The following is a 121,896-nucleotide window of genomic DNA, read 5'->3' as shown; positions in this document are numbered from 1 at the left end:
GACCTCCGCATCCACCCTGCCTTCCCTCCCTGCTGTGCACGCCACTCCAGCAGTGCAGTTTGGATGCTGTGCTGAATTGTAATCCTCACTGTTGGGGGTAGGGCCTGGCGGGAGGTGTTGGATCTCGGGGGCAGATTTCTCATGAGTGGTTCAGCGCCATCCCCCTGGCCATCCTTGTGATGCTGCGTGCTTGGGAGATCTGGTTGCTTCAAAGTGCGTGGCACCTCTCCATTCGCTCTCTTGCTCCTCTCTGGCCATGGGATGTGCCTGCTCTCGCTTTGCCTTCTGCTATGTGTAAAAGCTCCCTGAGGCCTCCCGAGAAGCTGAGCAGACGCCCGGCGCCATGCTTGTGCAGCCTGCAGAACCGGGACCAGTTACACCCCCTTTCATTATAAATTACCCAGCCTTAGGCATTTCTTTACAGCAATGCAAGAATGGCCCGATACACCCAGCGACACTCCTGGGTCCTTCACAGCTATTTTGTCAGCTGATGAGGAGGCTCGTAGGTCCAGCCACTTCTGTTGTTGCTTTTTTTATCTCCATGGGGTGGGGAGGGGATCCTGTCAGGGAGTTGGTGGCTCCTACTTGTTTTCCATTTTGTGTGGACATCACACAGCAATTTGAACAAAGCACGAGTCTCACCACGGCCTCTTGTGTTCCGAGATGTACTTGGGTCCTTATGCAGTGTGCGTGTGAACATGGGACAGCCAGAAGGCATCTGGACTCCTCTTCTGGGCCTTGTTTATTTTGTGGTGCTGAGGGGAGGGCAGGACAAGAAGGGAGACGCTGTCTTTGACATGTAGGGCAGGTCATGAGGATGGTTCATCCCACACTGCAGCACAGAACCAGGGCAGGGGAGGCCCTTTCATCTGTTGCTCCTGACTCCATGGTTCTGTCCTAACAGCAGCAGGATGGGGATTGCTGAGGATTCAAGAAAAATCTGCATTCAAAGCTCCAGGAAGGATCTGGGTGGATGTGGGGCCCAGCCAGGGGCTGTGTGTTGAGAAATGAGGGCCGTTGGGGGCTATCTGGTGGGGCAAGCTTTGAGTGGTGAGCTTTTTGTGGTGAGCTTTGCATGGCGAGCTTTGCATGGTGAGCTTTGCATGGTGAGTTTTGCATGGCGAGCTTTGCATGGTGACCTTTGCATGGTGAGCTTTGCAATAAATGCATGATTGCACTGGAAGTATGCAGTGGCCCCAGGACCAGTGTCTCTGGGGACTGGGGAAAGCTGCTTGGAAGAGAAGATAACTTGGAGAAGGAGGAGGAGATTCCATTAGGCCTAATGCGGTGTGTGGCGGGGAGGTGCTCGTGGCATTTGTCCTTCATTGCCAGCCCTTGTCTTTGGCATCGGCCATCAAGAGAGTTGGGGACAGGAAAGACCTTGGGCGGGCGGGTTGTGAGTGAGGGGCCCAGAGCTCCCCATGAAGCTGTGCAGTGCATGCAAAATCCACAGTCGGCTCCAGGGCTGGGCTTTTGCACCTGGACCTGGAGGGTTGAGGTTGCAGCGTCCTGAGCCCAGGTCCAGCTCCTTGCAGGAGAAGCACTGAGCTCATTTGAAACCTCCCCAGGAAGCATGTAGTGCAGCCCTGCTGGAGTCCCGAGTTGGGATAAGGCTTGTGGAAAGCTGCTGCAACTCCCCACAAAGCCTGGCAATATTCTGACAGCTCTCCTGCTCCCCAGGGGCTGGAACGCACCACTTCCAGTGAGGGTGGAGACTAGAAATAATATCGGCATTGGTTGATGGCATATTGGCCTGCATGAGTGGCTCATTCCTGCTGCATTGTCCTCAGTGAGCAAGGCACCAGAGGGATCATCTTCAGATGCCCCAAACCAGAGAGATGGAAAACATCGACCCAGGGCAAAGTGTGGTGTGGGTTTCTCCCTTCCCCTGGGAGCTGGTTGTGGGTCACACGATGTGTGCACAGAAAACACTCTGGTTTTCTGGGCTGGTTCCTGCCGAGTTATTTGGAGGCTGTTCAATACCTTCACAGTGAGCTTTGGTTCTCTGCCCACAAAGGCCCCAGAGCTCGCCAAGCTGCAGGACTGTCTGCTATCACTGGAAGGACAAGACAGTCACTGAACACCCAACCCTTGGGTGGAAACACTACCTCACAGGCTGCGGGTGCAGTGCAGGGGAAGGCAGGAGGTCACATCCCAAGCATGGTGTTTAGAATGACAACTCGCTGCCAGGGGGCTGCACTGAGGTTGGCAAGCTTGGCTGTGGCACTCACTGGCTTGGAATGTCAACCTCCCAAGGGAGGCTCTGCCTCCCAACACAAACGGGGGGTTAGCAGTGTGGGGAGAGGAGGAGAGACCTGTGGAAGTGACCACATGGCTGAGCCGGCCTGGTGTGTCTTGGGTTCAGGGTTTACTCCTGGGGGCATCTGACATTTGCACTGTCACTCCACCTGCGGGTGCCTTTGGCAGCTAAAAACCACTACCTGAAAGGCCTTCTCATTTTCGGGTCTGATGGTTTGCAGAGGGCAATTTATATCTCTACGAAGCAATAGTGACTCATGAAAATGCATTCACTGTCAACAGGTCCACGCCCAGTGCCTCACTGTCCTGGGTTAAGTGCAAACTCCGGGATGCAGGTGGCCGGGTGGTCTGTGATGGGCCACGTTGTGGTGGAGGAACGTTTGCCTTGCTCTGGGAACTTACTGAATCTGCAATGACCCGTCATGATCCCTCAGAGAAGAAATCATTATTCCCCTGAGAGTTGTGTTCTAAGATCTTTGTGAATGACTTTTTGGTGAATTGTAGCTGAATATACAGAGCATCTGCCATGACATTTTCCTGGGTGTGGGGTAAACTTGTTCCAGCGGCCTCTGGCAGACTCGTCTGTTCCTTCTCGTGCCTGTCATAGTTACGTCCACAGTGGTTTATGCAAGTCTCTTACTGACTCTTAATGTTCTTCTCAGAGATTAGCTAGGTCAATATGGCCATCTTCAAGAGAACACTCTTTGATTTACACCGGGCCCTTCTCTAGAAATCTCAAGTAGCACAGGGTGGTTTCCGTAACCAGTTCAAGCCCCATCGCAGTGCCTGGTCTGGGTGTTACTGGCAGAAGAAGGTACTTCGGCTGGCCAGGTGTTCCTCTTTCAAGGAACATACTGAAATTCAGGGCACATTCTGAATCATTTTGGGAGAGGGAAAGAAAAAACCTACTTAAATGAGGAGAGTCCTGCTACTGCTGTAAAGACTTCAGAGAAGTTAGTTTTTTGCCTGCCCTGTGCCTCAGTTTCCTCACTATAAAGGGGTGGCCAGTACCTGTACCATGAGGGCATGTGAGAATTGGACAAAAGGATAGATAAGAAATAATATAATCTAGTAGAAATGTTGTAAGAGGTTATTATTCTTCTCACGATCTTATCTCCTCTGACAGCACAATTTTTTTTTTTCTGGAAAACGTTTTCTTGGCCAAGTGCAGTGGTTCGCTTCTGTGATCCCAGCACTTTGGGAGGCTGAGGTGGGTGGATCATTGGAGGTAAGGAGTTGGAGACCAGCCTGGCCAACATGGTGAAACCCCGCCTTGACTCAAAATACAAACATTAGCCATGGTGGTGGGTGCCTATAATCCTCGCTGTTCAGGAGGCTGAGGCAGGAGAATTGCTTGAACCTGGGAGGCGGAGGTGGCAGTGAGCTGAGGTTGCGTCATTGCACTCCAGCTTGGGTGACAGAGCAAGACTCCGTCTCAAAACAAAAAAACAAAAACCATTTTCTTATGTTGAACCGGAGGCAGTTTCCTTATGTCTTATATCCAGTAGACCCAGTTGTTAGCTTTGGAGCAAATAAGTGACTTGTAACTCCTATTGCAAGCGACATTCTCATGGATCCATAAGAGCTTCGCTGTGCATCCACATCACCTCTGTTCCATACTGACGCGTCACCCCTCCCCTACCCCAATGCCTGGCATCATCTGGACTCTCCAGAAGTGAGGAGAGTTTTCCAATCAGATAGAGTATACGCAGCTGTGTTCCTAGAGGCCTTTACTGTGTATTTTCCCTGCCTGTTAAGCTGTAAGATTCTGAATGGCAGAGCTCTTTTCTGTCATCTGTCTTTTCTCTTGGATTCCAGTGCCAGGTAAAGTTATTTTTATATATTGGATAAATAAAACATGTCATGGGCAATAATAATCATTCTCTCCAGCGGAGTGGTAAGTCGAAGCTAGTTTCTGAGAAAGGATTGTTGAATATTTGGAAATTTTGAGATCTGGTTGTTAAACGACTGAGAACTTCAAATTAGCCATGGTGGGAATATCTACACTTTGGAAATTGGCAGATGCTACAAATGAGGACTTTGTTTTTCCTCCCACAGAGCTGGTTTGCCAGCACAGCACAGCCTTAAGATGAGAAGGCCTCCTACCATTCATTCCTGGAGAAAAATGACGTTGACTCTCCCCTGCCCCTTGTTTAGAGAATAAAATCTAACTATGCTTTTTTTCTCTCAAGAAACATTTTTTTTTCTCAAGAAAGAATAAAAAGTAACCCTGGGCTAAAGATGGGCAACTGGAAAAAATGGTACTATTTCCAGGCACGTTACCATCCTCCTCCTCCTCCTTTTCTCAGGAGAGCTTTGGTTCGGCCAGATCTGACTGAGAAAAATTATAAGACTTTGCAACACTCCTCAGAATTTTAAACCATAAGTTTTACTGTCATCATTTTTGACACTTATTTGCTTTAAAGAAATGGTGGAGCAAGAATGTGAAATTCAGTTAACACTCAGGTCTGTTTTTTTTTTTTTTTTTTTTTTTTTAAATAACTTGCCATTTGGGAAGGCGATAAAGAGTGTTAATCTCAACTGCTTGGCCGAGCGTCTTAGCAAAGTTTTAACTCTGCCAGTTCCAAGATTAGGTGCAGTCGTTCTCAAGGCATAATTTATTTTTGAAATGTTCCTTGGGTTCTGAAACTTCAGCATGCCAATGCTAAACTATTCCTTGAGGGAGAACAACTCTCCCTTAAGAGTCTCCGAGGCCTAGTGTTGCTGAGCATGACTGATAGGCAAAACATCGACAGCCTTAATTTTTTCTTTTCAAAACATGTTTAACTTCAGTAAACCTTAAGCCAAGCCTCTTGCAGATGGCAGACAGCTTAATTGCTGTGGTAACCTTGTCTGACGTTTTTTGGAAAACTTTGGGTGTTATAATAATCCGTTGAACCCAGAGAAAATAGATTTCAACCCACACAAAGACATGCATATGGCTCAGAATCTCGACTCGGCTGCTGAGGTTTTGTCCAGGCGTGTTCCTTTTTTCCCTTCCTTGCCAGGCTTTCTGGTACAGCTTGCGAGTCCAGCATGTATTGTTTGGATAGCAAATCCAAAAGAGGCCCAGGATGAAATGAATCAGCGTTACTGTTTCTTCCCCGACCCATCTGTCTTCCCGGAAAGTCTGAGGTGTGGATGGTAAGAACGGTTGACTGTATTAATGTGTTACCTTCATTTTTGTGTGTGTCTATTTCTGGCCTATTTTGAAAAGCTTTATTGGTAATATAGTTGATACACAAAAATTGTATATAATGTGTACGTTTGGATGAGTTTGGACAGATGCATATGCCCAGGATATCATCACCCCGATCAAGGTGCTAAGCACAGCCATCACCTCCAAAAATCTCTCTGTGGTGTTGTGTGTGTGTGCTGAGAACATTTAACCTGAGGGCTGTCCCTTTAATATATTGTCAAGTGTGCGGTACAGTACTGTTAACTGTAGGTGCTATGTTGTACAGCAGGTCTCCAGAACGTATTCACCTTGTATAACTGAAACTTTTACCTGTTGATGTTGTCTATTTTTGCAATTGGGGTTTACATCCTTTTCTTATTTGTTTGCAAGATATCTTTACATTTTCTGAATATGTCCTTTTTTGGGTAGACTAATTTCAAAATCTTCCAGTTTGTGGCTTGCCTTTTCTTTCTCTTAATAGTTTTTTTTTTTGATGTATCTGTTGTATATCTCAAGTTAAGTCTTCTTTGATTTTTCTCAGCAATGTTTGAGTTGATTTAGGAGGTTTTGCACATCTTTTATTAGATTTCTTCCTATGCATTTGATAGTTTACTTATTTTTAAATTTCACAGATGCTTTGTGCCTCTAGGTTAACGTACATGTCTATCCTTGGGGTGGCACCAGATGTGTATTGCAATCATACGTTAGTGGTGTATCACAATAATGCACTGGCTGTGTATCGCAATAGTGCACCGGCTGTGCATTGCAATAGTGCACCGGCTGTGATTCACAATAGTGCACTGGCTGTGTATTGCAACAATGCACTGGCTGTGTATCGCAACAGTGCACCGGCTGTGTATCGCAATAGTGCACTGGCTGTGTATCGCAATAGTGAACCGGCTGTGTATCGCAACAGTGCACCAGCTGTGTATCGCAATAGTGCACCGGCTGTGTATCGCAATAGTGCACCGGCTGTGTAACGCAATTGCAATTGCCATCTTCCATGATCATGATCCATATGCCAGGCACCCACAGGCGCGTTTTCTTGGGCAATGCATTTTGTCTTTTTTCTTTTCTTTTTTTTTTTTGAGACGAGGTTTCGCTCTTGTTACCCAGGCTGGAGCACAATGGTGCGATCTCGGCTCACCGCAACCTCCGCCTCCTGGGTTCAAGCAATTCTCCTTCCTCAGCCTCCCGAGTAGCTGGGATTACAGGCACTCTCCACGATGTCCAGCTATTTTTTGTGTGTTTTTAGTAGAGATGGAGTTTCACCATGTTGAATAGGATGGTCTCGATCTCTTGACCTTGCGATCCACCCGCCTCGGCCTCCCAAAGTGCTGGGATTACAGGTGTGAGCCACCGCGCCCAGCCTGGGCAGTGCATTTTTTCTTTCATATCTCTGTCTAGTATATAGGACATTTTCTGAATGGATGATTTCTGGCTCAACACAGAATTTGTAGTTTTGGGGATATGAATAAAAATTTAGTATGAAAGCTGCAATTGATTCTTGCAACTAAGATGGCTGCCATCTTAACGGCGTAGTTAAAAGCAGAACTCATTGGAGTGTATCCTTGTTTATGTCGGTGACCATGGGCTATGAAGTTGGATGACTTTTTCCTCAGCTGTGTTTATAAACACTAGCAAACACACTGTGGCATGGAGAGTAGCCAGCTTAAGCATGTTTGTACTTCAAGTGGATTTATTTTCACAGTTCCCCACACATGTGATACTACCTCCTCAAGAGTTCTCAGTTTAGACCAGAGCTTCTCAACTCCGAGTGGACAGCAGCCACTAGAGAGCTCATGAGAATACACAGTCCTGGGCCCTTACCCAGAGATGGACTAATCAGTATTCAAGGGGTCAGTTAATCTGCTTTTAAAACATGGATTCCAAATGGTCATGAGGGAGGTAGCATGGGGACTGCACACTGTGAACTCCTGGCATGATTATGGAAGCTCGGTTTTATCTCATATTAGCTGTGTGAACTTGGGCACATCAATCTACTTCACCAAGCTAGTTTCTAAATTTTAAAGAGGTGACAACAGTGTATGAGTTGGGTTGCCTTCAGCTGCAACTAGCAAAAGACCTAATTTCATCTGGTTTCAACAATAATGGGATTTTACTGGTCTTGGCAATTTAGGAGTCCTGACTTTAGAAGACTAGTAGATGTAAAAAAGGATGAGTTCAGGCCGGGCGCGGTGGCTCAAGTCTGTAATCCCAGCACTTTGGGAGGCCGAGGCGGGCAGATCACGAGGTCAAGAGATTGAAGCCATCTGGGCCAACGTGGTGAAACCCCGTCTCTACTAAAAATACAAAAATTAGCTGGGCATGGTGGTGCATGCCTGTAGTCCCAGCTACTCGGGAGGCTGAGGCAGGAGAATTGCTTGAACCCAGGAGGTGGAGGTTGCAATGAGCCGAGATCGCGCCACTGCAATCCAGCCTGGTACCTGGCAACAGAGCAAGACTCTGTCTCAAAAAAAAAAAAAAAAAAAAAAAAAAGGATGAGTTCGTGTCCTTTGCAGGGACAGGGATGAATCTGGAAGCCATCATTCTCAGCAAACTGACACAAGAACAGAAAATCAAACACCGCATGTTCTCACTCATAGGCGGGTGTTGAACAATGAGAACGCATGGACACAGGGAGGGGAGCATCACACACTGTGGTCTGTTGGGGGGACTAGGGGAGGGACAGAGGGGGGTAGGGAGGTTGGGGAGGGATAACATGGGGAGAAATGCTAGATATAGGTGATAGGGGGATGGAGACAGCAAACCACATTGCCATGTATGTACCTATGCAACAATCCTGCATGATTTGCACATGTACCCCAGAACCTAAAGCACAATTAATATACATATATATATAAAAGAAGAATAGCAGATGTATTAATCAGCATGTGAGCACCAGAAGCATGGAGGCCTAACACCACGATGTATACCTGCTGCTCACTGACAATCCGGTGCAGCCAGCTGGGGCCCTCCTCCATTCCTGATGCAGAGATCCACGTTCCTGCCCTCTTGTTTCCCCCATCTTGGCACTGGGCTACTAAGAGCATTGTGGAATGGGGAGAGAGGGAAGCACGCTGGCTCTTACCTACCTTAGCCAAGAAGTGACACCTGCCACTGTCATTTACAATTTAGTGGCCAGACCTAGTCATGTGGCTCCAATCTAACTGCAAGGACATCTGCCTCCAGAACTGAGACAAGAACCCACCCAGTCTAGGGTACTTTGGTATGGCAGCCCTAGTGGCTTATGGCACGCAGCAAGCACATAGACTATTTGATGAGCCCTAACTGCTTCTGCCAAGGTGAGCTTGAGGTATTGTACCAGGCTCTGTTTCTCTGTGCTTCTTTTGCCTCTGCCCTGCCTATGTCATGAATGGGCTTTGTCCTCAGGTTGGCTTCCCTCCTGGTTGAAAGAGGCTGTCCGAGGGCATTCAGGCTTCTCATCTTCCTATTACTACTCGGGGAGAGAGGTGGTGTTTCCTCCTCTGTCCAAACAGAGCTCTTGAGACTGACTTAGGACACACACTGTCTACCCTGGATGCAGTCGGGGTCCATCGTTGGTACTAAGGGTAGCGCCAAGGACGTCGTAGTTAGAATGCAATGCTTGGAAAGGAACGGAATGGATGTGGGGAGGCCGTGATGATACCCACATCACACACCTGCATCCTCTAAAAAGTCAGATCCTGCCAAAGCGCTTGGCCAGTGGCTGGAAATTCATAAGGTGTCAATAAATATCAGTTGTGATGATGATTATTTAAGGGAAAATGTTGTTAGATATTGGGGCACAAGACAATATTGTCCTAAAGCCTGAATTGGCGAAGGTGATGCCAGCTGCTAGAACACGTAGGTCCCCACATTTGGGATCTTTCATTCTGAGAGGCAGGACTGAGAGAGCGGCTCAGGGACCCAGGGGCCCATGTCATTGATCCTGTGGTCCACGGTGGTGCCCCGGGCTCCCTTGTTTCCTGCAAGGTGGTGGAGGAAGGGAAGAGGGAGGGCTTCCCTGATTTCACCCCATTCCATCAAGAGGAGCCTGTCTTCAACTGCCAGGGAGGCTGGGAGATGAAGTCCAGCCTGCGCCCAGGAAGTAGAGGGGCAGAGCTTGAGAACACAAGGGAGTAGAGAGGTCCTCTCCTGACTCTAGACCTGGAGCTTCCAAAGCACGCCCTTCACTCATTCAGCAAGGACTTAGTGAGTGAACAAGGAGAGGCCCACCCTTGGGGAGTTCCCGTTCTCAGCCCACACCTGATTGGGGCACCCTGGGGCCGCCGGGGCCTTGTTGGGCAGACGCAGGTCTCCCCGCTGCCTTGTACACCCCATGGGAAAGAAAAATCAAGGGGGTGGCGGTGCCTGGTGTGCGCAGGGGTAGGAGGAGCCAAGGAAGGAGCCAGCTTGTGCCAAGAGGTAGACTGGACCTTTGAACAGACTTGGGCCCGATATGAGCGAGACAGCCCCCAAGAGCCCCCTGAAACCTCAGGTGGGGGAAGGCGCCAGTGGGATTGTGCCTCAGTGGGCCGGGTGGGCTATGAGAACGTGTGTGGCTGAAGCAGGCACCTGAGTAGGCACCAGTGAGTGGCCTCCCTTATCCCTCCTGCTGCTCGTCAAAGTGGTTTTGTGTATCCACACCCAAGGCCATTGGGCCACTAGATTGGGACTGACGGCGAGGACTCTGAATTACTTCCATATCCACAGGCTCTGAGAAAGACCTCTTCTTGTTTTTTTTTTTTGAGATGGAGTTTCGCTCTTGTTACCCAGGCTGGAGTGCAATGGCGCGATCTCGGCTCACCGCAACCTCTGCCTCCTGGGTTCAGGCAATTCTCCTGCCTCAGCCTCCTGAGTAGCTGGGATTACAGGCACGCAGCACCATGCCCAGCTAATTTTTTTGTATTTTTAGTAGAGACAGGGTTTCACCATGTTGACCAGGATGATCTTGATCTCTTGACCTCATGATCCCCCGCCTTGGCCTCCCAAAGTGCTGGGATTACAGGTGTGAGCCACCGTGCCCGGCCCAAGACCTTTTTTTTTTGTTACTTGTATTTACTCACGTGCTGTAGATGGCACCAGCTGAGTACAGACGAACCGCCGAAGCTCGGAGCTTGCTGGACGTGCCTCGGCCTATGCAGCACCTCGGTGCGGGGATTCTGAAGGAAAGCCGTGGGTCAACAGCACTCGCTCCTGGGGCTGGGTCCCCACGGCAGCCCAAGTTCGTCCTGCTTGTTTCTCCACCACCCGGCTCTTGCTGCCTCCCTCAAAGCCGCTGTGCTTTATTTCCTGAAACACTCTCAAGTATTTGTTCTTGTTCACGAGAACTGTCCCCGCGGAAATGACTTCTTCTCCCAGGCACAGTGGTGACTGGTGACCGGTGACCTGCTCGCCTTCGCACTGCCTTCTCCAGGGAAGGCAAAGATGTGGAGTCCCTTCGCAGAAAAGAAACTCTCCACGGAGGAGCAGGAAAAGGTTCATTTGCATTTGGAAGCTTTGGATTGAGAGCTGGCGAGAGTCCCAGTAAAAAAGACTTTAGCAAAAGCCACATTGTAAACTGCAGAGCCTTTCTGGGGTTCAGGGGCTCAGAGGTGTCTTCCAGGACCAGGCTCCCTTCCTCTTTCTTCTTGGCCGCCTCTGTGGAATGGGTGCTTTTGAGGCGTGTCTTCTGCTGGTTGAAAGAAGGCTGCTGCTGCTCCATCCATCACCTCCACACTCAGCCTGTTTAGAGTCAGACCTATTTCTCCTCACATGCCTCCCTTTATCAGGGAAGAAAACTTTTCTACATATCACTGCCACTCCCCATGTTGCTTCCAGGCTGCCCCCCATGCTCACCCAATTCACACCCCCTCAACTCCACTCCCTGCGTGCTGTACCCAGGCCGAGAGGGTTCTTCCTCAGGCTTGCTCAGGTTCACATCACCTAGATCCCTTCCTCTTCCTCTTCCTCTTCCTCTCCCGCTTTTTCTGAGCTGAAGGCTGGGGTTTTCCTTGGGCCTTGCAATTCACTCTGCTCTGTGCCTGGGAGAGCAGGCTACAGGCTGGGATCTTCAGGGCTCCCAGATATCTTTCTGGATGCATTTAAAGGCTCTGAGTTCCAGCCCTCGAGGTGTGGGCTACAGGGGGGTCAGGTTTTCACTTGCTCCTGCTCTCCGTTCTCCTGTCTTGATCTCCTGGATCAGGCAGGGCAGAGGCAGGTTGGGTTTGTAACATCCTTTGACTTTCTGGCCTCCTACCTGTGGCTGGGCCATTCCCGTGGGGAGTCCTCCTACCCTAGGGAAGAATCTTGCTGAGTTGACATTTCGCTGCTTGTGCCCCATGTGTTAAGGAACTTAGAAAATCCTCCTTCTTGGTGAGAACTGGCTTTCACAGGACAGTCACGCCGAGATGCAAACAGATTCACACTTGACAACCCCAGTTGAGGGAAGACTTTGTTATTAAGTAAAGTAAGTGTGAGCACTCAGAAGCACTCGACACACAGGTGCTCCGGTCACTGTGATGATTAGTGAGATAATGGAATCAGTCCTGTCCCGAGGCCTGGATAGGAAGGGCCTCACCTTGGCCTCCCGTGGGTCCAGAAGTCTGTGGGTCAGAGGACATACCCCACCCTCACTTCCCTTCTCGACCATGCTCCTGGGACCTGGGACTCTGGAATTCTGACTTAAATAGTCCAAAGACAGCTTCTTCCCAGGATCTGCCCTCCCAAGAGCAAACCTGCGGCTGGTTGTGCACTGTGAGGCCCAAGAGGTAGCCAAGGAGTGGCCAAGGGATGGCAACAAAGTGGCCGTGGCCGTGTGTGTGGACAGTGGATGGAATTTGGCCACGTAAGCTGCACAACCACAGGGGCCTATTTCTTAGGAGGTGAGACAGAATGGGGGGGGGGGAGGAGAAGGGAGAAAGGAAGGGGTGGGATGCAGCTAGTGGACAGGGCTACCTCCTCCCAGACCATCATATTCCAGCCTTGTCCTGGGAGCCTAAGACCTCTAAATTCAAAGCAGGATTCTCAGGTTGTTCGAAGGTATATTTATCAAGGCAGGCGGCTGGAACACGACAGAACAGCTTCACTTGATTTATTACTTTTCCGTTTGAGGCATGTGGTTTGTGGGCCTCCATTTTTATTCATGCCTTGAGCCTCACCAGTGCTAGGATGGGCCTGAGCAGAATGGTGTGTGCAACCTGCTCATATAGCACCTTAACCGTTGACAAAGCAGTTTTTATTTACATGATCTCTTCCATACCCCCACTTAACTTTCAAAACAGCCACAGACTGGGGTATTACTGTTATTCCCAGCTGACACTGTTGAATGTTCTGAAGCTGATATGCCATGTAATTCAATCGTGTAGCTTAAATTTCTTTCCTAAAAGGAAAATGATCAAGCCACTGTATACATAAAAGCCAGTGTTCACTCAATGCTGGGATTTTTTTCCCTGCAGCAGACCCGTCCTTGCTTGTCCTAAGTAACACAGAGTGGCTTTGTTTCCCCAGGAGGTATTTTCTCAAAGCTACCATTCTCCACGTGCCTCCAATGACCTTCTTTGAGAAATGTCACCTCCCGATAAATATCTGACGCTTGGCAAGAAAGGCACTACAGAGATATTTGAGCACTGTCCTTGTGCTCAGCACTGTGCCAGAATCTGCCAAAACCAGAAAATTATAGGCATGATTCCTGCTTGCAGAGTAGAGAATAGAGCTAAGGAAATAAGAGTTAACAGTGAAGAAAATCAGGATGAGATGAGAACGCATATTTTAACGCTATGTTGTGTGGGCAGTCTAGAGCAGGGATCGGCAAACTTTTTCTGTGAAGAGCCGGATTGTAAATATTTTAGGCTTTGAGGGACAAACGGTCTCTGTTGCAAGCTACTCAACTCTGCTGTTGTAGCTCAAAAGCAACCACAGATGATACGTAAGTGAATGAGCGTGGCTGTTGCTGTGGACTCCGTGTGTCCCCCTCAAATCCATGTGTTGAAGCCCTTCGAAAGGTAATTAGGTTTAAATGAGATCATGAGGGTGGATTCCCCCAAGGTGGGTTAGTTACTTTGTAAGAGGATGAAGAGACCAGAGCTCTCTTTTTTATCGCAGCAGGAAGGCAGCCACCTACAAACCAAGAATAGGGCCCTCACCAGAACCCCAGCCATGCTGGCACCCTAGACTCAAATTTCCAACCTCTAGCACTGTGAGAAATAAACATCCAAACATCTGTTAATTCACCCAGCTGATGGTATTCTGTCATATTAGCCTGAGCTGACAAAGAGACATGTATTCCAGTAGAAATAAAGGGACATCGAAATCTGAACTTTATATAATTTTCGTCTGTCACAAAGTTTTGTTTTTCTTTTTAAATCCTTTCAACCGTTTAAAAATGTTGCAAGTATTCTCAGCTTTCCGGCAATATAAAAGCAAGTGGCAGGCTGACGCTGGCCTTTGGGCTACAGTTGTTGACCAGGGGTCTACAGCAGTCTCCTGAATTGTTCAGCAAAATTACTCATGAGCTATTAATAAGCATCGGAGAAAATAAGTCAGGGAATGGCTACGCGCTCTGCATCTGGTTAGAGTCATAACCAGATATGACTAGTAAAGGCTCTGAGGAGCCCCGCAGTAAGGAAACGCGTTCAACATGTGCATGTTGCTGACTGCAGCATTTCCCAAACTTGGACATGAGAATCCTCCTGCTCCTCCAACTTCCCTTCTTCTGCCCTCCCTCCCCCTCCTCTTAGACCTCTTCTCTTTCATCCTCTTCTTACCCTTCTTTTTCCTCCTCTTTCTCTCCTCCTCTTTTTCCTGTTTCTCTCTTCCTCCTTTTTTTTTCTCTCTCTTCCTCCTTCTTTTCCTTCTCTCTCTCTTCTTCCTTCTCCTCCCCTCCCTCCCTCCCCCTCCCTCTTTTTTCTTTGTCCTTCTTCTTTCTTTTTTCTTCCCCCTTTCTTTCTTTCTCTTCTTTTTTTCTCTCTCTCTTTCCTTCTTTCTTCTCTTCTTCCTTCTTCCTTGCTCTCCAGCTTTTCCTCCTCCTCTGCCACACGATAGGTATTTACTTATAGATCAGATACTCTGAACAGCTCAGATTGGGAAACATCCAGATGCACTAAAGCTGTTGCTAACACAGTTTGAAAGTGGTGGGAAGAGTTTGAGCAGGGTTTTTGCAAGAGCTGGAATTTAAATTTATACAACTTTCTTATGAGTTCAATTTCAGTTAGAGAGAAGTGGTTTCTTTCCTTGACAAACGATCCCGCCCTCGTGAGGACACATACCCTCTGCTGTGTCCCTGGGGAGCTCCCTTCTGGAATGGAAGGGATCTTTGGCGAAAAAGCCGAGGCTGACTTGGATTTCGGGGTCTGTAATATGCCAGTGTGGTCCAAAGACTCTCGATCCCCAGCACAGCTTGATCCTTCCCATCTCAGTCAATGGCCAGAAACAGGATTCATCCTCGATCCCTCTCCTGCCTTGACACCCACATCCAATTCATCAGCGAACCTCTTGAACTCTACCTTCAGAACACATTCTGAATTAAGCACTTCTTACCACCTCTGGCCTAGTCCACCTGCCCCACATAGTTACCTCTCCAGCCCCACAAGTGTTCCTGGACCAGAGGTCTTCAGAGTGTGGCGGTACAGAAACCATTAAACCTTTCATTTGTATTTACTCATTCCCATCCTTCTATCTGTTTAATAATGGGCACATCGTACATTTTCTAGGGTACATAATATATTATTAAAACAGAACATGTTTACAATTTATAACGTAGGGTTGAAGAAGGAAGCTTCTCCTCTTTCCTTTGACCGTTCACTGATCTGAACTAATAACACATTAACAGGAGGAAAGGCAGGCGTATTTATTAACATGCATTAGCCTGGGAGCCACGCAAAATATGAGGATCAACGAAAGGCCAGATGGTTGAAGCTTTGATACCCTTGTCATAACAGGGAGGGAAGTGCGGAGCTGCAGGCAATTTTGGAGGGTAGCGATTTTTAGGGTGCAGGAATGGGCCTGAAGACCAGACAACAGTTTGCAAATTATTTTCTTTGGAAGCTGAATGAGACCAAAGGACGAACAACAGCTCGTGGACGGTTATAGGAATGGAGGGGCGGAGCTGCCCTGTGAGCAAAGGCATCCTCTTACATCCTCAGGTAATCTCTCAGCTGCCTGTAGAATGCACGGAAACTTTGCCTGGCTGTGGAGAGTCTGAGTCTCTTCTCTAGGGGTTTCTCTTTCTTGGTGGTTCGATAAGATTTCTATGGAGGGAGTTTAAGACAATTGAATTTCTTTTTTTTTTTCTTTTTGAGATGGAGTCTCACTCTGTCGCCCAAGCAGTGGGGGCACAATCTTGGCTCACTGAAACCTCCACCTTCTAGATTCAAGCAATTCTCCTGTCTCACCCTCCCAAGTACCTGGGATTTTAGGCATGTTATTTTTGTATTTTCAGCAGAGAGAGGGTTTTGCCATGTTGGCCACGCTGGTCTTGAACTCCTGACCTCAAGTGATCCATCCGCCTCAGCCTTCCAAAGTGCTGGGGTTGCAGGTGTGAGCCACTGCACCCTGTTGACAATTGAATTTCTTTTAGCAAGAAGTTTCCTCAATCAAATACGAAACTTCCACAGAGAACCCCTCCCTGCATTTGGTGGTTGTGGAGAGGGGACAATTGTGGAGAGAAACAAGAGAAGGATAGAAAGTCCGTGGTTCTGAGGTAGCTTTTGAGGCTTTCCAATTTCCTTAATTAAGGTATGCTCATCATTTTAAAGTACCATAGTTTGGCATATTGTCTTCTGAGCCCCAATAGTAATGTGTGTGTGTGTGTGTGTGTGTGTGTGTGTGTGTAGAAGGAGGGTTGGAGAATTTGGGTTATTTTGGCAAACATTTTGTTATGCACACATAGAATAAAAGCCAATCCTTCTCCTGAGAATAGCTAGAAAAAAAGAAAATGTTAAAAATATCTGAAGGCACTGGACAGTTCACAAGGCAGTGAAGAATTTTAGGGACAAGATCTGGGAAAGAAATAAAATACAGGTAGGTGAGCCAGCATTTGTGACCACTCTCCCCTAGGTACTCTTTTTCCAGAACAGGTGGCTGAGAGAGTGAGAAGCTAATAGAGCTGCTGATAGACAACAGGGATAGGAGAACAGACACTGGCATTCAGGGTCTGCAAGGACTTGAGACCTGGAGTCCCCTTCCCTGCAACTACCTCAGTATTTGGGTTGGGAAAACCACATAAGGGTACAGTCTAGGGGTAAAGATTGACCTGAAATAGTTTGGCCTTTGTAATAAATTAAGCCCACCTTTGAATTCGTTCATCCCCAGATTGGATTAAGGAGGTTAGGGATTGTTAGGGTCCATAGATTCCAGACATAAGTCAGTGTAATTTATCTCTGGAAAAAGGTAACGTTTTTCTAGATCTCTGTGTATTACATATATAATGTCTGGCACTCAACAAAATAAGCTGGTGCATGAGGAGACAAGACAAATGCTGATAGAGAGACATAGGTTTAAATTAATGGATTTAAAATAACCATGCTTAACATGGTCAAGGAGATAAATACAAGTTGGGGATTCTGGTAGAGAACTAGAAACTATAAAAGATAATCAAAAGAAAATTTTAGAAATGAAAAAAAAATACCGAATTCAGGTCCCAAGGTTTAATACAGATTAGACACAGCTGAGGAGAAAATTAGTGAACTGGAATAAGAAAAATATCTAGGAGAAGCACAGAGTAAAGAAATCAGAAAAGAGCCAGAGACATAAGGATGCAAAATAAAAGGTCTAACAAGGAGAAGAAGGGAGAAAGTGAGACAGAAATAGTATCTGAAAAGATAATGATGAAAAATTTTCCGAAACAGATCACAGGCTTTAAACAACATATTCCAAAAGGATTCTGAACCCCAAGCAAGACACATATGAGGAAATTCACACTTAAGTGCATTATACTAAAGCTGCTGCCCACCAGAGACAGAGGGAAAAACCGCCTTAAAACAAAATCAAATCCAATTTCCTGAGAATGGCTGGCAAAAACTACATGACCTGGCCCTATCTTTTTAGCTTCACTTCTCACCACCTGCTACCTTGTTTCTTTAACCTTCTTTATTGGAGGCTCCTTGAACACAACACACTTATTCTGTGGTCAGGACTGCTGTTCCCTTTAGAAAAATCTTCCCAGGTATTTATTTGGTTTCCTCCGTCACTTCATTCAGGTGTCTGCCCAAATTCAGGGTCCTCAGAGAGGTTTCTCTGCTGACTCTCAACCTGATCGCGGCTCTATCTGTCTTTTTCCATGGCGTGATTTTTCTTCACTACCTGATGTGAAATGTCTTTTTGGCACCAGAGAGCAACTTCATGGAATACAATTTTTTTTCCACAGTGTGAGGGATAGTTTTGGGATGATTCAAGTGCATTACACTTATTTTGCCCTTTATGCCTATTATTATTACATTGTAATATATAATAAAATAATCATACAACTACCATAATGTAGAGTCAGTGGGAGCCCCTGCAACCAGTTGGTGCCATCTAGGGGTGATGGAGACAGGGACAGGTGATGGAGACAGGGACAGGTGATGGAGACAGGGACAGGTGATGGAGAAGTGTGCTACTGCTTATGTCCAGTCTACTTTGTGATCTTGTGTTGGTTGCTGTCACTGCAGGAAACCCTGCTTCACAAAGACAGGATGTTGGAAATGGAAGCAGGCTTTCCAGTGCTTTTGTGGCCACCTCAGGATATTTCACCTCGACTTTAATCCAGAGCATATGGAGATGTGCAGTTGTCTCAGACATACTTTGAAGGCCACCAACTGCAGCTGTACAGTTGAAGTGCATCAGCTCGCTTGCCACCACGAAGCCTGCAGCTTAACCATCGCTAGCTGCTCAAGGAGAAGGCTTTGATAGGAGTCCGCGAGCAGTTGGCTTATTATAGTCTCTGTGCAGTCAAACTTCTTGGCTAACAGGAATCTGTATTTGTGGCTGCTCCCCAGAGTAAGTATCACTGCCTCAGCTCCACCTCAGATCACCAGGCATCAGATTCTCATACTCCGTGCAATCTAGATCCAGGTTGCAACAGGGTTTGTGCTCCTGGGAGAATCTAATGCCCCTGATCTGACAGGAGGCAGGGCTTATGCAGTAATGTCCACTCACCTGCTGCTCACCTCCTCCGGTGTGGCCCAGTTCCTCACAGGGTCATAGACCAGTACCAGGCTGTGGCCCAGGGGGTGGGGACTCCTGTATTTATGTATGATTTGGTCTGTGTCACTAGCATGTGAGCTCCATGAGTGCAGGGACTTCGTGGAGGCCACTACTGTATTCAGAGCACTTAGTGTAGTACGAGGCAAAGATAAGCCCTCAATAAATCTTGCTGGATGCATTAATGAACAAAAGAATGAAAGAGGGAAAGCTCAGCCCTTGCTAGGTGCTCTAGGCAGGCAAAAGAATTATGCGTCATCCTGCACACTGAGACAGGGCACTTCCTTCTGATAGATCCATCAAGGGGCAGGCACAGCCCCAGGTTACCAAGGAAAGCAGTTCTTTGCAAGTGGTGGAAGACGTGCTGCTTCCCCTCCCTATAAACGGAAAAAAGTGTAACAGCAAATGCTGAGAGCCTCTGAGAAAGTCAGGCACCTTTCCAGGAAGCCACCATTTGCTCTGGCTAGGATTACATGTTTTGTGAATTTTGAGTCTAACTTTGAAAAATTTATCATAGCCAATTAATCTGTTTAAAAATCCTAGTCAGTGCAACAGAGACCTTTTTTCCTAAGATAATTGAGATGAAACCTAAAAGAGACTGATAAAAAAATTTTAAAGCCGTTTTATTTACTGAGCAGTTAAGGATGAAGCCATCTGTTACCGTAATGACAGTCTTCAGGGAAAAGCCGTAAAGACGCCAACAACAAGTAAATATGCCCATAAAATGTCCACCAAGATCCTGTAAAGCTGTTCTTTCATCCGTTTTCTCTTTTAGCTACCCTTGGGTAACCTAGGAGTAAATGACTATTTGCTGGTGTTGTTGGATAAGTTCAGAGGTTAAGCGGCACTCAGGGTTCATGGTGCTAATATCTGATTTGTTAGATGAGAGTTTCCTGGAGACAGAGAGAGGAGGCCTTGGGTGCTGGGGCCACATTTCCTCTTGGGATGACTTTTGACCCTGTCCTTTTCCTAGGGGTAACTGACACACAAAGCCTTCCGGTGTGGGGCTGGGTCAGTTTTCACCAAGCGTCATCATGCAGGGCTGCTGCTGGAAAGGACAATTTGGGTGAATGTGTGCTGTGTTGGCCTCTAGCCAGTGACTCTAGTCTCAGTCACACACCAGCACGGACAGATTTCTGAGAACCCGAGGTGGGAACAGTCATGTGAGGACGTTATCACATGGATCAAGAGTTAGGTTTTGTAGAGAGGACATGCCAAACTGGGACTTAAAAATTCTATGCCATGCTGTGCCCGTGCCAGCCACTGGGCTGCCCCTCCCTGAGAAGCTCCCTTTCCCTCCGCAGGACTGCTCAGTCTGTCGCCCTGCCTCTTTTGATCTTCCCTGCAGGTTTCAGATGGAGACAGTTTTGTACTGAGGATCGTTTTCACTTTGCAAATCAGTGTGCAGCAGAGGGCATGGCAGCATAATGTCAGAGACACCTGCATTCCTGCTCCCCGGCTTAGGTGAATGCGGAAGATCTCCAGACAGGGTTATGTTCGATTTTCACCCCAGTTACTCAGGGGCCATCCTGGAGTGGTTAGCGAGGACGCTGTAATTAGGAGGAAGGATTGCCGGGTGTCCCTGATGGCTCTGTTTCCAGGTGAAGTGACCTGCTGGCCCTAGTGGAAAAGGGCTGACACTTCTGCTTCTGATGAAGAACAGATGCAAATGAGACGCCATGGTGGCAGGAACGCTGGTTAACAGGAAGGCCTCTGCAAGGGAGGGCATAAGGGCAAAAGGCAGGTTCTACTGGTTTTGTTTTTCAATGAAGGCGATTCCTTCATCGACACTTCGAAATGCTGACAATGACCTGCAGTTCGGGTTGGAGAAATCACACCAGCAATCTCTGCGTGTGTGAGACATCCTTGCCCCGTGGATAAAGAGCAGCGTCGGAGGGGGCTGCATTTGTGTGGGGGCTGACTTTGCTTTGGAACGAGTGTCTAATGGTGGCCATTGCGATGTGGGTTGAGTGTGGACTGGGGACCACCGCTGCCACCAGTGGATCTAGCTTTTTGACCTCAAAGGCATGCAGCCCCCAGGCCGGCCCAGGCCACCGTTGCCAGCGGGGAAAGCGTCCTGGCATGTTCACTGCTTATGATGTGAACCTTCTCAGTCTTTCTCAGTTCCCCTCAACGTTTGCTTCCACTTCATCGCCCAGCTGTGCTTCTCACTTCCCTAATGTCATGTTAAGGCCAAAGGCAAAGGAACAAATTGTTTTTTTGCCAAAGGTCATCTTCTAAAAAAAGCACATGTGGCTTTCAAAGGCAGCAGGAGTCCTGGCCTTGGCGGAGGAATAAACTGATCAGATGAACTTTGAGTTGAAAGATGCAGGGCAGAGGAAACAGATTCCAGAGAGGCCTTGGGATGTGGGACAGGCCTGGGCGTCGGGGAGGCAGCGCAGAGGAGATGGGAGGGAGGGGTCAGCAGGAGGGTCCCACGCAGGCCCGGGGCAGGGAGGCTGTGGGGAGTAAGAGGCTGAAGTTAGGAAGTGGGAGAAAGAACCCACCTTGGCAGACTTCAGTTGTCTTGGTGTTTGACATAATGGCATCGGGAGTTCTTTCCCTCCCTTTTTCTAACTGCTGCAGGGAGGGAATGAACTGGTCCATGACACTGGGTCCCTGCTCTGCTTGGAGCATGACATCCTTGGGCTAATACTTATCTCGACTTGTGAACAATTCCTTTTCACAGCGCGGGGCCTCCACAGGGAGTTTGGTGCAGCACCATGGCTTGCAAACAGGCTCAGAGGACACGGGCTCACCACCTGGGGCTCACCCTGGGTGAGACTCACTCCCTTAGCCTGGCACGTGCAGCCTGAGGTCTGCCCACGGGCTCCTGTGCTTCCTGGCCTGCTACCTCCTCCATGGTTCCCAAGCTCCAGCACGGGGCCCTGGGGCTTTCTGGACACACCCATCTCTCCCGTGCTGCCCCCTCCATGTGGAACGTCTGTTACCTGGAGGCTTTTGTGGTGGGATTCTCCTTCAGATGTTCAAGAATCCAAAAACAAAAGTTCACTTTCAAAGAACAGTAGGTAAAGGCTGTGTGAAAAAAGAAGTCCCTGGGAGTTTCAGCTGTCACATCAGAAACAGCAGATGACCCATACCCGGCTGGCGAGACCTGGGTGGGCTTGGCTGCTGGCCGGACCTCTCTGCCCCCCCGGCATAGTGTCTACTTGGCAGAAGCCTGGAGAGTTGGCCAAAGACTTCAAGTCAGCCGCAGTCTCCTCACCTTGTGGGCCGCGTGCCCCTCAAGTTTCTTCCTCTGGGGGAAGGATGAAAAGGCCTGTTTATGAACATTGATTGAAGTGTTTGCCTGTTTCCATTGACTGAATCCCACTCTCCTTGGCTGACGTTAGCTCATGGTGTTTATCTGGGCTTCAAATCCTTTGCAGTTTACTATTTAATGTCACAATTTTTCCGTGGGCGCTTTTCACCATGTGGCTCTTGAACCTCTCATTTTTTCTGCTGTCCTTCCCTGGTGGGTGGTTCTGTGCATTAAATTCCCTCCCCTCTGAAGTCTGTGCTATAATTCGAGGGGAAACATTTTTGTTGGCAGTGAGATTTCGAGGCTTCCAGACAAGCTCCAAGGGATTCGTGTGTGGTTTTGCTGCTTGGAAAAGACAGTGACTTCTCTGGCAACCAAGGTCTGCGGTTGCCTCTTTGCTGTTGGTTCCAACCTCAACACCTTCAGATCTGGCCAATGAGAACTTTCAGGGTGACTTTTTCAGGAGAGCAGGTCCCCTCCAATTGCATACGATCTCATCCGGTGCATGCGTTTGGCTCTTGTGCAGTGACCCGGCCTTGGGAAGCATCTGCTTTTGGGTGGGCCGCCTCCAGCCTTTGCCTGGGCTGAGGTTAGTCCTCAGCATGGGTGCAACCAATAGTTAGAGCCCCGAGCTGGGCCAGAAAGCATGGGCAGTGCTTTATATGCATTTATCTCCTTAATCTCAGCAGCCCAGATGAGAAAACGGGAAACACTCAGGACTTCCCTTAACCCCTTCGCGTGCCCACTGCTGCCCCTCACTCTGCCTGTTACTGCATCACACAAGTGTCCTGAGTTCAAAACTCATGTCCTGAGTTCATATACTGTTTTTTTTTTTTTAACGGAGTCTTGCTCTGTCGCCCAGGCTGGAGTGCACTGGTGCGATCTCTGCTCACTGTAACCTCCGCCTCCCTGATTCAAGTGATCTCCTGCCTCAGCCTCCCGAGGAGCTGGGATTACAGGCACAAGTCACCACACCCAGCTAGTTTTTGTATTTTTAGTAGATGTGGGGTTTCACCATGTTAATCAGGATGGTCTTGATCTTCTGACCTTGTGATCTGCCCGCCTTGGCCTCCCAAAGTGCTGGGATTACAGGTGTGGGTGACGGCGCCTGGCCATACTGTTGGTTTTTAAAGAGATGACACCAAAGAAAATAGCAGGGAAAATCACCTGCCAGAGAAGCTCTGGTGGTCGAAGTAGAAAGTTCCCAGCTTTTGGGATGAAAAGAAGACTCGGGGGACATGGGAATAGTCAGCACGAAATGTGCCTTTTCTAACAGAGAGCAAGGGACTTGGCAAAATGTCTAAAAGGGACAGATTTTAAAATGGAGTTACTTTAAGCTCGTAAAGACTCGGTGAGGGGGGATTAGAGCTTGGCGTGTCATTCTTGAAAAAGAAGGTAACTGACACTAGGAGGCTCATTTGTGGTTCTGGGTGAAATTGCGGTCTACTCCCTCGCAGGCTGTGTGGAATTCCATCAACCGAAGCTCCCTTGGACATTCCTGTCTCATCTGCACCCACACTGTGACTGTGTATACAGCCCTTGCACTTGTTCTGTTTGTGTATCTAAGCCTGGGAAGAAACTTGTGTTATCATTTGCATCTGATGACATTGCATTTTTTTTTTTTGCTATATATGTTTTTGCTGATCTATTTTTGAATCATGTTGAGATGTAAGCTGATAGATTAGATGTGGTCCTCTTCACAGGCAATTATTCATCATTCACACCCAATCCTTCGGAAGGTTCGAAGTCTTACTGGGGGCAGAGAAAGCACAGGGCTGTGATGGTGGCACTGACTGCTCGTCAGTCTGCTGCATTACAGGCTGATGGGGACTTGGATGCCCTCCTCCTGACACTGACTAGTGACTTTGTGTTCTTCATTTTCCCCTGTCCTTAGGGTAAGCCTTTGGATTTCTTCTGTGTGACAAACCCTGAAGAAGAGGAAGAGACCTCTGTCCTCTTCCTTGTCTCTGTTATGTGCTGCCTGGCTCATGGGCATGTCTTTAGAGACTCGCCTCGCCCTCATTCTGGGGACATGTTGGGCAATAATTCAGGAGCAACAGTGACATGCCATGGCTTCCCACATCTCATGGCAGGTGCATGTCACCCAATGGAGCCAGCCTCTTATCCTTCACTTTTCATTTACTCATGCTTGAGCTGACGCACTTCCAATACCAGGAAAGGGGAACTCGTGTCCTTGGTATCCCCAAAGAGGAAGCGAAACAAACGAACAGAACAGTTTCATTCAAGCAAAGAACAGACACGTCTCCGAGAAATATGACTAGTGCCTGCAGTTAGCCCGCCTTCTAAAATGAGAACAGCACTCTGCCGGAACCTGGGAGAAGTATTTTTTTACGAATGAAATGGGGAAATAAGGACTCATCTGGGTTCCTTGGGGGTTGGGTTCGCCTTGTTCTTTGGGTTTGAAGACGACTCGCCAACAAACGGATTCTCCATGCAGAGCTGTGGCCCGCAGTTGGATGGTCCGCTCGCTAACAGACCTTATAGAGAAGCTGGGAAAAGTGAATTTATGAGTGATGTGCCTTGCATGTAACTTCAGATGAGGCAGTGGCCTTGCTTACTCAGTCTGAACGAAGGCAGGCAACCTGCCACTTTTATTCCTCTTGGCTCCTTCCAAAATGCTTTTGCCCTTTCCACCAGCCTCCTTGCCAGGAGAGGGCTCCTCCCCGCCAGGGAAATGGGGCTTCCACCCAGGCTAGGCCATGTGGGGAATGAGAAGGGATATCCCTTCCTTCTCTCTATATGGACAGCTTCTTCCTCTCCTGATAGGTCCTGAGGCTTTTCTTGGGGTTGCTGGGAAAGGGGGCAGGTTCATTTGGTGGCAGATGTGGGGAGAAGGCAGCAGGCTGCACCTGCTGGGAGCCCCAACTCGCTGAGGGTCCGTCTTGCCTCACATGGAGTTGGCTGCGGAGGATGGACACAGTGGAAATCTCTGCAAAAGACACCAACCGCTTGGAGCCACTGTCCAGTCACCATCATTTCATAGTGACTATTTTTTTTTTTTTTGATATGGAGTTGCGCTTTTGTTGCCCTGGCTGGAGGGCGATGGTGTGATCTCGGCTCACCACAACCTCTGCCTCCTGGGTTCAAGCGATTCTGCCACAGCTTCCTGAGTAGCTGGGATTACAGGCACATGCCACCACACCCGGCTAATTTTGTATTTTTAGTAGAGACGGGGTTTCTCCATGTTTGTCAGGCTGGTCTCGAACTCCCAACCTCAGGTGGTTTGCCAGCCTCGGCCTCCCAAAGTGCTAGGATTACGGTGTGAGCCACCCGCCCCGGCCCATAGTGACTGTTTTATAGAAGATGTTACTGAAGATGTATCTCTGCAGCCTGACAGCCCCTAGCTGACGGTGGTCTCCCCCTGGGCCTGTGCGTGCGTGTGTTCAGCCAGGCCCGCGGAGGAAACGCCAGGCAGCCAGGAGGATGCGAAGGCGGGGAGAGGAGGGGAGGACGCGCTGTCCAGCCTCTCGCTCTGCTCCTGGACGAGTTGTTCTTAACCACGGACAAATTCAAGGGTCCTTGTGCCTGGTTGGGAACAAACTGCAGCTTCCTTTTCACTGACCTCTGACCCGTAACGGAATTTAGCATCTCCTTCCACTGCGGGGTGAGCATCAGACCACGTGGTCACGACAGAAGCCCTGGACACCTGCACACGGTGTTACAGCTATTCAGAAATACTGCTCATGCTCATGGTGCTTCCACGTGCCCAGTTCACTAGACTTGCTGCCAGTTCTTGCTGTTTAAGGTGTTGAAGTAGCCCGTCTATTCTTCTGACAGAAGCGTAATGACCGTCTTGATAATTCTGTATGTTTTAGTATCATTGGTCTCCTTCGGAACTCTCCCCACCTTGTGTTTTCTTTAATGCATTTAAAAACATTCTTCTGAGAAGGAGTCGATAGCTTGCCACACAGTCATAAAAGATTAGAAGGTTTCTTTTGGCTTTATTTTTAAACGCTGTATTTTTAATTTTTATAGATGGGGCCTCACTCTGTTGCCCAGGCTGGAGTGCAGTGGCACAATCATAGCTCACTGCAGCCTTGACCTCCTGGGCTCAAGTGATCCTCCCGTCTCAGCATCCCGAGTAGTCGGGACCACAGGTGCCTGCCGCTATGTCTAGCTAACTTTTTGTTGTCATTTTGTAGAGATGGGGTCTTGCTATGTTGCCGAGGTAGGTCTCAAACTTCTGGCCCTAAGAGATCCTCCTGCCTCAGCCTCTCGAATAACGGGATGATAGGCAGGAGCCAATACACCTCGCTTTACTTTATTTAAATAAAGTGAATTTTGATTTCAAAGTACTATTGTTTGCTAATTGTAGGAAATACAGATCAATTAAAAGGTAAAACACCCACATGACTCTCTGCGCTCAAATGCACTGCGAAGGATTTGGGGTCAATCTTTCCTTACTTGAAGGGGCCCTAGTATGCATAGTGTTTGTCACCAATTTATTACGAACCTCTTCCCATGTTAAAGAGTTTCTGCTCTACTATTCCTTCAGAATGACCTACTTTTTCAAGGCATGGAGTGAGCTTTCATCTCCAGGGTATATGTCCAACCTCTTGCTGTTTAGACAGTGATCTTTATGAAGTGATATTTATCTTATATTCATGAGTCAATATTTATTAAGCCTGAGAAGATTTGTCTTTTAATCTATAAATCAGGCTTTTGTTTGTTGCTCGAGACCATCCTGGTCAACAAGGTGAAAACCCGTCTCTACTAAAAATACAAAAATTAGCTGGGCATGGTGGCGCGTGCCTGTAGTCCCAGCTACTCGGGAGGCTGAGTCAGGAGAATTGCTTGAATCCAGAAGGCGGAGGTTGCGGTGAGCCGAGATCGTGCCATTGCACTCCAGCCTGGGTAACAAGAGCGAAACTCCGTCTCAAAACAAAAACAAAAACAAAAACTGAAATCACTCAACTGACACTTAGGAGCCAGCTGGATGCCAGGGAACTGCCCTGCCTTCCCCACCATGGGGCCAGGGGGTGGGGAGGAGGAGGAGCAGCATGGGGAGTGGTCAGTGTCCAGGGGCTGGGCCTGAGAGAGGGGAAGGGGTAGGGGAGTGTGACCATCTGAGCTGGGCTGTTTTTGAATTCATGAATCAACTTCCTAAAAAGGCAGGGCGTGGAGAATGTTGTGCTGAGTATAGAGAGTTCTAGACTCCAGGGGGCTTGGTCCTGGCTCTAGGTAGTGTTAAGACCTTGGGCACAACATTGTCATGGGTGACCTTTAACTGAGCAGTTACTTGTGACAGCTGTGCCTGTGTGTTGGGTCCACTGTCTTCCCTACAGCCTGAGAGGCCGGAGGTGTTACCGCCATTTTGCAGAGATGAAGCTGAGGCAGAGAGCACGGACATTTATACAGTGACACGATCTTGGCTCACTGCAACCTCCAGCCCCCAGGTTCAAGCAATTCTCCTGCCTCAGCCTCTGGAGTAGCTGGGACTACAGGCGTGTGCCACCATGCCCAGCTAATTTTTGTGTTTTTAGTTGAGATGGTGTTTCATCATGTCGGGTAGGCTGGTCTCGAACTCCTGACCTCAGGTGATCCACCCACCTTGGCCTCCCGAAGTGCTGGGATTACAGGTGTGAGCTACCAAGGGCTGCCAAGCACAGATGTTTCTGAGCCTGAGATTTTCTTGTAAAATGGAGAGATTCTTCCTTTACTTATTTTGCTGGTGTGTTTTGAGGATTAAATTAGCTACTCTGGGTGAAAATACTGAAGAACAGCCTGTCTCATTATAGACGATGGGCAGAATTGTTCTTATTAAAGGGAACTAAAGCTAGTTCCTGTTGGAAGTGAACGCATCTTTTCCTCACAGAAACGCACTGTTCCCCTCCCAGGTTGCTGACAGAAGGTACACCTTCCGGAGGTTTTCTTGCCCCAGATATTCACTGAGGACCCCAACTGTGGCCTTGGGGGCTCCCCTTTCTTCTTACCCTTGACCTGGGACTATATGGCCCTGAGACAATGCAAGAGATGTCCAAAGCCCTCTGCTCTAGGCCGGAGAGTGGCAAAACAGTGAGCGTCGCTGGCTCTAGACTGCCTGCTCAGAGGGAGCATGTCCCAGCCTGGAAGGCCCCTGCGTCTATGGGCAGCCACCTGGAACCAGGGGCCCTGGCGCACTGTGACCCGTGAGAGGCCAGGCTGGATTCTTGCTCTGACATTTCCTGTATGTGTGAGGTTTGGATGGGCCATTTCACCTTTTATAGTTGTATTTTCCTCATTTGCAAAAAGGGAATAATAATAAAACAACAACTTCTTTTTTTTTTAGAGATGGGGTCCTGTTTTGTTGCCCAGGCTGCTGGAGTGCAGTGGCACAATCACAGCTCACAGCTCACTGCAGCCTCATATTCGCGGGCTCAGGCGATCTTCCCACCTCAGCCTCCTGAGTAGCTGGGACTACAGACATGTGCCGTCATGGGTGGCTGTTAATATTTTTCAGAAATTGGGTCTCACCACTTAGCCCAGGCTGCTCAAACTCCTGCCTCTGGGATACAGGTGTGAGCCACCATGCACAGCCTAAACACAACTTACAATTTCGCCATGAGGACTGATAAAATAACACACAGCAAATACCTAGCATATGAGTCTGCGAGGGCTGCCTAGCAAATACCATGGCCGGGTGGCTTAAGCAATCGACATTTGTTTCCTCCCGGATCTGGAGGCTGAAGTCCAGGAGCAAGGTGTGGGCAGGCCTCCTGAGGCCTCTCTCCTTGGCTTGTAGGTGGCCTCTTCTCCCTGAATCCCCACAGGGTCATCCCGCTATGTGTGTGTGTGTCTGTGTCCCAACCCCCTCTTCTTATGGGTACGTCAGTCTTATTAGATTAGGGCCACCCAAACCCACCTGCTGTAGGAGTTTCCTGGGTGACTTAGAAATGGGATTCCCAACCCCAGGCCACGGACCAGCACTGGACAAGAGGTGAGCAGTGGGCCAGCAAGTATGGCCGCCTGAGCCCCACCTCCTGTCAGGTCAGCAGCGGCATTAGATTCTCGTAGGAGCGCGAGACTTACTGTGAACTGTGTGGGATGTCGGCGGTGCCATCCTTATGAGGATCTCATGCCTGATGACCTCCCGGTCTCCCATCACCCTCAGAGGGGACTGTCCAGTTGCAGGGAAACAAGCTCGGGTCTCCCACTGATTCTTCATTCTGGTGAGTTGTGTAATTATTTCATTACAATACAATAATAGTAGAAATAAAGCAATTATTTCATTACAATACAATAATAGTAGAAATAAAGCAATACACGTAATGGCTTGAGTCATCCTCAAACCATCCCCCGCTGTGTGTGGAATTATCTCCCACAAAACTGGTTCCGGGTGCCAAAAAGGTTGAGGACCGCTGGCTTAGAACACACAAATTTGCTCTCACAGTTCTGAAGGCCAAAGTCAAGGTGTGGGCCGGGTTGCCTGCGGCTGTGCAGGAGCACACGCTCCAGGCCTCCCTCCTGTTCCTGGGAGCCCATCCTTTGCCTTCCTTGTATGGAACCCGCACCTCTCCAGTCTCCGCCTCTGTCTCACGTGGTCTTGTTCGCAGAGTCGCTTCTTGGCCTCCTTTCAGGACACACGTCCTTGGACTTAGGGCCCGCCCTCATCCAGGATGAGCTCACCTAGAGATCTGTACCTACCCTTTTCCATCTAGAACGTAAAGTGCAGCTGGCTGCCAGCACGCGTGTTTTACATAAACATGCTCTTTGAGGCTGAAGCAAATCTGACGGATTTTCGATGTGAAAATAAAATACAAAAGCTGTTCTTGGAGTTATTTCTGCACAGGACTAACAACAGAATCATCTAAACCAGCGGAATCATCTGTTTCAGAAGAGTCAGATTCATCCAATGACTCTCCAGACAGTAACTGTTCAAGAACCATGTTGACACCACGTGTCGAAACGCTACGTTTTCTAGGACTTGACAGTTTTCGGCACTGGGGAATGACTATAGTTTGTAAATGGAAACACCATTACTAAAAACAGAATGCTGTTCATGGCAGGATGTGTTTTGTTTCCAAAGTCAATATACTAGAGCGATTTGAAAACAATAATAAAAGCACGGTATTTTGTGGCAAAGTTATTTTGGGGTAAATGCTGCCGGAGAGTATTCTTGGGCAAATGGGTAAAGGGTTAATGACATCTACAAAGACCCTTATTCCAGTCAAGTCACATTTAGAGGTTCTGGGTGGATATATCTTCTGGTGGGGACACCATCTGACCCATGGCACCCAGGCAGCTCCTACAAATGCTGATGTCAGGCTGCACCCAGATCAATTACATTACGGTCCCTAAGGCTGGGATCTTGGCAAGGGGTGTGTTTGAAGCTCTGGGTGACTCCCGCATGGAGCCTGGGGTGCAAAGTCAAAGGGAGCCTTTGTGTTTTCAGTTGCCTTTTAAATGTCTGAAGAACCCATCCTGACACAGGCTCGGTGGACACCCGCTTCGGGGAGGGGCTCAGTGTGGTTTGTGCCCAGCCTTCCAGTCTTGTCTGGTTCTGATCGGATCAGGGTGGGGTGTGTGTGTCCTTTTCTGGAATGAAGCACATGAGCGAGCGGTTGTGGCCACACCGTGCCCCCGTTCAGTGTAATGTGTTATTTCTGGCTTTCCTACCCTGAGACAGCCTTGGCTTCAGCGAGGCGCTGTTTGCTGCAGCCGGGGAGGGCCGCTTTGTAATCCGAATCTCTGGTCCTCCCGCGAAGGTCTGGAACAAAGCGCTTCTTCAGTCCTCGACGTATTCACAGTTTTCTCATAAGAAACTATGAAGTCAGTTTTGTTGGATTTGTCAGCTGGGTTTCCAACAGAGGGCTTTTGATCCACAAAAGGGTTATTCAGCACTCCCTTCAGTCTTAATTAGCTGCAGACCCTCCGGATGGCTGGCCCGGCGGGCCCAGAGAGCCCCCTGTCTGGTTTCCATTCCGCCCACGGGCTGTGCCCTCTGTGGAGATGCCCGCTGGCAGCAGACCCCCGGCGTCAGGCTCTGTCCCTGCTGCCCCTGCTCAGACCCCCGCTGGCTCCTCTTGGGGTCGAATTAGAGCGAATTTGAGCCTCAGACATCAACTTGGGGCTCAGTTTCCCAGAGTGCCATCAGCTGTTGGTCCTGGATTTGGTTCACTTTTAAGGAAAGGGGCGGGAGCCTGGCTGGAGTCTTGCACAGGGAGGGGCTGGCCCTGTCTAAAGACGGGACATGAGTGTCTGAGAGCACCAGCCTGGCACCAGCACGAGTGCCATCCAGGCTTTGCCTGGGCAGCTGTAGGGCCTGGGCAACCTCTTAACTTGTCTGCATGACTGTCCCCACCCGCAAGGTTATGATGACAGCAGTACCTATCTCGGGGCCAAATGCGTGGGATGTCATTAGCGCCAGGGCCAGGAAAGCCTCATCGTCATCAATGTAACCGCACTGCAGCCGTGACTGTCTCTGAGAATCATGTTTCGTTTAAGGAGCGCAGTTAGATCATTGAAGATCAATATAAAGAAGATCGAATTATTTATCTACACTTCTGGAGGGACTTTAAGGGGATCTGACTTACAATTCCCGGCACCCCTTCTCATTTCATTTCTCCTTCCCGAATTCCAGTTTTCCCACACTTTCTGACTGCACTTTTCTGGTCTCCTTTCCAACGCCTCCCTCCAGCCATGACTGAAGCTCTCTTCTCTTCCCAGTTCTCCTTGGTCTCCAAACTCAAATGCCCCCCAACACAGGATAAGAGCAGCGTCCTCCTGGGAGGGTGCAGAAAGGGCAGAAATCTGCACTGTAGAGCCAGATCCCTCCAGAGTGGGCCAGGGAGGGCAGTGGCTGAGGTCACTTGTAGGTTAACAGTTATTTTGATATTAATAATATGTAGTGAAGCTACAACTTGAATGCAGGTCTGTTGAAGCCAATTCCAATTCCAAGGTCCTTCTCCCTGCCTTTATTTATTTATTTTTGAGATGGAGTCTTGCTCTGATGCCCCGGCTAGAGTGCTGTGGCATGATCTTGGCTCACTGCAACCTCTGTCTCCCGGGTTCAAGTGATTCTCCTGCCTCAGCCTTCCGAGTAGCTGGGATTAACTACATGTATGCACCTCTGCGCCCAGCTAATTTTTGTATTTTTAGTACAGATGGGGTTTCACCATGTTGGCCAGGCTGGTCTCAAACTCCTGACCTCAAGTGATCCGCTTGAGGCCTTGGCATCCCAAAGTGCTGGCTTTACAGGCATGAGCCACCACACCTGGACCCCTCTCCCTGCTAAACAGCATGTTGGAAGGGCCTGTACTGTAGAGGCAGGCTAAGCGTAGGGCATGGTTTTCAGGGGGTGCTACTGCCTTCTTGTTTTTGTAAAGGACCCAAAGCTCACTCCTAGGCTGATGGACAGACGCCCAGTGGATCTGAAACCATCCTCAGGGCATGTGAAGATCCAGAGCCATTCATTGGCAACCGTGGCCCTGTGGTTTCTCACTTTTGTGACTGGCCTCTATGCTGCTGTCCAACACTGACTGACAACCTTCATAATCAGACTCTCTGGGGTGCTGAGCAATTTGAAGGAATGAAAATAAAACACTAAATATTGACCCTGCCCTGATCAGACTATCATTTTTAGTAAGGAAATAAAACAAAGGTTCTAGAGAGCCCCAAAGTGCCAATTACTGAAGGCGATGGCTTCTTCCCCTTTGGAGAGCAGGCAGTTCAGCCAGGGCTGGCAAGGGTTAGAGAACTCTCCTGGCGGAGGGGTGTGCGAGCTGGTTTGGGAAGGGTGAGGGAAGAGTGGAATGAGACTGCGAAGGGGTGGCAAGGGCTTGGAGGACCCCATGTGTTATCTGTAAATGAGGAGGACTAGAACAGAAACGTGGATGTCCAAGCCAACTTGAAGGGGACCCCAGCTTTGTTCAGAGCCATCACGAGAATGAGCAGGCTGCGTTCATATAGGAGCACAGGGGTATTTGTTCTGTGCTTTGAGCTAGTAGAGAGCGCATATGCCACATTGGATATTGCACTCCTGGGACTCTGAGGCTGAATGCATAAGGCATGGGGCAATTCTTTTGTAGTTGCCGAGCAAGATAGATTAAACTGGAGCTGTGAGAAGTTAGGCAAACTGAGGGCAAGGCCTGCTGTCTTCTCCTACAGCAGCCTTCCCTGCAAATACAGGTGCCCAAGGAGCTGTGTCCTGGCCCCTGGGAGAGGGAGACAGCGGACAGCTCCTTCTGGCACAGGTGGGGTCTCCTGGGTGGTCAGTGGTGAGGAAAACTCATCATTTCTCTTGGAAGCCAGGGAGAGTCCCAGTGCTGACACAGCACCAAGTACCACACTCTAAGCTGTGACCGGACAAGTCCATGGCCTTGGGAAGCCCACAGTCTACCTCAGTGGGTCTCACCTGGAGGGCGGGGCCCCGTCCTGAGTTTCTGACTCAGGAGGTCTGGGGTGGGGCCCAAGAATGTGCATGGCTAATAAGCTCCCAAGTGACGCTGATGCTGCTTGTCTGAGGTCTGCTCTTTGAAAATCACTCATCAAAAGTAGGATCTCAAACTTTAGATGCCTGAGAGTCATCTGGCCTGGTTTCTAGAGGTGCTGATTCGCAGACCGGGGTAAATGTAAATGCACGCATTTTAACAAGTGTCCCTGGAGATTCTGATGCCTATCAGCATTCCAGAGCCATGGGCACGTGGGGGTGCTCCCCAGAGTGGGGAACTGGCTTCTGTAGCTGCGGGACATGGTCTGGAAGCTATATCTTTAGCAAGCACCCCAGGGAAGTTTGTGCTGAGCGTGTTAGAATCACTGGCCAGAAGGTGGAGAGGAGATGGGAGTGGGGGCTCCTCCTTCACCATGGAGGAAATGTCTGTTCTCTCTTTGTCAAGCTGTGGTTATCTCCCACCTCCCACTGCCAGGACTGGCCACTTACGGCCACCAGCATGGGCCCAGTAAGTGCCTGGCTGTCTATCTTGTTATACTTGGCACCAGCAAGCTGCCCACACCATTTGGTATCCTCAACCGTGGAAACACCCAGAAGATGTCAGGAAAATTTTGACCTTGCTCAAGCTCAACAGGGCTGGGTCCAGAACTTCAGCATTCCCTGCCCCCCAACTCTCAGCTGCCGTTGATTCTTTTCTTGCTAGGAGACTCTGTGAGCCTCTGCGTTGTTTTGTATCCTTACCTCTAATCTCCCAAGAAAGTAGAGATGCTATCCAGGGGCTGAAGCTCATTCAAGTATATGCGTGTGAATTCTCACTCATCTTGCACTAACAAGGTTTATTCACCCTGCTGCAGTGAGTCACGCCACTCCCACCTCTGCCCCACCCCCACAAACCCAGGAGATAGACAGACACTAAACACCAGAGCTTGCAAAACAGAGCGCCGTTTAGACAAGGTCTTGCATCCAAAGCACAAATGTTCTAGCTCCACCCCATGTAATTTTGTGATAAGTAGTTTAGGGTGATTCCCTTCAAAGAAGTTCCAGAAACTGGAGGGAAATTTAAGAGGTCAGAAGACAGGGGAAGAGGACAAAGGGCTGTTTTAGCCGGAAAGTCCTTTTTGGGGACTGTCATGACCGTAAAACAGAGAGGAAGGAAAATTCAGTCTCATGCAGCAGGCGTGGAGCCCATGAGCCCTCTATCCTGCATTGAACCAAGGGTGGGGTGGGGACTCAGATGCCAACCCAGCTTGTACACACTGGTGGGCTCTGTTTTTGAATCTGTAAAATGGGAGGCAAGTGTCTTTCCTACTCCCCACACAGGGAGATGAGAAGACTGGCATGCATGAAACCGGCTTCCCTGGCATCAGCAGGACACCAGCCAGGCCCTGCCCAGTGACAGGGGCCAGGAGCCGGAACCCTCCCTCTCTAGGCATTGGATTTTACTGGAAGTCCCAGCTGGAGAAGAAGCAGGAGGACTCTAAGCGCAGCAGCGGGTTGGGAAATGGAAATGGCTTATGACCTTTGGCATGCATTTTTGCAGACATTCCGGGGAAAGTGGATGGTCCCTCGTTGTGACCATTAGTTAATGCTATTGTTTACCTTTGCCTGGCTTGTCATTGGCACTGGGACAATGGGGGCGCAGCGCTTCAAGCTTGTAAGAGACCAAGGGACTCTCAGGCCAATAAGCAAGTGCGTACTTCTAATGATCGGCGTCACAGGGTGACCCATGCACCTAAGTTCATACCAAGGGGCTGGGCAGGGGGTGGGAGGCGGGACCAGCACAGAGCGCATGCGTGGCACGTGCCTGCGGGTGCAAGGGATGCCAGCACCTGGAGAGGCAGCCCAGCCAAGTGCCGGGACTTGGCATCGGAAGACAGCTGTGAGGCTTTGCTCTGCCACCAGCAGATGGATTCCATGACTCTGAACAAAGCATTACATTTCTTTGAGTTTCAGCTTCTTAATTTAAGAAATGACAACATACGCAGCTTGCCAGCCTAGCAGTTGTGGGGTTCTAGTGCAATGACTTGCATACTGTCTGTAAACTGTTATGTGAGAAAAAACATTTATCATCAGCCGTTTCTGTTCCGCAAAACGCTTTGAGTCAGTTTAGTTATTATAAAGTGTGAATGTGGCAAAGATGCTGATGGATGTTGAGGAGCAACCATCTCCCTGCGGCCTCCCTCGGAGTCTGCACCCACCTGGCCCACAGCCTTGGTTAGGGATTCCCTGTGTGTGTCAGCCCCATGAGCTGAGTTTTTGATGAAGGTAGGGGGTTCCTTCCTCTTTGGGTGCTATGACCTCTATGGACCCCTTATTAGGAGAATGGTTTTAAATGTATAAAATAAAACACTCTGGACTACAAAGGAAATCAATTACACTAATGTATAGTTACCCAAGTAATTTTTTAAAATTTATGCTCTTGAAAAAAATTCACGTTTTCGTAGATCTGTCGACAGTCCTGTTAACTACTCTCATTTCCACGTAGTGATGGGCATGAACGCTCTGCTGAGATTCCTGGAACAGACTCAGTGTTGTAGGAAAGTATGTTCTAACTGGTGACCAGGTGTCAGGTACTGCTCTTGCTTCTGTGGCTTGTTGTGTATATTCATGATGGAAGAAAATACTAACGTTCAGCTAGAGATGAGTGAAAAAAGTCATCGTTTCTCTATGCAAGTTCCAGACTGCTGGAATTCTGTCCACAGACAGGACACTTTGGGGGTCTGTGATTAGACCCCTCAAATGAGTGCTTTCTTACCAGGAATGTCTGCCTGGCACCTGTGCTATACTTTTCTCCTTCTTATGGAGGGGAAGGCGAGGGATGGCTGGTGCTGAGGGCGGGGGACATGGAGCCCTGGGGGTTTTGATGTTCTTAGCTGCTGACTTAGACGGATGCCACCCTGTTTGACTTGGGGAAAAACCAAGCACCTGAAAAAGAGGAAGCAATAGAGACCCAAAGGACAGCGCTCGCAGTGGGATAAATGGACAGGGATTGAGGGAGGAGCCTCTTAACTGGGTGGGACAAACCCAGACCCCGCTGTCCTAACCACACACAGGCTGGTGAGGGCATCTGCCTAAGATTCTGAGGCTCAGATATTTTTCTGTAACAACAGGCTGTTTGGTGACTAAAATTGCTTTTTATAATGTTATTTATTTTTTAAAATAAACCTTAGGGGATGTCTGTGTGTTATAAAATGAAGATTGTATTCTCTAGGCTGATGTTTCACAGGATTTGTTGCCATTTATAACCCCCGGGTGCTATTAGACATGCTGAATGCTGGAAGAATCAATACTCTAATCTTTGGTTCCTGAGAACCTCACTCAGGTTCATGAAAAGTCAGAACTTCCTCAGGTGAGAGCTTTGCTTATAACTTTGGCATAGGGGACCAGGAAAGTCTCATGGATGCAGAGAGACATCAGTTGGTACCTATTAGAGACTTTTTCACATTTTAAAATGATTTCTTAATTGGAATTTAATTGTTACATTTAGAATTAATTTTATGCCCTTGCCTCTTCAGGAAATAAATGAACACCCCGTTAGTCTCCACCGGGAAAGCCTTGCTAGCTGGCTTCTCCCGCCCTGCCTGCTCTCCCTGGCAGCACAGTGGGATCACAGGATGGAACTGCCAGCTTTCCCCTTTCAGGGGCTCCAGGAGCCCTGAGAGCCGCTCCTGAAGGGTGCATTGACAGTGGCTTCAATCTTCCTGACTGTAACTCACAGCGAGATGCCCATATACATATGTGTAAAACCAAAAACAATTTAACGAAATAGGTATATACATACATATGTACATATGTATGTATGTATATATTGCATATACATATATAATAATAGGAAAGGTTTATCTGAATATCTTTTTTTAAACTTTTTTTTTTTTTTGAGAGAGATTCTCACTATATTGTCCAGGCTAGTCTTGAACTCCTGTTCTCATGAAATCCTCCCGCCTCGGTCTCTCAAAATGCTGGATTACAGGCATGAGCCACCGCACTCGACCAGTACACACTCTTCCCACACCCTGTGCACGCTGTGCGCTGACATTGTTGAGTCTAGTCTGTGTAAGTGTGCCTGTATCCCTAGGTAGATGACGTAAGCAGGTATGCACATGTGCATATCACTGAAAAAGTTGAACTCAATATAGTACTTCCCCTAGATGTGCTAGGCCCTACGGCGTATTCCAGTTTCATTTTTATCCATTGCTGGCTGCGGCCATTGGAATGGATTTTGTAATTTGGAATGGAGTTGAGGGTTGCGACTGCGTACAGACTACAGCTTGAGAACAGGATCTTGCAGGCGTGTGGGCAGGAAGAGGTGAAGCCACAAATTTCTAGTGATACATATTTCGAGGAGGCTTTTGCAGGGGTGGGGTGGGGACGCTGCCTCTAGCGGCTTCTGCATTTGGGTGGCTCAGCTGCGCTTCTTCTCCTTTTCTCCCGGGCCTGACCTCTGTCTGCCTCCATTTCCTCTGGACTTAATTTTTTTCTTTGAATCAAATCCACAGACTCATGTGGCACTTATGAGCCATCTCTGTGGGGTTTCTACATCTTCTTCTATTTAGTTGCAAGAGAGTGGCCAGGTGGGAAGCCTCCCTGTGGCCAATAGAGGTGGATGTCTCATTCCATCCTGCAGCCATCCTATGAAATTGGTACTATTCTAACCCTGTTTTACAGTCAAGGAAACTCTGCCTCCTCTAAGAAATGCCATGCCCCAGGTGCCCCAGCTAAAGGGAGAAAGAGAAAAGAGCAGCTTTTCAAACCAGACCTGCTAGGTCCCAAGGCCTGCGTTTTCATCTCTGTGCTGTCCAGATTCTCGTTTGCCTTTTCTGGAGATGAGATTTTTTTTTTTTCTGAGATGGAGTCTTGATTTGTCACCCAGGCTGGAGTGCAGTGGCACAATCTTGGCTCACTGCAACCTCTGCCTCCTGGGTTCAAGCGATTCGCCTGCCTCAGCTTACTGAGTAGCTGGGGCTACAGGTGTGCGTCACCACTCCCATCCGATTTTTGTATTTAGAGACGGGCTTTCACCATGTTGGTCAGGCTGGTCTTGAACTCCTGACCTCATGATTCACCCACCTTGGCCTCCCAAAGTGTTGGGATTACAGGCATGAGCCAGTGTGCCCAGTCCTATTTGTCTGTTTTTTTGAGACAGGATCTCACTCTGTTCTGTCACCCAGGCTAGAGTGCAGTGTGCAGTCATGACTCACTGAAGGTTTGGCCTCCTGGGCTCGAGCAATCCTCCCTCCTTAGCCTCCTGAGTAGCTGGTACCGCAGGTTCACGCCATTGTGCCCAACTCAGTTTTGTAAGCTTTTGTAGAGATGGGATCTCACTATATTGCTCAGGCTGATCTTTAACTCCTGAGCTCAAGTGATATACCCACTTCCGCCTCCAAAGTGCTGGGATTATAGGCCTGAGTCACTGTGCCTGGATGAGACCGTGGTTTAAGCAAAGATTTCTGATAATGTTCGCTCCTAATGTCTTCTTCTTAATGGGAAGCAGCTCCTTAGAATTCAGCTGAAACTCTGCCCAAGTTTGGGAACATTTCAAGATGTCTTGAGCGTGAAACTGATTTTGTTTTGCTTTTAGAAACGCCAGGAGTGAGAGGAGCTACAGTTAGTGTTTCTTTGTTTGGTTGCTATTTCCTCATCTTCTTACCTGTTCTCTGTGTACCTGTTTATGGTGGGGGTGCCTGTTGATATTGACTGGCTGGAGGGAGGTGTGTAAGCATACTGGTGAGGTTTAGTTACTTCTGAGGTGCAAAGCACTGTCCATCCATGGGGTAGGAGTCCCTGTGTAGGTAGTGAGCTCCCCATTACTAGAGGTCCAAGCCAACTTGCCCAAGAAAACCTCCTGGAATGCATTATTTTAAATACCGAAGATTTAGCGTAGTGCCTGCATACAGTAAGGACTCAGTAAATGCTTGTTGGGTGAATGAATTTTTGAGCCTGAGTGACCCTTTCTCCCCTGATAAATCTCAGAAAGGGTGAATGTTAGAAAGAACACCAAGAGATTGGTCAAGGTACTCAGCAAACTTTCATTCTCAAAAACCACCTGAAAGATGCTCGCCTAACTCTTAAAAATCAGCAGAGAATGCAACCCTGCTGTTCATGGCACAAGCACATCCCAACATTTCACATATTTCGTAATCAGGTTTTTTTGAGATGGAGTCTGGCTCTGTCACCCAGGCTGGAGTGCAGTGGTGCCACCTCGGCTCATGACAACCTCCATCTCCTGGGTTCAAGCAATTCTCCTGCCTCAGCCTCCCAAGTAGCTGGAACTACAGGTGCCTGCCACCACATGCGGCTAATTTTTTTTTTCGTATTTTTAGTAGAGATGGGATTTCACTGTGTTAACCAGGATGGTCTCGATCTCTTGACCTTGTGATCCACCCGCCTTGGCCTCCCAAAGTACTGGGATTACAGGCATGAGCCACCACGTGCAGCCTCATAATCAGTTTTAAAGGCAATGCCTCGACTCTCTTCTGCCACGGGCTAAGTCCATCTCCCTTGCTCATCCTTATGGACAATAGAGAGCTGGATCGGAGGAGATGCCTCCCCTGTGAAAAGGGGCGCTCGGAAGAGGCTGCATCCACTGGGCTTGTCCTAGAGCTGGAGTTGGCAAGCCGCAGCCTGAGGGCCAAATCTGGCCCTTTGTGTGTTTTTGTTAATAAGCTTTTATTGGAGCATGATAAACTTTTTACGGATCGTCTGTGGTTGCTTCATGCTACAAAGGCAGAGTCCAGTTGTTACAAGAGACTGTATGGCTTGCAAAGCCTAAAATAGTTATTATCTGCTTATTTACAGGAGAAGTTTGCTTACCTTGACCTATGCTAGAAAGATTCAGAATAAAGGCTAGAAAAACAAGAGAATATCATGAGGAAGATGCACAGCAATTCCATTCCTGGGTGTTACACAAGAGAGCTGAAAACAGCACTCACGAAATAGCTCTGCACAGATGTTTGTAGCAGCATTATTCATGATAGCTAAAAAGTGGAAGCAACTCAGATGTCCATTATTGGGTGCATGGATAGATGAAATATAGTCTTCCCATACACTGGACCATTATTCGGCCATAAAAAATAATGAAGTACTGACACACGTTACAACACGGATGAACCTTGAAAACATTATGCTCAGTCAAAGAAGGCAGATACAAAGATCACATGTGGTATGATCCATTTATATAAAATGTCCAGAAGAGGGGCACTCAAAAAGACAGAAAGCAGATTAGTGGTTGCCAAGGGTCAGGGTGGTAGACGGGAGAGGGAGAATGGGGAGTCACTGCCTGATGGGTATGGGACTTTCTCTTGGAGTGCTGAAATGTTTTGGAACTAGATAAAGGTGGTGGCTGCACAACATTGTGAATGCCACTGAATTCTTCCCTTTAAAATGATTAATTTTATATTATGTGAATTTCGCTTTAATTAAAAAGAATAATGGGGGTACTAAGTGGTATGATGACATTCCAGAGGGTGACCTACAGCCTGGGAGTCCTTAGTGCACCCTCATCCCCACATTTATGCTGTATCTGTGCATGGTGCATTGGTGATGGTTCTAAGTCCCTTATGGGAACACTATGTACATTTCCACCTCAGAGTATATTTCCATGACGGAGGCAGGCAGAGTAAGGCCTTCCCTCTTTGGAGTTTCTCCATCAGGTATGTCTCATCTGCTGCTGATAAACTTCCCCATTCTAACCTTCATGCTGCTAGATTCCTGCACCTGCAATAGCTCTTAGGTAAAAGACTTGTTTGCACAATATGTCCGTGTTAGGATGTGCATACATTTCTCAGCAGAGTGGAGTTGGAGTTGGGGGTAAGTAGTCAGGGGAGTCAGAGAATGGAATGGAAATGCATTAACAAAGAGGGTCTTCTTATGGGGTTCTAAAAAGGACAGAATGGTGATGGCTTTGGGGACGGTCAGAGAAAAAGTCCATGGTCAGAGAGAAATGGGCAATTAACATGATGACAGGGGTCTGAGGTTGGGGAAGAGTGAATCTGCTGAAGGCATGGTTGCTGTGCTGTGCACCGCTCACATCGGGGCTGTGCACATGGAGTTCTTGAGGTGGTATAGTACACAGCCTGTGCAACTGTACGTGGTGGTCTTGGGTTAAAATCTATTCAGCAGGCCAATCAATTAGCTTACTTTGTTTTGTCTCTTAGATGTTAGCATAATATAAACAATGTCAGTGCTAAATACTACGATTTTGGTTACTGATGATGAAATATGTTTTTCTGTAAATTTATTAATCAGAAACCAAATTCTTGTTAATGCTGTTAAAATATTTCTGTTAAAGTTCTTACGCAATCCTGTAAAACACTGCAGTCCGTTAATTTGGCCAATTTAGCATCTTGGTTATTTGGTCAACTGGTATTAATTGAACGGATTTGTGACCAATGCCCTAGGTCCTGGCCATAGCCATTGTCTGGCAAATGTCAACAACTGAGATTCTAGCTGTACCGCAGTTCGCACAAGCCTAACTCTTTTTCATCCAGGACAAATAAAAATCCCAAGGAGACAAACAGATCCAAGTGGTCTCAGCAATGAGAGAAGCAAAAACAAGGCCAGGCTCCCTGTCTTCAAGGGTCATGTGCTTTTTGGGAGAACGCTGGGGCTATAGTGGGTGGGTTTGGACAAAATCAGGTCTCTGGCTCATCACCTCTGGCCCACAGGGGCTATTCTGGGAGCCAGTGTGCTCCCTTTGGCCTTTTTACTGAAGCGAAGTAACCATGACTCATGGGAATGGTGAGCTGCACTGATGGATCATGGATCCTCCTTTGGAACCTAATAAGCATTACAGCCCCTCTCCCCAGATAAATGTACACGTGATTGTGTGTTAGTTTCAGGGCTGTCATAACAAAGTACCACAAACCGGGTGGCTTAAACAACAGAAATCTATGCACTCAGTTCTGAGGCCAAAAGTCAGAGATGAGGGTGTCAGCAAAGTTGGTTCCTTCTGAGGGCTGCGAAGGAAAGCCCTGCCCAGGACTCTCCTTGCTTGTTGGTGGTCTTCTCCCTGTGCCTCTTCTCATTGTCTTCTCTCTGTGCATATCTCAGTGCCCATATTTTCCCTGCTTATGAGGACACTGGTCATATAGGATTAGGGCCCACCCTAGTGACCTTACTTTAACTCGATGGTACTCTCTCCAAATAAGGTCACATTCCAAGGTACTGGGCAATGTTAGAAAACTCTAACATATCTCGGCCAGGCGCAATGGCTCCTGCCTGTAATCCCAGCACATTGGGAGGCTGAGGCAGGCAGATCACCTAGGTTGGGAGTTCAAGACCAGTCTGACCAACATGGAGAAACCCTGCCGCTACTAAAAATACAAAATTAGCTGGGTGTGGTGGTGCACACCTGCAATCCCAGCTATTCAGGAGGCTGAGGCAGGAGAATCGCTTTAACCCTGGAGGCGGAGGTTGCAGTGAGCTGAGATTGCACCACTGCACTCCAGCCTGGGCTACGAGAGTGAAACTCCATCTCAGAAAAAATAAAATAATAGTAATAATAAAAGAACTCTAACATATCTCTTTTTGGAGGACATGTTGAATTCATAACAACTGATCACATAAATTGGCCTGTGACATAGAGGACTCACAGAGCCTAGTAGCTGCTTTTTTCCATCATTCTTCCTTTCCTTCCAGCCCTTGTCATGGCTTTTGTGGGGTGTTTTTTCCAACCCCATAGATGTTAGACTTGGCCACATGACTTGCTTTGGCTAGTGGCCAGTGAGCCTAGGTGATGCAGGCAGGGGGAGCCTATTCATGGGCTTGTGTGGCTTGGTCTAATTTCTTGGGTCCCTTTTCCACGAGAAGAACAGCTGCTGGCCAGTGAGCCTGGTCCCAGGATGAGAGACAGATGGAGTCCAGCTGAACCCAATCTGCAGCCCAGAGCAGAGCTGTCCCAGCCAATCTGCAAAAATGGACCCAGGAGGTGGAGGTTGCAGTGAGCCAAGATTGTGCCATTGCACTCCAGCCTGGGTGACAAGAGCAAAACTCCGTCTCAAAAAAAAAAAAAAAATGGAGTCGGGCAAGAAATACATTTTGTTGTTCTAAGCCATAAGAGTTGGGATTGTTTGCTACGCTGCATTGTCACTGCAATTGCTGACTAATACAGTGGATCATGAGCCTCGAATTTAGAAAATTCCTGCTGTGCTTTGTGGGATAATTAATGGTTATAACTTTGTTGTGAAAATTATAGGTTTCTATGAGATCATTATGTAATTGAGCACTCTTATTTTGTAGATGAGGAAACCAAGATCTTGAGAGGTTCAGCATCTTAGTCAAAGTCACAGAGAAGTGACTGTGAGCCAGAATTCCATGCTGCTTTCCTGATGCCTTTTGCATGACGGTATCACTGAAGACGTTGGTGGAGAACTGGAAAGCCAATTTGCGAAATTTCTTCCCCTAAGCATTGGTTTTATTGCCCTTCTCAAGACCTTTAAAAGGGACATTGATAAGGAGCAAAATAAATTTGAATCTCATCTCTTGGTTCTCCTCCACTGGAGAAAGACCTGGGCAAAAAGTGGATCAGCTAGGGGCCTGTGGCATAGTGGGTGGGTTACAAACGGAGAGAGGACAAGGAAAGGGACAAGGGGAATTTGGAAGGAAAGCCTTAGTGGAGTGGAAAGAAAGCTGAACCCTGTACTTGAGAAAAGAGGAAAAAAATGGAGATTAGAAAATAAATGCGGCTGATGGGAGAGAGATTTGGTTCCCTACAAGCACACCTTTGGAATCAGCTACTGGTGGGAAATTAAATAGTCCCAAATTTAATGGGGCTGGTTCGTGGGGGCTTCAGGCGAGTCTCCATCCAGCCTTCAAGCTGCTAGGAGCAACAATTGTCCTTTAAAAACCACAGTCTTACAGAGCCAAAGACAGCAGATTGGACACTGGGTGTTCCCAAGGCCAAGTTGGAAGAGGATCCAGACAATAGCTCATACAGCACACACAGAATCAAAAATAATTTTTTGAACCAGCCAGACACTAATTAAATCAAAGCAATGCTGGAAACAGCAGCATGTGGCAGAAGAGAGGTGCCAGGCCAAAGGGCTCTAGTCACTTAGAAGCAGGTTCAGCAAAGTATAGACCAAGGCATCTGTCACTTTTCAGTGATGGAATCAGTCTGTGCTGCAGCTCATGTGTTATTAGCTACACCTGTCCTCAGACTGGTGGCATCATTTGTGAGGCCTCATGTAAAATAAAACGCAGAACCGCTTGCTCAGTAATTATTAAAAATTTTAATACGGTGACTGTGGGGTCCTTCTGAGCGCAAGGCACCCCTGAAGGGTTGTGCACCCCTGAAACTCGCCTGTCTGTTCTGAATAGTTTAGGGTGATGACACTCATTTCAGGTGGAACAATTCAGTTATGGGCATGCGTTAAGATGATGCTACATTTTCAGCCACAGCACAGGTATTAGTAAGTACACTGCATCAACAGAAATTTGTGACATACGTAGGAAATGCAAGAATCAAGCTTTCTACTCCGGTGCAGTTAATTTGCTGCTTCTCATGGTGGAAAGAGAAGTGAGCTGACGCCAAACAATGAACCCTGTCTTCTGGCCCAGCCCCATGGAAATTCTCCCAACCTGCCTTACGGCACCAAACACAAGTCTTTTCCAGGCAGTTTAGAGTATTTCAAAGATGCCTATTACTTGGGGTTGCCAGATAAACTATGGGACATCCAGTTCAACATGAATTTCAGATAAACAGCAGACTTTTTTTTTACTATAAGTATGTCCTCCAGACATTTTCATAGTAAATACTTACATTAAATACTTATAAATAGTGTACTAAATACTTACACTGAAAATTATCTGTTGTTTATCTGAAATTCAGCTTGAACTGGGCATCCTCTATTTGTATTTGTTGAATCTGGCAACCTATATCGAATGCATTATGTAAGATGCTGTCTATCCGTGGTCAACCCCAGATCACTGACATGTACTGGGGGACCAAGGTGGGATGACGTGGGAACGATGGCAAAAACCCCCAAAACAGTCATGGGAACTGTTAGAATTCAAGTCTGTATTAGTCCTGGGGCTGCTGTCATAAAATGCCACCAACTGGGTAGTGGAAAACATCAGAGGTTTGTTCTCTTGCTGCTCTGGAGGACGGAAGGCCAGATCCAAGGTCTGCAGAGCTGTGGGGAGAGATGGGTTCCGGGCCTCTCTCCCAGTTTCTGGTAGCCCCAGTCGTTCCTTGGCTGTGACAGCCTAATTCCAGTCTTCTCATGGTTCTCTGTGTCTCCCCATGTAGTTCTTCCTTTGTGTCTGTGCTCACGTTTCCCCTTTTTACAAGGTCATCAGCCATATTAGGTTAGTGCCCACCCGAATAACCTTGTTTTAACCTGATTACCTCTGCAAAGACCTTACTTGCAAAATTAGGTCACATTCTGAGGTATCAGGGATTAGGAATTCAATACCTCTTTATTGGGGACACAGTTTAAGCCTTAACATTGTGCCAGGACTGTCCAGAGCTTTTCTATTCTTAAACTTCATGGGATGGCCTGCATTTAGAGAGCTGGAGAATCCTTCCATACCTGGCCTTTGTGTAATCAGTCTTAACTAATAACAGTTCAAAGAGGCGACAGCCACGGTAAATCAAGAGGCGTCAGATCCCTGAAGGGCAGCTCAGCGGAGGACACAGGCGTGGAGAGGCCCATGGCCATCCGTGGAGTGTCTGTTCCACATGCCACCCATTGAGCCGACATGTGGAAGTTTTCAAACAGAGTGGCAAACACGCAGCTTTACTCCTGCGGAGTAAACATTTCTGGCAATGCTTGCTTCATGGGAGCAGCCCACGCATTTTGCACAAATGTTACACAAGCAGCCTGTGGCTTTGGAAATCATAGATGGAAATTATTTGCAAATTCCTCTGGAGCCTTATAACAAATGTTTGCCTCGGTCTTGAAGCCTTAAACAAACAACTCCTGTACTTCAAAAATGTCTGCTAATGAGAAAGACATTTCAGCTGAAAGAAAAGAAGTGCTCAGTAGGAAAAAAATGGACTGGATTGTGTCGATCGAGCAAAGCGTCAGCCTGGGACGCTAACCACGTTTGTTGCTTTTGTCAAAAATTGGGGCGATGGTGTTCAGATAGTATTGTGTTGAATGGACTCGTCATTTGAGCAAGGATGGGCCTCTCATATCTGGAATTGGCTACGTTAAATCAAAATGCATCACGATATTATTCAAAGGAAGCCTTGGTCGTTGTGTGGGACAGGTAAATATCGGGCTTGGATCAGCCTTTTCTCTTGCTGCTTCCTAGTGAGAAGAGGTGGATGGATAAGACCTTTTTGGAAGGCTGATACATGGCATATATTTCCAAGGAGAAGGCAAGCGTATGAAACCGTTTCTAAGAGCACTCTCAAGAATTTTAGCTTTAATGTTTGTAGAGTCTTAGAGATCAGTGCTGCCCAATAGAAATATGGGTGTTTTTATAATGGAAAGTTTTCCTGTAGTCACATGTTAAAAAGTAAAAAAGCAACAGTGAACTTCCAGCTTCATTCATGTCCTTTGACTACACAGGAACAGAAAACCAAACACGGCATGTTCTCACTCATAGGTGGGAGTTGAACAATGAGAACGCATGGACACAGGAAGGGGAGCATCACACGCTAGGGCCTGTCTGGGGTTGAGGGGCAAGGGGAGGGAGGTGTTAGGACAAGTACCTAATGCATGCAGGGCTTAGGTGACAGCTTGATAGATGCAGCAAGCCACCATGGCACACGTATACCTTTGTAACAAACCTGTATGTTCTGCCCATGTACCCCAGAACTTAAAGTAAAAGAAAAGAAACCGTGAAGTCAATTTTGGTACATAGCTTATTTAACCCAATACATCATAATACCATCTCATCATATATTTGATATGAAAATGATTAGTGAACAATTTTATCTTTTTTGTCTCATTCTGTCTTTGAAATCTTGTGTGTATTTTATATATACAGCACATTTTAATGATAACTTGCTGCATTTCAAGGGCTCAACAGCCACAGTAGGTAGTGGGCATCATACTGGGCAGCTCAGCTCTAAATCTTTGCTGCTTGAGGTGTGGGCTGCAAGGACCAGCAGCATCTGCATCAACGTGGCGGGGGCTGTTAACATGCAGAATCTCAGGTTTAACCCGGTGAGAGGCTCTGATCTAGGGAGCTTCTCTACAGACCTTTGAGCTGGAGGGGCACGCATCCATCCCACTTGGTGGTGCTCGGGGAGTGGTGGGTTATCTCAGTTCCACTTTCCTGAAGAGCGATTTCCTGAAGCTTTTCTGCCTCTCATGGCTAAGTTTGGATTCCCATACATGGGACTCTTGTAAATTGCAATTCCCTCCTGTGAAATCTACATGGAGGTCAGTCCACATGCTGCATCTTCTGCTCATCTGCCTACTGATGATCTCCCGGGATAGATGTGGTCACGGCAGACACACCTGTGGCTGAAGAAGGAAGCCTGATGAGGATGAGGGTGCATTCATGGAGCCTCCTTAGGTGTCTGAGTGGAGCATTGGGTCTGTGTGTGTGGGTGCCTCTCGCTGAGCCGGACAGCGTGGCTGGAGCGGGGTCCAGGCAAGGGTGACCTCACTCCTCAGCAAGTCCTCTTGGTGTCTCTGTTTTCCCATCGATAAAAATGGAGCTTACAGCCCCAGAGGGTGGTGTGTTGAGATTGGAGAAGACATTCGAGAGCCACCGGGGAGTGACAGAATGAGGTCCAAATGCTGGAAACCATGCCAAAGTGCAGATGTGATATGGAGATGTTAGAGTGATACTTGCCAGGCAGGAAATCCAAGAAATTCCCAAGTTTAAGATTTTACCAGAAAGGTCAAATCATCCTCAGCGGGGAGAGCAAGAAGAGGAAAAACAGAAGTAAAACCACGAAGAAACCTAAGAGGTTATGGACAGAACTATCCAGCCAGATCTCCCGGGGTGTCAATGACTCTGTGGGAGAGGAGAAGGCCAGATGATGGCTCATTAACATTCTAATCCTTCTGGAACTTTCTAGGCTTGTGGGTAACATAGGACTTGCTCAGATCTCTCTCTGTATTCCTTTCATATGATTTTTTTTTTTTTGAGACAGAGTCTCACTTTGTCGCCAGGTGCCAGGCTGGAGTGCAGTGGTGCGATCTCAGCTCACTGCAACCTCCACCTCCCGGGTTCAAGCAATTCTCCTGCCTCAGCCTCTTGAGTAGCTGGGACCACAGGCGCACATCACCATGCCCAGCTAATTTTGTATTTTAGTAGAGATGGGGTTTCACTATGTTGGCCAGGATGGTCTCAGTCTCTTGACCTTGTGATCCGCCTGCCTCGGCCTCCCGAAGTGCTGGGAATACAGGCGTGAGCCACCGTGCCCAGCCCCTTTCATATGATTTTAAAGAAAGTTTCCAAGAGGGCACTGGCATACAAATTCCTTTCACACAAACACTCCACTGGAAAGCAAGACCCTGCTTATGGTTGATGCTGGGGCTCCAGGCCTCTGAGGAAATGTCTGCTCAGAGAGCCCCCACCTGGCAGGTTCTGCTTTGCTGAGGGACTAACCGCTGTTTTCCCGTGGAGAAAGGCAGGAGAGGAATGCTCCTAGTCCTCTGGATCACATCTTTGACCAGAAAAAAGAAAAACCAATCAAATGCCCAGGTTGTCTCTGGCACAGAAGTTTCTAGAACAATGATTCCCTAGTGATAGTCATTTACCAAGCTGTGCTCCTTTGGGGACACTGGGGAGTCCAACATGTGAGATTATCAGACTTTTTTCATTCCTTTGGTCATACTGAGTGGAAGCATAAATGTATCAATCCTTTATTTATGGTTCCTCAGGTTAGAAACGAGGGGCACCCTTGCCACCTTACACCAGATGTGACTTTTAGGTGCTAAGAGGCACCCTGGGATGCCTAAACACACTACTCAAGTCTGGAGTATTATTTCAAATGGCTTGTAGTTCACCTTCCCTTAAAAACTAGAATTACAATCCTTCTTTTCTTAACTAGCAAGGCGATTCATGCTCATTCTATTAACAGAAAGTTGGAAAATTAGTGTAAAGAATGGCATTTATCCATAATAAGCCCGCCACTCAAAATAGCCACTGCAAACATTTGGGCATTGAACATATCGATTTGCATAACTTGGATCTTACTATATTGATATTTTTCCTGCCTTTTCCCACTTAATCTTGTATCATAAGCATTTTCTATGTTACCGAAAATTAGTTGTCAGCATGGTTTTTAAAAAACTTCTTATGAAAAATGTAAAAACATATGCCAAGTTAGAGAGCCGTTTATTGTGAAGCTAATGTCCTGACCTCCTCACCTCAAAAATTATCCATTCAGCCAATCTTGTTTTTCCTAACCTCTTTAATCTCTACCCTTCCCCAACTGTTTGAAGCAGTTTCCAAGAACTGCATAATTTTATCTCTAAATATCTCAGTGTGTATTTGAAAGATAAGGAAAAGGCAAAGAACTTGAAAACAAATAACCATGATCCCATGATCTCATGTAAAAACAATCTCGTAAAATATCAGCAAATACCTAGTCAGTGTTTGCATTTCCTCAATTGTCTTAAGAATTTTTTTGGATGGTTTGTTTGAATTGGGATCCAAACAAGGTTAGTTTGTTTAAATTGGTTCACAAGTCTTTCTCTTTACGATAATTTATTAATTGAAAAAATCAATGAATTTGCTTTGTAATTTTCTACAGAGCCATGCTTTTGTATAACATGTTTCTCTATGCCTTGCTTTTCCTAAACTTTAGTAGTTAGAGCTAAAGTTTTGATCAGTTACAAGTTTAAATTCTTTTTTTTTTTGAGACACAGTCTTGCTCTGTCGCCAGGCTGGAGCACAGTGGCATGATCTCAGCTCACTGCAACCTCCCCCTCCTGGGTTCAAGCTATTCTTCTACCTCAGCCTGCCGAGTAGCTGGGACCAGAGGTGCATGCCACCAAGCCCGGCTACTTTTTGTATTTTTAGTAGAGACGGGGTTTCACCATGCTGGCCAGGATGGTCTCGATCTCATGACCTTGTGATCCGCCCGCCTCAGCCTCCCAAAGTGCTGGGATTACAGGTGTGAGCCACCGCGCCCGGCCTCAAGTTTAAATTCTTGAGTGTTAAGATGACTTCATAGACGTTGAACTCTTCCATCAGGAAGTATTTAATGCCAGCTTCTTTCAGGTTTTCTTGGGATTTCCATTGCCTTGATCCGTGAATTCATTAGGAGTTTCAAAATCTCATCCCATCTTTGTTTACTAATTGGAATCCTTTCCCCCGTGAATTATTTTGTTACACTGCAGTTTGTATTGTGAAAGCAAAGAATAGTAAATATCTGAACCTTTCTCTTTATTAATTTCAAAGTAGCAATGTGGTTCATGACCATCTTCCAATTGTGAGTAGTGAGCTTTTAAACATTATCATGAACTTATGGGCTCAGCCTATTGTAGTTATTATTCTTATTGATACTCAAATTGTATCATTATCATTATTATTATATTTTTGAGACAGAGCGTCTCTGTGACGTCAAGGCTGGAGTGCAATGGCACGACCTGGGCTCATTGCAACCCCTGCCTCCTGGGTTTAAGCGATTCTTGTGCCTCAGCCTCCTGAGTAGCTGGAATTACAGGTGTGAACCATTATGCCCGGCTAATTTTTGTATTTTTAGTAGAGATGGAGTTTCACCATTTTGGACAGATTAGTCTTGAACTCCTGGCCTCAAGTCATCCCTGCTTTGGCCTCTCAAAGTGCTGGGATTATGGGCACGAGCCACCATGCCTGGCCTTTATTTTTGATGAGTAAGATTATTCAGATGAACTCCTGATTTCTTTTGACATGCCCCTAGTAATGTTTACTAGCTTATTTATTTTCTGGATGGCACAATTTTAGTTTTATTGTGTGTATTTTCAGTTGGGATCTGGAATCAGCCATTCCTGCAGGCAGCCCCAGTTCTTTCTGGTAGGAAATAGTATTTAGAGACCACAGTGTAGCATGATGATGCCCAGTGCTGCTGGGATGATTATACATTTCTAGGCCTTCTTCCGAGAACAGTACCTTCTTAAAGATAGTATATATTCCCTTTGAGATCGAATGCATCATGAACTCCTACTGATAGATGATTTTGTGAGCAGGACAATTGAGCAGGGACTGGCAGGGTGATTCTTGGGTTTCAGGAGTCTTGGACAGAGGTCACTTAATTATATTCAGCTGTGAACGGGTTGGTTTAGAGTGTTTGAGTAGCTGGTGACTTCCACCTCTGGTGACTTGAAGTGGATGCCCGAAGGTGAGCTCAGGCTCAGGCTGAGCACCTGCAGAGTGGTTGTACTTCTCACCTGGCCTCAGGGTTCCTAGAGAGCATGTTCAGAGGGACTGGGAAGAAGCTGAAAGAGTTCTAATGGCCTCACTTCACAAGTCTCAGAATATCACTTCATTCCATCACATTCTTTCTTCCTTGTAAGTGACAGGGTCAGGCTGAAGTGCAGTGGCAGAGCTTGCTGCAGCCTGGAACTCAGTGGCTCAAGCAATTACCCTGCCTCAGCCTCCCAGGTAGTTGGGACTGCAGAGCTTCCTATCATGCCTAACAATTTTTATTTTTATTTTAGCAAAGATGGGATCTTGCTCCATTGTGCAGGCTGGTCTCAAACTCCTAGGCTTGGGGGATCCTCCTGCCTTGGCCCCCCAAAGTGCTGGGATTACAGGAGTGAGCCCTCTAACTCCTGGGCTCACATGAGCCTACCACCTCAGCCTCCTGAGTAGTGGGACTACAAGTGTCTACTGCCACACCTACCTAATTAAATTTTTTTTTTTTTGTATAGACAGGGTCTCACTATGTTGCCCAGGCTGGTCTCTAATTCCTGACCTCAAGTGATCCTCACCTCAGCTGCAATGACAGATGTGAACCACTGTACCCAGCCTATATGGCTGTCTTAAATCTACCACAAAAGGTGCATATTTTTGGTTCCCTCTCTATTAATACTTGTGTACAATACCCATCCCTTCTCTCCTCTTTTTGTTTTGATGGTTTCTCAGTTCCTCATTGTGAGCACTATTGAAAGCAGCTATTAACCTCTTTTTCTCTTTCTCCTACCTCTTCCCCAGCATCTGATTTGAAAAACATCCTTTTACTCCTGGTTAATACCTGTAAGGCAATGAGGAAGTTTACTCTACTCTTCACATACACGTCCCATCGTTCCACCATTTGATAGGGTTGCACTGTGTCCCCCTGTCAGAGCATAAGGCCACTGCCAGCCATACTCTCTTTATCACAGTCGTCATTCATCCTTAGTTCTGCAGGTAAACGTGGCATTTGATGCTCACCGCCAGTACTTACATTCACGGCTCTCCACTCTTTCTGAATACGCCTGTACAATATTTTCAGGCACCTGTCATGAGATAGAAGCGAGAAGGATGTGTTCACTCTGAGAAGGCTCCACATCCCTCTGCATCTCTTGCTGCTCCCGCTGTTCTTCTCCATCTCCAGGCATCACACCTGGTGGCTCTTGGTTGACCTGGACGGGCTTGGAGGGTGGAAGCTGGATGCCACTGTGCGGTGCCCTGGGGCACTCCATCCGGCAGCCCTGCTGCCTGTCCCCATGCACAAGCTTCTCTCCTAGCCTCCCCACTGCTGCTGGAACCAAAAATATGGGGCTGGAGAAGTGAGAGAATGGAGCAAGGTGAAGTGCATTGGAGAGGTGGGCGTGCAGCCTTGGAGCTCAATTCTGAGGACGAGAACACTGTCTCTAAGTGCAGCACCTGCTGAAAGTGAGGTCCAAGAGGTTTGCAAATTACACAAAACAAAGGCAGTAAGGGAGGGCTGAGATCAATGCAGAATGGGGCTAGCGAGCTGCATGTCATCATGGTCCAGTAACTTTGGAGGCTGATGATGGGCCCTGCCCAGATTCTCCAGCTGTGATGCTTGGGAACTCGGGGAGAAGGGTGACCTGGGCTCATGGAGGGGATTACTGTGCGGAACACATGGCTTCTCCAGGTCCCCTGACAGCGTCTGTTCCTGTGAAGCTGGTCGCTCCTGGAGCACCGAGTGCTTGTTTCTGCTTTCACTGGGTTAGCTGCCTCCAAGTGTCCCCGCTGGCCTTTGCCTTACTGCCTTGAGACTGCTGCTGCCCCAAGTGTCTTTCGTCTCAGGTATGGGCTGGAAGGAGTAGACGTTCATCCAGGATCCCTGCACATGGCCTGAGACCTTGTGGCCTCAGCTGCCCACACTATGTGTGACTCTCAGCCTGACTCATCCTAAAGCTGGTGCCTTCCTGTGGGTCTCCTCTTCCTCCTGCAACATGTGGGTGGGCCGACCTGCAGCTGTCACTGGCACTTGTGGGCTGGAGGCCTCAGGCCAGGCAGCTCCATGCATGCCTTGGAGTGGCTGCAGGTGGGACGTACCGGATCAGGCATGGGGACCCATGTGTGGGGACCTCTCAGAGGTGGGGTGAGGCCTGCAGGCTTCCTCAGACTCTAGGAAGGGTGAGGAGGGGAGGGAGACTGGGGCTCACTGCTTGGGAATTCATTACCTCTGTCCTGTCTGACCAGCACTGCACTATAGGAAGTGGCCCCACTGTCCCGGCCCCAAGGGACTCAGGCTCATTAGAAAGGTGAGGTTGGCCCATGCGTGGAGTTAAATACCTGGGGAGGCCAGTGGTGTGTAAACTGCCCACGAGCACATGGGGGTGCAGGAAGTTCATCTGTGGGCGGCGGCTCATCCAGTCCCATCTGGCAGGAGTGGGTGATGCCTTCAGATGACGGTAGCTCTGCCAGTTTAGACAGTGGTGTATCCACGCAGAGCTGGGGAGCCCTGGCCGTGTGAGGAGCGGGCAGAGGGCTTGTTCCTCAGGTAAATGAGACTCCAGGCCTGGGAGTTTCAGAGCAGGTCATGCCGACCCCCAGCTGCTCTCGTCCCTCCCTCATCCCCTGCTCCTGTTCTGAGGAGGAAGGTGGGGCCATGTGCACCCTGCCGGTGAACTAAGGCCTCGTTCTGAAGCCTCACTGATGAGCTCCTCTGTGGGGTCACTGAGACTCTGTGGCCTGAACCATACCATGGTCCCCAAATGGCTTGGAAAATGCATTGATCCCTTTATTACGTCTTCCTCCAGCTCTGTCACACTGCAAGCTGTGGATTTTAGCTGCTTCTGAGTGAGGTGCCTTTCAGTCCAGCTGGTGGGGGTGGTGGTGGTGATTCCAATCAGGGACATTGATCACAAGTCTCCCAGTTTGGAAAACCAAACTGTTGGTGCAGAAATAGCAAAGGTTTTTAAACCCTGTCGGTGGGATCTGGAGAGGGGCTGAAGATGGACCAAGCGGTAAGTTGTCCTGCAAAGAACACCGAGAGAGACAGCAGAGGTGCTACTGCTGATGGGTTGAGTCCCTGTGCCTGGTGCTCAGCCCTGCTGGGTCCTCCTGCTTCTATGAGCCCCTCCTCTGGGTTCCCTGCTGTTGATGGGTATCTCTAGACCCACCCTGTGCCTTGGGGACAGCCCGTGCAGATGGGATGGTTGGTCCTGTGCGTGAGCCTGAGTGACCTGTTGTCTGTGTCGGTCATCGCAGGCTGACTCCAGGCTGCTCTGGGGTTCTGGAGGGGAAATGGATGAGCAGGAGGCTCGGGGCCCCTGCAGAGGAAGGTGAGGGTCCTACAGATGCCCTTTTGAGGCTGGGAAGGGTGTCCTTCAGCAAGCCTGCAATCTGTCACCTGCTCCCAGGGAAAATCGGAATCCCAAGTTGCGGTTGTCACAGCAGGACAAACTGTGGATAGGTCACTTAGAAATTCTAGCTGCAGGTCAGCTGACAGGTGATTTATTCGGGGAGGGAACAGGTTGCGACTTATCCCTGTGGTTCCACACCGAGAGAGGCTACGAACATGGGCTCGCAAAGGGTGGAGCAGAGCGATGCTCTAAGAAATTCAGAGGTAGAATGAGGAATTGTGTGTGTGTATGTGTGCACGTGTGCACATGTGTGTGTGTATGTGTCTGTATGTGTGTGTAAAATACCCTTTAACCGCCTTTCCCCTGCATTGAATTCTGTTCGTTGAGATATGATTTGTTTGGGACTCAAATTCTGATATTTCCAAGGATTGAACATAACTTGGAGTGTTCACAATGAAGTTCCCATGTGTGTGCAGTGAGGTGGGAGGAGCGTGGAACTGGGCTGGATGCCCCACACGTCTGCAGATTGGTTTCAGCTTGGCCACGATGGATCCCTGTGACCTTCAGCAGACTTGTGCTCTGTAACCCTCAGCTTCTTCATCCATTAAACGGGGCAGCAACCCTTGTCTACCTCCCAGCACTGTTGGGAGTGGAGGAGAGACCCCTGGGAGTCAGGACAGAGAGAGATGGCAGGGGCTGTGTCGCTCCCCATCTTAGTATCTTTTAAAGTGCCTAACTTGGAGCTTTGCACATTGCATATGCTGGATAAGCATTTCCTCATTACATTTTTATTAATCCAGTTTTAGAAAGATTCCCTGAATAGCGACAGGTTAGAAAAGGAGAAAGCAGAGGCTGGGCTAAAATCCATGCTTTGGGTCGGGTCGGCCTCTTCCCTACCCACAAAGGTGGGTCTTGCTTCACAGAATTTTGACAAAGGGGCCTGATTTAAACAAACAACAAAGCAGCTCAAAGTCTTCTGTTGGGACTGAGAGGCTGGCTGCATTCTCACCTTAGCTGGGTGTTCCTGAAGAGTCCAAGACAGATCATTTCATCCATAAGGAAAGTGACAAGGAACCCTCTTCGGCATCTGTCCCCAAAACAGAGTTCGCAGACTGCATTCTCAGTATCCACGAGGAGGGTTGATATTTCCAGGGTCTCGTCTTGCTGATAATCTGAGCCTCCTGAACCACGCAGCATTTATTTCATGGTGTTTTTCCACAAGCAACAGTGGTCACTTACATAATCTATAAAACTTTATAACTTACATAACTTTAATAACTTGCTAAAAATAACAGCAATTATGATGCTTGAATCTGGGACATTTCGCAGTGCCTGAGAGAAGCTTGCAAGAATTGAGAGAAGATAAGCATGATCATAGGTGGTAGTTGTGTCCTGGCATTTCTGTCTGCATGGCTTCTGTGTCATTGATCTATGTGTATATATTTGTGTGTGTGTGTGAGAGAGAGAAATTTGAGATCCATATACTGAAACTGAGTTACCCAGCATGGGCTAACCTCTGTAACACACAACCCCAGTTTTTCAGTGGCTTAGTACAATGGAATTTCTTTCTTACTCATGTAAAGTCCAGGTGATGGGGGAAGCTTGCGGGGGAGAAAGTCTACTCCACAGCGTCATTCAGGGATCCAGGCACCTGCCTTATGGTGATTCCATTCTCTAGGGCCTTCCCATCTCCTCCATTCAGCTGGTGGATGTGGGAGGACATTGTGTGCATGAAAGCCCACACAGAAGCTTTTTATGATCCGGACCAGGAAGTGGCATAAGTTCCTTATGTGCCTATTCCACTGGCCAGAAGGGTCACACCCCCGCCCATCTGCAAAAGACACTGAGAAATTTGCTCTGGCCATGTGTCTAGGAAGCAGAGGAGCAGGTCACAAGAATAGATGTGAACACAAGGCATTCTCTGTCTTCCTGGGCAACCTGCGAATGGGCATAGCAAACTATCCCAGAAATGGCAAATAAACTTTCCATGGAATCAGAGGATAGTAAGTTAGAAGCTACTATGTTTCCTTGGGATTCCAAATTTATCTTGTTTGTATAAAGACCTTAAGATATACATTTTTAAAAAGCATGGTGAAGAATTGTGAGCTGTCTGAGATTTTACGTTATTTGCACCTAACAAGTTGGCCTGCCGTAGTTTCATGGATTCTGGCAGAAGATTCCCAGGTCAGAGACTTCATTGTCTTGGTCACTGTTGTCTACACAGTGTCTGGAACACACTGCCAGGCACACCAAACCCTCAATCAGGATTTATGAATGAGTGAATAGGTAAATGCTAGCTATTATTGTTATTATTATTATTATTTTGAGATGGAGTCTTGCTCTGTCTCCAGGCTGGAGTACGTAGTGTAATCTTGACTCAGTGCAACTCAACCTCCCGGGTCCAAGTGATTCTCCTGCCACAGCCTCCCAAGTAGCTGGGACTACAGGTGTGTGGCACCATGCCCAGCTATTTTTGTATTTTTAGTACAGACAGGGTTTCACCATGTTGGCTAGGATGGTCTTGATCTTGCGACCTCATGATCCACCTGCCTTTGCCTCCCAAGGTGCTCGGATTATGGGCGTGAGCCACCGTGCCCATTCTATGTAATTTATTTTTGAGACAGAGTTTCGCACTTGATACTCAGGCTGGAGTGTAATGGTGCCCTTGGCTCACTGCAACCTCTCTGCCTCCTGGGTTCAAGAGATTCTCCTGCCTCAGCCTCCCGAGTAGCTGGGATTACAGGTGCCTGCCACCACACCTGGCTAATTTTTTGTATATTTAGTAGAGATGGGGTTTCTTCATGTTGGCCAGGCTGGTCTCAAACTCTTGACCTCAGATAATTCACCCACCTGGGCCTCCCACAGCGTTGGGATTATATGCATGAGCCACTGCTCCCAGCCAATGCCAGTAATAATCTACTGTCATCAAATCCCTTTCTGTCCCTTTATGCCGTCTCACATCTTTACTCTCAGTTGTCCAAATCAGAAATCAAGGGCTACCGTCCACTCTCTGTACCACGTGGAAGCCATCACACACATGAAAACACCACCCAAAAATGATTCCAGCGTGTGCCGACTCATGTTGACATGACTGTGCTGTTGCAGGCTTTGAGGGAGGATGAAGGAGCCACAGAATGTAGGCAGCCTTGTGTAGAAAACCAGACAAGGTAAAAAAACAGGTTTTGCCCTGGGACTTCCAGAAGGCACCAGCCGGCAGACACCTCAGTTTTAGCCCAATGTCTCCTACTGCAGACATCTGTCCTCCAGAACTACAATATAATACATTTGTGTTGTTGTAAGCCACTGTGTTTGTGGGACTGTGTTATGATAGCAACAGGAAAGCAGTATACCCGGCAGAAAGAGAGGGGACTCACCAGGAGCCCTCCCTCCCGGTGACAACTGGCTAGTGCTGTTGGCTACGCTCCTGAAACATTTTGTTTGCAGGATGAGCACAGAGGGGAGAGGAGTGTCAGCGGGTGGGAATGGGCAGGGCTTGCAGAGTCTCCTTCATCTTATCAAGTCTTTGACATGCTCCTAAGGGCATGGGGCAGCGGGGGTGGGGGGGGGTGGGGGGTGGGGGGGTGGGGGGGGCGGGAAGGAGCGGTTAGAGTTAGCACACAGGTGCACTGTGGCTCAATAACAACAAACCCCTCCCTGTGTTGTGTGTTGTGCGAAGTTTTCTTTCCTTTGCAGGAATCCCGTGACTTTCCAAATTGCCTCCCATCAGTGCGGCTAAGATCTAGGGAGCCTACATGAGCTTGATTTTCCTGGCGATGTTCTGGTTGCCGTGAGAGTGGCGTTTTCTGTTTCCACATCCTTTTTAATATTCTTGTCGTCTGCCGCTTGCTCCTCTCTCCTGGTTTTCTAATGGAACTTGGAACTTAATGAGCAGGAAAAAAATTACGCATGAGACTTCAAAGGCGGATGTTCTAAATTTCTAAAAGGAGAACATTGAAAAAGAAAAACGTTCCAAGCAGCATCTCAAAGGGAGGGAAGAGATAAAAAGCGAAAGCAAATTAAAAATGGAATTAGGCAATAGACATGAATGGTCAGGGGTGAGATGGGAAGTAAAGAGAAGAAAGTGAAGGGGTCCCAGAGAAAAGCATAGCACCTGCTGGTGATCCTGTCTCCCGAAGAGGGGCACATGGGTGGAGGCACAAGGGAAGAACCGCTAAGATCTAAGAAGGAAGCATGCTTCACAAACACGATTGTCTGGTTTTTCTCTTCTGACCTTTTCTCTTCCATTAGATGCCTTTCCTCAAAGCTCCGTCACGTCAGAGGGAACAAATGGCTTTCGGGATTAATGCACTTCCTTTCACAACATTTTGAAAAGTAGTGCTGTTAATTGAGACTGCAGAGTCTCGAGCACAGATTCCATTTTCTTCCACCTGTGGCCCCTTGGTGCTCTTTTGTTCTGTGTGCATTTGTGTGCAGTATACTCCTCACCTGATTCCAAATATGCAGATGATCCCGACGATCATCGGATCGTGGAGCATTGAATGATCCCCGCAGGTATCTATTTGTGAAAAATGCAGAATGCTTTGTCTCTCTCAACGTTATGGAATTTGTATGTCCCTTGTTGAGTGACTGTGAATCATTCAGAAATCATTCTCTCTGCAGCCGCTCAGATGTCAGAAAATGTCTCTTGATATTGGCAGGCAGCTGTGCCTTTGAGCCGACAAAGAGTCTCAGTACAAAGATGTTGCTAAACCCTTGCATGTAGACAGGTTCTCCGGGGCCTTTCCTCACTGGTTAGAGCTTTTATTTGCAGCTGTTTCTCAGTCACTTTTCAGTTGTGTTAACTACGCTTTGTTAATTTGTTAAAGTTTCGTGTTTGCTGTCATGTATAATCATAACATTGTAATAAAAGCCAATAATTTGTAGGTGATGGCAGATGGTGAGGACCCACATGAGTGCCAAAAGAAAGAAATGAATTTATAGATCACATCACAATATTTTTGTCTTCAAAGTTCTTTCCTTTTTCTCCTGCAAAATCCCCGCGTGTGTGTTGGGAATCTGTGTGGAGGACATGAGCCTTTGAGGTAATTTTTCTCCAGAAAGTCCTTATGATGCCAGCTCTCCATGACAACTGTTGAAAACACACTGAGATGTTTTCCAAAACAACCCAAACAATAATAATAGTAATGAAATTACTGGAAGCAAGGGAAGAGAGCGGTCAAGGCAGTTAAGGCTTTTCTGAGTAGCAGACCTGTGACTTCAGTCGTGTTGGAAACTGTCATTGTCTTGAATCCCTTTGATGGGAAATCTCTCTGTATCCTTTGTAACTCCTTTGGAGTGAGCGTCTTGGAAAAAACAAGTGTCATTTCTGGTTTCTCTTGGGGAGGAGGAAGATGGAATATTTTTTCCTATTCTTGAACATTGTGTGATTTCGCCAGATTCCCCTGTGTGACCCTTGGGAGCAGATGGCATCGATACGATAAATGGCCACATGGTTCTGTAAATAATTTGGAATCCTGGGGAAATTTTCCTGAATTGGCTGGAAGATGAGGACTGTGCCATTTCCCAGGGAAGTAGATACTTGATAATGAATGGGGTTTCCACCATGGTATACAGCTATTTCATGACAGTTGCCCACCTAGAGAGGGCAGATCAACTTGTGCATGTCTAAGCTGGGAATGTTGACCAACCTCAGCCCTTGGGGTGGCTGAGACCTGCCCACAGCTGGTGTGGCTCTGCCCCACAACTGGAGCATAAGGTCAGCTTTCAGCTACAATTATGCTGGGGTGGCCTCCAAATGAAGGTCTCCCCTGGGGCTCTCATTCTGACATGCATACAAGAGTAATTCAGTAATCCGGAAAGCAGAGCCCCTTCTAGTAGGGAAAATGACATCGGAATGGGGCTTTCTGCGGATTCTGGCTGTTGTCACTGCACAGTTGTGGGTTCTTTGGGGAGAACAACCCCACTCATGGGATCCCTGGTTACAAAGACAGAGCCAACCCCAGGTCTTGCTATCTCTGTCTCAGAGACCTGGGTATCTGAAGATGAGAGAGGACAGAGGAGTTTGTCTCTTTCTTCCTTGACCCTCCATGGACTGACTTTTCCTTGAGGAGTGAAATCGTGGTCTCCCCTTCTCTGTAACCTCTAGGATCACGAAACGGTCACATGTTCAGTTCATCATTGGATTTCTGAGAATCTCAAAGTCTTCAGAGAGATCCTCTAAATCACTGGAGTCTTCCCTGGAGTTTTCTTGAGGCCCCCAAGTCAATAAGAACTGAGCCAGCAGTTAAGCCATATTTGCATAGATTTGTAGAAACATGGGAAGCTCCTTGATCCAAGACTCTGCCGCCAGGGCCCTTTCCACGAAGCACTTACTCCTTCCTGGGGAAAGCCAGGGTTAGTGAAATCTTCACAAGCAGTCCTGGAAACCCCACAGATATTGTAACCCCCTCAGTGCAAGGAACTCCAGACCCAGAGAACATGCTGCCATTCCTGCTCTTCCTCACAGGGTGACATTCCCAGCTTAAACATGTGCATACTTGTCTTCCCTCTCTAGGTGAAATAGCTATGTACCATGAAATAGCTGTCTACCATGGTGGAAATCCCATTCATTGTCAAATATCTACTTCCCTGGGTAGTAGCACAGTCCTTATCTCTGAGCTATCACCTTCTCACCTTTGAGTTCATAGCAGAGATTGGTAAACTTTCTCTATAAAGAGCCAGACAGTGAATATTTTAGGCTTTGCTGGCCATCTGGGCAAGTACTCACTTCTGCTGTTTTAGCCTGAGAATAGCTATGGACTATATATAAGTGAATGGGTGTGGCTGTGTGCCAATAAAACTTTATTTACAAAAACAGGCAGTGGGCCAGATTTGGGCTGTGGGCTCTAGTTTGCTGACTTGCTGGCTATAGTAGCTCTCATTCCATAAAAAAGGAAAGGGCATCAATTAGTTTTCTTATGATCTTAGCTTATTGACTATAAAGGCATAGTTATATCACACTGTGGTAAGAACAGAATAGACAGAGGAATGTCGAACAGATGAAGTGATGTAGCCAGTGGAGCACAAAGGAGGGCCCCCTTCGCCTGCCCAAGTGGGGACTAAGGTCAGGTGAAGAGACTTGGAGGTGGAGAGGGTGTGGGGCTTCTCAGGTGTAGGATAATATAAGAGAGTTCGATATCAAAACCAGTAGGATGTTCAGGGGAAATTCACACAGCATCTGCAAAGGCGCTGGGATGCGGTAGAACAGGGGTGCAGGGGACCCCACATGTACTCTGGATTGTAACTGCCTTGGTCAAGGGGGCTAACCTTAGCAGCAGAGGGGGCTGGGAAGACCAGCCGAGACAAAGTCTGCGTGGTCTCACGTCTCAGGCAAAGGAATTTGGGTTGAGAAGTGTTAAGCAGGTGACAGACATCAGAACTGGGACGGCGGTGGGAAGAGGTGACCCAAAGCAGGTGGGGTCGGGGGTCTGGGGCCAATGCTTGGCCCTGGCCCGAGGACCTTTGGGTGAACTCTGAGTTCTCTGCAAGTTTGGTCCAGGGCTCTGGCTCATAATTCCTTCAAGTCCTCCAAGTTCAGCCTTTCATGTCTGTGTGACCTTGGGTCACTTAGCGGGTTCTATACCATGTGCGTGTCTCAGCTGCTTCATCTAAAAAACACTAGTGCCCATGCACCTTGTCCAACAGCAGAGAAGCATTTCATGGCACCATGGTTGGTTCTGTGTGTCGAATGGGCCAGGCTGCAATAGCCAGTTCAACCAAACCCAGGTCTCGGCATCGCTGTGGAGGCATCGTGTCGACGCGGTTAACAGCTGCAGTCAGTTGACTTTAAGTAAAGGAGGTGATCCTTGAGAATTTGGGTGGGCCTCATCCAATCAGTGGAAAGGCCTTAAGAGGCAAGCTGATAAGTTTCCTTGTGGAAGAGGAAATTCCATCTGCTGATGGCAGCGTCATCTCCTGCTTGCGAGTGTCCAGCCTGCTGACCTGCCCTGCAGAGGAGTTTAGACTTGCCTGGCCTGGGCCGGCCCACAGTAAGCCAGGTCCTTGAAATCAGTCTCTCTCCCCTCTGTCTCTACATACATTTTATACACACCCATGCACACACGCGCACATTTATAAATGTACATTATATATTTATATACATAATAGTAATATATATTCATGTATGTGTGTATGTGTTTATATGTGTATATGTATATGTATGATGTGTATATATATGATCAGCATGTATATGTGCACACATTTTATATATTTATAAAATATACATTATACATATTTATATACATAATAGTAATATATGTATTTGTATGTATGCATGTGTGTTTATGTGTGTGTATGTATATATGTATATGTGTATGTGTGATGTTTATATACATGCTATATACATATATATAACATATATAGTTATAAAATATACATTATATACTTATATACATAATACTAATATATATATGTGTGTATATATGTGTGTTTATGTGTGTGTATATCTATGTGTTATGTGTATGTGTATACATTATATGTATACACATGATCAAAATATGTGTATACATATATACATACACATATATGAAACTGATCTGTTTTTCTGGTAGAACCTGACTGATACACATAGGAAGGGTAAACCTGAGGCTTAATTGTGAGGATATATTTCATTAATAAAGTAAAAATTTAATAGTATGTTTCCCACTCTGAAGGTAGGAAAAAATACTTATTCTTTAATGGAAGAGGTTGATTTACGTTTGCTTCTCTGTCTTCATTCCAGAGGGTTATTAAGAGACACTGGCCAGGCATGGTGGCTCACACGTGTAATCCCAGCACTTTGGGAGGCTGAGGTGGGTGGATCACAAGGTCAAGAGATCGAGGCCATCCTGACCAACATGGTGAAACCCCGTCTCTACTAAAAATACAAATATTAACTGGGTGTGGTGGTTTATGCCTGTAGTCCCAGGTACTTGGGAGGCTGAGGCAGGAGAATCGCTTGAACCCAGGAGGCGGAGGTTGCAGCAAGTCGAGATTGTGCCACTGCACTCCTGCCTGAGTGACAGAACGAGACTCTGTCTCAAAAAAAAAAAAAAAAAATGGAGAGACACCAACGATTCTGTTGACACAAATTCTTTGGAATGTGTAGCTGTCACCCAACAAGTTTTGGACGGGCGTGGGCGGCATGTTCAGCCATGATTCCCAGTGATGAAACTCCCAGGACTCAAGGCATTGTGGGCACTTGCCTGACTCTAGCTCTGCAGGCAGGATTAGTCCTTGTCCTCCATAGCCCAGCGGGGCTCTGGGGAGGATCCGGCGATGTCTTTAGGCATTATTCACCTTTACTAATGGAAAAGTCATCTCGTGTAGATGACAGAGCTGGTCTGGGGCAGTAACTTCATGGGCTCAGAGGAAAGTTATGAGCCATGTCGAGTCCAAGCCTTAAAGTAAAGTGCCCGGTTGGCTTCCAGTCTCAGTGCCAGGCAGGGGACAGCAAAGGCAATGGGGGCTGGGTCTTTTCACAGACATTCTGTTGAGCAGCCTCAGCACCAACTTGTAGGAAAACAGCCCAACAAGTGTTTCTCTAAGTTCTCATAGACAGAATCCACTGTGCAATTTGGCCGATGGCCTTGGGGACCAGAAGAGGATTTCTGTGAACCAAGGTGGCAAAGGACAGAAAGAGCAGTCTCTGGCTCTGTTCAGAGGCGCTGAACAGAGGGAAAGCCTTCTGGTGCCTGTCACTGTGGCCAAGGACACATCTTAAGAGGGAATGGAGGCCGGGCATGGTGGCTGATGCCTGTAAACCCAGCACTTTGGCAGGCCGAGAAGAGTGGATCCTGTGGTCAGGAGATTGAGACCATCCTGACCAACATGGTGAAACCTCGTCTCTAATAAAATATAAAAAGTTAACCAGGTGTGGCGATGGGAGCCTCTAATTCCAGCTACTCTGGAGGCTGAGACAGGGGAATCTCTTGAACCTGGGCGGTGGAGGTTGCAGTGAGCCGAGATTGCTTCACTGCACTCCAGCTCGGTGATAGAGCAAGACTCCGTCTCAATACAAAAAAAGAAAGAAAGAAAGAAAGGGAACGGAGGAGGTACAGGAGACCTGGGCCAGGGACCTTGGTTCCGGGAAGAAGAGACATTGATAAATTTTAGTTGCTGTTGCAGGATTTAGGCTCCAAACCTGAAGTGGAGTGGAAGATGAGTCCAGATAGTTGAGCCCTAGCCAAGAGCTGGTTCCAGTGAAGGCCACGTCAATATCATGAAGTTAGCAATGGCACCTTTGTCATTGGCATTACATGCCACCAGTGGCTGAGCCCAGTGGTGTCTTCCCTCCAGTCTCCACATAGTGTTTAAGGGCAGGAGAAGGGCGTGGATTCATGCTGAGAGGAAAGAAGAGAATGAACATTTTCCTGGAAAAGATCAACCCTAGCCTACTGAGGATCACAGAGGCCCTACACGTTTTGTTCCAGTTGCTAAACCTCTGCCTACGGTTGCCAGATTTAGCAGATAAAAATACAGGATGACTGAAAAAAAAATGGTGCCGGCACAACCAGATACTCGCATGCAAAAGCGTGAAGTTGGACCTCTCCCTTACACTGTATACCAAAATCGATCATAGACCTAAGTGGAAGAGCTAAAACTATAAAACTCTTAGAAGAAGACGCAGGAGTAAATCTTTATAACCTTGGGTCAAGAAAAGCCCTCTTAGCTATGACACCAAAAGGACAAATAACAATAAGAGGCCGGGCGTGGTAGCTCATGCCTGTAAGATCACTTGAGGTCAGGAGTTTGAGACCAGCTTGTTCAACATGGCAAAACCCTGTCTCTACTAAAAATACAAAAATTAGCTGGGTATGATGGCATGCCTGTACTCCCAGCTACTTGGGAGGCTGAAGCAGGAGAATCTCTTGAACCTGGGAGCCTGAGGTTGCTGGAGTGTGCCATTGCACTCTAGCCTGGGCAACGGAGCAAGACGCTGCCTCAAAACAACAACAACAATGACAACGACAACAACTAGATATATTGGACTTCATCAGAAGAAGAGTTTTGTGTTTTAAAGGAGACCATCAAGAAAGTGAGAAGACAGCCTGCAGAATGGGAGGAAAGACTGGCAAGTCATATATCTGATAAGGTCTAGTATCCAGAATATATAAAGAACCCTTAAAAATCAATAACAGAAAGATAAACAACTCAAGAAACAAGCAAGGGATCTGAATATATTTTTTTTCCCCCAAAAAACATACACAGGCCAGGTGTGGTGGTCCATGGCTGTAATCTCAGCAGTTTGGGAAGGCAAGGCAAGTGGATCACCTGAGGTCAGGAATTCGAGATCAGCCTGGCTAACTTGGTGAAACCCCATCTCTACTAAAAATACAAAAAAATTAGCTAGGTATGGTGGTGTGTGCCTGTAATCTCAGTTATTCAGGAGGCTGAGGCAGGAGAATCGCTGGAGAATTGCTTGAATACAGGAGGTGGAGGTTGCAGTGAGCTGAGATTGTGCCACTGTGCTCCAGCCTGGGTGACGGAGCAAGACTCTGTCTCAAATTTAAAAAAAGAAGAAGAATAAGAAGAAGATACACAAATGGCCAATAGGCACATGAAAAGATGTTCATTAGCCATTAGGAAAATATAAATCAAAATCACAGTGAGATACCACTTCATACCACCAGGAAGTCTATCATGAAAAAAACAGGCTGGGCGCGGTGGCTCACGCCTATAATCCCAGCACTTTGGGAGGCCAAGGTGGGTGGATCACGAGGTAAAGAGATCGAGACCATCCTGGTCAACATGGTGAAACCCCATCTCTACTAAAAATACAAAAAATTAGCTGGGCATGGTGGTGCATGCCTGTAGTCCCAGCTACCCAGGAGGCTGAAGCAGGAGAATTGCCTGAACCCAGGAGGCGGATGTTGTGGTGAGCCAAGATCGCGCCATTGCACTCCAGCCTGGGTAACGGGAGCGAAACTCTGTCTCAAAAAAAAAAAAAAAAAAAAAAAAGAAAAGAAAAAAACAGAAGTTAGTAAGGGTAGTGAGGATGTGAAGACATTGGAACCCTTGTACATTACTAGTGAGAATATATATGTATTTTAAAAAGTGCAACTGTTGTGGGAAATAGTTTGGAAATTTCTCAAAGCGTTAAACATAGTTATCATATGACCTGGCAATTCTATTCCTACATATGTACCCTAAAGAAATGAAAGCATATGTCTACAAAAGCTTAAACACAAATGTTTACATCAGTTTTATTATAATAGCCAAAAAAGTGGAGATAACCCAAATGTGCATCAACTGATGACTGCATAAATAAAACGTGTCGTATCCATCAGCAGAATATTATTTGGCAATGAAAAGGAATGAGACCATCAAGAAAGTGATGCGTATTACAACATGGATGAGCCTTGAAAAGACATACACTAATCGAAGAAGCCACTTCTGAAGACCACGGGTTGTGTGCTTTCATTTATACAAAACGTCCAGAATAGGCCAATCTATAGCCACAGAAAATAGATTAGTGGATGCCAGGCCCTGGGGCTGAGGCTGGCATAGGGAGTGGGGAGGACCTGGTAATAGGTGTGGGTTCCTTTGGGGGTGATGAAAATGTTCTAAAATTGATTGTGGTGATGGTTGCCCAACCTTGTGAATATATTAAAAAGCATTGAATTGTACACTTGAAATGGGAGGGTTGGATAGTGTGTAAATTATATCTCAGTAAAACCAAAAATAAAAGATGCCTCATTAAATTGAATTTGGGATAACCAATGACTAAGTTTTTAGGAGTATATTTCTTGCAATATTTGGGAGGTACTTATACTAAAAAATTAGTCATTGTTTATCTGGAATTCAACTTTAACAGGGTGTCCTGTATTTTATCGGCAACCTCATGCATGTCTAGAACGATTTTAAGAATCGTCCCCTCCAGGGCTCCTGTCCTCTTATCCCTCTAGGGCATTTGATATCAGAGGCTGAATCATGTCTGTGGCTCCTGAGCTCAGAGGCTCTGTCCTGGCTCCTATTCTCCTAAAGCCACACCTTGAGGCATTTCCCTGGTAACCTCCAAACAACTTGTCAACCAGCCTGGAGGCCAGGGAGGGTTTTCCCAGAACAGTCAATGACAGGACTTCCAGGCTGCAGGGAAATAACTGGGTTCTTTTCAGCATGTCCTCCCATGAGACGAGCTCTTCTTCCATAACAACTTAATCGAAATCAAGGCAAGTTCTTTCACTCCTCCGGAGACTTTCTCATCATCAGAAATTCTCCGGGCATTTCATTCTCCGTAAAGTGTCTCTCTGCTCAGTAATTAGTATGTACTCATGAAAACGTCTCACCTGACTCAAAGTGGAAGATTCTTTTCTTCCAGGGTCAGTTGCAGACAGAAAATCTGCCTCAGGAATGGGAGGTTGGTTCTTGTTTTTTGTTTTACTTTGTATAGCTCTAATATGGTCTAGCTGTGTCTCCACCCAAATCTCATCTTGAATTGTAGCTTCCATAATTCCTGCATGGTTGTGGGAGGGACCTGATGGGAGGTGATTGAATCATGAGGGCAGATCTTTCCCATGCTGTTCTTGTGATAGTGAATATGTCTCACGAGCTATGATAGTTTCATAAATGGGAGTTCCCCTGCACAGTCCTCTTGTTTGCCACCATGTAAGACATGTCTTTGCTTCTCCTTTGCCTTCTGCCATGATTTTGAGACCTTCTAAGCCATGTGGAACTGTGAGTGCATTAAACTTATTTCTTTTATAAATTACACAGTCTTTGGTGTGTCTTTATTAGCAGCATGAGAACAGACTAATGTAAGCTCCTTCCTCCTCTGCCCCCACCTGACCTGTGTCCAGGGAGGGGAGGGGCCAGGAGAGAACAGGCCCCTCCTGTATAAAGGAGCAGGACAATTCCTCCTTTTTGGTACCAATATGGCACTGTTCTAGGAGGCTGTTTAAGCAGATAGATGCTTTCTCAGGTTCTGCACAAATTAATGAGAAGTTCTGCATTCCACCTCACGCTATAATTGTTTATGCATATACTGATCACCAATTAAACATTTCACTCTTCTTCCCTCCACCAGGATTCCACCCCTACCCCTGGATCTTCAAGTTGAATTCCTACTCCAGGTACCAATGGTGCAGTCATCCTGGCTCATCCCAGGGGTGGGTGGGACTTGTCCAGTTAGGGGAGCATTGAGCTTGCTCTTGGAACGCATGATACCTAGAGAGTCATTCTTGAGGCCTCGTGGCCCAGGTGGCACTGCATGGAGGTCTTTTGCTGTTGGGTGCCAGTCAACATTACACACACACACACACACACACACACACACACTTTATAGTGAAATGCTGTTATCTGATGTTTGCATTGCACTGAGCCTGCTGATAACCGCCAGGGAAAAATGCTGTTCCCTGCTCATGGAGGTCCCCAAAATATTGTACTCATTGCCTGGCAATGGCTTATCTGGGACATTCAGAAGGTGGGTTGGTACTGTGTCCTCTGATCTTCCCTCCTTGAAATGCATGCTTGTTCAGGAAGAGAAGACTCAGATGTCCTTCCCAGCTTCCAGGGCCTGAGACATTCTGCAGAGAATTGTTCTGGAGCATTTCCTGGAATTGTCACCGCCTCGGATGAGTACAGAGGGGTTGAGGAAGAGGCACAAAGTCAGCATTGCAACCACTGAGACTGAAGGGTGAATGTCTAGGAATCAGCATGATCAGAGACAAGACTCAAATGCAAGGGGGAGCCCTGGGGCCAGGGTGAGGGGTCGGCGCTGCAAGGAGTGGCGGGATTGTGGGCAGGCACAGGTCCTCTGCTGTGAACAGGCCACGTCATTTGCAGCAGCCAAGAGGTGGAAGCAACCCAAGTGTCCTTTGACAGATGAATGGAGAAGCAGGATGTGGTCTATCCACATGATGGAATATTATTCAGCCTTGAAAAGGAGGGAAATGCTGACACATGCTACAACCTGCATGAACCTTGAGGACATTATGATAAGTGAAATAAACCAATCACAGAAAACCAAACATATGATTCTGCTTATACAAGATTCCTGGAGCAGTCAAATCCACAGAGATAGAAAGTAGAATGGTGGGTTCCAGGGGCTGGGGAGTACTTGATGGATACAGAGTTTCAGTTTGGGGTGAAGAAAAAGTTCTGTGGATGGATGATGGCGATGGCCACACAACAGCCTGAATGTGTTTAATGCTACTGAACTGTGCAATTAAATGCTTAATAGGCTAAGTATAATCTACTACAATAAAAAAGATGAAATAAAAAGTAGACAAAAACTTGAAAACATTAAAAAAATAAAGACACTGTGAGGCATGACCTCCTTACCTCGCACATGGAAAGTTCTGGAAACCGGACGGCGAGGTCTGTCTGTCCCAGCCCACAGGTGTGACTATTCTTCTTTTTTGCCTTTTATTTTTCAAAACCTAGCTCAGATTCCTCTTCTCTTAGAAAGCGTCTTTGGGTCGTTTGACTGGGAGCTGCTGTTTTTTGCATGTTCTCGTGGCCCATTGTTTCTCCAGGGTGAAGTCTGTTGTGTTTTATTTACTCTTTTGCCGCTCGCCTCCCCCGTGAGACCCAGGGGTCCTCTGAGGCAGGCTGGGTCTTGTTCACCTCTGTGTGTGGCTCCATGCTCTGCATAGAACTGAGTGCCCCAGTCATGTCGGTGCTGCTTCTTGGGTTCCTCTTGAACCATATGTAAAAATCAGGCCCCGCCTAGCTGTGAATCCAGGAGCTTTTGCATGAAATCATGTGGCCGTGTGAAGTCCCACCCCTGGCATCTCAAATTTTCTCCTGTGGTGAGAACCCCCATGACTGTGTTGAACTGAGAAAAATTATTTCTGCTTTGCAAGAGAACCAATATATTTGAAGATTATGTCTTCTGCAGCTGTGACAAGTCTTATTTTCCTCTTGCTCCTATCTTTCATCGATTTGAAGTCCCGGTGTTCTTTTGGGAATATTTTAAGTCTACAGTATTCTGAATTTGGAATAAATTTCCTGGGCAGGGCTGCCACTGTGGGGGTTAGCCAAGCAAAGCAAAATTGCAACTTGTTCTGTGTCCTTCCAAGTGAATCTGTCCTGATCACATCAGTACCCTACTGATCACTTTAAAATGAAGAATTTCTGTCCAAGACAGGGACTCTTCAGATAAGGAATCTTAGTGAAGAGGCAGGTGTCAGACTGGGAGAAAATATTTGTAATATCTAAAACTGATAGAGGGTTGAAAGAGAGCTTCAATGGCACAAAGAATTCTTGGAAATCATCAAGCAAATAGTTGGCTCTGTCTTCCTAGCTTGGATTCCTGCATCTGAGTGTTTCCAATAACTCTCTCTTATAAGTGAGAAAAAGTTTAACAAAAAAAGTATCACTTCTTGGCCTTTTGGCTAAGATCAAGTGTAAAAAAGTTTAAGTGAATAAGCATTTAGGTCAGCAAAGACGTGAGTCTCAGTTTAGGATGTCGTGACTGAAAATGCCTAAAATATTAATGTCACTTTTGCTTGTTGATATACTGGTGCAGAGAGGTAGCATGAAGTGGTAAAAGACCGTGTTATGGATTGAATGTTTGTGCCCCACAAATACATTTGTTAATCCCCCAACCACCACTGTGGCTATATTTGGAGCCTCTAAGGAGGTATTTAAATGAGATCTTAAGTGTGAGACCCTAATCTTACAGGATTAGTATCTTTAGAGAAAAAGATGCCATCGTGAATAAGATTCGCAGTAGCTAAGATACAGAAATAACCCTGGCGTTTGTCAATGATGAAGGGTAATAAAACATTTATATATATATATATATAATATATATATATAATGGAATATTACTCAGCTCTAAAAATAATGAGATCTTATGATTCGCCACAACATGGATAAACCTGATAAGCTAGACACAGAGAGAAGAATATTGCATGATCTTACCTTATACGTGGAACTAAAAAAAAATCAAATATAATGAGATAGAGAACAAAACAGTGGTTGCCAGGGCCCAAGAGGGGAAGTGGGGAGAAAACAGAGCGGTCAGAGGATATGAAGCAGCACACAGACAGGATGAAGATCTAGTGTAAACACGAGGATGACGGGTAATGAAATTGTACCAGTATATTGGGTTCATGCTGATAAGTAAATCTTTGCTGCTCTTGCCAAAACAAATGAGCAAAAAAGCCCCCCAAAATGAACAAAAAAGAGCAACTATGTGACATGATGGATACGTTAATTCGCTTCCTGCAGTAATCTTTAAAGCCTCTATATGGATCTCCTAACATCATGTTGTTAAATATACACAATGAAATTCATTAAAACAGAAAGAAGAGTCAGAGAGCTCCCTCCCCCACCCCTTTTAAGCACCAAAAAAAGACCATGTGGGCACAGAGCAAGAAGGCAGCCATCTGCAAGCCAGGGAGGGAGCCCTCACCGGGAGCGCAACCGTACTGACACCTTGATCATGGCCTTCCAGCCTGCAGAGCTGTGAGAAAATAAATTTCTGTTAAGTCACCCCATCTGTGGCATTTTGTTACAGCAGCCCAAACAGACTAGTAGTAGCTTTGGATCAGATACAATTAGACTGAAATTCTGGTTCTTCCACTTACTGGGTGATCTTGAACATGTCATTTAATCTTTCTGAGAGTGATACATCACACAGAACTCATACGCCCTATTGGGAGGTTTGCTGTTTGGCACAGATAGACACCATTCTATGAATTCCATTCTATGAATATAGAATATGACCATGATTGTTAATCCTTGCCCAGTCATTGAATTTCAAAACAATGAATATTAGATCACTTGGAAGACAGATGTCATTGGAACTGACAGGGCAGAGGGCACCCTTTTCCTCATTCAATAGCATTTCTCTTTTCATTGCAAGGTATTGGCATGGGATTCTCTTGAGAAGGAGCCAGTCCCCACCTCTGTTAGTGAAGATGCTCAGGGATTCACTGCTGGTCTAGACTTCCCAGCCAGGCTCTCAGGATCTGGAAGCTTGAAATTAGAGTCCAACCTCTTTCCCTTGCACCCAGCCAGGAGAAACACATTTTTGTTCCAAGGGAAAGTGCTTATAGAAGAGCTTGGGCATTTGCTTCAATGTGGTGGGTGCTTTCGCTGTAGTCACACACAACCAATAGCTAAACAGACACTAAACACTTATTCTAAGGTGAGTCTTCGTGGTGGTACCAAGAACACTAAGAATTCGAACATGGACATGGGGTGACTTCTGGGTGAATTAAGGGAGGCGTGTGTGGAAAGGTCTTTGCAAACTTGATTTTTTTGGGTGAAAAGTCCAGAAGCTGCTTCCTCAAATGTCCACACGATTGTCATTCAATATTCCAATAAACTCTGGGTTTAGAGTTGATGATCTCGAGCTTGAATTTTCATAGGCTTGGTAGTGTCACTGCTTTCTAGGATTTCAAGCATGGAACCATATTTGGATGTCCTGATCATCAGTTCAACAGAAGGTGAACATGTGAAAAGATTCCAGAAATCCCATAGTAATTTTGATATTTGGAATCTGAAGGGGGGCACAATGTGAAATTGGAGGTATACGCTATCTTTTTACACTATAGATTAAGTAGAATTGACATTTGACTCACTAAAAAGTTTGGACAACCCAGATGAAGCTACTCTCAAATTACAGAGAAGCTTTATTCCTTTTCTTCTTGGAAGGACAGCTCTGTGCCCTTGATTTTGCCTGTCCTCATTCAGAGTGGATTCTTTCCAACTAAGGACTTAGTTGTGCCATTTGATAATAGTCAATGGAAAGCTCCTCCTGTCTTCCTTGCTCCGTCCCTCCCTTCCTCCGTCATGCATGGGACCTCCACCCCATGCAGGCACTGTGCCCTGTGCTAGGAAAATGAAGCAGGGAAGAGTGACCTGAGAAAACAGTCTCACTGACCCCCTAGTGCTTCACGGTAATGAGCTGGTAATCAGAGTAACTTTATTTCTTGTAGAGGCAGTGGTTTCAAACTTTTTGTTTTTGAGACCCCTTTACATTTTCAAAAATTATTGAAGACACCAAAGAGCTTTTTTTTGGTGTCTGTGTATTACGGTAAGCTGGGCTTTTTTTTTTTTTTTTTTTTTTTTACTGTATTAGAAAGTAGAATTGAAACATTTAAAAACATTTATTAATTCATTTAACATAACAAACTTATATGTTGATATACAGAACATTTTTATTTTAAAAACCCTAGATTTTTAAGGACAAATGGTCTAATAAGAAGAGCAGTGTTATTTTACGTTTTTTTCAAGTCTCTTTAATAGCTGGCTTAATGGAAGATGGCAGGATTCTCATATCTGCCTCTGTACTCAATCTAGTGCACCACCATACATCATAAAGCTTCTGGAAATCTCCACCGTGCACTGAGAGAGCAAGAGAGGAAAAGGCAGATGACATCTTAGTATTGTTATAAAAATAGTTTTGACCTTATGGAGGCCCTGAAAGGGTCTGAGAGTGTCTGGGACTCCCAGGGGTCCCTTGACTGACCACACTTTGAGAAGCACAGGCCTTGGCCCTTCTGAAGGTTTGCTGTAGTGCCTCAATTCCAGGAGCCACTCAGTGCTTGGTTCCAGAAGCAACATCTAGTGCTATGGTGAGGCCTGGGGCTGAAGTCTGGCTGCGATCTTGGAGCATTAACCTAGAAATTGGGGATGGAGGGAAACTGTGGTGAGCTGCAGGCATTGGACTTTTCTGTTAGTGTTTCTTTGTGTCTTTTGAGGGATTTTTGAGTGCTCTTTTTAGTGATGATGGGAAGTAGGATATGGGTGGCGCATGGTCTTCAGCTGTCATTTCCTGAGCACTTCCAGCCAGGCAGGCATGTTGCTCGTGCTTTCTCTGGATAAAATTGCTTTACTCTTTGGAAGCTGCTGCTTCGTAACGTAAGAAAGGGTTTGGAGTAAAAATAATACAGTGTTAGTGGAAATTTAAAGTTGCTGGTGGGCCCTTTAATTGTGCTGGTAACAGTGATCTTTAATCTGTGGGGCCCCTCCACTCTTGTATATTGGGAACAAGGGGTTTCAGGTCCTTAGACTGAAGGCAAATTCTCAGAAACATTTCTGGCAGAACTCAGGTGGAGAGGGAAACATCTTTAGCTCCATCTAAAGTGTAAAATGGAGCACAGGAGTGTGCTGCCTGGTGAAAATCCACTTTCCACAACTGAGACACAGCCAGTTGGGGAAATCAAAAAGGAAGACACAGAGCCAGCTTTATAGAGTGCCGGCCTCTGTGGTGTGGCCGGGAGTACACATTTGCTGTATTTGCCTAGTCATGTTTGAAGACGATAATACCATCCATTAAGAATGGAAAGTCACGGGCCTTGGTGGGAATAACTGACTGTCCAAGAGGGAAGGGAAGGCGCTGCTAATACAATCCGATCCCTTCTGATATTTTTTGGTACCATGTAGATGCATTACCCATTCAAACATGAAATAGTCTTAAAAATAATAAAAAAGCAAAATACGATCCAGCTGGCAAGCCACTCAAATCCTTTGAACTAAAGCCCCTTCATTTTCTGGACAGGGAATAGCCCCACTGTGAACTGAGGCATCCTGCTCCTGGGGTTAATGACTTTTCAGTTTTAACAAATGTCGCCCTTAATGACCATAGAACCCTGATAAATGCAGAAAGGACTCAACCCAAGTTCTCACTAGCTGGCTCAGCAAAGCACGCCTCTATTGACCCATGGTGCAGCTATTTAGCTTGGTTTTTAGCAGGGAGGTGTCGAGACCAAGAGTTCAGAAACTTGTTGGACAGAGGGTGGGATTTTAGAATATTAGTAATTGTCTTTGGACGGGTTTCATGTGCTGTGAACATGCCTTGGGAGAGTATCTGAGTGTGCAAATCCATCAGGTTGCAGCCTGAGGCACCCCAGAAAGATCTCCTACAAAAAGGAGGTGCTGTTTAGCTTCTGCAGGGTGACATGGTTGGCTTACCTCTCTGGGGAAGCTCTCAATCAACCGAGGGTGAAGAGTGGACCGTAGTGGCTTTTTAAATGCAGGTGAGGAACGTATATGGCCTTTGTAGATATCACAAGCATAAGAGGAAAGAAAAGGGTTGGGTACTGACGGAAAAGCATCCCTTTCAAAATGTTTTAAGAAACACATGTTTCTCATTCTACGACACAGAGCTTAGAGGAGGTGCCAGGAAGCCAAACAGCTCCCTGCAGTAGGCGGCTTCCAGGGCAAGGGAGCTGCTGGGACAAAGCCCCTGAGCTGGGGCAACGAGGCCACCATGGTGGGGGCAGGAGGCGTGGGTGGGAGAGGGAAGAGGTAGGCAAGGCATCACACAGGGCCTCGGAGACCATGGTGAGGGTCCTGCAGTCAGCCCCCTGATACGGGGGCTGTGCGGAAGGCTGAGTAGAAGACAGATGCCTCCTGACCTTAGGAGACTGCAGGGAAGCTGATTCAGGAATCCAGGAGGATGATATGTGGTTGGCTCCTTAGAAGGAAGGGCAAGCAGGACTTCCTGACCAATTGGAGGCGGGGAAGGAGGGAGTGAGAACAAGAGGAGACTAGACAGGGACTCCAGGACTCTTGGCTGGAACAGCCGAAACGGTGGTGTCTCTGTCACTGGGGATGGGGAGGTCTTCGGGGGCAGCAAGTTGGGTATGAAGAGCGGCAGTTTAGTCTTGGGCAAAGGGAGTGGGAGACGCTGAGGCTGAAGTGTGGAGTCAGCTGTTGGACATCAAGTTGGGAATTCGGGAGAGAGGTCTGGGCTGGAGGCACATATTGGTGGGTGATGACTTTTTTCATGATTGGCTTTTCCTAGATGTTGGTTTTTTGGGCTTATAGATGGGAAAGAGAGTGGGGAAGAGAGACAGAAAAAGAAAGAAAAAAGATAGTGAAGAAGGTAAGGAGTTAGACAATTTCATACTGGGGTCCCCACTGGGTGTTATTGGTGGAGGCAAAGTGGAGATGAGAAAGAAGGAGCCGTGGAATCAGACTCACCTGAGCCTCTGTTTCCACTTCTGTGAAATGGGGATAATAATAGTCATGAAGACGACCCATCAGAGCAAGATGATACTAGCTGCTGACCCTTTGCGGCACTCAGGATGTGCCCCGTTCCGAGCACTTTATGGATGTTCCCTTGTTTGATGACAAGAGCTATGAGGCAGGCTGGCAACCCTTTCTATTTGGGAGCTGTGTAGTCTGAAGCACAGAGAGTTTGAGTCCCCTGCCCATGGTCACACAGCCGGTGGAGGTGGCGCTGATTCACTCAGGCCTGCGCTGTCTGTCCTGGGCTCCACCCACGCTGCTTCTCCGCAGTGCACTTGGCACATCTTTAAATACATAAAAGGCGCCCACGTGTAAAATTGGGGCTTACACCTTGGGAGCGCCGGAAATTATAAGTGAATGAGTCTTTCATGTTCTGCCATGAGACCTGGGTCAGCCAGGCCACAGGAGCGCCCCCCACCCCCCAGCTTTCCCTGTCTTCCCCAGGTTACATGGGAAGCTGGGAGCGATGAGGGTGATTTCAGGCTGGGAGGTTATAAAGAGGCCTCTCTTCTGCTGTCCTAAATGCTCCAGCGGACCAGCCTGGGGGGCACTTCTCTTCATATCCTGTTACCTTGAAGAATAATTCCCTTTATTCTTGTTGTCCTGACTTGCCCATCTCTCTCTGGGTTTTAATCTTTTTTGTGGAGAATGGTATCATTTAATATTCATTCAGTAATTAGGTGATCAACACAGCTGGGGCATTTCCTCTAAGCAGGCTGGCTGGAAGGCGGGTTTGGGGGCCTACTTTCCCATGGCTCTCTGTCCCTGGGGTTCCCAGGGCTGTGCACTGCCTGACTGGGAGGCGGCAGCCCTGGCCGTCATGCCTGGCTGTGGGCAGAAGGCCCCCAGACAAGGGCAGGAGAGGGTGCAGACGTGAGGTGTGGCAGGCGCCGTCAACACTGGACAGACAGCGGACTCGACCCTTGTGTGTGAAGATTTCCCAACCAGGAAATGGCTCTGAAGATCACACATGATCACACTGCCCTGTGAGTGATCCGTTTTGGAAATGAAGCTGATCAAACACTTGGAGCAGACAACTGTGACCGCAAGTCACCCTGAGAATGTCGCACGGGGCTGGAGAGGGACGTGCCTCCCAGGCTGGGCCGCACCAGACATTGTCCAGGGATTTCCAACCTACAGGCTGGCGAAGGTGTTAAAACTGATGTAAAAACATTCACACGCCTCTATTCCTAACAGGCAGACAAGGCACGAAGGCGCCCCGTTCCCAGGCGTCTCCCCAAGGCCCTCTCCGCGAACAGCACTGCTCCCTGAGCTCCACTTCTCTTTCAAAAACAAAGTGAGCTGCCAAACCAAGCGGCAGCCGCAAACCCCACACTTTCTTCTTCTGAGTGGAAATTCATAAAGTCACCGAGGAGCAAATGGAAGTTCAGAAAAGTATCTGGGAGAAAGTAACCACCTTCAGCTGTTCTGCCCCTCCTAGCCTTTTGGCTGACTGCCTGCGCGGTATTTTTTCTAATATGCTCTCATGATCACATTAGATTTTGAAAAAAGTGATTGTAACTAAAATCATTTTCACAGAAACAGTTTCAATGGACCTGGTTCGTCATATGAGATCATATCATCGTGGATGGAGCCAATTTGCTACTGTTCGATATTCAGACTGTTTCCATTTTTTTGCACGATCAATTGTGCTGCAGTGAACATCGTAAATAAATAAATCTTGGTGGATATCTCGGATGTGTGACTGTGGATAGTGATTCTCCAACATCCTGCCAAAGTGTACCCCCAAGAGAAGCTTTGAGGTTTTCACCTTTTTCTTAGAATTTTAGGAGAATGTTGCTTTCTTTTTGAAAGTGATCTGATATGTTTAATGATAAAATAGTGTCTTCAATTACTAATTCGTTAAATGAGTCATTGATTTAGCCGTACCCCCAAAGGCTTTCGGTACAATGGATGTCCAGGGAGATGAGCCAAGGGGACCCTGAGGCCTCAGGTCTCACCTGCTTCTTCTCACCTGATGCCTCAGGGGTGACCAGGGTGGGAAATGGGTCTTCGCAGAGGGTTGCAGAAATGGAATTGCTGGGTTAACGGTGGGAACTTTTTAGAGATTCTTGGCACATATGGCTCTTCTATATAACAAAATTAATTCCACAAATATGAAAGTTATTACTTATGAGTAAAAGTTTTCATCTTCTATACTCTTGCATTATAAAAACAGTTAAAAATGGATAGGTGCTGATCTATTTTTAGAGTTAAGACATTTCTAGATGTAGAAGCAAATAGAACAGCATAATAAAAAAAGAATTTGACTACATGTCTGAAGATGACACTGCAATGAGAAGGTAAATAATAAACCTGAAATTTCCATTTGCTTTATATGCTGTACATTTATATCACACGTGTAGAGAAATGTACGTGTAAGCATCAGTGTCTTAATAAAGAACATTTTTTTTTTTTTTTTTTTTTGAGACAGAGTTTCGCTCTTGTTACCCAGGCTGGAGTGCAATGGCGTGATCTCGGCTCACTGCAACCTCTGCCTCCTGGGTTCAGGCAATTCTCCTGCCTCAGCCTCCCGAGTAGCTGGGATTACAGGCACGCGCCACCATGCCCAGCTAATTTTTTTTGTATTTAGTAGAGATGGGGTTTCACCATGTTGACCAGGATGGTCTCGATCTCTTGACCTCGTGATCCACCGCCTCGGCCTCCCAAAGTGCTGGGATTACAGGCATGAACCACCGCGCTTTCAACAGAAATGAGCAAACTGCAATACCTGGTGGAAAAATGGGCAATGAACATAATTACAGATAATTATAAGAACAAACAGAAATGATTAATATATACATGTGAAACGAGTCAACCTAACAGTCAAAGAAGTATTATTTAATAAAAAATGCCACTCTTCCCTAATATAATTGGTAAGTTTAAAGACGATCATGAGGGCCAGAGAGGGCACAGGGAAGCATCACTCTCCCTTGTTGCTGTCTGAGCGAATGGATTCCTTCCTGTGTCCTACCCGAGCCAGGGACTTCCTAGCCACACAGCTCAGCTTCCATTCTACCCTGACTGCACACCCTCATGGCCAGGTAGACAAACTTTTCCTTTATTTAGACCCCAACACTGTGTCTATGAATCTCTTGTAGTAGGTGGTACAAATGATCTTACTCGATAATATCAATACTCAAAATAAATATGGTTTTCTAATAATTTATTTACATTTTATTTTTTAGATGGAGTCTCACTCTGTTGCTCAGACTGGAGTGCAGTGGTACAGTCTCGGCTCACTGCAACCTCCACCTCCTGGGTTCAAGCGATTCCCCTGCCTCAACCTCCCAAGTAGTTGGGACTACAGGCATGTGCCACCACGCCTGGCTAATTTTTTCTATTTTTAGTAGAAGCAGGGTTTCACCATGTTAGCCAGGATGGTCTTGATCTCCTGATCTCATGATCCACCCACCTCAGCTTCCCAAAGTGCTGGGATTTGATGTGAGCCACCATGCCTGGCTAATTTTTGCATTTTTGGTAGAGACAGTATTTCACCATGTTGGCCAGGCTGGTCTCAAACTCCTGATCTCAGGTAATCCACCTGCCTTGGCCTCCCACCTAGGTGGGAGGGATTACAGGTATGAGCCACCGCCCCTGGCCTGGTTTTCTCATAGTTTAGACATAAATGGTGCTATGTCATTGGATCTACTCAGCACTCCGTCCCAGGCACTGTCCTGTGCACTGAGGTACTGTAGTGGATGAAACCAGACCTGGTCCCTGCTCTCACGGAGCTGACCTGGTGTGCAGGAGACACACGCTAAACAATCACATATGTTAGTGAACAAATGTATGAGTTCAGGAGGGGTGGTGCCAAGAGAAAAGGAAGAAGGCCAGACTGGAGAGTTGGGCTGAAATGCCAGGGGTGGGAGGCATTTTAGCCCAGCATGTGAGAGAAGGTGGCTTCTGAGATGAGCCCTGATGGAGTGAGGGAGCCGTGCGAAGACCGGGGGAAGATGTTTCCAGCAAAGGTAATGGCTTGTGCCAAGGCCCCGAGTCAGCGTGTATTCGGGCAGTTCAAGGTTCAGCAAGGAAGCCAGCATGGCTGAAGAGGAGGGACAGGACAGTGGAGGTAGGAGGTGCCATCAGGGAAGAGGCCAGGCGTGAGAGCACACTGGGAGAACCCCATAGGACATGGCGAGGTGTCAGGGTGAGATGGAGGAGCCTCTGGTCTGCTGAGTTTAGGCTAAGTGATGTCATGTTCTGACTTACATTTTTTTTTTTTTAAATTGGTGCTCATGCCTGTAATCCAAGCACTTTGGGAGGCTGAGGTGGGAGGGTTGTTTGAGGACAGGAGTTGGAGAGCAGCCTGGACAACATAGAGAGACACTGTCCCTACAAAGAATAAAAAATTAGCCAGGCATGATGGCATACACCTGTAGTCTCAGCTACTCAGGGGTCTGAGGTAGGAGAATCGCTTGAGCCCAGGAAGTCAAGGCTGCCGTGAGCTGTGATCACACCAGTGCATTCCAGCCTGGGCAGCAAAGCAAGACCCTGTCTCAAAAAAGTAATAAATAAAAATTGCTATAAAAGGCACATAAGATAAAAGTCACCATTTTAGTGATTTTAAAGTGTTTGGTTCAGTAGATTCACAATGTTGTACAGCCATCACCGCTTTCGAATTCCAGAATACCTTCATCACCCCAAAGAGACTCTCAGTCCAGGCACAGTCACTCCTCGTCCCCCCTCCCGCTAGCCCCTGGCAATAGCTTTCTGTGTCTGTGGATTTGTCTATTCTGGGTATTTCATATCTATGGAATCCTGCAAGTCTGTAGTGATGGTTTCTTTTTCTCAGCAGAATGTTGTCAGAGTTCATCCACGTCGAAGCGCTGGAGCACGAGCCGGCCCTTTATCCCTTGCCATGGCCAAGGAATAATCCATCATGTGGAGAGATAACATTTTATTTCTCCATGCATCAGGTGATGGACATTTGAGTGGTTCCTACCTGACTCACTTTGTGAAAGAATCTCTCTGAGTCCTGCGTGGAGGCCCAAAAGAGCAGAGCTGGGAGACCAGGGAGCTGCAGGAACCCCAGGGATGAAGGTGAGAGCGGGAGGCGGTTGTCTGCAGGTGAGTGATGGCAGAGACCAGAGGTGCAGCCAGTGCGGGATGGGCCTGGGGCCCAACAGAGCATGTTTTCTATCAGTCCTTCCTCCATGATCATGTGCTCTTTAGGAGCCAAGTGACGGTGACCTGTGGATGAGCAGCCTGGGTTGTCCCTGTCCCCAGCCTCTTCAACCTGATGCAAGTTTGCGTTCTGTGCTCTCTTTCTTTGGAAGAAGGACTGACTCCTAAGTGGCATCTGGAGAAGGCAGAGGTTCCTGCAGGGACCTGGAGAGGGTATTAACGGTGACTTTCCTCTGTGGGGTGTGGGGCCAAAGTAGGTCAGGATAATGGGCTCCAGCCGGGAACCAATCCAGAAGTGACCACAGGCTGCTGCTGACGGAGCCCTCAAGGCCGGCTCTTCCCTGGGCCACAGCTGGGATTGCTTTCTGCATCCTGCTGCGAAAACACTGCATAGAACAACAATTCCTGAAATTAAGGGCCGTCCGCTGGGTTATTTTAAACCAAAGAGCTGAAGCCTCCTCCAGTAGACAGAGGGAAATTGATTAGAATCTGAGCTTCGAAAGCACTTTATGTCAATGTCCCTCCTGAAATAAGGAGGGTAAAAACCTGCATGATTTTACTAAGAAGGAAAACCCTATGTGTTTCGCAGGTAAAATGCCTGTCACTGGCAATTACTGTCCTCAAGGATCCTTTCTTTTATTATATTTATCTCCTTAAAATTTTTTTTAAAGATTTTTTTTCTTATTTCAAATGGTGCACGATCTTACACGAGATTAAAAAATTACAAAATTAACTAGCAAAAAGTTAAATCCTTCCTAATGTAGACAGCAAGGGGCTACGGCTTCCTTCCTGTGTGTACCAGCATTCTTACTGGTATGTTATGTTTTTATTAGCTGCTTTGGAATCTGAGGCTGGTTGGTTTTACCTGCATTTCTGTCTGACTTTCAGCTCTGAGCTCACCCTAATTATAGCTCGCTATCTAGAAAAAGTGCAGAGACTGCTACAGAAGCTGCAGGCTTCTAGGTGATAATACAACCTGGTAACATTGTGAGCTGGTCTGGAACCACTCACACAGACCCCTCCAATCACTGAGAGCCCAGGGCTGATGGAGCAAATAGAAGATACCGCAACGCCAGGAGGGCCCTTAAAAGAAGTCTTAGACAAGGAGTCTACATCTGCAAACTCCATTTTTCTGGAATCTTAGCTGAATGTCGACTCATTAATGCTTCCACGTTGCATTCTAACACCCAGAGCTGCCCCAGTTCTAATCTGTGACTCACAGTTACCTTGGTCATCCTGCGTATGGGTGGTCTTGCCCATGGACACGTCCATTCTCTCTTCCAGGTTGGCAGGTTTTCTCCAGGTTGGTTCACTTTTTTTGCACTTATTTCTGCATTTGCCTCAAGAAGTTTTTTAGAAACCGAAATTGAGTCATCAAATTGCTCACAGTGGCCAAACCTTGCCCTAAAGTCAAAGCTGTGAAGCACTGCACTAAAGCATTCTTGGAAAATCCATGGATCTCCAAGGAAAGGAATGGATGAAGTTGTGAGCAACAGGGGTGGTGCCTCTCCAGGGGAGGAGGCAACCATTTCCTTTGTCTTTCCTCCATTCTTCCTGGATGCAATTTTCCACCCAGGTTTTCTTTGTGGCATCAACTCTCTGCCCAAGGACAGGGCTGCAGCTCTCCCTGACCCAGTGCAGGCGGCTCACCTTTCCTCTGCCAACAGGGCGTGGCAGCAAAGGCTGCTCAGACAACCAGGGAGGGTATCTTTGCATGGTTCTGAGACGGAGACCGTATTTCTCAGAGCAAATCCCCTTGTTCCGTCTCTTTCAGAAGCCGTGATGACCTACACGTTGTTGGATCCAGCCATTTGGCAGGTGCCTCTGTTTTGACTGTAGGGATGGAAATCCTTCCAAGCATGCCGAGAGGGAAGGTAACATGGCAGATGCACTGGCTTTGACATTGCCGTGGTGGTTGCAATCCTGCATCTGTCTCTTCCTGATGGGGTGACCTGAGGCAAGTTGCTTGGCCTCCCTGAATCTGTTTTGTAGTGTGCAAGATGAGGACAATATTGCCTTGGGGGTGACTTCAAGGACTGAGAAAGGTATTTTTTTTTCTTGTTTGAGACAAAGATCTTGCTCTGTCACTGCAGCCTCAACCTCCTGGGCTCAAGCAGTCCTCTCACTTCAGCCTCCTGAGAAGCTGAAACCACAGGCATGAACACCATGCCTGGCTAATTTTTCAATTTTTTTTGTAGAGACAGAGTCTCACGGTATTACCCAGGCTAGAGGGAGATAAACTCTAAGCTTAGTACAGTACCTGGCTTATATGAAGAAATCGGAAATCAGTGATATTTACTTTATATGTTCATAGTTCCTAACACGGGTATTTAGTTGGTCTCCCTTTTGCCACATCTTCTAACTGTCCAGATCTCCTACTTGTCTCCCTCTCCCTCCATGAACCCTCCTTAGGCTCCCCCTCAATGATTTCCATCTCCTCTGTTGTCAGTTTGCCCCATTCCATAGCACTCCAATGAGCTCTCCATATTCCTCCAGCAGGACTCTGTGAGCGTTTCTTGTGCATTAACATTGTCTCATTAAGAGTGGGGAGGTGGCCTCAGAAGTGGTTCAGTGGTAGTTTAAGATGCTGGGTAAGAGCACAGATTCTGCAACAACACTGCTGGGTTCAAATCCTGACTGGGCTGCTTAACACCAATACAATTTAGTTTCCTTATCTGTGAAATGGGTTCAATAGCAGTTTCTCTCTCATAGAGCTGTGAAAAAGGATTAAGTGAGATCCATTTAGGCCCATGCCCGAACTTATGTGTGCCGTGTGTTAGCTATTATTACTTCCACCTGTGTAATTTTGGTAAGTTAGCTTATCTTTGTGAACCTCAGTTTTCTCATCAGCAAACCAATAGTCATAAAATGTAATCCTCTGGGCTGTGGAATTAGACGAAGTGCTCAACAGGTGGGCATAGTGCTGGGTGCATGGTAAATAGTCAGTCCTGGGGGTGGTTGTTTTTGTCAGCTCCTGGGGACAGGAGCCCTGCCTTGGTCAAGTTGGGAATATATTTTCCAGAGTCTCCTTTTTGGGGAGTCCTGATAGGACTTGGTCCATTTAACAAACAAAATAACGAAACTAGTTAAAGTCGAACTGCAGATCAATCATAGCTAATACTTTCTCAGTATAAACATATCCCACATATTACATGGGACATACTTATGCCTAAAAAATTATCCACTGTGGATCCACAATTCAAATGTAGTGGGACATCTGTATTTTATATGACAAATCCGCAAGAGGAGCTAGTGTGAGTCTCAGAAGATCAATGGATGGAGGGAGAGGTCCTCTGAGTCCCAGCATGTCTTCTTTCTCCTCTGCTCTCCTGCGGTGGCTCCCTTGGGGTCCTGGCTCCAAAGGTGGACATGCTGGGCTTGTTGAATCCCGGCCTGTTCTGTGCAAATCTCCTCAACAATTGTCCAGAGTCTGCCCCCTCTCAGCAACCCCACAGCTATTGCCCTGGTCCTACGTCACTCTGGGTGCCATCCGCCATCTGTGTTCTCTACACAGCACCCAGAGAGATCCCTTTAAAGGTGACAGTGCTGGTCAGGCGTGATGGCTCATCCATGTAATCCCAGCAGTCTGGGAGACTGAGGCAGGCAGATCAGCTGAAGTCAGAAGTTTGAGACCAGCCTGGCCAACATGGTGAAACCCCATCTCTACTAAAAATGCAAAAGTTAACTGGGCATGGTGGCGTGTAGCTGTGGTCCCAGCTACTTGGGAAGCAGGGGAATCGCTTGAACCCAGGGGTCAGAGATTGCAGTGAGCTGAGATCGCGCCACTGCACTCCAGCCTGGGTGACAGACTCTGTCTCAAAAGAAAAAAAAAAAAACTAAGTGCAGAAGTTAATGCCTTTCCAAATCCTATAGCTGCTGAGTGTAAGCAGAAGCTCACCTTTTCCCCTTTCTTCTCAAACGGGGCTTGAGAAGATGGGCCGTGGCTGGCCTCGGCCTCACATGGGCTTCTGTGGGCCAAGGCCTTGGCGTTCCTCCAGCCCGGGCTAGAACTGCCTCCTACGGAGGAATGACATCCAGGCCTTCACCCTCCAGGTCAGCTGTGGCGCCAGCCGAGGTGACCGCGTGGGCAGCAGCTCACATTCCTTCTCTGCTTTTGGCCCCATGTCCCCGGCACTCAGGTCTGGAGTTCAGTCCAAGTGTTGAGACACAGGTGTGCAGCTCAGTGTGGCCTTAATTAACCCTCCCGTGGCCTGGGCTCCGCCTGCGCCTCATTAACTCTGGGCTCCTGGTTGTGTTCCTGACGCTGCAGCCTGACACTGCAGGCGGGCGAGCAGTTTGTGATGGAAGGCCACCTTCTGATCAGAGGAAGCCTTGACCTGAGGAGGCGCCTGCCTTTTCGCTGGGCTTGCCTTTCTCTGGACAGCTTTTGCTCAGCATTTCAGGGCGGCTGATTCCCCTGGGACTGAATCCATGCCCGTCATGATGGTGCCCTGGCAGCTTCACAGTTTTTCCATGTTTGCAAGCCGTTCTTTGGTGGGAAAAAAAGATGATTTTTCCTCTCCCTACTCCCATTCCCTTTTCTTAGTTTCCCTGAACTACATTTTGAGCTAAGCGAAGGTCTTGGGTTGGCCTTTAGAGGGAGTAAATCCTCTGAGAGCATCAGGTACCCGAGAGGCAGAAATGAGGGTGTCAGGCCCCGGGGAGCATGTGCCACTGGCTTGCCTCCCGCTGGGAAGTATTTCTGTACCTTTGGCCCATGAACTATGTTTGCTTCTCAGCTAGCTCTAAATGAGTATTTAGGGCTTTATCTATCTCCCATACGCATGATTGTCTGGGATGTAGGACGGCAGCCCTGGGTGGGGTCCTGGCTCACCTGCTCTCCAGCTGGGTGACTGGACCTCACTGCCACCCAACACTCACCCAGCCCCTTTCCCGGGGCCCCGGGAGTGGGGACATGGGTAGGAGAGTGAGCATGCAGATGTCCGGGAAGCAGTTTCGGAAGGCACACGGTTTGTCCTTGCCATCTCTTTGATTTGACTTACTTTTGGCGTGAATTTCCAAGACGTCTCATCAACCACTTCTGACAAATGAGGAAGTGGAGGCTGACTCATGGTTCCCCAGCACTGGGAGCAAGAACAGGGTGGACATCCAAGTCTCCCGGATTCCCAGCTCCGTGCTTCGTGCCCGTTACATATTTGGGACAAAAAGCCACCTGCCTGTGGGATTAACAACAGTCGAGGTTATGATTGACACCGTCCCTTAGTGAGTGCCCAGGTCTGGCCAGGCTGTCTCACCTTGAATCCTTTCAGCCCATTCCGTGGACCGGTCAGGTGAAGTGTGGCTCACGGGCCGCTGGCTGCTTTCCAGGGTGCAGTTGCCGAGAGCGGGTATGGGGCTTTCCCGAGCCACAGCCTCCATGGCGTGTGCTGGAGGAACCCCCGCATGGAACCCAAGGGCGCCAGAGGCAGAGTTGGAGCTGCGGTATTGGTGATCCTGGGGAGGGGTGTCGGGGCTGGGTGCATGCTGGGAGAGAGGAAAGAACTGGAGCCACCAGGAAGACCAGCCAACTGTGGGAGTCAGAGGCTGTACGCGTGAGAGGGCTTGAGGACCTCTCATAGTGCTCTCTGAAGCAGGGGAAGAGAGGGCCAGCCAGGAGGCCCTCATGGTCCTCTCCACCATCCTGCAATCTTTGCTTTTCTCCAAATGGGCGGGCTCCCCACAGCTGGCCAGCCCGCTGTGGTGTAGACTGTTTCTCTTGTTTGAGCTCCGCATGAGAGACACTCAACAGATGCCGAGAGGCAAGTCGGAAGGTATGAGGGAGTCCCGGGTTTTTTTTTTTTTGGAGGCATCTTAAAGGGTAGATGGCTTTCTTTCTGCTCTGTGCCTGTCCCCAGCTCAGCCCCCCACCATGGGTCCCAGGCCCGTCCCCTTTCCTCCTTCTTTCCTCCCTACAGCTTGTGATTAGGGCTCCCTCCCCAAGCACCTGGCCCTCTCTCCCCTTTGCACCCAGGCCCAGCTCCAACAGCCCTTCTCTCCTGGAGGGGTCTGTCAACGGGGTGGCCCGCCACATCACTCCCCACGTCCACCAGCCCCGCCTGGCCCACGCAGCCTTCCTCAGTCCCAATCACCCTCGAAGGTCTTGGGAGAACTGGCGTTTCTCCTGGAAGCTGGAGTTCACGCACGGCTTAATGAAGATGAGACGTGTGCAAGGTTCCTCGCAAAATGGGTCACAGCTCTGCAGGAAGAGAAACGAGGAGCAGGCGGTCACTGTGATTCTCAGATCCACAGGGACAAATTGGACTTGTCTGGATTTCCCTGCAGAGCCAAGAGCCAGAAACAAGTCGGGGCCGCTGCTGTTGCCCAACACACGGTTGTCCCCAGCTCCACCCCAGAACAGCCCAAATTCCCCAGATTGCTGTGGAGAGAGTCAGCCTGTGCGAAGAGGGATTGAGCAATGCCGGGCCTCCCAGAGTCCCTGACCCGGCTGGCACCCAGCAACGGCCAAGCGGCCTGAGCATCTGGGGTCAGATCGAAAGGTAGTTAAGGGAAGATGGCTGTTTCCTTTTGGGGTGCAGTGGGACAATGTTCGTGGTGGGCAAAGGTCCCTTCACATTGCCCATCCTGTGGTGGCGGGTTGGGGGGCGGTGGTGGTTTCAGCTTGGGCTCATGGTGTCTGGTTGCCGTTTTGTTTAGGGTGTGGAAGTTAAAGGCTGGAGGGTGGGGTTTGCAGGATGGTGCGAACCTTTCACCTCTGAGTTGAAGGGAAGGGGGAAGCAGCTGCCCTCGCAGCAGTAAACAGAGTCCAGCCTCGAGCTGACACCTCCAGCTGGCCGGGGAGGATGTCACCAGGCAGTTTCTAAGTCTTTGATGTTGGGGCTGCTTTTTCTTCTCTCCCTAATCACCAGACAGCTGGGTGGGCTGAGAGGGAGGCGTCTGGCACACACGTCCGTTTCCAGGAAAGGAGTGGCCTCAAGGTCACTCCATGGACTCTGAACGGGGTCCACGGGGGCTCCTGAGCCTTTCTGGATGGAGACCTGGGATTTGGCCCCACACTGTATCCCCAGACTTTGCTGGATATCCCCAACTGCTCTGAGCAAATTCCAAGGAGCTGTCCCCAGGAGTCCCACCCCGACGACGAGCTTGTCAATTCACCACAAACCCCATTACAAGTGGCCCAGGAGAAGAGGCTGCCGAGCAAACGTCCTGCACGCATTTAAAGGGTTAATAAGGGAGGGCCAAGGAGGCTGATTTAAAACAGAATAGGAAAGTCTTTTAAGGTATCTTTTTTTAAAGAAATTAAAATACCTTTAAAAAATCTTTAAAAGATGTATCTTTTTCTTATTATAAAAGATTAAATGTTTGTTGTAGAAAATCTAGAAGTGTCAGAAAAGTATAGAAAACATGAAAGATCATGTTGAATCACACAAGAAACTGCTAACCTTGCTAACATTGTGATCTCGTCTTGATACACACAGACACGCACACCAGCACGTGTTTTCGCAGTCGACGACGCCATCCTACAGATATAGCACATGCCTTTCTTAATTCCCTTAAAACCCCATGGCAAGCATTCCATGTCTTTGAAAGCATGAATTTTCACAGCTACCTCTCATTCTTTGGGAGGGCTAAGCAATTTATTTAACAAACTCCTTATAGATGACGTAGAACTTTTAATTCAAACCAATTAAAACGTAGAAGTTTGTCTTACATAACAGAATAAGCAACCTGCCACCCTGCACCTCGGTTTTCCCCGTCTTGAAAATGGGAGAATTCTGCCTTAGCTCAGGTGGCTGGTGTGCTCTTTAATTAAGGTTTAGGAAAGGCCTTCAATTCGTGGATGAAGGATTGCTACCTCAGTCAAAGGTTTGGCGTAGTCATCCTTAATTATTGTAATGTGCTCATTACGGGCAATTAGCACATTGCAGGACAACAGAGAGGAATTTATTTGGCAGTTGATCTCTGTGTGGTTGTCCTTCGTGAGCCAGGGTGCTGGAGGTTCAGGAGGCCTGTGGTTGGCTCCCGACTGGAGAGACAAAAATCAGCCAGCAGCAGCCAGGCCTCAGTGGGCTGAGGTACTTGCTGATTCCGGGCTGATCCTGAGGACAAGAAGAAGAATCTCCACCCGGCAGGGCAGGGAGACTGGGTCTTGCATGGGTGCCAAGTGCCAGCTCTCCATTTTCCTTTGCCTCCCTGATTTTAATCTGGAATACACCTGCAACTCACCAGGATTGCTATCTTACTATTGGCTCATTGAGCGTTTGTCATAATGGCCCATGAGCTGTGGTGTTTGCCTTTGGACTCTTCAGAACTGTTCAGATGTGACTTTTCATTGTTTTCCTTTGAGACAGGGCCTCACTGTGTGTCACCCAGGCTGCAGTGCAGTGGTGTGATGACGCCTCACTGCAGCCTCGACCTCCCAGGCTCAAGCAATCCTCTCCTTCAGCCTCCTGAGTAGCTAAGACTGCAGTTGCATGCCACCATTGTTGGCTAATTTTTGTATTTTTTGTAGAGACAGGGTCTTGCCATGTTGCCCAGGCTGGTCTTAAACTCTTGAGCTCAATTGATCCACTGGCCTGGGCCTCCCAAAGTGCTGGGATTATGGGTGTGAGCCACCCCACCCAGCCATGATTAATTTGGGCTCTCAACACCCTAAAATGGGAGAATGAGGTAGCGTAGAGTGTGTATGACTGGTGGGTTGTATTTGCATTTGTTGCCATTTGAAGAAATGTAGTTAAAAGTCCATCTGCAGAGAGATTATGACCATAGCTTCTGTCTGACCAAGCTCTGTTTTCCTGATCGGTGACTACAGTTACATAAAAGGTAAAGGGATAGATTGTTTGCAGCGGGCACTGCCCTGGGATGTGTTGCCCACGTGGTCGCCCTGCATGTGAGAACAATGCCTATGGGTACAGTCCTTGAGAGAAATTCTCAACACGCTAACACGCTTTCTGGAATGTTCAGTGTCTTGCAAATAGCCTAACAGCAATTTCAGAAGCACCCAGAGGTGCTTAGCAGCCGGAGTGATGATTTGACAGGCTTTATTCTTAACACTCTTTTTAACTTTTTAGAATTATTTATTCATTTTTATTTTCTTATTTTTATTTTTGAGACGGAGTCTCACTCTGTCACCCAGGCTGGAGTGCAGTGGTGCGGTCTCTGCTCACTGCAACCTCTGCCTCCCAGGTTCAAGCGATTCTCCCATCTCAGCCTCCCGAGTAGCTGAGACTACAGGCATGTGCCACCACACCTGGCTTATTTTTTTGGTCTTTTTAGTAGAGTCGAGGTTTCAGTATCTTGGCCAGACTGGTCTCAAACTCCTGGCCTTGTGATCCACCTGTCTCCGCCTTCCAAAGTGCTGGGATTACAGGCATGAGCCACTGTGCCTGGCCCACTCTTTTTTGTTTAATTTAATTAATTTATTTATTTGAGACCAAGTCTCACTCTGTTGCTTCAGCTGGAGTGCAGTGGTGCAATCTCGGCTCACTGTAACCTCTACCTCCCAGATTCAAGTGATTCTCCTGCCGCACCTACCACCACGCCCAGCTAATTTTTTTGTATTTTTAGTTGAGATGGGGTTTTGCCGTGTTGCCCAGGCTGATCTTGAACTCCTGGGCTCAAGCAAGCCACCTGCCTTGGACTCCCAAAGCGCTCATTACAGGCATAAGCCACTGGCCCTTAACACTCTTGATTGTGGAGGTACAGGGTAGTGGGGAAAAACTGTTTAGTGCATTCTTGAGTCAACTCCTAGTTCTCAGCTAGTCTGGGGAAAGATTTACATCCAGGAAGCTGAGGGTTCAGATTGTTGACTGGTCCAGATGTAGGCTGCAGAAGATAGCCAAGGAGGCATCCCCCATAGACAGTTTCCATGGCATGCAGGAATGGCTCATTCCAAGGTTAGAATGACCCGCTGGATTATTGTCAGACTTTGGAAAAAAATAAAATGGAATGGTTTCAAACCCTTCAGGAAAAAAGGGAGGGGAGGATGGAGGGCATCCCACATCCTCCTTCTCTATCAAGATAAAATACTTGAACTTTTGACCCCATTGCACAGTTTTAGCTGGTCTGAGTGCTTCTGCAGATTTTGAGCCGAAGGAGACAAGCACAGTGCTACTCAGGTTTGAAATACTGAGACCTTTTCTATTTCTCACCTCCAGGTTGTGTGAATACATGCGGGCATGCCTTCATTTTGCCAAAACATCTCTGATTGAGATGTTGAATGCACCATAGTTATTTTATTTTATTCTTTTGTCTCTGGAGACAACGGGCTAACAGGACACTCAAATCTTACGGGAGTTTCTTGTCTCATTTCTAGGTCAGATGCCTCAGTGTGCATTCCCAGGACTTTATAAGATGATTTGCTGAAGGATTTCAGCAAGAAAGTTCTGGAGTGTCAACTGATATGGTTTTCAGTCTCACCTTGCTCAGTTTTTGAGTATTGTCACATACACATGCACAGTATTAGAAGAGAGTGTGTGAAGTGTTTGTTATTGAGAGAGGTGCCCTAGACCTGATGCCAGTGCCCGTGAACTGTAGCCCATAGCCAGAATTTAGCCTGGGCCTGGTGCCTGTTTTCTTTTCTTTTTTTTTTTTGAGCAAGAGTGTCGCTCTGTCACCCAGGCTGGAGTGCGATGGTGTGATCTCAGCTCACTGCAACCTCCGCCTCCCAGGTTCAAGTGATTCTCTTGCCCCAGCCTCATGAGTAGCTGGGATTACAGGCACACGCCACCACGCCAGGCTAATTATCGTATTTTTCATAGAGACGGGGTTTCACCATGTTGGTCAGGCTGGTCTTGAACCCCTGACCTCGTGTTCTGCCTCTGAAAGTGCTGGAATTACAATATTTTGTAGAACATGGAAAATTATGTATTTAAATTTTAGCATCCATAAACGTGGTTTTATTATAACATGATTCTATGGTTTGAATGCCCCTCCAAAACTCCCGTTGAAACTTAATCCCCAACGTAACTATATTGAGAGATAGGGCTTTTAAGAGGTAATTGGGTCACGGGAGCTCTGCCCACATGAGTGGATTTATCTATTCATCGATTAACGGATGAGTGGGTTAACAGATTGGTGGGTTATCATGGTGGGGAAACTGGTGACTTTGTAGGAAGAGGAAGAGAGACCTGAGCCCTCTCACCCCATGTTGTCCTGCACCCCTGCAGGACTCTGCAGAGAATCCCCGCCAGCAAGACAATCTTCACCAGATGTGGCCTCGTGGCCTGAGACTTCTCAGCCTCCATCACTGTAAGAAATAAATTCCTTTTCTTTATAAATGACCCAGTTTTAGGCATTCTGTTACAAGCAACAGAAAATGAACTAAGACGACACTCATGCCCATTCACCAGCATGTCATCCACTGCTGTCGCCTGTATTATAACGGCAGAGCTGAGCAGTTGAAGCAAAGACCAAACGGGCCAGTAAAAGCTGAAAATATTTACTATCTGGCTCTTACACAAAACACTTGCCAACCCCTGCCTTGATCACTGGCTTCATTTCCTGGGAGAATATTTTTGTGCTCATCTGACTTTGTGGATAGCATTTTTAAGCTTAATAAATTTACCATTATTAAATAACTTACATATATATTGAATGAATCCCACCCCCTCCAAATAGTTTTACCTGGGACTCGGGGGAGGCATTAGAAGAAGGCCAGGGAAGACGTCTCAAAGCCAGCAGACTGAAAAGTCAAGAGGCTGCACAGAGTTGATTTGGTGGCTGTGAAGGAGCTTGAGGGCAAGCCATGTGGGTTCCCCTTTAATCTGCTACTATCTTTTTTTTTTTTTTGAAACGGAGTTTCGCTCTTGTTACCCAGGCTGGAGTGCAATGGCGCGATCTTGGCTCACCGCAACCTCCGCCTCCTGGGTTCAGGCAATTCTCCTGCCTCAGCCTCCTGAGTAGCTGGGATTACAGGCACGCGCCACCACGCCTGGCTAATTTTTGTATTTTTAGTAGAGACGGGGTTTTACCATGTTGGTCAACCTTGTGATCATGGACCTTGTGATCCACCCGCCTCGGCCTCCCAAAGTGCTGGGATTATAGGCGTGAGCCACCGCGCCCAGCCTACTATCTTTGTTTGGATGTTGCTGTTGTAGTCAGCCAGCGGTTACAGAGTCACCTTGGGTGTCATGTTAGTGTCATGCTGCCTTGGACTACAGTTACTGAAAACTTCCTTCCCCAGGAACCCGCAGCCCTATGCTTGAATTTGTTTCTTTCCTTAACATTCCTGGGAGAGGGGCTTCCATTAGATACAATCTCTTGTGATCAATTCACTTTTTAGGCACATGAAATTTTAAAAAAAGACAAATCCTTATTAGAAATGGGAGAACCTTTCAGCAAAGCCCAGGCAGCTGTTCACAGGTATTTGCTGTCTTTTTCTGAGGAGTCTCGCTCTGTTGCCCAGGCTGAAGTGCAATGGTGCGATCTCCACTCACTGCAACCTCTGCCTCAGCCTCCTGAGTAGCTGGAATTATGGGCCCGTGCCACCACGCCTGGCTAATTTTTGTATTTTTAGTAGAGACAGGGTTTTACCATGTTGGTCAGGCTGATTTCTAACTCCTGACATCATGATCTGCCCGTCTTGGCCTCCCAAAGTGCTGGGATTACAGATTACAGGCCTCAGCCACCACGCCTGGTCTATTTGCTGTTTTTTTTCTTTTTTTTCCCTCTGTCACCCAGGCTGGAGTGCAGTGGTGTGATCTTGGCTCACTACAACTTCTGCCTCCTGGGTTCAAGCAATTCTCCTGCCTTAGCCTCCCAAGCAGCCTGGATTACAGGCACGTGCCACCATGCCTGGCTAATTTTTGTATTTTTAATAGAGATGGGGTTTCACCATGTTGGTCGGGCTGGTCTCGAATTCCTGATCTCATGATCTGCCTGCCTCAGCCTCCCAGAGTGCTGGGATTACAGGCGTGAGCCACCACACCCAGCCTATTTGCTGGGTTTTAAGCTGAGGAATGCAGGTAAATGATTGGGTCTAGCCCCATTTGTTGACTCCAGAGTTGAACCTTACTTGTCTGACTCTTAGTTGATCAGCTGCTCTGCTATTTTATGTAGAAAGATTTAGATTCCAGGAACCCTGGTTATCTCAAAGTTTTGATGAGCACAATAGGCTTCTGCCATCAGGTAAGATGTTCATTTTACTTAGGATTTTTTTTTTTTTTTTGATGGATGTCCAAAATAGAAGTTCTTGAGAACCCAGGTGAGAGAGTGCATGTGAGTTTAGGCAACTAACTGGTCAGCCTCCGGAAATAAGGTCCAGTAAAGGCATGACAGACAGAGGCTCTAGTGCAGGAAGTAGCTTTTTCCAAATGTTAGAAGGAAACAAGGAAAGTGGCTGGATTGTGAATCTATGTAATCTATCAACAGATACTCCAGTTGGATGTTAAGTAGAAATTCTGAGTGCTGAGTGAGAAAGGAAATGGTTCTGATGAGGCAGGCCTAACTCGGAGAGGAAGGAAGGTTTTACTCTGGGAGGACGAGTAGACTCAGTGACATACGGTGGGCTTTACCAGCTCAGAAGCTCTCTGGAGTTCTGATAAACTGCTTGTTAATACAGTGTTATGTAATGACTTAAGGGAGCACAAAGTCAACTTTCCAGAAAAGCAAAAACCACGGAAGTGGGCAGAACCTTCACTTCTCCTTTGTTTGCTGATTGGTGGAGATGCACGTGATTTCTTTTAAGGCTGCTGCGGCCCCTCCACTGGCGTCCGAGAAACGGGAATCTCCCAGCGTTCGTAATCCTTCAGAAGTTTCGGTTTTCTTGGAAAACATGCCTGGTGGCCTACTGGGGGCTCTGGGCCACACACCGCCACTCCTTGATGCTGGCTCTCTCAGGATGCATGGGTGACAATGTGTTCAGCTGAGCACTTTAAATCCAGGGCCCCGGCCCCCAGCTGCTGAGACATGGCACCAATACTGTGATTGCTCGAAAAAGATAATTGGCTCATGCTTCTCTTTTTTTTTTTTTTTTGAGACGGAGTTTCGCTCTTGTTACCCAGGCTGGAGTGCAATGGCGCGATCTCGGCTCACCGCAACCTCCGCCTCCTGGGTTCAGGCAATTCTCCTGCCTCAGCCTCCCAAGTAGCTGGGATTACAGGCATGTGCCACCGTGCCCAGCTAATTTTTTGTATTTTTAGTAGAGACGGGGTTTCACCATGTTGACCAGGATGGTCTCAATCTCTTGACCTCGTGATCCACCCACCTCGACCTCCCAAAGTGCTGGGATTACCGGCGTGCCCGGCCACTTCTCTTTTATTAAAAGTTTAAAAAATATGTGAAATGATAATGCTAGAGAAATAAATTTAGAAAGTCCAAATCCAAAATAATCTAATCTGATGATTATTTTCATTTTGAATATTAATTTTTAGAAGTCCTAAAACACTGTCAATTATGGTGCTTACATGATCTTTGCATGTGGACCACCTGACCATGAATGAAAGGGGCACAAAGTCACAGTCTGGATTTGCCTGCTGTGTGTTCCCTCCTTGTCTGCATGAGAGAGGTTCTGGCAGAGAATCCTGCCTGGATTCCCACTTCTGTACAGAGCCAGGTACCTGACAGTGGAGGACTACGCTATGGTGTGACTGTGTCCCCACCCAAATCTCATCTTGAATTGTAGCTGCCATAATTCCCATGTGTTGTGGGAGGGACCTGGTGGGAAATAACTGAATCATGGGGACAATTTCCCCCATGCTGTTCTCATGGTAGTGAATGAGCCTCATGAGATCTAATGGATTTATTAGCGGAAACCCCTTTCACTATGTTGTCATTCTCTCTTGTCTGCTACATGTAAGACGTGCCTTTCGCCTTCCATCATTATTGTGAGGCCTCCTCAGCCAGTGGAACCGTGAGTCCGTTAAACCTCTTTTCTTTATAAATTACCCAGTCTTAGGTATGTCTTTATCAGCAGTGTGAAAATGGACTAATACAGGCTTTACCCTGGTCCTGCCTTCTGCTGTGTTCCCCTGAGGCAGCAGAGCCTCCTATGAAATGTGTCTTCCCTTAGAGTGTCTTCCCAGGTGCTTTAGTGTCTGCCTCACCTCCTCACTGCATTTATCCCACGTTTCACTGCCGCTTCTGTGATGAGCCACTGCTTGGGAAGGGTCCTCCCAACAGTCTGCTGATGGCTTGGAGGGAGACCTTCTGAGCCTCCCTCCCTCCCTGTGCACTGGTGAAGGCCCCTTCTCCTGCGGACAGGCTCTCAGGCCACAGGGGATGGGATAGGTGTGGAATGGCAGGTGCAGCCAGAAACACAGGGATGTGTGAGGAGTGTGTGCATGTGGGGTGTGTGAATGTGTGTGAGCGTTTGAGAGTGTGCATATGTGTGCATGTAGTGTGTGTATGTGTGTAAGCATTTGAGTGTGCATGTGGAATGTCAATGTGTGTGAACTCTCACACACATTGTGTGTGAGTATGCATGTGTGAGTATGTGCATGTGGTGTGTGTGTGAATGTGAGCATTTGAGAGTGTGCATGTGTGGGTGCATGTGGAATGTTAATGTGTGTGAGTGTACATGTGGTTTTTGTGTGTGAATGTGAGTGTGCATGTGAATGTGAATGTGGTGTGTGTGAGCATTTGAGAATGTGCATGTGGTGTGTGTGCGAGTGTGCATGTGTGAGTGTGTGCATGTGGAGTGTTAATGTGTGTGAGTGTGCATATGGTGTGTGTGAATGTGTTTGAGAGTATGCATGTGTGAGTGAGCACGTGGTATGTGTCAATATGTATGAGCATTTGAGTGTGTGCATGTGGTTTGTGTGTGTGAATGTGTGTGAGTGTGCATGTATGAGTGTGTATGTGGTGTGTGTGAGCATTTGAGAATGTGAGTGTGCATGTGCTTTGTGTGTGTGAATGTGTATGAGCGTTTGAGTGTGTATGTGTGAGTGTGTGCATGTGGTATGTGTCAATGTGTATGATCATTTGAGTATGTGTGCATGTGCTGTGTGTGTGAGCATGAGTGTACATGTGTGAGTGAGTGCATGTGGTGTGTGTGTCAATGTGTGTATTTGAGCATGTGTGCAAATGTGTGTGAACGTTTGAGAATGTGTATGTGTGAGCATGTGCATGTGGTACATGAATGCTTCAGAATGTGTATGTGTGTATTGGGAAAGTGATGGGAAAATGAGTGTGACTGTGTATGTGTGAGTGTGTATGTGAGCATGACTGTGTGTTTGAGAGTGTGTATATGTGCAGATGTTCATGTATGAGTGTGTTGTATGTTCATGTGCATGCATATGTGTATGGTGGTGAGCATCAGCCTGAGAGTGTGGACACCAGAGTACTTGAGAGTGTGTATGAATGAGTGTGCAGGCATGAGTGTGAGCGTGTGTGAGTGTGAGTGTGTGTGAGGGGTGAGGTTGCAGCAGGTGTCTTACTCATCTAACTTTGCTGGTGGAACAGGAGCTCCCCTCCCAAAACAGTGAGCTCAGGGCCTCTGAGGACCAGAGTGTGGCAGAGGGCGCCACTCATGGCATAGGGAACTCTGCCGGTGGCTGCTGTAAGCTCTGTGTCACGTTGCCTTACAGGCACATTCTATAAAGGAAATTGGTTTGCTTTTCCTTAGATGAGTCTAGGGAAGCCTGTTACCTGCTCAGTGAATGATGCAAACCCTGTGAAGTCCATCATACAGCAACACCAGGAGTTGTGTTGAAATCTCTGTAATTGGTCAAAGGGACCCATTCCAAAGTGAAATAGATGGCAGGTGAAAATATGTGCAGAGACGCCCCAGGTTTAATTAAAAATATGTGGTAAGAGATACTAGAATTCCAGTTTCTCACATAACAATTTGAATATTCATTAGATCACAACAGTGGTTCTCAGGTTCAGGTTGCATTGGAATTCCCTGGAGGGCGTGTTAAAACATAGATTTCTGAGTTCTGATTCAGAAGATCTGGGTGAGGCCCAGGAGTGTGCATTTCTAACGAGCTCCCAGGTGATGCTGACGCGGCTGCCCCGAGAGCACACCTTGAGGACCCCTGGATTATCGATTCTGTTCTAATGCTGTTTCTTTCTCTCTTCCGTATTTGAGTAATGCTTAGATCCCATTTAAAGGGGGGAAAAAGATGGATTCTCTCTCATTTGTAAAACGCTGTGTTAGTATTATTCTACAAAACCATTTTTCAACTGGGAATTTATGAAAGTAGAATGATTTTTAAAATTTATTTTGTCAACTGAATGGAAATTAAAATGGAAACATTTTTCTAGAAAATGCACACCCTGTGGAATGCAACCTGTTTAGGAAACATTATTCTAAAACAGAAACATTTCTGTTCTCACTGTACCCGTAAGGGTAATGAGGAAGTAAATGCAGGAAGGGGATTGTGAGCAGCCAGATTTGGATTTTGTCTTCTTCTGCCTGGGCTCCCTCTCTGTGAGGGGCCGTGGGCTGTACACGGCCCTCTGGCCCCTGTTCCTTAGGTGGTAGGAGCTCTGTAGGATGGGCTCCAGTGTGAGGCTCTGAATCTTGGCCATCACCTGCTGGGAATTACAGGACCTTCTCCTGGCAGGGTCAGGCTGTCAGGGTTCTTGGCTGAGGAAAGAGGAAGCTGGAAGCTGGGTGGGACAGGGTGGGAGGTACCAGGGCTTTGGCGCAAGTTTTCCTGTTATTCTATTCTGCTGGCTAGCTCCTAAATTTAGTTTAGGTTAAAAAAAGAAATATTTCAAGTACAAAGTGAGTTGAGAAGTCCCCTGGGGCAGCTGCTGTGCTGTGGTAATACACACTGCTTGAATTGGCTTGATATTCTTTCTTTTCATCAGGTGTCATCTCGCTGGAGGGCAGAAGGATTCCCTGGAACCTGGGGGTGAGCAGGACAGAGGAAACAGAATGTACATGGCCAGTGATGTCTTTTAACCACAGAAAGGGCTGGGAGAAGCAGGGGACCCTCTATTTGAACAAACCCAGTGGAAAACAGAAGCCCCATTTCATACTTGTCTCAGATCTTCAAGTCTAAATCTTGAATCTTCTCATCTACACAGAACTGTGTTTCTCCCAAGTCGTCTGACACCCACTCTGTTCTCTGGATCATTCCTTCCTAGAGAACCTTGCTCTTGGAGAGCCGTGATCTGCTCTCACCCACTTGTCTTTCCAACCCACTGAATCATGCATGATCAGGAAGGGCTGGGTGGTGTGTGGAGCTTGGGAAGCACTCTCACTGCGGCGGTCCTCATTGTGGGGTTGCCATGGTGAGCTATGTTTCTATCCTCATCTCTCTCTATATTGCCACAGAATCTCTGACTGAGGACTCATGGACTCACCCAGTGTGATAAAGCCCAGCCAGGACCTCCGACCCCAGCTGCAGGGCTTTCCAATGTACAGACACATAGAACCTGAGAAGAAATTGACTTGAAAACCCTAAGTTGAAAAACTAGTTGCCTGACATTTGGTGCAAGACTGAATCTGAGGAATGGGGGTTGTAACTTTGGGAACGTGTCTTTTCCAGCCTACGTAGACCCCAGGAAACTTTGCAGTTGTTCCCTAAGTATGGACTGAGTCAAACTTGATGTCCTTTCATCTCCCTACCCCATCCCCTCATCCATATCCTTGGAAAGTTCAGAGTGCCAGACCTCATGTAAATAAACCGAAAGCAATTTAAATCATTTATGTTTTTACTATGCCAAGAGTTGTTTAGTGGTGGAAGAAGATGGGGTCTTCTATGAATGGAAGGGTCTTGGCTATTTGCATTGGTATCAGAGGAAGGATTAGATGCTTGAACTAAAAGAAAAAGCTGAGGGATGGGGGCAGGAAGGAGGGAGCTGGGACCCAAGCCCCACCTCCCTGAGTCTACCTGTCACCAGGAAGGCTGCTGACGCCAGATGCTGTCCTAATGCCGCTCTGGGTGGTGTCTCCACCTGCTTGTTTTCAGGAGAGGCCTGGTAGAGGAGGTGGGTACAGGACGTTGCTAAGTGGATTGAAAATGTGCCCCCAAATTGATGTGTAACCAGAACCTCAGAATGTGACTTTATTTAGAAGTAGGGTCTTTGCAGATGTTAAGTCAAGATAAGGTCATACTGAATTAGATTAGGACCTAAATCCAATGCCTGCTATCCTTCTCGGAAGAGGAGAGAGGCACGGGGAGAAGGCCATGTGAAGCTGGATGCAGAGATGGGGATGGTGCAGCCACGGGCAGGAAATGCCGAGGATGGTGGCTGGAACAGGCAGAGAAGGTTACTCCCTGAGCCTTTAGGGGAGCGTGGCGGCACTACCGCCTTGACGCCAGGCTTCTGCCCTCCAGACTGTGAGAGGATAAATGTCTGTTGTTTTAAGAACAAAGGAATTAACACCTAGTTTGTGGTAATTGTTATGGCAGCCCTAGGAAATGCTTACCTCTGGGGACACCTTCTTCCAGGGACCTGTGTCTGAAAGCATAAAAGCAAGTGCCTTCCAGCTTCTGGCAGGGCGGTGGCCCCAGCGCACCCACCCTGCTGTCTCCCTCCGCCCCGTTTCCTGCTCTAGGCTCCGTGGCTGCCGGCAAGGCCTCTGTGGGAAGGGCTTCAAGAGGAGGCCTGGAATCGGCCCACCGTCCGAGCTGGACGGACAGCTTGGCTCGCTGCTGTGGTCCTTTTCCTCTTTGTGAGCGTGTGCCAGAGAGAGATAAGGGTGAGGGAGGAAGCAGAGGGGGCCGGGGCTGCAGAGCAGAGGAAGCTGACGGAAAGACTCAGAGAAACAGCCACCCAGCGGGTGTGAGGGTTGACCTCAATGCCGTGGACAAGGCTCTACAGAGGGGGCTGGAGTGGGAGGCCTTTGTGGTCACAGCTCTGCCCCTCATTCACTATGTGGTCCCAGCAGGACACACTTCCCAGCTGCCTCCGTCTCCTCATCTGAGGAATGGGCTGATTCACGCACAGTATCACATCTGAGGGTCTGCTGAGGCTGTCACATGCATATCCCTGGCCAGGCTGCTGGGAGGACAGAGTGGGCAAGCAGGTGCAAGACCTTGTCCCCCCCCCCATCAGTGCTTGAAACAGGAGCTGCTGGAGGACTGCAGTGATAGTGTTGATTCCTCAGTAACATGCTGCTGTCCGGAAAATTCCTACAGCCAACGGCCAACCTCCTGGCATTTAATGCTGGTGTCACCAAAGATTGGTTCTGGTCTCTCGAGGGCTTGTTTTTAATAAGGGTACCCTGTGCCCCCAGAGCATGCACACTGGTGTCACATGCAGCCCTGAGTCACACCATGGTATCACCTGTTTCCTTGATGTAAAGCTAGGAGAAAAATGGTGGGACCATCCCAAATGTTCAAGTCACCATCACCCTGACCTTTAACCCTGGCTTCGAAGAAGGATCCAGATGTTTCTTGTGCTTAGACCTCCCAGAACATGACTCCCTCCTCTGTAAGATGTTATCTGATGACAAGAAGATTCTGAGCGATGTGGGGGAGTGAGAAGATTTTCAGAGTATCTGCCATTAGGATGACTTAGAAATGGAAGACTCATGTGCAGAAATTGGGATCCCATGCACGCTGGACTCTCGTGGGGAGGTGCAGAAGTTATCTCTTCCCTGGGGAATTCTCTGTCTTAGAACTTGGGTATTTATCAACCATCCCATTGGCTGCTTGAAGGGTGGTTACCTTTTTCTGTATAAGGTCACAGAGCAACCCCATATCCTTTGAAAACTGTAGAGTCCCAGGCCTCATGTAAATAAACCGAAAACAATTGAAGTCTTTAATGTTCTACTAAACCAAGAGTTCTTTAGTGGTGGAAGAAGATGGGGTCTTACATGAATGGAAGGGGCTTGGCTATTTGCATTGGTATCAAGGGAAGGACTAGCTGCTTGAACTAAAAGAAAAAGCTGAGGGATGGGGGCAGGAAGCGGGGAGCAAATCCGACTGAATAATGTAAATAAAAGAGCTGAGATTGTTGAGCAGGTACTATGAGCTGGGTCAGATTTGACTCCCAAGAAATCTGAGTGATTGGCCAGGCACGGTGGCTCAAGTCTGTAATTCCAGCACTTTGGGAGGCCGCGGCGGGTGGATCACGAGGTCAAGAGATCGAGACCATCCTGGTCAACATGGTGAAACCCCATCTCTACTAAAAATACAAAAAATTAGCTGGGCATGGTGGCACATGCCTGTAATCCCAGCTACTTGGGAGGCTGAGGCAGGAGAATTGCCTGAACCCAGGAGGGGGAGGTTGCGGTGAGCCAAGATAGCACCATTGCACTCCAGCCTGGGTAACAAGAGTGAAACTCCATCTCAAAAAAAAAAAAAAAAAAAAAGAAATCTGAGGGATTCTGCCTCCTCCTAGATGGGGAATGTGTTGCTTACCTTTGCGTCCACACCTGGCTCATATCAAACATGCAACCAGTATTTGCTCATCAGGTGAAGGTTGCCAAAGGCTTAGACAACACTTCAGTAACTCTTCAAGGGAAACCACCCTCCCATTTCATCTCATCTGCTTGGCTTTCAGTATTTATCATGTCAGTGACTATCCCAGACCTGGGGTCAATTTCAGGCAGCCACCAGGGTCATTAAAGCCGTGACGTTATCACACACCTGGCCCGGCTGGTGTCTGTGACCACGCTTGTTAGGCTCAGCAGAGAGCCGGCCACTGGCCGGGGGCAGGGGTTCCCAGCAGGGTGTCTCCATCCTGGGAACACCCTCTCCTCCCCGCCTTTGGTCTCCTCTCCTGTGTCTGGCACCCAACATCTGCCTGGGCCTTCTCCATCCCTCCAACCACCTATCTGGACTTAGCTGGCTTCCAATTTCAGCAAGGAGAGGGGTGAGGGGCTGGAGGGCAGGGCCTGGCCTGGGGTCTCCTGATGCTCCATACTGTGGCTTGGCTCTTGTAGCTGCTGCTCTGCCTCTGGGGTGAGTCAGTGGGAGATGGAGGCCATGGAAGGAGGCGCAAAGGCTCCAGGGTTCTACCTGGCAGCAGCATGCGTTTGGGCCATCATTATCAAAGGAAATAATTACAGGCCAGAGACGCAGCTCCCTGTGGCCTGATTTGGGCCATGATGTCCCCCAGAAAGCCTCTTCTGAGTTGAGAGATTTTGGCAACCCCCGGGCAACTGATTTCCTCTTGGCACCTCATTACTATTTTTCTTGGCTTAGAAACGTATGTCAGCCCTGGCCAATGTACATTCTGTGTCACTTAAGAATTGCTGATAAATGGGTGGAATTACACTCATGTGTCCACACTGTGATGGTTCCTTCTGGGTTCCAGAAGGGATGCAAAGGTGAATTGAGCACACATCTTGTCTTCAAGAACTCTAGCATAGCAGGGATACAAGCGCACACACGTGTGTATGCAGACACACACACACACACACACGCTGTATTAGTTCTGCTGCTGCTCTAACAACTTATCACAAACACAGTGGCTTAAAACAATGCACACTTACTGTCCGACGCTCCTGAGCCAGCCGTCTGACCCAGGCCTCCTGGGTCTAACGTGAAGGTGGTGGCGCTATTCTCCTTCCTGGAGTTTCTGTTCTCCTGTGCTTCCCGGCCTCACCCTGCCCTGGGCTGGTGGCCCCCTCCTCTGTCTTTGACCCTTCTACACTTACGTGGCTCTGTGCCCACATCTGGGGAAGGATCCCTACTTTAAGGGCGCGTGTGATTCAACTGGGCTCACCTGGATAGTCCAGAAGAATTTCCGCATCTCAACCACGATCACATCTGCAAAGTCCCTTTTGCCATGTAAAGTAACATAGGGGTTCCAGAGATTAGGAGGTGGCCCAATCTTGACGTATTTTGCTGGAAGGGTGTTAGTCTGCCTACCCTAACATATGTACACTTAAACAGTAGCCATAAGTATACATCTCTGTTTACATATGTATAAACAATTCCTGTAATACAACATAGATGAGTGATTCGGAGTTGATTGGAACCCCTGCCTGGGGGTGTATTTCAGAGCTGGGATTTGAGGGGTGAGGCAGTGTGTGCAGGGATTAGTTTGCAAAAGCATACACTCGGTAACAAGGAAGTGTGATATGTATCTCTAAATCATCTCTTCATTTCTATCTGTCATCTATCTACCTATTTTTATTTTATTTATTTATTTTAGTGACAGGGTTTCAGTCTGCAGTGGCACCATCTCTGCAGCCTTGAACTCCTAGACTCAAGTGATCCCCCTGCCTCAGCCTCCAGAGTAGCCGGGACTGTAAACACGCACCACCATAGCCAGCTAATTCCTAATTTTTAAAGTTTTTTTTGGTAGAGACAGGAATCCGTGTTTTCAGTGTTACTCATAAGAAGTCATAGTTGAGGAACAGTGACTGCTCTGTAGGCACTAGGGAAGAAAGAGGTATCTTTTATGCTTGGGAGTTGGAAAGCCTTAAGGAGGAGAGTCCTTGGAGGATGTACAGCTGGTTGTCCCTGGATGGGAGAGATTTGCAGGTGGGAGGTCAGGCTGGGAAGGAAACATCACGGGCAGGGAAGAGGAGCCCTGAGTCTGTCAGTCAGGGTGCAGGTGGGGGCTTTATCAGGGGCAGGTAACTGGCAAGTGATGGAGGTCAGGGCTGCTGCCAAGGGTGAAGCTCTGGGCAGCGTTCAGACGCAGAGCAGGACAGGGAGCTATCCAGGACTGTCCCAGGAGCAGAGCCAGCAGCAGCAGCAGCGAGGGAGGACTCAGCCCCGCTGTGGGCACAAAGGTGGGGGTGGAGGAGGGTGGGCACCAAGGCTGGTCCTGAGGCAGTGGAGGGTAAGTCCCTCCAGAAACGTTCAGCATGGAGCATCCTTGTCCAATCCCGGATCAGCAGCCTCAGCAGCACCCTGGACTCATTGGAAATGCAGACTCTTAGGCCCTGCCCTGCCCTCCTGAATCAGAAATGCTGGGGAGGGGCCCCAGCATCTGTGTTCTCACAAGCCCCAGAGGATTTTGTGGCGCTCAGGTTGCAGAGCTGCTGTTCTATGGCGTTTCCTCCCTCTTGGTCACTCCCCTTCCTTCTCCTGGGTTTGTCCTCCCTTGTGGTTGAGGCTGGGCCTCCATGCATCTCACACTCGGCCGACTTTCCACGGTGACAGGCCCTGGTGAGCCTCTACGGCTTCTGAGAAGTCACCCAGATGACTCAAAGTTAAATCACCTGATTTGCAGCAGAGTCCGGGTGGGTGGAGGCATCGCTCTTGACAACAGGAAGGGGTGTTAAAGGCGGGCAGCCAGGAGTCCCCCTTCTTCCCAAGAGTTCGAGGAAATAGCTTCCTTGCAACGTCAGTGATTCAGAGAGAGGAATCGGGACTCCCTTCTAGCGTGTGATGTCAACACAGGAGTGACAATGGATGTCCCACCTCCAGTGTCCCTAAAAGTGGGTGCTCATCCACGGCGACCCTGCCTCAGGGTGGGGAAATGGACAGACAGCTTTGTGCAGCCCTGTGTCCTCCCTAGCGTCCGGGCCTCCTCGTCAGCTCCATTCCTCTCTGAAATATTCCAAAGCGGATGTTATAAGATCCAGAATGAGGGGGTTCTTGTAAATGTAAACCTCCCTCAGGCTGTAGCAGAAACCTATGGGAGGCCACATAAATTGCGGGCTCGGTGGATCGCATGTCCTCCCCAGCTTGTCCAAGTCAGGGACAGTTTCACTCCTGGGGTGTGCCCAGGGTGATTGGGCCGGGAATGGAACAATGATGGGATGAGAATAGGGAAACAAAGCTGAGTTTCTGTAGAAAGTGCATCAACTGTGAGGTCTTTCACTTTATTTTCTGATTTGCAAAGGTACTTCTGATTTTCCCACTGTCAGCCATGGATATCTTTCTCAGATATTCTTTTTCCAGCGTGAGAGAACCAAAGGCATTTGAAGCAAGATTGAACCTAGGAACAGAGAGGAAGGTGTGGTGCCTGATCGGCCTGGGCCTGGGCAGACGGACTTTAGCACAGTGCGGGAGACTGGGCTGTGGGCAGAGACAGCAGAAGGTGGATAAGGATGACGGTCTCTGGGTTGGATGCTGGCTCCACCACTTATCTGCATGTGATTCCCGGCGAGAGAGAGGACAGAGAGAATGATGCTGCCCCTGCCTCCCAGACCCATCCCCAGAGGCCACTGTCCGCTATGGCTCTGACACAGGCAGTCACCCTGGCCTATCCCTGCTCTGATGGGAAGCCTTTGTGCACAAAGGGGTGCTGGCTCCTAATTTTAATTTTTTTAAATGAATTAAAAAATATCGGGGTAAAATACCTAACGTAAAATTTACCATTTTAGTCCTTCTTGGGTGTACAGTCCAGTAGCATAAAAGACATTGGTACTATTGCATAACTGTCACCATGATCCATCTCCAGAACTTTTTTTTTATCTTGCATAACTGAAACTCTGTCGCCATGACACACCAACTCCCTCCCGCCCTCCTCCTCTCATCTCCTGTAACCATGGTTCCACTTTCTGTCTCTATGATTTGATTATTCTTGGTAACTCATATAAATGGAATTATACAGTATTTGTCCTTTTGTATCTGGCTTATTTCATTTAACATAATATCCTTAGGGTTCACCTATGTTGCAGCATGAGTTAGAAGTTCATTTTTTTATGGCTGAATAATATTTTATTACATGTATTATCACATTTTATTCATCTATCGATGGACATTTGGGTTGTTTCTACCTTTTGGCTATCATGAATAATGAGCATAGGTGCAAATATCTGTTCAAGTCTTTGCTTTGAATTTGCTAATGTAGATAGCCAGAGATGGAATTGCTGTATGATATGGTAATTCTCTGTTCATTTTTTCAAGGAATTACCATATCATAGCTACTACCCCACTTTATATTCCTACCAGCAACGCACAAGTGTTTTGATTTGTTTTTTTAAATGTTAGGTATCCTATCCTGTACATAGGAATGGGCAAAAATGTTATGACAAAGACACCAAAAACAATCACAACAAAAGCAAAAATTGACAAGTGAAATCTGATTAAACTAAAGAGCTTCTGCACAGCAAAGAAACCATCAACAGAGTAAACAGACAATCTACAGAATGGGAGAAAATATTTGCAAACTGTGCATCTGACAAAGCTCTAATATTTAGCACCTATAAGGAACTTAAACAAATTTACAGAAGAAAAACAAACAACCCCATTTAAAAGTGGGCAAAGGACATGAACAGACACTTCTCAAAAGAAGACATACATGTGGCCAACAAGCATATGAAGAAAAGCTCCACATTCACTGATCACTAGAGAAATGCAAATCAAAACTGCAATGAAAAACCATCTCACACCAGTCAGAATGGCTATGATTCAAAAGTCAAAACATATTAATAACAGATGTTGGCAAGGTTGCAGAGAAAAGGGAACTCCTATACTCTGTTAGTGGGAGTGTAAATTAGTTCAATCATTGTAAAAAGCAGTATGGCAATTCTTCAAAGAGCTAAAAACAGAACTAGCATCTGACCAAGCAATCCTATTACTGAGTATATACTCAAAGGAGTATAAATCATTCTACCTTAAAGACACACGCACAGGAATGTTCACTGCAGCACTGTTCACAATAGCAAACACGTGGAATCAACCTGAATGCCCATCAATGACAGCTTGGATAAAGAAAATGTGGTACATATACACTGTGCAATACTATGCAGCTATATAAAAAAATGAGATCACTGGGTGCAGTGGCTCACGCCTATAATCCCAGCACTTTGGGAGGCTGAGGTGGGTGGATCACGAGATCAAGAGATCGAGACCATCCTGGTCAACATGATGAAACCCCATCTCTACTAAAAATACAAAAATTAGCTGGGCATGGTGGTGCGTGCCTGTAGTCCCAGCTACTTGGGAGGCTGAGGCAGGAGAATTGCTTGAACCCAGGAGCTGGAGATTGTGGTGAGCTGAGATCATGCCATTGCACTCCAGTCTGGGTAACAATAGCAAAACTCCATCTCAAAAAAAAAAAAAAAAAAAAAAAAAAGAATGAGATCATGTCTTTTGTGGGAACATGGATGGAGCTAGGGGCTATTATCCTTAGCAAACTAACACAGGAACAGAAAACCAAATGTCATATCTTCTCACTTATAAGTGGGAGGTAAATGATAAGAACTCATGAACACAGAGAAGAAAGCAACAGACACTGAGGTTTCTTGAAGGGGAGGGTAGGAGGAAAAAGGAGCAGAAAAGGTAACTGTTGGGTACTGGGCTTACCTGGGTGATGAAATAATCTGTACACAACCCCCATGGCACAGGAGTTTACTTATGTAACAAACCTTCACATGTACCCCGAACCTAAAGGTTTTTTTTTTAAAGAAAGGAAAGGAAAAAAAGAAACCCACTAGGTCTCCTGAGGTTGAAAAGCGGTGTTACATGAGGTTTTGCTTTGCATTTCTCTAATGGTTAGTGCGGTTCAAGGTCTTTCCGAGCACTTACTGGCCATCTGTATGCCTTCTTTGGAGAGACATCTATTCAAGTCCCTTGTCCATTTTTGAGGCTGGCCTCTGATTTTATTTCCAGCTGCAAGACTGGCTAGTTGAGCCAAAAGATCCCGATTTCCTTTCATTTTTTTTTTTATTTTTAACGTTTATTTGGGATGAAGCCACTTGTTCCTGTAACTGGCTAGACGATGTAGTGCTTACACAAAGATGTTTCTGCAGTGTCAGTGAATAGCAGGCCCCACGGTTCTGTCTCTGCGGGGACGGGGGCATTCAGCTGCTGCATTTCATTACCTCCCAGGTGTACCCACAGAGACTGTGATTTGCTTTAGCCAATGCCTCCCCCTTGTAACTGGTGCCAATGGAAGATTTCATAGTCTTGGAAAGTAAGTGGTTGAAATTGCTGAAGTCGATGGCTGTGGTTATCAAGACAGAGGGAGGAGGCTGGATGTTTGCTGTAGGCTTTACTCTTGGCATTAGAACAATGTGGAAGAGAGTCTCCAACCTCTTGGTTCTCACTCCCAGCCAGCAGGCACGTATTCACGCTGTTTGTTGTCAGGAAGATTTTGGGAAAATTCTATGGTTGCTTAAATGGGTTGAAGCTTATTTTAAAACTGCACGCTATGGTGTGGGATATTGATCATAAGGGAGGCTTCTGTGGGGTGTGGGGGACAGGGAGCATATGGGAATTTTCTGTATTTTTTGCTCAGTTTTGCTGTGAACCTAAAACTGTTTTAAAAATAAAGTCTATTAAGAAAGAAATGACTTTAATACCAAAATAACAAAAATATAAAGATTGTGTAAAAAATTAAAAAGTGATAGAAAGCATATCTTTCGAGAGGTATAGCTTTCATAAATAAGGCTTCATTGCCAAAGCTAGATTAATATTCATTGTTATTTAATATTAATTGTTCAGCCTTGCATTCTGCTAGTTAGATATCTGTATACTATATGCAGTAATGGAATAAAACCACACAATCACAGGTCAGTCGTTCATTTGTGTATGTGTCCATACATGCATGCACACCCACACAACACACATGTGCACACATTCACACACTCAGCTGTGTCCTGCATGCAAGACTGGGGAGTCATGAGGGCTTCACGGCAGCGAGTGCGTTTGAACATGGCCTGCAGCATGGTTAAAGGGCTGTGTGTTTTCTGACTGTGAAATCTGCTCTGACTTCTCCTTAACTAAAAGTGTATTTTGCTTTGATGAGCATCCTGCCTTCCACTGCCCCAATCCCTGGGATTGCGTGGGCCCTGCCTCTTCCTATAGTCCCCGCCTCTCTTCAAGTTCTGAACCTCTGCAGCTCTTACCATAAGATCATACCCGCTTCTTGAAATTATCTTGGCTTCTGGGACACCATTTTTTCTTGCTTTCCTTTTTATTTCTCTGATTCTTCCCGCCTGAGCCCCCTGTGTTGGTTGGATGACCCACTAGCAATTGAAGAGTGGAATTTAGTAAAGGTAAATTCCAAAGCGGGGGGCAGGGTTGAGGTTGTTGCAACACCCCAGGTCTAGAAACACTAGCGCTCTGTCTGAAGGGCCAACGTGGGGAGGGAGCAGTTACCATCGGCAGAACCTGGGGAGAGAGCTGGATGGAGCAGGTGCATCTAACAGGTGCTGTCACCTCGGGGTACAGGAAATGCAGTCCACCTGAAGCAACCAAGCAGGGAGGGCTGGGAATAAACACAGAACACCCTCCTCCCTTCTTTGTCCTCTCTCCTCGCTGTGTCTTGATGTGCTGCCCCTTCACAAGGCTGGGAGGCAGGGAGTCATAAATGCAGTTTTTGGGTTGGTATCCTGGGACACAGGGCCGAGAGGAAAAGCAGGAAGGGTAGGTCTGCGGGTCCAGAAGGTGTCTGGCTTGCATTCCTGTTATGGGCTGAATCGTGTCCCCCAAAATCCATCGGCTGAAGCCTCACACCTCAGCACCTCCGACTGTGACTGAATTTGGAGATAGGGTCTTTCTAGATGTAATTGAAATAAAATAGGTTCATGGGGTGGGCCCTAATCCAATCCGACTGGTGTTCTTACAAGAAGAGATTGGGACACACTCAGAGGGAAGACTGTTTGCAGACCCAGCAAGGGAAAGAGGCCACCTGTAAGCCAAGGAGTGAGGCCTCAGGAGAAACCAACCTGGCGGGCACCTTGATCTGAGAGTCGCCGCCTCCAGAAGTGTGGACAACTAAATGTGTATTGCTTAAGCCGCCCAGCCTGTGGACTTCGTGATGGCAGCCCGAGCGGACGAATTCACTGCCTAAGTTTGCAGCCGCCCCGACGCTTTCTTCCGGCACCTTGCTTCTTTCTGCTGCTGCGCGTATCACCACTGGGTGCACCCAATGCCGCATTCCCATCTTCGGTCTGTCTCCCGAGGCTGTTCCCTTCCAGCCAGCCTCTTCAGGTGGGCTGCCTCTTCATTCCTGCTGCAGGCCTGGTGACTGGAACAGCGACTCACAACAGAAGGTGGTTGGCCGTGGCAGGCATTTGTTGAATGAAAGAAAGTTTTCCAAATCCCTTCTTTCTAATGTCCTCCTCTGGTTTCTTCTCCTCTGCTCACCTCTTAACCCCAAGGATCCTAGACGCCACTCGCTGGTCTGGTCCTCTCTAGACTAGTTCCTCCTCCTGGTTCCTCACTTGGGTGAGCAGCACCGCAACCCAACCATGGTCTGGAGCCAGGGACCCAGAATCAAGCCCTGTCTCCCAATCACGCCCTTCCTGGCCATCCCCTTCCAAGTCCAGGCCATCTGCACTGCTGTAGCCTCGTTTCAGCTACACGTGGGGATATTTTCCACTCCCTCCTTGGAGCCAGAGTCCAGCTGAGGTCGTGTGGTGAGGCCAAGTATTTTGAAAGCTCGTGTGTCCTCACTTCATGAGTGGCCCTTGGGGGTGGGCCATTCCAGGAGGGGCTTATAGGAAGTGTGAGGGAGATGGGCTTGAGCTGAGTTGGACACACAGTAGGGGTGGGGGGAGAGAGGAGAGGGAGATAGAGAGTCACACAGAGAGCCAGAGACAGAGAAAAACACAGGCAGAGAGAGACAGAGCTACAGAAAGAGACAGAGACACACAGAGACAGAGACAGACGGAGCATTCAGACAGGTCCGGAGAGGCAGAGCTAGAGACAGAGACAGCATGCATGGTGCACGTGTATATACAGCCTGTCTGGCGACCTTTCTTTTCACGTAGCGTGATCCAGGCCTATCAATTGCTAGGATATTAGCATTTGTGATCAATGTGTTGTCTGGAGTTTTTTTTTTTTTCTGGAAAAAGAAGGAAAGGACATCTGCCCAGAGCCATCCAGAATGTGTCCCAGAGGCCTGTCTGTGCCCATGCATGCTCAGGAATCTGGGGGCTTTTCCATGTCTAAGTGCAGCTCCCCCACCGCCCCCCGCCTCCAGCATGGGACCAAAGCCTGCGTCACCTTCAGGAGAGAGAGGATGAGGACAGGTCCAGGGTAGGGAACTGGACAAAGGGAGTTGGAGGCCTTTCCTTGGGAATGGGTGGCCCACTGCACTGCACAGGGACAGGGGAAGGATATCTTGAGCTGGTTTTGGCCTTGGCTCTCATTCCCCGGACACCAGGGCCTTGGGTTCCTTGGGTGAGGTGAGCTTGAGCATGTGGGGTAAATGTTCATGTTGGTGCGTGTGTGTGTCTGAATGAAAGAGAGAGAGAGCAAGAATATGAGAACATTCATTCCTGTCCTGACACAGAGCTGGCGAAATCACATCAAAGACCCAGTGAAAAGCTCTTTAGAAGGTAAGAGTTCTGCCCAGAGCGAAGCCTGGTGCCGATCCCGGGATCAGCTGACTCCTGGGCATTTGGAGCCTGCAGCCGTCTGGACATGATGTGGGGACAAGTGGAGGGCAAGAACGGAATATCAGAGAGAGTGACGGAGAGGAGGAATGCGGGCAACGGCGGGTGGCAGGGATCACTCATGCACACGGACGTTTCGTTTCATTTTTAGAAACTTCGAGAAAGGAAATAAAAGGGCGAAAATGTAGAATGTATTACATTTCAGAACTCAGGATACCAAGAACAAACTACACAATTGCTGAAGCTTATTAAGGGGGTTCCTTAGTATGTGAACTGAAACGCGCCAGTCCTATCCCGAGCTTCAACTCATGTATTCATTTGACCGTTTAACGAGTGGTTGTTGAATGCCTATGACTGATTGGTTCATCAACTCAGCCAGTCACAGATATTATCACCCTCTTGCTGTATACACAGCATTGCGCTAGAGAGGATATAATGTCTCACGTTTGAGGAAAAATTTCATTCTGGAAAGATTTCTTCCTACGCTCATGGCCTCTCTTCAGATTCTTAACCTCCGTGACTCTTATCCTAAGGTCATACCCCATTTCTTGAAATTATCTTGGCTCGTAGGATACCATTTTTCTTGATTTCCTTTTTATTTCTCTGATTCTTCTTGCCTGATCCCCTGTATTGGTCAGATGTCCCACTAATATGTGGCAACTGAAGAGTAGAATTGAGTAAAGGTACCATTATAAAGCTGGGGGCAGGGTTGAGGTTCTTGCAACACCCCAGGTCTAGAAACAGTGGGGAGCCCTTACTAGTGCTCTGTCTGAAGGGCCAAGGGGAGGGAGCAGTTGCCATCGGCAGAACCTGGGAGAGAGCTGGATCTCCAAGAGCTCTAAATAAACCTTAGCATCTTATTTCAATAGTTTTACATCCGCTTGTTTAAAATTCTTAAAACCAAACCATGTTTATTTATGTCGGAGTATGTGCAGAATGTATGTGCACGAGAGATGCCTTCTGCACATATAAAAGTCTGTAAACCGAGTCCCTGCCGTGACCGGGTGCCACAGTGTGGAAGGCGTGTGCAGGCTTGCGTTCTACAAACATGGATGAAATGCACATTCGAGAGTGATTCGGAAATGATTGCTTCCGCCATTTGTCGGCCAAATGTCCCAAATCCTTATCTTGGCTTCTTCCTTCTTTTGTTTGGAAAGTCCTGAGTTGTCCTTGTCAACTTCCTCACTCATGCTGCTCTCTGGAATGAATTGTTCCACCTCTCCCTGGGCTATTCACTGCAACCAAGGACATCCTAGCAATGTGATATACTTCCCCTGTCCAAAGCCATCTAGATGTTTTATATCCAGTGGGCCAGACTGTGCAGGAGTTTGTGCTCACTCCACAGGCCACAGGCTGGAGCCTTCCAGGAGCAGAGGCTAGACTGGCCGTCTTTTGACAAAGGTGCCTGGGTCCCGGCACCTCTTTTGTTCGGAGCTCTGGGAGCTGTGCGACTGGCTACTGACGTAGCACAGTGCTCCCATCTTGACCCTCTCCTTTGAGGGGAGTGAGTTCCCCTGATGATGGAAGGAAAGAGGCTCCAGAGAGGAGAGGGGAGGGAGGCATCGTACCTCGGATCAGGCTCCCAAGACAGACAGCGGCTTTCGGGTGCCTCAGGTGGCTCTGCTGGGCTTAGTGCTGCTGCAGCCTCACTGCGGGGTGGTAGAGAGCCTTGGAAGGCCAGCCTTCGCATCCGTGGACATCCTTAGGGGCAGAATGCCACGGGTAGAGGTTATGGGATTTGAAGACTGCTGGCCATTGAGGGGCAGAGGGCTTGGAACCTGCAGAGAAACCCCAGGGTCATTCCCTTCTCAGTAGATCCCAAAGTTCTGAACTGCTCACTGGGTCCTTGGTGGCTTAGCCCTTACCAACCCCTCCAGGTCCCTCTGAAGCCCTCCCACCTCCTCTGGCTTTTTCCCACAACCCTCCTGACCTTCTTCAGCTACTGGAGCTGCTGCGGCTCACCTCTGGGCCAGCACACACGCTGTTCACTCTGCCAAAACACCTCTCCTCCTCTGCTCAGAAGCATCCTAACCCCCCAGCAGGCTTCAGTGCCAGTGCTCCTGCTCCCTCCAGCACCCAGATGTCATGGGCAGTGGCCAGCTGTGAAATATGAGAACCCTGCTCGTAGAGGGCCAGGTGCTGAGTGAGGAGGAGAAACACAGGGATAAGGAAAGGCAGAAAAGTGCCCTGGAACAAGGCTCTCTTGGGGCTGGGCTTGGGGAGCCAGGAAGTCAGCACACAGTGTGGAAAGTGCTCCAATATCTGGGACTCCAGGGTTCTTTGAGAGCCTGGAGTAGTACAGGGTACCTGGCTTGAGGACAGTGGCTGCAGTCAGAGAAGGCTGCCTGGAGGAGGGGATCCCAAAGCCCTGAACTGCTCATTCCAGTGAGTGTTCTTGGAATGAGCAGTTCACTCATTCCAAGCACTTGGCCTCTGGATGAGTGAAGCTGTGGCTGTGAGCCGGTGTCCAGGAGCCAGGGGTAGGGTTGGTATACCCAGGACCCCAGGGATGGGGCATGCTGCCTCAGGCACCTGGGCCGGTGGGAGCCCGGCAGCCTCTGGCTCTCTGATGGTCTTTTATTGGTTTGTTGGGACTGTCATGGCGAAGGACCACAGGCTGGAGGTTTAAACAGCAAGAGTTTATTTTTCACAGTTCTGGAAACTCAGCGCCACAAGTTCAAGGTCAAGGCGCCTGCGGGTTTGCTTTCTCCTGAGTCTCCTCTTCAGCTTGCAGAGGGCTCTCCTCTGTGCATCCCGGGGTCTCTGTGTCTTTCTATAAGGACACTAGTCAGAGTGGATTAGGGTCCCCCAAACGGCCTCATCTGAACTTCGTCACCTTTGAAGGCTCTGCCTCCTGTTAATATAGTGACTGTATTTGAGGTCCCGGGAGTTAGGCTTCAGCAAACTAATTTTGTGGGGGACACAACATTGCCCATGACAGGAGGTGAGCCACATGGCATTTGCATAATTTGTGTAACTTTCACCAGCCTCTACAGAACATGTAAACTGTACCTGAAGCATTTTCAAATATGAATATGCCTGTGAGTTACTTTTCTTTGCTGGTTCCTGATTTCTCCCTGGTCACCCACTGGGTTTCCTAACCCCAGCTCCCCCAGACAGGTACATCCCAGCACAGAAGGGTGACACAGAGGCAGCCTGAGAAGATCCTGTCGCCGCCAGGTCACCAAGACCTCTGGACCACAACTGGGTCGCGCTGTTTCCAGTTTGTGAAACTAGGACTTTGGGTAACATCCTGTGAATTGGTTTAGTTTTTATTTTCCTAGAGGATTTTTGAGGCCAGCTTGACTGCTGTCACTGTAAGTGTGGGGTGTGCTTTCCCACAAGAAGCACCCAGAGTCTGTGGGAAGGTGGGGACTTCCCAGTTTGGGGGCCTGCGGTCCCTTCGAGGGAGGCACGGGGACCAGTCATCTGGGTCTTGTCCTCATTAAAGCAAGCACGCTGAAGCTGGGGCTGGACGAGCAGCACTGCATTGCCCCTTCCCCTCAAGGGACTCAGGGCTTTCAAAGGTAGATCCCTTTGATTACCCCACCCCCACGTTAGGGGACTGTCCCTAGCATTTCATTCTGTGGTTTTGCTTCCCAGGCAGTGCTTGTTCTGAGGAACCGATTTGCCCACAGCATCACTTTCGCGTCTAAACGAAACAGGGCTGGAATGGCTCCTGACTGCTCTCCCGCAGGAAACTCGACTGAGTCCCATACAGAGGCCTTCGTAGGCACTAATTATACCCAAGGACTCCATGCTGCGTTTTATATGCAAGTCTTCCCTGCTCTGTTTAACGTCCTAGAAGAAACCTCATAACAAATTAACATTTATATGGGCCCATTAATCTTCAAAGCATTTCACTGACTTGAGTCAATTCCAGTGACCCTCCTGGGCAGTCTGATGCCTTTTAGGACTCCTATTTTTTTCCCTTCTCCTTCTACTTCTTTGTAGATAAAGAAAAAATAAACCAGGAGAAATGGGTTGTGCTCCGTGCGAGCTCCTGCATCAGAGTTGCGGGTGGGTTGGGCTGGGCTGGGCAGCGTTCCAGGCGTCTGGTGTCATGCTCCGACCAACACGTGCCTCCCCTCAAAGCTGCTGTGGAAGGGCTCAAAGCCGCGTTTCATGCCCAGAACCTTTGACTAACTCTGAACAAGCTGCTTTTCATTAAGATGTGTGCACACACACGTCTGCACACGTACGTGCATGCATACATGCGCACATCTCTCTCAAACTGGGAAAGAGGTTTCTGTGTGAGGTGTGGGGAATACAGGGAGCTGGAATTCTCTGCAGAGCCCATGGAAGCTGAGCAGGGTGTGTACGAGCCGCTGGGTCCAGTGTGTTGACCAGGGGCCAGCCCCTTCCCACTTTAGTCCAGCTCAGACGAAAGTCCAGGGCTTGTGTGCATGGAGCCAGGCTGAGTTACAGAGCCTCAGACTTGATTTCCAAACCTGCAATTCCACCCACGTCATCAGTTAATTACATACAGAGCCCCTGTATGTGCAGGGAAGCCCGGGAAACATGTGAGCTGAGTTCTTTCCTTGTGGGTGTAGACGAGGCAGCTGTCTCTCCTTCGAGGGCATGTCCGGCTCCTCGAGGAGTGTGGTGGCGGACGTGGGGTTAGTGCTACCACGGAGTCAAATCTGGATCACGTCCAGAGCAGTTCACTTTGGAAGTTATCGGCTATAAGTTTTAAATTCCATGTTGGTCCCCACTGGCTACCCTTTCAGAGCTACAAATAAAACCTGAAGTCCCCCAAGTGACTGAACAGACCCCCACTTGACCAAGGGGACCCAAGAGAAACCTAAAAGCAGAGTTCCCAGCCATGACCGGTGATCGAACACGCCTCGTCACAGCCCCTCCCTTTTGTGGGTTAGATGACAACTGACCGTCGATCAGGCTAAAAATAGAGACCATGAGACTGACAGCACAAACTCTTTATGGCAATAAGACACCAAATCATGAGCGGGACCTCAGGCCACACCAGGCAAGGGGCGAACCGTGTACCCTGCACTTAGGTAAGAGACTCTGCTCTCACCCCAACAGCATCTTCTTTTCCTCCAGCAGCTAAACACAAATGACCCCCAGATGAGCAAGATTCACATGCCTGCAGCTCGTTCACCCGCAGATGCAGGTCCGCCCCGTTCCACAGTGGTGACTACAGCTTTGATTGGACAAGAGGCTGATTTCAGTCTCCTGGTAAGAGACCACCAACCACAGCCCTGGGTCAGGCTGGGTTACAGAAGCTGCACACTTGTATGCCTTTGAGTCCTTGCCTCACCTTTCGACATGTAGGGACTCAGTGTAGTGCATTTAAATGTGAAGTCTCCACCCCAGAGTGACCATAGGACGCATGTAACATGCATGTTCAGCAGGCACGATCAGGGCTCCCTTTGTGAATATTCATAGCTCCTCCTGGAACCTGCTGAATATGTATGTTTGACCAGCGCAGTTCAGCATGAGGCTCCTGCCCCAACACCTCCTCCTTCCAGGTGCCTGCCAGCTGTTTCTGCCAGAGGCTGTGTCTCCCAGATGGTCAGAACGGCCACCCTGCAGGCTGTAATCCTTTAGGAGAAGTAAAGATCCCCTTTCCAAATGTATAGATCTTGTGTTTTTTTTTCCATTCACATCCTTGAATCTTGTAATGCCCCTGTCCCCACAGAGGTTACACAGAGAATCCTCAGCCTCTCAGGCAGATGGAGCCACGGCTGGAGGGGGAGATGGTGGAGAAGGATCAGGAGACTCACTTCAAGGACTTTCTGGCACCGGTGGTGTAGCCGTGCCCAGATAAAGTACAGGACACCTGGCGCATGAAATTTCATGATTTTTATAGCGTAAGTGTGTTCTAAATATTGCATGGGACATGCTTATCCTGAATTATTCATTGTTTACCTGAAATTCAAATTTAACTAGGTGTCCTGTATTTTTATTTGCTAAATCTGGTGACCCTTCATTGGGGAGACAGTTTTAAACAGACCCAACTTAGAAATCCTTCTCTTCCTGCCAGAAGCGCCAGGGTCTATATATGGGTGCGTGAAACACGAAATTATTGTCACAGGACTGAAGAGTATGAAAGACTTCTAGTAACCACCAGCTGTGGCAGGGACCCGTGCGTGGGGTGTCTTGGCAGGGAGGGAGCTGCCTTAACTTTCAACCTCGGACAGAAAAGCACATGTGTTAGACACAGCAGAAAGCAGGCCTACATGCACGGTTAATAAGGACGATGTATCTGACTGCTGTGGGTTCAGTTGTGTCCCCAAAAGAGACACATTGAAATCTTAACCCCTGGTGCTTCAGCATTTGGCTTGCTTTGGGAATAGGGTCACTGCCAAGGCAGTTATTTGAGATGAAGTCACACTGGTGTCTGGTGGGCCCTTACTCTGATATGACTGGTGATGTCACAAGAAGAGGAGGACAGACACAGAGACATACGCCAGAGGGAGAAGGCCATGTGACAGCCAGCGATGGCTGGAAGCAGTAGAATGTAAAGGCAAGGCAAGGAACAGATTCTTCCTCCCAGTCCTTTGAGAGAACCTACCCTGCCAGGACCTTGCTTTCAGAATTCTGGTTTCTGGAATGGTGAGATAATAAATTCATTGTTTTAAGCCTCCCACTTGTGGTGCTTTGGTATGGCAGCCCCAGGGACTAATGCCGTCGCTGGCACTCTGAGAGTTCTCTGCAATTGATTTCAAGTCCTGAATTCAAAGAGGCTTCAGATCCTGAAGAAAGAGGAGATGCCAGCAGTCTCTGGAGTGGGATCCACAGAGGCAGAGCTCAGGGGGAAAGCCCAGGGAATGAGTGAACCCAGAACCCAAACATAAGGAGAAGATTGGGCCAGACTCAGGACTGGGCCATCTCACACACCCGTCACGGGCTTGGGGACACCAGAACTGCGTTGTCAGATATTCCTGACTTCACGTGTGTGTGTTTGTGTGCGTAGATCAAGGCATAGGACTTCCCTGCTGCACTCAGAAGGACGCTGTGTAGCTAGAGCTATATCATCTATTTGCTACACTCTGAATAATGCCTTCCCCAGTAAGATCATAATCAAATGAGCTTTGGATTGTCATTATGAAGTCTCAAATTAAAACAATTGCTTGAGATACTGTCAGCAAGGCCACTAGATCGGGGCCTTCAGCTGCTGCTGCTGGTCTAGTATTTAGGGAAGAGGTTGCCTCCACCCGCTTAAAACACGTGGCTTGAATGTCCACGCTTTCAGCGCAGGAAGGGCTGGAGTGTCCACGCCCTACTTCCAACCGCATCAGTTGCTGCATGGTCCAAAATGCAAAGTAATTTTAATGTGATCTAAGATGCATACACAAACATTTTTTAAACAAGTATGTTATGCATTGCCTAGAATGACCTGCCATCCACTTCAAGAACAACCAAGGGCTAACTCTATCATTGAGTTAATGCACAAATAATAGCGTGATGAACTTGAGGCCAAAGTTCCTAAGTCAGACAGCGTGGGTTTATCCATCATCTGCCAAGTACAAATCCTAGATGTCGCCAGGTTCTGCTCACTTGGTGTCTTGGCCACTCTGGGCGCTATCTACACAAGGCTTGGTGGCTTTGAGATGGGTTGCAGACAAGATGTATCAGGGGTTGGACTTTTGCTTATAGCTTGGGGTTGGACATCCTCTATCCCTCCATACCGCCTTGGCCCCATCCGCTGTTATCTTTGAAGGAAACTCTTTCCTTGAGGGTCGTTCTGACCAGGCGCGGTGGCTCACGCCTGTAATCCCAGCACTTTAGGAGGCTGAGGCAGGCAGATCACAAGGTCAGGAGTTCAAGACCAGCTTGGCCAATATGGTGGCATCCTGTCTCTGCTAAAAATACAAAAAATTAGCCAGGTGTGATGGTGCGTGTCTGTAATTCCTGCTACTTGGGAGGCTGAGGCAGAAGAATTGCTTGCACCCACGAGACAGAGGTTGTAGTGAGCAGAGATCGCACTACTGCACTCCAGCCTGGGCAACAAAGGGAGACTCTGTCTCCAAAAAAACCCAAAAAGAGTCTGGTTGTTGGTTCTTTGTCTTCAGGTTCTAACCACATGGTTTTGGACGCTCGTTCCTGTGGCTGTGATCCCCCCTGTCCTTGGCTATCGTGCTCTTTTTTTTCTACGTATTTCCTCTACCTGCGCACATCATCTCTTTTAAGAGCTCACCTCCTCCAGGAACCCTCCCTGGAATCACCTTTTTGCCTTCCATTCTCATTGTTTATACAATTCATCTGAGTATATCCTAATTGGATTATCACAGCGTGCTGCTTTGCAATGTGTGTCTGATTTCACCAAAACCCTCTACTGTCTCTAGTCCCGAGTATTCAATGTCATGTGAAGTTCAGTGACGTGCTCCTCCCTCCTCCTCTTGCACTCATGAGCAGGTACTCAGCACTTTCTGCTCCAGCTACATGTGACATGAGGCCACTCATGTTCTTTTTAATTAACCCTCATGATAATCACGTGCATTGCGGAGAAAATTAATGGAGGAAAAATTACAGTCACCTGAAGCAGTTGCACGCCTTATCACCCGGTGTTTGAGCCAATTCCCCCTGTAATTAGATTACATGTGACGCAGCACCAGCTCATTGTGCCGCCCACCAGGGAACTCCAGGTCTATCTGTGAACACCCAGGCCTTCCCGCCGCAGGACAGATGTTGGGTGAGGCTTGCCTCCCACACAAACATCTGCTCTGTTGTTCTGAGCAGTCACGAGAGCCAGCCGGCTTAGACAAGCAGGAGATGAGTTTGGAGCGAGGTGCTTGATCCTGCCAAGTTTCTGAGCACCAGGCTTGGGCCCCTCAAACAGTTGCATGCGTCCTCCATGATCCGGCCAGTGCCTCTGCTTCTGCATTTAGAAACCAGGGTTCACTTCTGGTGGCCTTGAGCCAAAATGAGTCTAAGAACCAGAAGTCTCTCGACGTTGACACAGATAAATTTTGACAAGGAAACATTTTTATTTTTGGCAACCATCTATTT

The 121,896-nt window shown here is 47.7% G+C and overlaps 2 long non-coding RNA genes across 2 annotated transcripts; one reads left to right on the top strand and one right to left on the bottom strand.

Annotated features, from left to right (window-relative positions):
* Nucleotides 1-5,191: 5,191 nt before the first annotated feature.
* On the top strand, nt 5,192-88,162 carry LOC118149872 (uncharacterized). Its single transcript, XR_013530545.1, has 3 exons — nt 5,192-5,403; nt 81,535-81,806; nt 83,638-88,162. It is a non-coding gene; the product is annotated as an uncharacterized LOC118149872 (long non-coding RNA).
* LOC128930388 (uncharacterized) lies at nt 19,186-22,473 on the bottom strand. The gene is made up of 2 exons (XR_008478362.2): nt 21,529-22,473; nt 19,186-21,036 (listed from the first exon to the last, which is right to left on the bottom strand). It is a non-coding gene; the product is annotated as an uncharacterized LOC128930388 (long non-coding RNA).
* Nucleotides 88,163-121,896: the final 33,734 nt, after the last annotated feature.

The sequence above is a fragment of the Callithrix jacchus genome, chromosome 21, assembly GCF_049354715.1.
Source record: "Callithrix jacchus isolate 240 chromosome 21, calJac240_pri, whole genome shotgun sequence".
NCBI classification, from domain to species: Eukaryota; Metazoa; Chordata; class Mammalia; order Primates; family Cebidae; genus Callithrix; species Callithrix jacchus.
The sequence above is the reverse complement of the archived record's forward strand: the minus strand, read 5'-3'. Positions and strand labels throughout refer to the sequence as shown.